The 127,196-nt window shown below is 26.3% G+C and overlaps 16 protein-coding genes across 16 annotated transcripts; 5 read left to right on the top strand and 11 right to left on the bottom strand.

The window, feature by feature from the left end:
• Window positions 1-18,906: 18,906 nt before the first annotated feature.
• Window positions 18,907-19,632, top strand: INS49_005741 (uncharacterized protein; the record flags this gene model as incomplete). The annotated part of the gene is made up of 1 exon (XM_043166519.1): window positions 18,907-19,632. The coding sequence occupies one exon, from the start codon at window positions 18,907-18,909 to the stop codon at window positions 19,630-19,632; it is 726 nt and encodes a 241-aa protein (XP_043027663.1).
• Window positions 19,633-20,067: 435 nt separating this feature from the next.
• On the bottom strand, window positions 20,068-20,631 carry INS49_005740 (uncharacterized protein; the record flags this gene model as incomplete). Its single annotated transcript, XM_043166518.1, has 2 exons — window positions 20,068-20,070; window positions 20,449-20,631. The coding sequence occupies 2 exons, from the start codon at window positions 20,629-20,631 to the stop codon at window positions 20,068-20,070; spliced, it is 186 nt and encodes a 61-aa protein (XP_043027662.1).
• Window positions 20,632-22,928: 2,297 nt separating this feature from the next.
• Window positions 22,929-23,246, top strand: INS49_005739 (uncharacterized protein; the record flags this gene model as incomplete). Its single annotated transcript, XM_043166517.1, has 1 exon — window positions 22,929-23,246. The coding sequence occupies one exon, from the start codon at window positions 22,929-22,931 to the stop codon at window positions 23,244-23,246; it is 318 nt and encodes a 105-aa protein (XP_043027661.1).
• A 19,568-nt stretch (window positions 23,247-42,814) lies between these two features.
• On the bottom strand, window positions 42,815-44,075 carry INS49_005738 (uncharacterized protein; the record flags this gene model as incomplete). Its single annotated transcript, XM_043166516.1, has 2 exons — window positions 42,815-43,353; window positions 43,409-44,075. 2 exons carry the CDS (start codon window positions 44,073-44,075, stop codon window positions 42,815-42,817), a joined length of 1,206 nt encoding a protein of 401 aa, XP_043027660.1.
• Window positions 44,076-48,396: 4,321 nt separating this feature from the next.
• Window positions 48,397-49,173, bottom strand: INS49_005737 (uncharacterized protein; the record flags this gene model as incomplete). The annotated part of the gene is made up of 1 exon (XM_043166515.1): window positions 48,397-49,173. The coding sequence occupies one exon, from the start codon at window positions 49,171-49,173 to the stop codon at window positions 48,397-48,399; it is 777 nt and encodes a 258-aa protein (XP_043027659.1).
• Window positions 49,174-50,675: 1,502 nt separating this feature from the next.
• INS49_005736 (uncharacterized protein) lies at window positions 50,676-51,689 on the bottom strand (the record flags this gene model as incomplete). Its single annotated transcript, XM_043166514.1, has 3 exons — window positions 50,676-51,183; window positions 51,298-51,528; window positions 51,598-51,689. 3 exons carry the CDS (start codon window positions 51,687-51,689, stop codon window positions 50,676-50,678), a joined length of 831 nt encoding a protein of 276 aa, XP_043027658.1.
• Window positions 51,690-52,108: 419 nt separating this feature from the next.
• Window positions 52,109-52,579, bottom strand: INS49_005735 (uncharacterized protein; the record flags this gene model as incomplete). The annotated part of the gene is made up of 1 exon (XM_043166513.1): window positions 52,109-52,579. One exon carries the CDS (start codon window positions 52,577-52,579, stop codon window positions 52,109-52,111), a length of 471 nt encoding a protein of 156 aa, XP_043027657.1.
• A 703-nt stretch (window positions 52,580-53,282) lies between these two features.
• Window positions 53,283-54,115, bottom strand: INS49_005734 (uncharacterized protein; the record flags this gene model as incomplete). The annotated part of the gene is made up of 4 exons (XM_043166512.1): window positions 53,283-53,808; window positions 53,879-53,932; window positions 54,001-54,016; window positions 54,082-54,115. The coding sequence occupies 4 exons, from the start codon at window positions 54,113-54,115 to the stop codon at window positions 53,283-53,285; spliced, it is 630 nt and encodes a 209-aa protein (XP_043027656.1).
• A 648-nt stretch (window positions 54,116-54,763) lies between these two features.
• INS49_005733 (uncharacterized protein) lies at window positions 54,764-56,614 on the bottom strand (the record flags this gene model as incomplete). Its single annotated transcript, XM_043166511.1, has 5 exons — window positions 54,764-55,340; window positions 55,416-55,627; window positions 55,684-56,064; window positions 56,190-56,269; window positions 56,341-56,614. The coding sequence occupies 5 exons, from the start codon at window positions 56,612-56,614 to the stop codon at window positions 54,764-54,766; spliced, it is 1,524 nt and encodes a 507-aa protein (XP_043027655.1).
• Window positions 56,615-59,487: 2,873 nt separating this feature from the next.
• Window positions 59,488-60,071, bottom strand: INS49_005732 (uncharacterized protein; the record flags this gene model as incomplete). The annotated part of the gene is made up of 3 exons (XM_043166510.1): window positions 59,488-59,649; window positions 59,693-59,969; window positions 60,046-60,071. The coding sequence occupies 3 exons, from the start codon at window positions 60,069-60,071 to the stop codon at window positions 59,488-59,490; spliced, it is 465 nt and encodes a 154-aa protein (XP_043027654.1).
• Window positions 60,072-60,663: 592 nt separating this feature from the next.
• On the bottom strand, window positions 60,664-64,825 carry INS49_005731 (uncharacterized protein; the record flags this gene model as incomplete). Its single annotated transcript, XM_043166509.1, has 4 exons — window positions 60,664-62,250; window positions 62,417-62,557; window positions 63,549-64,757; window positions 64,817-64,825. The coding sequence occupies 4 exons, from the start codon at window positions 64,823-64,825 to the stop codon at window positions 60,664-60,666; spliced, it is 2,946 nt and encodes a 981-aa protein (XP_043027653.1).
• A 2,386-nt stretch (window positions 64,826-67,211) lies between these two features.
• Window positions 67,212-72,951, top strand: INS49_005730 (uncharacterized protein; the record flags this gene model as incomplete). The annotated part of the gene is made up of 2 exons (XM_043166508.1): window positions 67,212-72,833; window positions 72,895-72,951. The coding sequence occupies 2 exons, from the start codon at window positions 67,212-67,214 to the stop codon at window positions 72,949-72,951; spliced, it is 5,679 nt and encodes a 1,892-aa protein (XP_043027652.1).
• Window positions 72,952-75,035: 2,084 nt separating this feature from the next.
• On the bottom strand, window positions 75,036-75,600 carry INS49_005729 (uncharacterized protein; the record flags this gene model as incomplete). The annotated part of the gene is made up of 2 exons (XM_043166507.1): window positions 75,036-75,327; window positions 75,380-75,600. 2 exons carry the CDS (start codon window positions 75,598-75,600, stop codon window positions 75,036-75,038), a joined length of 513 nt encoding a protein of 170 aa, XP_043027651.1.
• Window positions 75,601-75,830: 230 nt separating this feature from the next.
• Window positions 75,831-76,388, top strand: INS49_005728 (uncharacterized protein; the record flags this gene model as incomplete). Its single annotated transcript, XM_043166506.1, has 2 exons — window positions 75,831-75,838; window positions 75,932-76,388. The coding sequence occupies 2 exons, from the start codon at window positions 75,831-75,833 to the stop codon at window positions 76,386-76,388; spliced, it is 465 nt and encodes a 154-aa protein (XP_043027650.1).
• Window positions 76,389-110,270: 33,882 nt separating this feature from the next.
• Window positions 110,271-111,233, top strand: INS49_005727 (uncharacterized protein; the record flags this gene model as incomplete). The annotated part of the gene is made up of 5 exons (XM_043166505.1): window positions 110,271-110,289; window positions 110,398-110,590; window positions 110,689-110,922; window positions 110,999-111,086; window positions 111,153-111,233. The coding sequence occupies 5 exons, from the start codon at window positions 110,271-110,273 to the stop codon at window positions 111,231-111,233; spliced, it is 615 nt and encodes a 204-aa protein (XP_043027649.1).
• Window positions 111,234-112,372: 1,139 nt separating this feature from the next.
• INS49_005726 (uncharacterized protein) lies at window positions 112,373-113,814 on the bottom strand (the record flags this gene model as incomplete). Its single annotated transcript, XM_043166504.1, has 2 exons — window positions 112,373-112,379; window positions 112,469-113,814. 2 exons carry the CDS (start codon window positions 113,812-113,814, stop codon window positions 112,373-112,375), a joined length of 1,353 nt encoding a protein of 450 aa, XP_043027648.1.
• Between the last annotated feature and the right edge of the window lie 13,382 nt (window positions 113,815-127,196).

Genomic DNA, 127,196 nt, shown 5'->3' with positions numbered 1-127,196 from the left:
ATTAAATAAAGGCGTTTTAAGCTTTTTTATATGCTTAAGTAAATATAAAATGCCTTTTATTTATAATATATTACTTTAAAATAAATAGCAATATAAAATAAATAAATTAAGAAATATAAAAGTATTTATATAATATTATTACCTTTTTATAAGATAATTAAATTAATTACTTCTTAGCTTATTAAATAATGCTAAATAATAAGAATTTAATAATAATTAGCTAAAGCTTGAATTAATTAATAAATAGGTTTAATATATAAGTAATTTCAAGCCTTTTAAATATAATAATATTTATAGCTAATCTTAAGGGCTAAGTAGCTATATTTCAAAATTATCTTTAAATTAAAATAAATATTGCTTAAGCCATTATTATTTTTACTTAATAATAATAAAAGCAAGTAATTAATAAATATTATTAAATAATAAAAAGGTTTTGCATTAATAATTAAGTATAGCTATTTCTAAGGTACTTTTAAATTACTTAATTAATAAAAAAGCTTAATTAATTATATTAAAAATATATTATAATAAATATTTTTATACTTTAAATAATTATCTTAAATATATTAAGCTAAGTTTACCTTACTTTTAATATAAATTAAATTAAGCATATTATAAAAAATTTATTATTTATTTAAATATTTATAAATATTTAATTAAATATTATATTAATTTTAAATAAAATAAATAAAAATTAAGATAAGAAGTACCTTATAAAGAAAATCTTAGCAATTAAAAATGCACTAAGGTATTTATAAAATAATTTCCTTAAAAGGCAAGTTTATATTAAATAAAAAGGCTAAAATATATTAATATAAAAACCCTTTAAAAACTTATAAAAATTAACAGCCCTTAATTTATTTAAGGCATAATAAAGGAATGCTATTATTTATAAAGGATTGCTTATTTAAAGTAATTATAAAGTAAGCTTATATTAAGCTTAATAAGCTTATTTAAAGATATATTATAAAGTAATAAAAATTATAAATAAGGATAAAATAAAGATAAGTAAAATTCTATTATATTATTATAAGTTATTTAAATAAAGCCATAAGATAAGCCTTAAATATTTATTATATTTAAGCAAGGTGCAATAATAATAGAATTTAAATTTATAACCTTATTTATATATAAATGCTTTTAATTAATTAAAACTTATTATATACCTATCTAATAAATAAACTAAATCCCCCTTTTATAAAAATTAAATAATATATTAAGCTAAAAGAAAACCAAGCTATATAGCTAGTTTTCCATAAGGCAGGATTATACTAAGTATATTACCCTTTTAAAATTTCTTTATTATTATCTATTTAAGCAAATATATTAAAAATATTTAATTATAAAATTAAAAACTACAAGGGTTAGCAATAAGGCTATAATAACTTAATAATAATAAGAATTAAATCTATAAACTCTTCATTTAAAGATAAAGCTTTTAACCACTTAAATTTATTATAGCTATAATAATAAGCTAAGCTAGTTAATGCTTATAATAAGGAGTATTATAGCTAAAAAAAGGCAAGTCCTTAAAGTTCTCTTTTTTATCTTTTTACTTTTCCTTTTTAAATTTATTATAAGTATAATAATAACTTAAACTATAATTACGCTACTTAGTACTAAAGATTTAGCTAATAAGAGCATTTAAGGTATTAATTATTATATTAAACTTCTTATAATAGCAATTCTTAAATATATTAAAATGCGCTTAAGGTTAAGTTAATATAAATATAAAAAAAAAATAAGGGGGGCATTTATATTAAGGGTATATATATTATTAATGCAATAATTAACCTTAGCTTTTTAATTATTATTAAAAGTTATAAAGGCGTTTATTATTTCTTAAATAAAGTGAGTTAGCTAATAATTACTAATATTAGCACCATTAATACAATACATAATCATATTAATATTAATAAGGAATAAAAATATATTAATAAGTTATAATAAGATTAAGGGTATATTCTTAATAAGGTTAGCAAGGGCATTAATTAAAGCTATATTATAAAAATAAGCATAGCTACTTAAGTAAATAGCAAGGGCAATAAGGGGTAGCTTTATTAATATAATGCTTATAACTTTATAAAAATTAATAATAATATAATTAAAAGCTAGGGTAAATATAACTATATTGCTATAAATAAGAGTAGCAAACTTAACTTACTTAAAAATAAGAATATAATTATTATTAACAGCAATTACTCTCTTTAGGCAACGCTATACATTTTATAATAACAGCAAATTAATAAATATATATATATGCTAAATATACTTATACTTATAATAGCAGCAGCTAATATAAAATACATTATAATTATTAAGGATATAAATAAGCAGCTTATTAATTTTATAAAAAGTTATAATGCATAATTTATAAGGAAAGAATAGCTGCTTAATGGGTTGTTAATTCTTATTATTAAAATTGCTAAGCACTTAATATAATTTTATAATGCAATATCCCTATACTTAATTAATAACTATAATAAACCCATATTAAGAAAGAAATAAAATAACTTTAAAAGTTATATTATTAAGGCAATAAGGCAGCTCGCTACTATTATTATTATTAGCAATGGCTATATTAAAGCCGCTATATTAATTATTAAAACTTATAATAAAAGCTATTTTTTATTCTTCTTTTTATGCAATAAAAGGGGAATGGGTATTAAAAAGGATATTAAGGAATTAAAAGGGTATTAATAAGCTAGGGAAAGAGCGCTTAATAAGTATAATATAAATAAAGGAGGGTATATTAAGAAGCCATTAAGAAATTAAAAGGGTATTAATGCATTAAGGCAATGGCTTTTTAATGAAAAAGAGTGGCTATAAGGAGAGTATAATAGGCATAAGGGAAAATGATTAAAGGATTAAATTGCAAGGAGGCTAAGGGATTATATGGGTATTAATTACATTAGGGAAGGCTTCCTAGCTAGGGATAAAACGAAGCTAAAGGGGCAATTAATGCAAATAAAGAAATAATTATAGGGATAATAAAAAAGTTATATAAAGGCAATAAAATAATATATATAATAAATGCATTATAGTAATAATATAATATTAAGAAGAAAGGAATTATAAAGGGAAGTGTAATTATAAGGAAGTTATTTTAAGTAGCGATAATAAATATAATGTAGGGGTAATGATTATAATAAGTAATGCTAATGCATTAATAAGAATGCATTATAACTTAAGGCTGATAATATATATAACTTATGCATAATTATAATATATTAATAAAGGATTATATATATAATAGCAATATTATTATATTATAATAGCATATAATATGTATAATATATACTTTATATTGCATTATATTAAGCATGGCATATAAATACGGCTAATATAGGAATGGAATGGATAATTATTGCTTTTAAGGCAGATAAATATATATAATTAATATAATATCGTAAGAGCTTTAGGTTTAATTCTTATTGCATGTAATGTAAAAGTAAGAAGGGGGCTATATAATAAGCTTAGGCTATTGCTTAAGCTATAATGCATATTTATACTAAGCCTATATTGCATCTAACCCTTTTATATAATGGGGTATATACTTAAAAGATAGATTTAAAGTTGGGCCCTTTTAAAGCTTAACTTACTTCTTAAATATTACAATTTATAATTCTTTTTAGGTACCTTCCAGCAAATACTTAAGGCCAACCTATAATAAATTATACTTTTTAAAATTATAATGCATATTAATATAATAAGCTTAAATACCTTTTTTTAAATAATTTTGTGGGAATAATACGTATGGGCGTGGCGTGCTTATGCAGTGGGTGCGCTGCAGGCAATGCATAGATTTGGAGGTGCAAGGTTTAAATTAGTTTTATTAATAATAGCTGCTAGCTGGTGCCAGCTGGCTGCTAGTTAGCAATTACGTGCTTCGCGCATAAACTACCATAGCTAGCTTATAGCTAAATAAAAGAAGGCTATAGCTTTGCTATAACCTACCCTTCATACCATAATTAAATTAATTATATACTTTATTTATTTATTACTAACCATATAAAAGCTATATTAATATTAATTAATAATTATTAAAGTAATTATAAATAGTTAAGTTTAAAAAAATAGCCTTGCTTTAATAGTAATTTAATTCCATTGCTAATAATAAATTATAAATATCTTTTTTTAATTAGCAATGGCCTTAAACGGTTAATTAAAAGCAACTATATTAATTAATAACTATTATATGCTGCGAATTTATATAATGTAGTTTATAATATTAATAAATACTTAATATATAAAGAGGTAGTTATTATGGTAAAAAACCATAATAAACTCCCTTACCCTTAATATATATATATTCATTATGCCTTAAGCAAAGCTAATAATAATAGCTTTTAAGGTTAATAACTAGCCTTAAGTAAAACTATATATTAATATTTACTTTTACTAATCTTTTTTAATCTCTTTGTTAAGCATGCTTAAAAACATTATATTAAATACTTTCTTATAATGTTTTTAAGCTATTATAACCTTCTTAGCTTATTAAAAGCCTTTTTATAATATCCTTATATTAAAAAGCCTTCCTTGCAATATTCTTAAAAGCCCTTTATAAGGCACTTTTAATTGCTAATGCTTTCGCTTATAATTGCTATAAAAAGCCCTTGCTTAGCACCCTTAAGAAGCCCTTGCTTAGCACCCTTAAGAAGCCCTTATTTATAATTAACGCCCCTTAGGGTACCCGCATAATACCCTTAAGGCTTATAACTCTTTAAAAACCCCCCTAAGCACTTAACAAAGCATAAGGCGCTTAAATACTTTAAAGTATTAATAAATAACGTTTCTTTTAGGCAATTTGCATACTTAATTGGCACGCCCAATTTAACACTCTAGATTATTAGCAAAAGAAGCAACTCGCTTAATCAACCTAAAACCATTAAGGGGAATAGTTAATATTTATTGCTAGTTTAGCTATATAAATAACTTGATTAAACCTTTAAGATATTTACCTTCCAATGATAATTAATATTTAATTAATAAGTATAACCTCCCTTTTTTTAATGCCCTCCTTATTAACGTCTTTTAATAAGATCTTAAGCATAAATTACTTTAAAATTAATATAAGTTAGTTTGCTAAGTAATAATAGCATTTAGGTATTACTACTTATAAGTAAATAGTTTAAAAGCTGGTTATTAGCTTATAAGCATAGCAAAAAAACGTTTTCTTTTCCCTTTTCCCTTTGCCTTATAATTAATTATTATAAAATCTACCTTAACAGCAATAATAATAACCTTAATAATAATAATACCTATTATTAAGCAAGAGTAGCCTTGTTATTAAAGTAAAGGTAGCAATTGCTATTAAGTAAAAATAGCGTTTAGCATTAGCTATTAAAAAAAAGCTATTAAAATAATAATTAGGTTAATTAAAGCATAGCATTTTAAATATTTTAAAGCTTTAAAATATTGCTAAATAAATAATTTAATTAAGCAATTTAGGCACTTAAATGCTTAGGCATTTATAATATTCGCAAGTATTACAGCGTTACTTAATTAACTTAACAATCTACTTTTATTAGCTTAATAATTAATTTAATTAGCTTAAAGTAAATAATTTATAAAGGAAAGCATGATTTTAAAGCATATATAAAAGATTGCTAATATAGGAATAATATATATAGGCGTAGCATGCTTATATAATAAGTGCGCTGCAAGTAATGCATAGATTTAAAGATGCAAGGTTTAAATTAGTCTTATTAATAATAGCTGCTAGCTAATATTAGCTAATTGCTAGCTAGCGATTATATGCCCTATGCATAAACTACCATAGCTAGCTTAAAGCTAAATAGGGGAAGGCTATAGCTTCGCTGCAACCTACCCTTCACACTATAGCCGAATTAATTACATACTTTATTTATTTATTACCAACCATACGGAAGCTAAATTAATAAATTTATTAATAATTTTAAAGTTAAAAAGATTATTAATATTTTTTAACTTACTTAAAAATATTTAAGCTAACTTTTTAAAATATTTAAACTTTATTTATATTTAATTATATTATAATTAAAATAATTATAATTTAAAAAAAATATATTTATAATTAATTAAAGTTTTTATTTAAAAAAGAAAAATTTATTTTATTTTATATAATTAAATATTATAAGCTTATTAAAGTAAATTCTTTATTTAAAGAAAAGGTTTTATTAAAAGCTTTAAAAATAATTTAAAAGTTTAATAATTAAAAGAAAGTTAACTTAATTTTAATATTTATAAATTTTATAAATTATATAATTTATATTAAAAAAAAGCTTATAATTTTAAATAATAATAAACCTTTTTAAATAAATATTATTATAATTAAAAAAAAGTATATAATTAAAAATATTAAAAATTAAAATAAAATTATAAAAATTATAAAAATTAATAAAGCTTAATTTAAAAACTTTAAAAAGGTAAAAAATAATTAATTTTAAATTATTAATAATAAATTATAGCTAAGAAATAAAATAAAAATAAAAAAAGAATATTTATTAATTAAAATTAAACTTAAAAAGAAAATATTAAATCTTTTATAATAAAAATAAACTTAAATAATATAATAAACTTAAAATTAAAAAAGCATACTTAATAATCCTTATTATTTAAAGAAAAAGTAGCTTAAATAATTTTAATTATAATTATTAAAATAAGTATTATAAATATTTTAATATTTAATAATATTAATTTAGTTTTTATTAAATACTTATTAATAATATAATTTAAAATATATATTTTATTAAAAATACTTTTTAAATTAATATATTTTAAGAATTATATTAAAAACTTATTTTTTAAAATTAATACAATTATATTTTTAAAAAATAATCTTAAAGCTAATATTTTAATTAATTTATTATAAATTAATTAATATTAAATTAATTTTATTATTATATTTATTATAAATATAATTAATTAAGGATATTTTAATTTAATTTATTTATTAATTTATATAAATATAAATAATTATTTTTTATAACTTATTTTTTTAAATATTAAAATTAAAATAAATTTATTATCTTTATTATATTATAAATATAATAAACTTTTATATATTTTACTTAATAATATAAACTTAATAATATATAATAAAGATTTTTTATTTTTAATTAAAGTTATAAAAGAATAAATTTATATTAATTTAAATAAAGTTAAAGTAATATTTTTTATTATTAATAATAAAGCTTTTAATACTTTATATTATATCTTTTTAAAAATACTTTTTTTCTTAAATATAAACTTAATATTTAAATAATTTAAGAAATATCTTTATTCTTATTTTATTTTTAATAATATTAAAATAATATATAATTTAAAATAAAAGAATTAAAAGCTTTTTAAAATAGCTTTACTTAAAAAAGCTTAAGTTTTTTAAAAACATTTATTAATTTTTAAAAGCATTTCTTTATTTTTTTTAATTTAATTATAATTTAATATTAATTAATATATTAATTATATTAATATTTTTTAATATAATTATAAAAAAAAAAGTTTTAAATATTTTTTTAAATAATAATATAAAAAGTTTAATTTTTATATTTATAAAAGATTTTTAAGTTAAAGTTTAAAAAATTATTAAATTAAAAAAAAAGATTAATAAATATTAATTTATATTTATAATACTTATTTAAAAAAAAAGCTATATATATTAAAAAATAAGTTAATAAGATTTTTTTTTACTTTAATTATTATTAAATTAATTAATAAAATTATTTAACCTTTAATTAAAATTCTTTATAAATAAATAAATATTAAAGTTTATTTTATAAATAATTATTATTTTAATAATATTATCTTTAAGGATATAATTAATTAAATATTTATTTATAAAAGGGAATAAAATTAATTATAAATAAAAATTATAAAAGTAAATATAATATTTAAATTTAACTTAAGTTTTTTTTATTTAATAAGGAATTAAAATTAATACTTAATTAATTAAATATTCTTTTATAAAAAAATTATAATTCTTTTTTAAAATAAAAAAAAGAAATATTTATTTATTTATTTTTTAATTAAAAAAAATTATTAATATAAAATTAATTTTATATTATTTAAATTAATATTAATATAATATTATTATAATTTATTTAAATAATTCTTTATAAAGTATATTAAGTAAAAATAATTTAATTTTTAAAAACCTTAAAAGTAATAATTATTAAAATGCTTAAAAATTAATAAATTAATAAAGTTATTAAGAAATTTTATATTATATATAAAAATTAATAATTTTTTATAAAAAAGAAAAACTTTAATTATTAATTTATTAATAATATTTTAAAAGTTAATAAAATTATAATTAAAAATATTTTTATTTTATTATTAATAAATAAGTTTATTAAAAAGTTTATAATATATAAAATATTATTTTTTTTAACTTTTTTTTAAAATATAATTAAATTAAATTAAATAAAAAAAGTTAAAATATTATAATTTTTTTTATTTTAATTAAATTATTTTAATAATATAATTTATTTATAAAAGTTATAAATTTTATTATTTAATTTATATAATATATAATATAAACTTTTTATAATTTAATTCTTATAATATATAAATTCTTTTTTAATAATATTATAATTAAAAGCTTAAAAATAAGTTATAAAAATAAAGAAATATTTACTTTATTAAAAGTTTAAAAATATATAATTAAGTATATTAAGAATTTTAATAATATTTTTAAATAATTTTAAGTTAATTAAAAAGATAATTAATATTATTAAATTAAAATAATATAAATAATAAATTAATATTATTAATTATATTTATAAAATATTTAATTAATATTTATTAAATAAAAAGATTATTAAAATTAATAAATAAAATATTTATAAAAATAAAATTAAGCTTAAATATTCTTTAAATTTATTAAACTTTTATAAAAAATAAATACCTTTTTATAAAATTATTATTAAGCTATTATTTAACTTTTTAAAAAAGATATTTTATTAATAAAAATTTAAAATATTAAAATATTATAAATATTTTTAAAGCTATAATTACTTTAAAGCTATATTTAATTAATATTAATTATTTTAATAATAAAATTATTTTTATAATAAATATAAATTTTTAAAATAATATTTTAAATAAAAATTAAAAAGCTATATAATATAATAAAGTAAAAATATAAAGCTATTTTATATATAATTAAGTATTTATACTTTTATATTTATAATATTTACTTTATTTTAAAAATAATTTTAAATATTTTAATTTAATAATTTAAGAAATTTACCTTAAATATATTAAATATTTATATTATAAAATAATAATAATAATTAAAATATATATTTTTATTATTTATTATATTAAAGGCTTTAAAAATATTATTATAAATAGATTTTTTAAAAAATTATTAAAAGTATTAAATAAAATAAATTATAAATTTAAAAGAAATATTAAAAATTAATATAATGCTTTTCTTAATTAATTATATTAACCGTAATTATTTAATTAAGAATTATTATTATTTAATAATTATTTTTAATTAAAGAAATTATTTAAAATTACTTAATACCTTTATTATAAAACTTATTTTAAAATAATAATATTATAATAATAATTATTTTTTTATAAAACAACTTATTATTTCTTTATTTATAAAGGAATTTTTTAAAAATAATTTAAAAAGGATTTATTATAATAATAAGTTATAAATAACCTTAATTAAAAATAAAAAATTATTAAAAATTATTATATCTTTTTTAAATATTATAAAAAAAACGTTATTTATTTTTAAATTTAAGTTATATATTAATATTAAAAACGTTGTTATTAATTATTATTATTATAATAAAAAAAATACTTAAATTTATAATAATAAAGTTATTTTAATTATATTAAATTAATTATTTATTAAAACTTATATTAATATTTAATATTTATTTTTTAATTAAATATATAATAAGTTAATTAAAGAATAATATAATTTAATAAAATAAATTAAGGCTATGCTTTTTAAAATAGCTAACTTAAAAAGCATTAAAAAGTTCTTTATTTAAAAATTTCTTCTTAAATAAATGCTTTTAATAAAGATAATAATAAATAAAAAATAAAAAAATATAAGTTAATTTACTTAATATTTCTTAATAATTAAAGTTAAAAAGATTATAATTTTAATATATAATCCTTATATTAATAATATTATTAAATATAAATACTTTATTATTATAATTATTATGAAAAAAATATTTAATAATTAAATTAAAGGCTAAATATAAATTTTATTTTATATTTCTTTATTAATTAAACTTTACTTAAGAAATTTTATAAAAAAAAGATTATTTTATTTTTTTTATAGCCTTAAATTAATTATTTTAATTAAAATTATTATTTTTATATAATATATTTAAGCTTAAATTTTAAATATATTTATTTAAAATATTTTTAATTTTTAAGTTTAATTATTTTTTAATTTTTTATAAAATATAAAGATAGTAATTAAATTAATTTTTAATTATAAAAAAAAGCTATATAATAAAATATATATTATAATTTCCCTTAATTTATTATTTTAAAAAAAAATAACTTAATTTTATTTATTAATAAATAAAGAAAGATTAATTATTTTTTATTTAAGAAATTAACTTATTATTAATTTAAGTTTTTTATTATTTATAAGATTTATTATAATAATATTTATAAACTTTAAATATTTAATAATACTTACCTTTTAAGTATATTTTTATTAAAATAATTAAAAAGATTTATTAATTATTTTAAAATATAAAAACTTAAACTTTATTTATTTTAAGAAATTAATCTTATAGCTATTATAAATAATAACCTCTTTTTAAATATTTTAATAAAATTTAATTTATTTAATTTTAACTTAAATAATTATAACTTTAATTATTATTAAGATTAATTAAATATATTTTTATTTATTATTTAAGTATATTAATTATTTATAAGCTTAAATTTATTAAGTTTTTAAACTTTAATATTTAAAATATTAAATTTATAATATATTTATATATAAAGTAATAAAACTTAAGAAATAAGCTTTTATAATTTATTAATATTTCTTTGCTTTAATTAAATAACCTTTAATATTCTTAATATAATTAACTTAGCAATATTTTTAAATTTTAGCTTAAGTATTTATTTAAAAAAGGGGGTTATCCTTTCTTTTATATATATATATATATATATATTATTTATTATAATATAATATTTTTTTTATATATATTTATTTATTTAATTAAGTTTAATGTTAAATTTAAATAAAAAAATATTATATTTTTAAAAAATGCATTATAAAATTTATTATATATTTATTTATTATTTTCTTATTAAAATTAAAAACTTTTTTTTTAATAACTTAATTTACTCTTTTCCTTTTTTCTTTTTATTTTAATTATTATTTATATCTTATTAAAAGCTTATTTTTATAATTAATATAATAAGAATTTTATATTATAAAGTTATAATTATTAACCTTAAATAATATAAATCTTTTTATTTTAAATAATATTAAAGTTAATTATTTTTTTAAATTATATTATTTTATTAATAATAATTATTAAGTTAAATATATGTTTAAATTTTATTTACTTAATTATTATTACTTTTTATACTTTTTTTATATTATTATATTTATTAAAGATATAATTAAATCCCTTAATATAATAAATATAATTAATATAAATATTATTATAAAGATTATATAAGGAATAATAATTAAAAAAGGGAATTATAATAAAAATATTTTTATTTATAATTAAGGAAAAGTTATAATTTATGCATTTTAAGTAATACTTATAAAAAAAATATTTTAATAGCTATAAAAAGTTATAAGTAAAGCTATTTAATAATAATAATTAAAATAATTATATATTATTATTATATATTTTTTATAAAAAGCTTTATTACTTTTTTAATAATAATAATATTTATATAACTTTTAATTAAATTCTTAATATTATTTAAAAACTATTTCTTTTTATAACTTATTAAGAAATTTATTAAATAGTTTCTTAATTATTTTTTAAAAAATAAAATTAATAAATTATTAAGCAAAATATTAATTTTATTTAATATTAATAATTTTATATATATAAATGCTTTTTATAAAAGCATTATAAAGGATAATTTTAATAAATTAATTTTTATTAAAAATGCTTTTTAATTTAAAGCAAGTATAAATACTTTTAATTAAAACTTGCTTAGCTTATAAGTTATAATAAATAGCTTAAAAAAAAGGGAAATCTTTTTATATTTAACTTTTTAAGCTTAATTAAAAAGGGTTTTAATAAAAATATTATTATAAAAGAATATTTAAAAATAAAAGAATTATAATATTTTGCTTTAATTTTAACTTAATTTAAAGATTCATTAAAGTTAAAAAGATATTAAAAAGAAAAAAAAGGAAAAAGAAATTTAAGAAAAAAAAGGAAATTTATATATATAAAATTGCTTGAATAAAAAAAAGTAAGCAATATTAATAATAAGCTACCTTATTATTAAAAAAAGTAATTTATTACTTTGCTTTTAATTAAAGTTAATTTATTACTTAAAAGAAATTACTTACTTTTAATTCCTTCCTTATAAAAAAGTTATTTATTTTTTTATTATAAAGAAATTTTAGCTAAATAATGTATTTTAACTTATATTTAATAAACTTATAAATTAAAAAGGCCGCATAGCGCATTAATCATGTATCTAGCTTCTCTTCATAAAGGGCGTAGGTTTAAACCATGCCGCGGCTACCAAGACCTTTTTTAGGAATTGTCCCCTTAACTATGCTATAGCGAATCGCGGCCTGCCTACTTGCAACCCCTTTAGCTAAAAAGGAGCCTATGCTTAGGGCTTTAAAAACCCTATTAAAGCTAATAAAAATAAGCATTTAAAGAAAGCCTTAAGCCCTTAAAACCTTAAGCTAGCGGCGCTTTAAAATGCACTTTATAATATAACCCCTTTATAAAAAGCCTTTAAATTAATTAATAAATAGGCCTTATTATAAGCCTTAATTAGCTTTATTAAAAGCCCTATATTAATAAAGATAACTTTGCAACTTTGCATTAAAGCAGCTATAGCCCTTAGTAAAAAAGTAATAACCCCTTATTAAATAACTATAAGGGATTTATTTATAAAAAACGGCCCTTATTAAAATTAGGATTAAAAGAAAGAATTATTAAAAGAAAGAAATAAGAAAAAGCTTTATAAATCTTAAGAAAAGTTAAGGAAAGAGCTTTTAATTAAAGGAATTAAAAAGCGTATTAATTTTTATTTAGCTTTAAGGCATGGTTTTTTTAATATAAGTAAATTTACAAAGGAATTGCATGCTAATTAATAAGCTTTATATATATATATATATATAAATTATAGCTTTATATAAATGAAATATTATTATTATTATTATTATTATTATTATTATATTATAAATTAAAAAGAAAGTACTTTATAATTAGTTATTATTTAAGAAAAATAGGAAATTATATATTCTTTTTATTTTAATTATTAATAAAATAATAAATTAATAACTTTTAATAATAACTTATAAGCCTTTTTATTATTCCTTTTTTTTAATTAATATAATTATTTAACTTAAAGGTAATAAGTTATTAGCTTTTATTATTTTAAGCTTATATATATTATTATATTTATTTATTTATAATTAAGCCCTTTTTTTATCTTTTTCTTTTTTTTTCTTTTTACCTTTATATAATTATTACTTAATTATTTTAATAAAAAATTATTTTTAATATATTAATCTTTTTCTTTATTTAATTTTTATTTAAGAATAAATAATAATTATTTATAAAAGCTATTTTAAGCTATAATTAAATATTAATTATATTTTTTTCTTATTTTTAACCCTCTTTATCTTAATTATTTATATAGCAATTCTTAAAAATATAAAGCTTTTCTTATTATTATACCTTTCCTTTTTATTATTTAACTTTTATTACTTACCCTTTACTTTATTATTTATTTTTTTTATCTTCTTTTTTTATAATTAAAAGTTAAAATATTTTTTAGCTAAAAAAATAAAGTAAAGAAATAATTTTAATTACTTTTATATTATAAGGTACTTTAAAACCTTAATGCCTTAATTTTAATAATTAAACTTATTATTTTAAAAAAAAAATTTTATATTAATAATTATAAAACTTCCTTATTTTAATAACTTTAAAAACTTATTTAGCAAAATATTATAATTTTTAAATATTAAAAATATATAAAATTAATAAAACTTTACTTAAAAAGTAAATATTAATTTCTTTAAAAACCCTTTTAAAATAAATATTATTATAAATAAGATTTACTTAAATAATATTTAATAAATTTAAATCTTTAATTATTTATTATTTTTTAATATAAAATAAATAGCATTTAATAATAAGTTTATAAAGATAATATAAAAATACTTTTTAAATATTAATTTTTATTTTAAGTTAAAAAAATTAATTAAATTAATAAATTTAATAAAATAATATTAAGCCTTTTTTACCTTTAAATTCTTTAATATAAAAAAAATGCTTTATAAATATAAAGAATTAAAGACTTAGCATATTATAGCCCTTATAACTTAATAACTTTTTAACTTTTAAAATATTATATTTTTATTTAAAAACCCTTTATATTATAATTATATTTTATTTATAAAATATTAATAATATAAATTAATAAAGAATTATAAATTTATTATTATATTTATTTATATATTTAATTATTAAATAATAATAATTTTTAATAATATTAATAATTATTGCTTATTATAAAATAAGTTTATATTAAAAGATAAAAATAATAAAATAAATAAAAATATTAAAATACTTATTTATAAATATTTAATAATTACTTTAAAAAATAAAATATAAAAATTTAATAAAGAATGTATATTAAAATTGAAAGAAATTAATAAACTATCTTATAAATAATATATTATTAAGTTTATTAAAAGTTACTTTAAAAAGAATTAAGAAAAGAATAATTAAAAGGTATAAAATTAAATTAAAACTATTTTAATTAAAATTATATATCTTAAAATGCTTAAAGTTATTATTAGCATTATTATTTAAATATTTATTATTTAATTAAAGCTTAATAAAATTAATAAAGCTATTTAAATATTTATATTAATTTTTTTATTAAAATTAATAATATAAAAGTAATTAAAATAAGAAATAAGCTTTTATTATAAAGAAAGATTATTTAATAATAGTTATTTAAATTATAATATATTAAAATTACTATTAATTATAAGAAAGATATAAAGAAAATAATACCTTTAATATAAATTAATTTAATAACTTAATTTTAAATATTTAATATATAATAAAATATAAACTTTTATATAATTTAAAATTAATTAAGTTAAACATTAATTAAATAAGCTTTTAATTTAAATATTATATTATAAAATATTTTAAAATTAATAAAAAATGCTTACCTTAATATATATAAGGACTTTTTTTACTTATCTTTTTTAATAATAAATATAAATAAAACTTAAAGTATATTAATTAATTTAAAATAATTAAAATAATAATTAAGTTTACTTAAAAATAATTTAAAAAACTTATAAATAAATTAATTAAGTAATTAAATATAAAGCATAAAACTTAAAAGTAAAAGCTTTATAAAAAATAAAAGTAAAAGTAAATAAAGTTAATATATTATACTTAATATAATAATTAAAGAAAAATTAAATTTACTTTTTATTTTATAAAAATATTTAAATTTTTAATAATTATATTAATATTAATTATTAAATTAAACTTTAATAATTAAAAAAATATAATTAATAAATATATTATTAAGTAAATTTTTAAAATATTTAAAGCTTTTATAAAGAAATAAAAGTTATAATAAAATAAATAAATAAGAAATTAAAGGTAATAATAATAATTAAAATTATAATAAGATAAATTTTAAAACTTAAAGGCTTAATTAAAAATAGCAAGATTTTATTTTAATAATCTTTATAATACTTATTATAAAGTATTTAAAAAGAAGTATATTAATAAGGGTAAGAAAATATATAAGAAATAATATTGCATTATATTTTAGTTAATTATAAAAAGTTAGCTTTTATGCTTATTTTAAATATCTTTTTAAGAAATTAACTCTTTTCTTTTTTTATATATTTAATGCTTTAATTAAGCTTTTCTTATTTTTAAAATTTTTTAAAATACTTACCTTTTTTCTTTTTTAATTCCTTTTTATTCTTATTTTCCCTTTTTATTATATTAAAGCTCCTCCTTAAGTTATCCTTAAGAGGGTTTAATAAAACTTATCCCTTATTTATTTAAGTGGCTTGTTTTCATTATATATATACTTTAAAGGTAAGTATAACATAATATTTAATAGTTAAAGTAAATAATAAGAATATTACGGCATATTAATAAAAATAATATTATTATCCTTATAATCTTAATTATACTTAGCTAATATATAGCTTTTATAATTATTTAATATTAATATTTAATATATCCCTTTTATTTACTACTTAATATATTTATTAAAATGCTAAATTTATTTTAAATTAATTTTATTATTTATTTATTTACTTTAAATAAGTTTAATAATTTAATTATTTAAAAAACTTAACTTTATAATTTAGCTTATAAAATAATAAACGCCTTAAATAATTATAAATAATAAAATATATTAGCTTTTTGCATTAATGCATTTAATAATTATAACTTATTTTTAATTATTAAGTTAAACTAATTTAACCCTTTTATGCTTATTAATATATATAATTATTATTAATATAATAATTATACTTATTATAAAGTTAATTTCATTAAAATTATAAAAATCATTATTTATAATCTTATACTTAATTATTATATTATAAAGTAGTTTAAATTAATTTTTAATAATTTTTAAATCTTTATAAAGAGCCTTTTAATAATTATAGAAATAATTAAACTTAGTTTTAAGGATAAGTTATAAATTTATAAAGCATTAAGCTTAATACTTATTAATAAGTTTAGCATTATATAATGTTAATAAAAGGTTAATTATATTTTTTATATTAAAAAATTATAAGGGGAATTTTTAAGCATTTTATTTAATAATATATTAAATAAGCATTTATTTTTTAATTTAATTAAGTTTATATATATTAATGTATAATTCTTTATAAAAGCATTATTAATTTATTTTATAATAAAGTATAGTTTTAAGGATATAAGAAATCTTAATAGCTTAAGTTATAAGCAAAAGTTTTACATTATTTTTTTTAAAATTTTTAAATTACTTAAATAATTAGAAAAAAAAAATTTTAACTAAAGAATATATTAATAATTATTAATTTTTAATATATTAAATGTTTAAATAGGTAAATTAAAGCAAAATTAATATAAAAAATTAAGATATAATTAATATTAAAATAAAATCCCTTTATTAAAAGTTAATTACTTTAAATTTTAATATAACTACCTTTAATTACTTTAAATTAATTAAATTAATTAAAAATAAAAAATTAAAAATAATTAGCATTAATTAATGCTAACTTTTTATTTATTTATTAGCCTTAAGATAGTGCTAATATTAGCTAAAGTTAAGTAAAGTTGCGAAAATCCGCCACTTATTAATATCCGTCACTTATTAATAAACTACATTACCCTTATATTTAAGAAAAAAAATTAATTATTTATAATTATATTAATAACGTTATGAATTTAAACTTTAATATATAAATTCATAATTAATTAAAGAAAATATATTTATATTTAAAGACTAGAGGACAAGAATTGAGTTGTCAAGGTTGAGTTGAAGATAGGTGGTTAGAAAGAAGGGAAAGAGAAATTCGGGTGGCGTTGACAGGGGGGTGGCGGAAAGTGGACCCCCCAACTTAGCACCAACAGGCTTTCGACAAGCTTTTTTAGTGGGTTGCATCTCGGCGAGTCAATCCTACCGAACGGTTACATCCGAGCGATCCAGACTGCCAGGGGAAATTCTGCGGAAGAAGATCTTCAGGAATATTGAGTACGACTTGATTTGTGCCTGTGCAGCGTCTTTTCACAGATAGGAACTGACGATTGAGACATCTTGAGGCATGATATTGGTAAGTGAGCTTCCTCAAATCCCACGTTAACAAAGATCACGCTGCTGCAGTGCCTTCAACCTTTAACTCTAACAGCACACAGATGCCCCACACATGTCAGCGGCAGAACGGATTAGAGCTGCGGCATTATAGGCGCTGGGCTAGCTCAGTCTAGAAACGATGGCACAGAGGAAATAAGGGCGATCCCTGCAAGCGGGCTGGAGAAATTGGACTTGATCTAGAAAACATTGCTGCCAAGCCTTTTCAGGAAGCTCCCTCAACGGTTGTGGGACTGAGTCCTCTTCATTATCATTCGAGGGGTCTCCATCTATGCCGGGAATATGGGGAATTCGGTGTGCTGTCACGATGGGTATCGGCCTGTGCTCCTGAAATGGCAACCAGGTGTGCCCCGTCCAGTCTCTTTTTGGAAGTTAGGTAAACACAACTTTCTTTCCGACTCCACACTGCTGTCCAACCATACGGCATTTTCAAGCAGCATGTTAGTATTTCGCCGAGGCAAAAGCTTCCCTTGTTGTCCCTGGTCGTAAGATGTCTACTCCATCTGTATTGATTGTCAAATTGTAACCTGCCTATGTCGGTCAACTGTGACCTGCCTTTGTCAGTCTTTCGTCCACCATTATCTTCGTCATCAAATCACACCTACGATTAAGAGGATAGTCTGAGACGCGAGTCCCGAGTCGCGATTGATACTATCATGTAAATGTATAGAATGCTGAGATCTGGTGCCAAGTCGATTTCTATAAGAACTGGAAGCGGCTCCCATCTTGCCAAGAAGTTGACAGCTTCAGATCATCAGCCCTGAGATCCAAGTCGCCCTCTTGTCAAAGCCCCTGACCTTCTGCCTTGTGCTCTTCGTTGCCGCTTGTAGCAAAACTCCAGTCACCATGAAGTACTCAGCCGCCATCGCTGCCCTCGCCGGCATTGCCGCCGCTGCCAGGCGTCCCACCCGGGATGTCGTCCACCCTCAGCACGTCTCTGCCCCCAACATGAGGAACAACAGCTACCCTGAGTACTCCACCAACTGGTCCGGCTCCGTCCAGATCGGCAAGGGCTTCAACAAGGTCCAGGGCACCATCGTCGCCCCGAGGGCCACCGGTGGCAGCTCTGCCGCCGCTTCCGCCTGGGTCGGCATCGACGGCGACACCTGCAGCTCCGCCATCCTGCAGACCGGCATCTCCTTCTACGGAGACGGCTCCTATGATGCCTGGTACGAGTGGATCCCCGACTACTCGCACTCCTTCTCCAACTTCGCCATCAGCGAGGGCGACGAGATCTACATGGAGGTCGACGCCTCCTCCAAGACCGCCGGCGTCGCCACCCTCGAGAACCTGACCACCGGCCAGAAGGTCACCCACTCCTTCAGCCGCCCTCCCTCCACCCTCTGCGAGACCAACGCTGAGTGGATCGTCGAGGACTTTGAGTCTGGCGGCAGCCTCATCCCCTTCGCCAACTTCGGCAAGGTCACCTTCACCGATGCCTCCGCCTCCGGCTCGGCTGGCACCGTCACCCCTCGTGGCGGCACTATCATCGATATCCAGGACTCTAACGGCAACGTCCTGACCAACTGCGCCACCTCTGGCAACGACCTCAGCTGCACCTACACTGGTTAATTTGATCGTTAGCTCGTACTAGTGGAACACTCATGGGGGTTTTGGTCTGTCCTGGTTGGGAAGGGACTTGGCGGTAGGACAGAGGCTATACAAGAGGAGCTTCAACATTCATGTACATATGACTATGTGAAGGGCAAAAATCGGCTCAGCGTATGGCCCGTATTCTGACCCTTATACTTGGATAATGCTACTCATATATTTGGATCACGCGCATCGCACGCTTGTCAATATTCGCAACGAAACGAGGAATTCTGTTCCTTGTCATGGGGTAGGTCAGGCTTTTCACTGCCTAGTTGCAGATAATGGATCTCACTGTTTATCTCTACCGGAATACATCCGGGCCCAACTCAAGAACGACCCATGAATATCCACAAGTTGTGGCATTGTGATTAATTCCACGAAAAAGGGCTGATTTTCCACAATACTCAGTAACTCTTACTGGTGAAAACACTCAAGTCAGTAGTCAAAACCTCGTCATGGAAATTCACTGAAATTTGCATAACGGGACAACTAATCATGTTGCTATCCGAAATAGTCATAAAATTGTAAGCTAAGTAATTTTCACTGAGTTTTGTCGATGAATCCGGATGCAGCGGAAATAGAGGTCCAAAGAATGAGTCCATAAATCCACAACGCAGGCCCGTCTCCCCTGGTCCAGAATCTGCGCTTCCAGACACCGTGATTCGCAAGAAATTTCCCTTCCCCGCCAAGATATATGTACATATATCTATGATTCGCTCCGCCACCCTTAACTTAGCATTTGCTGTTCTCGCTGCAGCCGCAGTTGGGGGCGCAGCCCAGGACGCAAACACCGACTCCGATCGGGTTGAGGGCAAAGCCGTTCTGGCAGTTCCTCTGGCACGCGACGTTGCATTTGCAGTCACAGCGCTTCTCGAGGAGGAGAGCGTCCTCGGAGACGGGGGTGGTTGCTGGGGCACCTAGAGCCTCGCCGGTGAGGACAGCAAGGAGGAGGGCGGTGATGCTGATGGAGAATTGCATGTTGGGCAGTGATCGAGAACCTGGGAGGCACTTGGTATTGACTGGTGCTTTTTGAAGATGAGAGTGGAGAGGAAAGAACAGCGCAATTTTCTTCTCTTGATAAATGGATCGGCTTTTCCTGAGTGCTTGAGCTTGAGATTGGGTGGTTGAGGAGGTACACAGATATTTAACTTCGTACGACCGTGATGGCAAGCTTTTATACCCAAAAACCTGGTGCCAGTCTCAGGCAGCCTGAGATTTGCGACACGATGTATGTTGCACTGCGGAACGTCAGCGTCGTCTGTTTGTGACCGCCATCGAGATGCCCAACATCGCGACAACCTGTTGGTGAGAAGATAGAGGGCAAAATATTACTTGACGGGCATCCTTCATTACTACCCTGAACTATTTCCAATAGACCTCGTCCAGATTCTCTGGTGTTCTACTGTTCGTTCAAAGGCCAGAGGATCGCCTCGTCCATCTGTTGGTTTAGTTAGCTTAGGAGGCTCATACCGCCTTTTCTGAACATTCCTTGATGTAGCAGTGTTTTCCAACCTTTGAACCAACGCATCACTAAGCCACGCCTGGATCGCACGCAATTCCTTCGCATCTTTTACCCAAAGCGGTTCTGCATGTCTTTCGTCCTCGAAAGGGAAAAACCAGGGCGTTCCATAGGGCGGACACTCCGGAGCCAGTGCCGTAAACCAGCATAATGCCACATGTGAATATCGTAGGCGGTACGCTTGGAGCTCCGGACTTTACCGTCGATCTACCTGATGCAGAATCCCTTTGGAAATCCGCCAAAATCACTTCTTCTGTAGATCTAATAGGACACTGCATGTTGTTGCAATCACCTTGTTGATGTTGGGGGCTGGCTGAGCAGTACAAACAGCCTTAGCTGTATCAAGTTTACCCAGGGGATCTCTACCATTGTGATTTCGAATCAATTATTCTGTAGGAACAACAACCCACATAATGCATGCAAAGTCTGTCAGTCTCGCCCGGAATCTGGCCAGGCGAGTTGGTACAATATCAAGTCAACTGACTAGCATTATTAGCGCGGCCATGTCATAGGCAATCGAGGGCATTGCAACATGGCATGGCCAACAGTCCAGCTCTTGAGGGGTTGCTTGTTCGGCACCCCGGCAAGCATGCTAAGCTTTTTTGCCAAGTCGATCACATCTGCCAGACGTTCAGCTAAGCTTTTTGACGAAAGATTAGGGTTCTGCTAATTCCTTCGTTGGTTTCAGTGTCTTGAACACAAGAAACCAGGGACGGACCCCTGGTCGCCGGGCGAGGTGTGGGGGTCGGTCAAACGTTGCATTTACGCGGGCTGATGAAGGTTGGGCTCGTCCAAGACGGCGGGGGAGAAAGTACGGATTGAGGGTCGTAGTGAATATGTTATTCCTTGATGTTTATTCGTCGCCCGAGTTGCTGTTGGTTTTACTCCTGCCATTCATGGGCTGAATCCTTTGCTTCTCAGGGCTGAGTCTGATCCGAGCCTCAGATCAAGCGATGCTTTACTCCAGGGATCCATGAAAGGCTGGTGCGCCTAAATTTGTTTCTGTACTCTTATATGCAATCAAAAGTATCAAAAAGACGCTAAAGTTGCGCACTTCACCCCCCCCCCCCTTTTTCCTCAATTTCCTCTTTTTTAAATTACTTTTAACATTTATATACCTAATATATATCTAAAAACCAAAATAAGAGTAGTTTTATAATAAGAAAAGAAAGCGCTATTATATGAGATAAATTTTAATTAGATTTAAGCGAGTTTAAAAAACTTGAAAATTAACTTATATGAAAAATAAGGGGATGTGAACTGAACGGACCCACTTTTCTTGATACTTTTGATTGCATATGAGAGTACTACGCCCCTTACGTACACTGATCAACCAGGTCGGCCCGACAAACTCCAAAACGTCAGTGACTGACCCGCTCACATGGTCAGATGATGCGCCGCTGAGCCTCTCGAATCCCTCGGACCGTCAACGAATCAGCTTTTGGAAGCGGATTTTAGGCAACGTCGTACAGAATCCTACATCATCTTGGGTGTTTGCATTGGCTACATCATACCTTTCTGCACACGCTGCTGATTACCAGCATTTCACCTGAACCGAACAAATCTCTCTTAACCCGGTCAGTCACTGCACAGCTTTGCCTGTCACTTCTTACCTCGCAAACTCGACTCACAGACTGGACTAGAGACCTAACTGTCAAGCTCCACTTCTAGACTCCACTCGTAAGCTCCACTTCTAGACTTGCCTCGCAAACTTGACCCACACACTTAACCCGCAGACTCGACTCTACTAGCCAAGATGACCGCTCGAGACTCCACCGACAATGGCCAGGAAAGCAAGAAGTCCCTCTACCAGCGCTACAAGGACGCGAAAGCCAGCAAGCCCATCCCCGAGCAAGACCTGAAGAAGTACACGGGCATGACCAGCGACGAGTTGAAGGACTGGGCCAAGGACAGGGACGGCGTCGCGGGCAACCAGGCCGCGGGAAAGATCAACGCCGGACCCGCGAGTGGTTTTGCTGGCTACGAAGCTGCTCACGGCGTTGGTGGTTGGGGACCGGATGCCAAGGGCGAGGCAAAGTTCCCCCCACAGCAGTCCAAGGAATCTAAAGAGTAAGATGGAGAGGACTGGGACATTCTTGCTGTGGTTTTCTTGGAATGGACCTGACAGTTGGTCCGCCGGCCCTGTGGAGGTTTGAGGTGTCACCACATGGGCAGTCTAAAGATACAAGATGGGTACGGACGTCTTGGGGAAGGTCTACCTTGCAGATGTGCTTTCACTACGCATCGAGGATCAAATATCAAAAGAGCCTTTGCCTGATTACCTGTGCACGTGATTATTACAGTACAATCCGAGGGACACCTTCTTACCTCGTGAGCTACCTGAACGAGTTCCCCATCTGGTTGATGAGCCACGCATTGTATTAGAGGCTAAACATGAGTCACAGGGAATGAAAACAGGCGAACCATTTCTGCCGTCGACAAAGACTGAGATCCTGTAGCCTGACGGCCCAACCGAAGCAGTCTTCAATTCGAGTTGTGCGACCTTTCTGGAAGCAATCCCACAATAATGGACAGCTCGACGCTAACAACTCTTATCAACCAGTAAACGATTCCTGCGCCCGCGGCTTTGTACCTTGCCCCGGCAGGGCAAGCTGTGACCTGTTGCAATGGTCGCCTGCTGCGTCTCCTCCACCAGACTCCTACCAGGGGGAGGGGGGGGTTTTGTTAATATCGCAGCACTATATCAATGGAATAGCGATATAATAGTGATATGCAATCAAGGGTTTAACATGCTTTTTTTATGTATACATTGCATTATTTACACGTTATTAATATGTAAACATTCCTGATATTTTATGATATAATATTAACCCTAATATGATATTAACTGATGCAGTATGCCCCTGAAGCCTAGCGTGGTAGGCTTATTATGCCCTTAATAAGCCTGTAAAAGAGCCCCCTGGGCAACCAGTGGGTCCCTCTCCCTTTTGGCGCAGCGGAAGATTTCGCGACTGCATTATTAACTTTTAATATAGGGGTAAAAAAAACCTCTTTTTTTATCCCTAACTTAATTATTTATTTATTCTTTATTAGCTTAATTATTTATTATAGGAGGATTTATATAATTATAAAAATATTTAAAAATAGAAATAGGCTTGGAGTTAATAAGGTTTAAACCAAAGCTCTTAACATAGAAAATGGCTAATATATATTAATATAATGTCCTTATTAATATGGAGTTAAGATTAAAATAATTTAGAGCTTTAATATATATTATTTTTAACAGCATTTTAATAGCATATTGCTAGTATTTCATTACAATTTTAAAACTCTGATTAAATATCAAAACATGATTGTATTGCGTGACCTAAACAAAGACTTTAATGGGAACAAAGGTTTGAAATTTAATGTCCCCCGTGAATTTAAGGTAAATTCGCAGGGAATTTCTTTATCTAAGTATATATATAGTAAATTTACCGTAAAACCATATATTTATAGTAAATTTACCGTAAATATATTATAAATTTATAAATACTTATAAATTTATAATAAATTTATTATAAATTTATCATAACCTATTTATATTATATTAAATTCCCCCTTATAAATAATTTACTTTTAAGCATAATCTTCTCACGATATTAATAAGTAATATAAATTTAAGTAAATTTAAAAAATAATAATAAATAGGGAGTTTAAACTTTAAAAGCTACCTTAATAATAATGAAAGATAGCAAAGAAAATATAAAAGTCCTTAATAAGGTATTTTAACTATTATTATAAACTTTAAATATTAAAGAAAAATAATTATATAAGTATATTTATAATTTAGCTAAGATATTTAATATAATAAAAGTAATTAATAATAATGCTAAAAGGTTTTTCTTATAAATAATATAATAAGCTAACTCTTATTTCTAAGTAAATAGCAAAATATACTTTAATTTAATATATTAATAAAACCTAATTTATTTTTATTATACTTAATAATAGCAAAGCGAATTACGCAAGATAGGTTTATTAAAATAATTAATAATAAAATAATTAAGCTAAAAATATATATAAGTAGCGCTATAATATAAAGGATATAATAGCTAAATATAGCAAGGTTTTAAGTTTAATTTATCTTTATAACATTATAATAAGAGTTTTAATTATTATTATAAATTTATTAAGCATTATCCTTAAGATAAAATAAATAAAATAATAAGTATAGTTATATACCTATAAAGCAAGTTAAGCTATATATATAAATATTATAATTATTAATATATTTTACTTTTATAATATTCCTTTATATTAATATAAAATCATTAATTTATAAATTAATTAGCATATTAATCATTAAAAAAAAAAATTAAATTATTTTTATTTATAATAAACCCTTTTAAGATAAAATAAAATAAAAATAATATTATTTCTTCTTAATTCTTATTATAATAAAATATAAGTATAATTATATAATTGCAAGATCTTTAGCATTTAGTTTTGCTTAATTAATATTGGCAACATTGTTATTACTATAATTATTATTAATGGTTTCTTAAATTGCATTAATTACGTTATTAGCGATATTAGCGGCAATTAAATTAACCTTATTATTAATTAATGCATAGCACTTTATTATGCTATGGATTTTAATATAATTAATTAAGCTAATTATATAATTATATATAATATCTTAGTTAATAATAATTAAAGAGTTATTAAACTTAGCCTTTTAAGCATAAATAGTAATTAAGTAGTTAATTTAATTATTTTTATTATAATAAATCTTAATAACGTTAAAGTTTTAATTTATATATAATAATTTATATAAAATAAAGCTAATAAGGATATAATTAGTTTTATTATTTAAGTTAGCAAAGTATAAAATATTAACGGCCTTATATAAATTAATAAAGAAAATATATAAAATTAAAGTTATAATAATATACTTATTATAAATAAAGATAATAATAATGCATTAATTATTAATATTAATTATATTATTATATTAAATAAAATAGCTATTAAGGAAGTTAATAATAATAAAATAATATAAATTAAACTTAAAGTTAATAATCTTTTTAAACTTACTTATAAATATAATAATATTTATATAAAAGTTCTTAATTTTAAAAAATATAATAATAATAGCTAGGTTTGTCTTTTTAAATTAAGTAGCATTAGCCTTTTTTTTAATTAAAAATATAAATAAGTTATTAAGATTAAACTTTAAAGTAATTAAATAAATAAGCTTAATATTATTTTTATTATTATTAAAAAGATTAATAATTACCTTATATTTATAATTAAGGGTAAATAAGCTAAGGCTAAGGTTAAGATAATAAAGGATATTAATAAAGAATTAAGGCTTTTAAGCCTTATTAAATAATTAATTAATCTTAATAGCTAACGTTAAAATAGTAGCCTTATTAATTTTAGCGTTAATAATTTACTTAGCTAAGTATATGCTTAAGTTCTTAGTTATATAAGTAAGGATAGCTATAATAAAAATAATGGCGATAGCTTTTTTATTAATAATTAAAATTTCCTTATCTTAATAAATAAATTAATTATATAGGTTATAAGCTTAGTTTTTAAAAGGTATATTATATTAATAATTTTATAATATACCTTAATAATAAATATTAAGGGATGGGTTATATAAGTATAGGCTTAATAAGTTATTATAATAATTATAAGCAAGGGAGTTAGTTATATGCTTTTACTTATCTTTCTTTATTAATCTTAAGTCCTTTAATATTTATTTACCTTTTTATATAATATTATAAAGGTTTTAACTATAATATAATAAGCTGTTATAATTAATTTAATAAGGGATAAGGTATTAATTAATAAATAATTTAGCTTATACCTTAATAATAAAGTATTTAATGAAATAATTAAGTAAAAGGTTATAAGGAATAAAGATATTATATTTAATATTATAATTAAGAAGGTTATTATATTCCTTCTTATAAAGAGTTTATTAAAAAGCCTTATAATTGCCTTAATAATAAGCAAGTAAATTATTATAGCTGTTATGAGCTAGCCCTAAAGGGGCTATAGGCTGGCTAGCGCCTTCTCCCATAAGCTGCAAAGCAGCAACCTTTTAATTAAGCTAAAAGGTATATAATAATCTAAGCTTCCTTAAATTATTTAGCTATATTATATAAGGCTTGGGTAATAGCTTAAGCCCATTATATAGCTCCTTCCTTTAAGGCTTCCTCCTTATATATAGTGGTATAATTACCCCTAAGGCTTACTTGCAATATTACCTTTTAAGCCAGGGTTCTTCTTTATAAAAGGGGTGCCTGCATTTACTTGCGGTAAATATAACTTAAACCCTTAATCTTAAAGCTTGGGTTATTTATTATAAGCTAGCCCTAAAGGAGCTATAAGCTAGCTAGCGCCTTCTCCTATAAGCTGCAAAGTAGTAACCTTTTAATTAAGCCAAAAGGTATATAATAATTCAAGCTCCCTTGAATTATCTAGCCACACTATATAAGGCTTGGGCAATAGCTTAAGCTCATTACAATAGCAAGTTATAATAATATATATATAAAGGGATATATATATTTCTTTGCTATATAAATAAGCTATTTAATAATAGTTAATTATTAATAACTTGCTAATCTTGCATAACTTAGCTATAAGGTAATAATATTTAAATATATAACTTTATTATAAGTATATTATGTTAAGGTTTTAGCTAGTTAAGTATAGGATTATATAAAAATTTAATATAATGGGATTATTAATTTTAATAAGTTTATAATTATAGCAGCATTAATTTACTATAAATAAATAACATTATAAAATAATAAGATTAATAATAACTTTTAAGATAATATAATAATAATTAATTAATAAAATAATTAGCTAAATTTAATAATAAATAATATTAATAAAATCTAAGAGGATATATTATGAAATTATAAATAATTAAAGTAATATAATTAGGAGGGTTAATTAAATACATTAATTTATTATAAATTTATAATAAATTATTTATATTTAGGTAGTTGCCCTTTAAGTAGCTTATATATTGCTTTAATATAATAAAGCTATGGCAATAGGGTTATTATTAATCTTCCTTTTTAATAGCTTTTCTTACTTAATAAGCAAGCTTAATTAAAAAATGTTTTTTAACTTAAAAAGCAAAGGCTTTATTATAATATAATAATTAGCTTATTAATAAAGAGCCTTTATTTTAGCTTTTTATGCTTTAAAGTTTTTAATTAGCTTATTAACTTATAAATAATAAGTTAATATTTATATATTATAATAATATAAGTAGTTTATTTATTTAATAAGGTATTTAATAATTATTAAGCCTTAGCTTATTTTATAGTTTTACTTTTAAATAATTCTTTTTATTTTATAATACTTAAAGGCTTTAAGGCCTTTAATTTTATTTTTAATAGCATTTATAACTTTTATTAATAAAAATTATAATTATATAAATTAAAGCTTAATAGCTAAGCTAGAAATAATTAAGTAATTAAGATTATTATATATATATTTATATATAATAAAAGTATTAATTAATATATAAGCTTACTTACTTTTTCTTAAATTTTAAATGGTTTTATTTATTATTAAGAAAACTTGCATGCTAGTTTCTTTAATAAGTTATATTCTTTTCTTAAGAATATATATACTTAGTTTCTTAATTAAAATTATATTTAATAATGCTTTTTATTATATTATTATTTAATAGTTATTTAAGCCTTAATAATTGCAATTTAAGCTTCTTTTTAATATAGCTTATAAAGTTAAGTAGGCCCTTAATTTATTAATAATAATAATATAAATAGGTTAAAGCTATAAAGCATTTAATTAACGGAATACTTTATTATTATATTATATATATTATTAAGATTAAATTATAATAATAATATTAAATTTATTTATTTATAATTTAAGTAAGTAGTTATTATTATTTATATTATTATTTTAATTATTTAATTTTTAATTTTAAATTAGCTATTAATTTATAAGTATTATATAATAAAGAAGAAAAGTTTTAAGTTTAAACTTTTTTAAAGTTCTTATTAAAACTTAAAAAGAAATTTATAATTTTAATTAAAGATAATATATTTTAAAATTCCTTAATTACCTAAGTAAAGGGTTTTTAATATAATTTTTACTTAGTTTTTTATTATATATATAATATTTCTTAAAATAATAAAAAAAGTTTTAATATATTTATTTATAATAAATAGAAATAAGTTAAAGAAAGGAGCTTATAATATTTTTTATAAGGTATATGCTATTAATACTTTTAAGAAATTTATAATAAAGTTTGTAATAATAATATAAAATAATATTAATAATAAAAGGATAAATTGCATTTCTTTTAATAATTTTTAATTATTATTTTAATTTATAATATATATTAAGTAAGTATTTAAATATTTATATATTTTGCATTAATAGTTTTTAATAATAAATAGGTTTTTTAACTCTTAATAAACTTTTTCTTTTTTAAAATAATATTTAAAATTATAAGCATTAATTATAATAAGTTTTGCTATTTTTAAAGAAATATATAATTAATGCTTTTTATTATAATTTTTAAAATAAAAGAAATTATTATTATTTAATTTAAATAATATATTAGCATTAATACTTAGCTATTAAAGTTAATTTTTAATTTTAAATTATTTTTTATTTTTAAAGTATGCTTTTAATATTTTATTTTTAAAGTTTAGGTTAAGTTAAGTTTTAAATAAGGTATAAATAGCTAAATTAAGAAGTTTATTTAAGACTTCTTTATTATTAATAATTAATTAATATATTAATAATTATAATAATATATTAATAATAATATTAATTATTCTTAATATATAATGCATTAAAAGTTAATATTAATTAAGGTATTTTAAGGCTAAAGTAAGCTTAAGATTTATTTTTATTTTATTTATTATTTTTATAAAGGTATAATTAATAATTTTAATAATTATAATATAATTAATTAAAATATAAATTAATTATAAGTAATTAAATTTAATTATAATTTAAAGCTTTTAAATTAGTTATATAAGGTATATTATTTTTAATTTAATTAATTAATATTTCCTTTTAATTATATTAATAATTTTGCTTAAGTATATTATTAGCTATATTTAAGATTTTAATATTAATAAATATTTATTTTATTTTTATTTTTTTATTAATTAAAAATAAATACTTAAGAAATTAACTTTCTTTAATATATTAAATTAAATAAATAATAATTTATTTAAGTTATAATAAAAAAGAATATTTAAATTTATTAAAGCTATTTAAAAATTAATAAAAGCATAAAGTTTCTTTATAATAAGATTAAAGTTAGCTTTTCTTATATATTATTTCTTAAAATTACCTTTAAGTAGCTTACTTTTAGCTTTTATTATAATAAGTATTTAAAATTATTTATATTATAATAAATTAATTTTTTAATTAAAGCATAAAATAAGATATTAAAGATATTTTATAAATTTAATAAACTTTTTTAATTATTATAAGGTAAAAGGAAATTATAACTTTATAATAATTTAAATTTAATTAATAATATTATATATTTTTAAGCTATTAATATAAAAATTAAGTAATTTTATTAATAAATATTTTAAAAAGAATTTCTTAAGGAAGAAAAATAAATTTTTAGCCTTAAATAAGCTAAAGATTATTTATAAATATTATAAATATTTTATAATGTTGGCTGGGTTACGTATTGCAATATGATATTTGGTTGGTATAATAGTTAATTATTATTAACTATGGAAGGAAGGAAGGCAAAAGGCTTAACTATGCTAGCTATTTTATATACAGCGCTAAGGCTGCTGCCTACTAAGCATCCTAACGGGCTAAAGCTGCCTAATCCTAAACAGTCCTCTATATAAATAATACCCATTATTCCCATATTAATAATCTTTATTATAAATACATATTACTTTTAAAAAGTATAAAAAAAAGAAAGGTATTAAGTTAAATTAAACTTAAGGTTAAAAGATAATTAATTAATTACATATATAAGTTAAATTATAAGTATGCTATTATTTCACTACGCTATATTATTATAAAAGGCAGGTATATAAAAAGGCCTAAGTTATTATTAAAGGGTTAAAGGTTAATTAGTTTATTAAAATATGCAATTAATAAAAAGAGGTTAATTAAGTATATATATACATTAAAACATCCTAATTATATAAAGTTAAAAAGCTTAAAAAATTATAATTATTATATAAACGTTTTATTTATAATATATTTTATAAACTTATACTTTTATTGCTTATAACGCCTAAATTAAATAAGGATTAAACTAAATCTTTAAATTATTAATATAATTATTTAATCTTTAAATAACTAAAATTTTTCATTTTAGCTTAGCTTAAGCTTTACTATACTTAATGCTACTTATTAAATAAAGAAATTAAGAAATATAATTAAAAGATAGGTTAAAATAAAGGTTAATAAGTTATAAGGATTAGCAAATAAGGTATTTAAATAAAGGGAAAGTAGGGTATAAAATAAAGAATATTAATTAAGTTAATAAATAGCAATACTCTTAATTTTAATATATAAATATTAAATTGCAAAATTTAATTAAGGACGTTTATTAAATATAAGCTGATAACTTAAGTATTTATAAAATAATAATAACTTTTATTATCTAAACCCTTAATATATAAGCATTATTATAAAAATCTTAAATATAAGGTTTACCCTTAAAAGGGATGTAATTTAAAGTTAGCTAACTGCATTATATTATAAGGTAATTTATAAGTAATTAATAAATATAAATTAAACTTTTATACTTTTTGCTATATATTACCTTTAATTAAAAAAGTTATCTTATTATCCCTTATTAAAAACTTTTAGCAATCTTTTATCTTTATAATTGCATAATATGCATACTTAAGTTAATCACGTTAATATTAATATAATAATCTTATAATATATAGTATAATGATAATATTTAGGGTTATGTTAGTATGGTTTATTAATAAGTTATTAAATTATATTTTAATAATTTAAGTTTAAGTTTTAATGCATTATAATTTTCTTAACTTTTTATTATATTTAAATAATCGCTTTATCTTCTTAGCTATAATTTATATAGTTTTATATTTTAATTATAATATTATTTATATTTATAAAGTACTAAAGAGTGCTATTAAGGGTACTCTTTATAAAGGCATTAGTTAAATTACAATTTTTAGCGATTTAATAAATTTTAAAAATCTTATACTTCTTATATAACTATTAAAAAGCTATAATATTAATTATAAAGTACTTTTCTTTTATTATACTAAGCTTAATTAAATACTTATATAAGGAATATAAATTAATATATACTATAAAAGGAATTATTGCAATATTTAAATATATAGTAATTTGGCGTAAAATAACCATTAATATTATAATTATATTAAAGCTATTAATTATGCTATAAATCTTTAAAGTTAAAATGCTTTAAGTTACTTTTTAATACTTTATTAAAAATTAATAAATAATATTACTTTTAATATTTTACTTAAAAGCTTATTAAGTTTATATTTTATTTATAAGTATAATAATAAAGCTAATTTATAAGCTAAGGTTCTTATTATTAATAAATAAGCTATTAATAAAAATTATTAATTTAGCTTAAAATAGATTTAAGGGTATATATTAAAGTTTATGCTTTAAGTTATTAGCTTATTATTATAATTAGCGATTTAGCCTATTGCAATCTTTATAAAAAGGCTTTTAAATTTAAGCTGCTATTAATAAATTAAATATTACCTTAAGTTAATAAATAAAAGCAAAATATACTCTTTATATACATTGCTTTATATATTATTAAATATAATTATTAGCCTTATTATTAATAAATATAATTTTCTTATCTTAACCTTTTTAATAAAGATATAAAGTACCTTTATTAAAAATACTTATAATTATATTATTAAAGATAAGTAACTTATTAAGAATAAGTATCTTTTTTAGCTTATATTAAATATTTACCTTTTTAATTTTTTATTCTTTTAGCTTTAAGAATATTAAAATATTAAGAGATAAAGTATTATTAATTTATATAATAATAATAGTAAAAATATTCTTTCCTTAATTTATAATTAAGAAATATAAGTTATATGCTAAAATAACTATACTTAAATTATTATAATAAAACTTATAATAAGTTGCCTATTAATATATATTAAATTTAATAATGCTATAAAGTAATTTAATAACTTATATAATAATTTTAAAAAGGTATTTATTTTAAATCTTAAGAAGTAAGTAATATAAAATAAATTGCTTAAACTTAAACTTTAATTAAAGATATGCCTAAGTAATATCTTAAAGCTTTAATTAAAAGCCTTATATTAAAAGGAATGGGGCTAAAGTAATTAAAAGCTTTTAACTAGCTTTTTAAATAATTAAAAATTATATAAGGATATTATGCTTATCCTTATTATTATATTTAGTAATAATAAGCCATAATTTCTTATATAGCTTCTTAATCTTACTCTTAATTTTATAAATAATATATAACTTAAAAAGCTAAATACTTTTATGCATTTTAAGATTAAAGCGTTTAAAATAAAAGATATCGTTATTAATTAATTTTATAATTTTCTTATAATTAAACTTCTTAAATAAATTACTTAAAGTATTAATTATATTATTATATTAAAGTTTTAAAGAAAAATTATAGTTTTTAACTTTTTATTAAGTAAAATATATTTTTTTTAGCTTATTTTTTAATCCCTTAGGTTATTTATATTATTAAAATTATAATAATTTTAATATTATTAAAATTAAATTTAATTTAAATTAAATAAGCTTATTAAAAGCATTATTTAAATTAAAAACTAGCTAAATATTATTTTTATTATTCTTATCTTAATAATATAATTAAATTAATATTAATTAAAAGATTATTAAATTATTTAAAAGGTTTAATATAAAATTATATTTATTAATATTAAGCAACTTATATAATTCTTACTAATTATGCTTTTCTTGCTATACTTATATATTACTTTATAATAAAAGACTTAATATTTTTATAATATTTAGGCTATTATAAGTATTTAAAGCTATATTAATTTATTATTTAATATAAGCCTTATATAACTTTTTTATAGCTTTTTAAATAGCCACTACTTTTTTAAGAGTTAAGGGAGTTAATATAAAGTTTTTTATAAGTTTTAAATATACATTAAAAATAAAAAGTATTAAAATAATACTATTAAGGTTAATTATATTATTTATTATTTTAATAGCTATTTATAAAATAGCTTCCTTAATATAAGTCTTTAAAAATTTAATATAAAGAATATTAAAAGCTTTTTAAAACAAAGTATAATACCTTTTAATCTTATTAATAAATTAATATATTTTTATTAATATTTACTTATAAGTAATGCTTATAATTTATATAGTGCTTTGGAATTTTACTAAGGTAAAGTTAATTTTAGCATTATAAATAATATAGTTAAAAAATCCTAAATAGGTATTTATTTAATATTACTAAATAACCTTTTATATATTTTTTATAAAAAAAAAGATAAGAAATCGCTTAGCTTAAAAAGAAGTTGCTAAATTAATAATTTATAAAATAAATAAATTAAGTAAATATATAATATTTATAATAATCTTATAATTAAAGTTAATATTATCTTAAAGATTAAACTTAAAATATTATAATATCACAAAATAAAGTTAATAATAATAATAAAACTTAAAAATTACTTTTAAAATAAAAGGATTAATATTGCTATAATTAATATTAATAAAAAGGCATAAAAGATAATTAATTAAAGAGTATTTAAATTTATAATAAAGTTGCTAAAGCTTTATTTTTATTAAAAATATTATTAGCATATTATTGCTTTTTATATTAAGGAAAATTTATAAGTATCCTTACTTTTAAATAATTAAAAAAGTCTTTTTTAAGTAATTATTTTTTTATTAAATTACCTTATTAATAATATTTTAAAGGAAGAAAAAGTTTTTATTTATATTTTAAATATAAAAAAGGAAGGAAATAGGCTTATTTATAATATAAAATATTAATAATCTTACTAAAATATTAACTTATATTATACTAAGTAACTTAATAAATAAGCCTAAGCTAAATTATACTTATACTTTACTAGCTTATATAACATTTAAGTATATAAAAGATATTTAATATTGCAAAGCTTAAAATTGCTTATATTTAATTATTAAAAATATTACTATATTTATATTTAGCATAATGCCTTAATATTACTAATAAAAGTATTAATTTTAAATAATAAATATTTTTATTATTAAGTAATCTTTAAAGTTAATATAAATATTAAAGCTACTTATATTATTAAAGAAGTTATAAAGGAAGGCTTAATTTATTAAAAAGGTATAATAAGTATGCCCCTTTTTACTATTATTAATAGCTAAAGTTATTATAATGCTAATAATTTTAAAGTTAAAACCTTTAAAGCTAATAAGGAATATATTAAATTTATTATTATTAACTTATTATTTAATATCCTTATATATATAAATATATATAACTTTAATATGCTATTAATCTTTAAATAAATAATTTATTAATTAATATTCTTTTTTATAATATATAAAATACTTCTTTTTCTTATATTATATATTACCATTATTACTTTTATTAAGCTAATATTCACTATTATAGCTATCTTTATAAGGTTCTTTATTATAATTACTACCTTTAAATTAATAAAGCTAGCTTAAATAAAAGTTAAATTAAAAGCTATTACCCTTAAAAAAAGATTAAAAGTACTTTAAGTATTAATTATTATTATTATACCGCTTATTAAGATAATATTACTTTTTAATATTTATAATAACTAAATTATTATTATTTTAATTATTATAATTATTAACATAACCTTATTTATAAGCTTATTAATTATTTCTTATAATTATATATTATAATATAAGGTTTTAAGCCTTTAATGCTTTAATATATTATTATAAAATAAAGTAAAGTTGCTTAATATTTATTAATATTATTAAAATAGCATAATAAAATTTAGGAATACTTTATATTGCTTATAAAATTATATTTTATAAAAAGCCATTTTTATAAATAATATATTTAAATACTTTATAGCAAAGCTATATTTTATTAATAAGCATTTAAAGAATATTTATATAATTTTTATTTAAGTTTCTTTATTAAAGAATAAAGAAAGTTAAAGTATTTTAATTTATAAAATAGTTATAATAATTATTATTTATATTAAAGTAATTTTTAAGTTTCTTATATACTTAAGTAAATAAATTCTTTTAATTAATAACTTAAGTATAATATATCTTTGCTAATTCCTTAAGCATATATAAAAGAGCTGCCTTAAATTATTAAGGCTAAATTTATAAATTACTATAAGCTTTATAAAAAAGAAGAATCTTATTATTAAGAATATTATATAGTTTTTTAATAAACATTTTATTTTTATAATAGTATTTGCTTAAGTTAACTATTATATTTAAATTAAATAAAAAGTTCTTTATTTTTATTAAAGGTAAGAGGATATAATAATTATATATTATATAAAAGTTATTAGCTAAAAGAAAGTTACTACCTTTCCTTAATAAATTAAAAAGTTTTAAAAGGCTATTATTACCTTTGCTATTATTATTAAATAGGCTAAATAGTTTAAATAATTTAAAATTAAGAGAATTATTATTAATAAATAATTCCTTATCTTTTATTAAGGTATAATTAAAGTTAGGGATAATATAAATACTTAAATTATAATTTTAAATTTAATTAATTTTAAATATAATATAGTATTTTTACTTTTAATTTATTAATTATTTAAGATAGTTTAATGCTTTAAGAATATATATAAGTTTCCTTAAAGTATTTGCTTTTTAAGTATAAATACCCTTAACTTAAAGAGTTTTCTTAATAATGCATAGCAAGTCTTTATTAATTTATATAAATATTAACTTAATTTAGCCATAAAAGTTCTTAATAAATGCTTTATATACCTTATTACTTAATATATATATTATAATTTAAATTTAGCTTTAAATATAGGTATTTAAGTATTATTTATTATTAAGAAATCTTAAGGAATTTATTTATATTAAAGGATTAAGTATTTTAATTATGCTTTTAAGTATAGGAATATAGTTTATTATAATTAATATTAATAAATTATTTTAATTAATAATATTACTTATTATATTTATTATTTTATTATTTTAATAAAGTAATAATAAAGATATATTTAATTTAAGAAAGAAAGTAGTAAAAAGGGGAAATAGGTAATATTAAAGGAAAATAAAAAAGTTAAGAGTTACTTTTATAACTTAGCTATTAAAAGGTAAATTAATTCCTTTTTTTATATTTATTTATATAATAAGATATAAGTAAATATATTATTAATAAAAATAAATATTAATTTAATTCTTTTAATTATAGCTATTAAATTTAAAAGTTGTTATTAATATTGCTTAAGATATAATAAATATATATATATTAAGAATAAGGGAGTTTATTATAATTTCTTGCCATAATAACTATTTCTTTATATATTGGGTATTATTATTATTATAAATTACGTTATATAGATTTATAATATTAATAATATTAATTAGCATAATTAAAAAGTTATTTCTTTAAGCCTTGCTAATTTATAATTACCCTTATAATTATTAATTAATATTAGCTGGGTTATGTATTATAATATAATGTTTAATTAATATAATGGTTAATTATTATTAATTATGAAAGAAAGAAAGGTAAAAAGCCTAATTATGCTAGCTATTTTATATATAGCATTAAGGCTGCTGCCTACTGGGCATCTTAATGGGCCAAAGCTGCCTAATCCCAAACAGTCCTTTATATAAACAACACCTATTATTTCTACATATAATTAAGTTAAAGAATATAATAATATTATTAATAAAGATAATAATAAAAAAGTTATATAGCTATAAAATATAATTTATATATTTTTAAATATAAATAAGAAAGTTATAAAACTTTATTATTATTATCTTAAATTATTTTTATTTTTAATAATTTATAATAATAAATTTATTTTAATATAATTTATAAATTATAAATTAATAAAAGAAAGTATTAATATTTATTATAAATAAATAGCTTTTATTATATATTTATTTTATAATATTAAATTAAAAAGAAAAAAAATAAGCATTTAAAATAATAATTTTATTTAATGCTTTTAAATTTATTATTATTTAATCTTTATATTAATTATAAATAATTTATTAAATAATAAAGATAAATAATTTAAAAAAAAATAATTAATATTATTTATTTTACTTTTTTTTTAATAAAGATTATTTATAAATTTATTTATTATTTTTTAATTTTTTTTATTTAAATAATATAAATATTTATTAATTTTATAATTTTATTAATTATTTATTAATAATATCTTTATTTATTAATTTTTTAATATATTAATTAATTTATTTTTTTTAAATATTTAATAATATTTTTAAATAAAATTTTTAGCTTTTTTTATAAATAAGTTAAAAAATTAATAAATATAAATATTATTTAATAATTTAACTTTTAATAAGTTTTTAAATTTAAATATTCTTAATTTATTATTAAATTAAAGTTATTTTTAAAACTTTAAAAAATTATTTTATAATAATATTTTAAAAATATTATTTAATTAAGGCATTAAGTAAATATTTTAATATTATATTAATATATAATTTAAGCTTTAATTTAAATTATTAAGAAAATTTATAAAGTTAAATAAAGTTAAATATTAAAAAAAAGATTTATTTTTAATAATTAATATTATATATATAAGGGTTTTTATTTTAATTTTTTAATTAAAAAATTTTATATTATTATATATAAAAAAATAATTATTTTTAAATAAAAGTTTTAATAAATATATATAAAATATAGTAATTAATTTATTATAATAATATTTATAAAGTTATAATTTATTAAGTTATTAATTTAATCTTTTTATTTAAATTAAAATAAAAAAGCTATATTTTTTTTAATTTTATAATAAATATTAATATAATTTAATATAAATATAATAAAATTATAATATTTATATTAATCTTAGCTATATATATTTATTTAAAAGCTTTAATAAAAATTATAATATTTATAAATATATTATTAAAGTATTTAAAAATAACTTTTCCTTTTAAATTTAATATATTAACTTAATAAGGAATTATAAACTTTTAATTTATTAATAAGTTAATATTTAAATAATTAAATATTTATATTTTAATATATATAATAATAATTATTAAATAACTTTTTATAATAACTTAATATAATATATTAAACTTAATTTAATTAATAATTTTAATATATTTTATTTTTTAAATATTAATTTTTATAACTTAATTTATTATAATTTTAAAAAATAATATATTTTAAGACTTTAATTTTATAATAAATTATAAATAATAATTTATTTATAATTTTTTAAATTTATATATAAATATAAATATATAATTTATTATATAATAATAAAACTTTTAATAATTAATTTATATATAATATTAGCTTATTTTAAGTTACTTTATAAATAAATATTTAAAAGTTTATTATTAAATAAGTTTTTAAATACTTTTTAAGTAATAATTTTAATATAAAAATAATATTATATTTATAATATATTTAATTAAAATTAAAATAAAAGTATTTATTTAAATATAAATTAATATTAATAAAATAAATATTAAAGCTTATTTATATTAAGTTATATAAATTTAATTTATTAATAAAATAATAATTATTTTTTAATATTAAAGTAATTAACTTATTAATTTTTTTATTTAAATTAAATACTTTATAAGTTAAGTTATTTTTTATAATAAAGTTTTTTTTTTTATAGCTTTTAATTTATTATTTATAAAGAAATAATTTTTAATAATTAACTTATTTTTATAATAAAAGTTATATTAAAATTTATTATTATTTATATTAAATATTTAAATAATAATATTTAAAAAGTTTTTAATATTATTTTATTAATTAAAGTATTAATAAAATTATAAATTTAATTATATATTTTAATAAAGCTATTATAATTAATTTTAATTTTATTATAAATTATTAATTAATAATTTTTAAGCTTAAAATAAATTTATTTATTTATTTTAATTATTTTAAATTTATTAATAAATATTAAATAACTTTTAATATTATTTTAAAATTATATTTTAAAATATAAAATTTAAAATATAATTTTTAAAATAAAATAATTAAATTTATTAATATAATTAACTTATTTTTAATATTTAAAAATAAAAATTTAATATATTAATATATATTAATAAAAGCATTAAGTAAATAAGCTTAATTAAAACTAAAAAGTAAAATAATAATTATATTTTTTAAAAAAATCTTTTTATTATTATTTAATTTTTTTATTATAAATATTAAGTTTTTTACTTTTTTTATAATTTAATTTTAAATTTATAAAAATTTTTATTAATAAAAAAATAATTAAAATAAAAAATAATTAATATTTTATTAATTTAATTTTATATATTTTAAGCTATAAAAAAAATTAATTATTTAATTAATATTATAAATTAATAAATTTATTAAATATATTTTTTTAAATATTTTAATTATAAATATATTTATTTAAAAATAATATTATTAATTTAATAAAATTTTAATAATATTTTATAAAATATAAAAATTATTTAATAAATAACTTTTTTATAAAATTTAAATTTTTAAATTTCCTTAAATTAATTTATAATATTTATTTTTATTAAATATTATTTAAAATTATAAATAAATAATATTTAATAAATAAAAAAATAAATTATAATTTAATTAAGCTTTTTAATAAATATTATTTTATAAATATATTTTATATTAATTAATAAAGCTTTAAAAATTTTTTTAAATAATAACTTTTTTATTAATTTAAAATATTTAAATTAAATTTTAAAAATATTTTTAATTTTTATATAATTTAAATTACTTAATAATAATATTTTTAAAATTTTAATTATTATAAAAATTATTAAACTTAAATAAATAATTATTATTTAATAATTTTTAATATTTTTAATTATAATTATATAATTAATTTTCTTTATTATTTTTTAATTAATATTTTAAATAAATATAATAATTATTTAATTAAAAAGTTTTTATTATTAAATTTTTATTTTATAATTTTTTAATTAAAAAAGCTTTATTAATAAAAAAAGTATTTTTTTAATTAAATATTTTAAATAAAATTAAATTTATTATTTAATTTAATTTTATATTAAATAATTATAAAAAATATAATAATTTAATTTTAATAAATTTATAAATATTTTAATTAACTTTAAAATTAATTTAATTAATTTAAAAAGCTTAAAATAATATTATTTATATAATTACTTATTAATTTAATTTTATTTTTTTTTAAAAGATTTTATATTTTATATAAATAAAGATATTTTTTAATTAAATTAAGAATTATAAATTTTAAAATTTTATAAAAAATTAAAAAAAGCTTTATATAAATATATATAATATTAATACTTTAAGTTTTTTTATAATTTTTTAAATTTAAATATAAAAATTAAAATTTTAAATATAATTTAAATATTAAACTTAATTTTAAAAGATTTTAAAAAATTTTTTAATAAATTTTATAATTTTAATTTTTTTTAAAATTTTTTTTCCTTATATAATAAAATATTAATTTATAAAATATAAATTTTTATATATTATAAATTAATAAAATATAATATATATAATTTAATAATTAAAAATAATATTTAATTAATATTTTATAATTTAAATAAATAATAATTTATTAAAATTTATATAAAAACTTAATATATTTTAATTAAAATTAATTTAAATAAATTTTATTTAATAATTTTTAATAAATAATTAAGCTTTTATATTTTATTAATTAATATTATTAATAATAATAATTATAATTATTAAATAAATTTATATTTATTAAATATTAAACTTAAAAATTATTTTAAAATATTTTTAAAAAAATTAAATTTAATATTTAATTCTTTAAAATTAAAATATTTTTTTTATTATTATTTAATTTTTAATTATTTTAAATTAAAAATTTTATAACTTTAATAAATTATATATAATAATATAATAATTATAAAAAATTTATTAAATAATAAATATTATTATAATATTTAATAAATTTTATATTTCTTTAAATATAATAAATAAAAAAATATTTATTTATTTAAAAATTATTACTTATAATTAAAATAATTATTAATATTTTTTTATTAATTAAAAATTAAATAATAATAATAAAAATATAAAAAAAATTATATATTAAATTTATATTTTATTTATAATATATTTATTATAAATTTATAATAAACTTTATTTTTTCTTAATAATTTAAAAAAGCTTAAATTAATACTTATTTAACTTATTAATTATTAAGAATTTTATAATTTAATTTATAAATATTATAATATTATAATAATAATAACTATAATTTACTTAATTCTTTTATAAGGTAATTATATAACTAAGGCATGTAATTATAGCTATTATAATAATAAGAATAAAGGTTTAAAATTTAATATCCTTTGTAAATTTAAGGTGAATTTACGGGGAATTTCTCTATTTAAGTATATATATAGTGAATTCATCGTAAAACCATATATTTACGGTGAATTCACTGTGAATATATCATGAATTCACGGGTGCTCGTGAATTCACGGTGAATTCACCGCAGATTTACCGTGACCCATCCGTACTGCATCAGACCCCCCCTCCCCCTGGTAGGAACTATCGGTCGACGTGTATTCGACTCCGGTATTGCAGTAAATACTCATCAACTCTTTGATATCCATATTCGAAGTTCCCGGCTTTTGAAGAATCTGAGAATCGAAAGCGGTCGCAATCTCAATCGGGCTGAACGAAAAGGGGCGGCCAAGGTTATGGAATCCGGCACCCGTCCGTACTACTGCCACCACAGCCAAGACCGTGATGGCCAACGCCCCCCATAGATACACATATCGAGACTCGTAGATGATAAACACGGTCTGCTGCTGAGCGTCAAACTCGGTCCAGGGGCTGGAAGCATTCGGCGCCTCCACGGCCACGCGGAACATGATCTCGTTGAGCTTGGAAATGGTGCCATCGGTAGGATACCTGAACGCAAACAGCACAAGTCCCTGCGGCGGCGCCGCGGACAAGATAGCTCGCCCAGGGCGCCGTAAGCGGCCCGCTGGTGCAGAATTCCCATCCGTCTCTGCCCATTGTTTGTACTGTCCCCGACGAGTTGAACATGCTGTCCGCTGCAATACCCAAGCCGCCAAATACGGGACCTCTGTTGTCGGATGGCATATTGTTCATGAGAGCGGGCTCCGTGGAGAGGAGGCGAACCTTGGCTCGTTTAGTTTCGGGCGTGATGACTCCCTCTCTCTGCGAAAACGGATAGGCGACAACTGCGTGTTGAAGAACACGGGTGACAGTTGTTGACACTCCGTGGTATGATTTCATTGTATCGTATTCCGAACCATCGCCATCACTTATGTCTGTCTCGGCATAGAATACGGTCAAATTGAAGTTCGCACCGGTGTGGTAGTTCATGACATTTGTTCCGGTTTTGAAAACTTGTGTGGTGCCACCTGCCCCGTTTCTGAAGTTGGCAGCGAAACTGGTGTTGCGAACTATGCTGCATCGGAAATCGATTCCAGCAGCTGCAAGTGTCCCGGAACAATTCCCAGTGCAGCCAGAAATGGCTCCCGTTAGCGGTTCCCGGTCGGAAAATTGTTGCATAATCTGGGTCATTGAGGGGGATAGTTGGACGGGATCGTAGAAAGAATCCGTATAGGCGCCTGTGAAGTTCATGTCCTGCAACGACCGAACGTCTGTGGCTGTGGCAGTCGACAATCTAACGTCTTCGCGCTCTGTTCTGAGGCTGGTAGTGAGTGCTCGCTGGAGCAATGGGTTGACAGCAAAGACGGACATGACCATGAAATTTGCCAAGGCAATCCTGCCCGTATTCTTCCCAGATGTGATTGCAGCCCACGTGCTGGTTCCATGATCCCATTGGTTGTGGAGGGTTCCGAGTGTCGTTCCGCTCAGAGCCGAGTTCCACCATGTTATCACCAGCCCGCAGGAAAGGGCACATTGAAGCATCATACTTCCAAGCGGTCCAAGTATGGCTAGAATGACGGTTGGAGCTATCACCCAGGAGTCGGTCTTGGTTTTGTCAGCGGCGGAAATGAGCCCGATGCAACCGCCAAACCATGCCACAGTGCCAAAAAGAACCAATATAAAACCCCAAGGAAAATTTGCGAGAATTCCAGGTGTCCAAGGCCTCGAAGCGGTTTTTTCTGATGATTGACCTCCGGCCTCTTGATTCAAGGCAAGACTCTCATCACTGGCCACCTCGTTGTTTTCTTCTCCTACGGAAAGATCCCTGGTTTCTCTCACAGGCGCTGTTAGCTCTATCGACGAACAGGTAGATCGGATCGGGGTGTCCACGACGGACAAAGACTGTTTTGAGAGGAGGTGGTCAAGTTCTGTCTCGGACGGGCATTTGAAAGGTTGGCAGATGATGCATCAGCCGTTGTCCCAGAAACGGATATTTCGTCGTGTTCCATTTCCATGTCTGGACTGAAGAGGGAATTAGGACCAGGAAAAGACGACGCATTCTTCGAAAAAGAGGAGAGCTGAGTCCAGGCCTGGATAAGGAATCGAAAAATGATGCAAGCGCTGGAGCTTGTCAAATTTGGGCAGGGCCAAGCAGGCTGCCACAATAAGGCCTTCAAAGGCGAAAGCCATCCACACTCGAAAAAGATTCTGCCTCACGCCGGGGCCAAAAATATATTGTGGCTACCTGCAGGCACTCTAGGAGCTCTTCCAATAGGGTGGGGACGAATCGAGAGGCAGTGGTTTGGGACTGTGTTACCACACCGGTCTGAAGCCATTTGGACGGAAGCTGCCGAGTTCTATCTGTAATACCTGTGACGCGGTCGGCGCTGCCGCTTTCGTGATTGGCTATATCAGCTGCGCCGCGCTGGCAGCCTCGTAGGTCCTGAGCGGTACCTTTCCCAACTGCCGGATAGTGATCAGGCAGTTGTGCGTACTATAGCCTCTGGCTAAGGGGCAAGCGCCGTAATAGCGACCTAAGCGCCTTCATGTATGATGGGACTATCTTGCCTTATAGCGTCCCTTCCGCTAACCACAGTTGGCGATTACCAGCTGCCTGAATCTCTTGTGCATAATTCGGTTTATGCTGTTACGGAGGTTGCACTCAAGGTTAGTGTGATTTCCTAGGGGTGTTTAGAAAGGAGAATACCATGTGTGATTATATTCATCCTGAGGCAACCATGATATTTGGAAGCGATATGACACTGGTACACGGTGTCTGCATGGGTGGCTGCGCCTGCGTGGTGACTGGTCTTGGGGAAAGTTGTTTAAGACCAGTTATGAATCTAGTACTGGCCAATGATGCAGGGCATGTTGATGAGTATCTATATGTGACCAGTCCCAACGGGGAGGGTAGAGTGGCCAACGGGGGCTTGCCCAACGCAGACCAGTCAAATCCGAGGATGCTGTGACTAGTCAGGAGGCGGTCTAGCGTAGCCTTGTGGCTGTGTGACTGGTCACAGTGAAAACCCCCCCAAATAGGCTGATTGATTAACTAGTCACTCTTTTCCTTATTACAACATTTGACTCTGTGGCTTTCATAATCAAAGGTGAGATAATTGACTATAAATCAATACACATCATTTAATTCACTTACAAACTGCCTAAATTAATCGTTAAACTTCAGAAATACCACCAAATATCAGCTCCTTAAATCACTCGCTCAATGTCTCGCGATTTGTAACGGGCTGGGCCCATGTAAGGCCTCACCCACCATTGGGCCAATTCTGCAACCAACTAGCTTGGGGACAAGCTAGCCAGCCCACTCGCTTACCTTAGCCCTGGGAGCTGGTAGATAGCTCGGGCCACGCTGTATGGCCCACTTGCAGATTTCTTTTCTCTTCCCTTAATTTACTTATAGAAGCAAGCTGCTCAGAAAGTGGCACGAAGAAAGGTTAATTTTTCTAAACGAAAGAAAGAGAGGGGGGCTATGGACCTACATACAGTACTTGAGATGGTCCTCGCGTCTATGGCAACGAAGGCACAAGCTGACTGTAAGGAATTGTTGATTTACATCTATGGTTGCCTAACCAAAAGAAGGGAAGAAGGTAGCAGAGCTATGATTTAGCCTTGTGATGGTTTTTGAGGCCAGTTGGGCTGATAAGATAAGCCAAGTAACTGCACCCGAAGGGTCCCTGCAGCCCACGGCCCTGACAGTACTTACTCAGTCTTATGCTGTGCGAGTCATACTCTACAGGCTGCATTACATGTAGCGAGTCATCCTCAGCTGAGGCCAAGAAGTTATGAGATTAAGAACTGTTCAGAATAAAGGAGGTCTCCATTATTAGGTCAAGTAAGGTTTTGCCAAGGGAGAGGTTATGGATAGATATCCACTGTAGGTGGCTGTCAACAGCCTTCAAAGGATACGAGGCTTGGCGATCTTGCTGATGGCAAGGGAATAGATTAGCTAATGACTCGTGCCCTTACAACGGCGTTGAGGAGCACACAATACCACACAAACTTATATAAAGTCAAATGCATCCGTCTGCTTGTGTCAAAATAGTCAGGACCATTCTACTCTACACAATCTGAAGACTTGTCACTCAACAAAAGCTGTCACTTTAACAACCCAATTAATTTACACACAACTGAGACAATGAAGCTCCTCGCTGCTTTCACGTTTCTCGCTTATGTCGCTACGGTCTCCGCTAGTTGCACCGGTGGCTTCCAAGAATGCACCAGGGACGTAAGTAGAGCTTAAAGCATCGAACAAGACGGCAAAATCTGTCACTAACAATCTATGGTATAGTCTGATTGTGACGTGGGCAGTTGCTCTATGTAAGTTTCAAACATTCTTTAATCTTTACTCAATGCTGCTTAACTTAACAATGAGGCCTTCTCGGCCTTGATCTTTCAACCACGTCTAAGCGCTAATCCGTATGATTCTGTAGTGTCAGGGATGGAAAGACGTGCTGCAATTAATGAGATGTGAAGCAAGGAGAGACCGGTGATTATTAGTTTATTCACAATAGACCTACGGCGGCAGTCGCCGTTAGATTGAAAGTGAGAAGAATAAAGCCGCCATGGCCCTCAGATAGGGTTATCAGAGACCATTATGAAACGTTGTGTGACCAGTCTATCTCATATCTTGTCCAAAGCCGTGGGCGTGAGCGGAATGCTGCCCCTTCTGAAGACAGCACCCTACGCCACTGCACTATAGCACAGGGAATCACTAAAAGATTAGAGACCTCGTTATCTACAGAGTCTTATAGAAGTCTGCCAGCGTGAACGGGATTATTTATCCCGCTAAGGTAAGGTGACTTCGTACGATCAGACTCCGTGCTATTCCAACACCTGGGTACACAAAATCCTATAGCTGGTACATAGAATATGTGGTGTGATATTTTGAATTGTCCAGAAATCATATTATGCACTAAAACATTATTCCCTCTATTCCTCTCAAAATTTTAATAGCCAAAGAACAGTTCACCGCGCTTTCATACGTTGACCGTTCCCAGCACAACAGACGTTCTGCATCTGTGTGCAAGTGCTTCAAGTGAAAGATTATGAGGGACATGGCTTCGCGCGCGCGCCCAACAAACTGGTCGATGTCGAAGCTAGCAGCCGTCGTATACCTGGGTACCGACCGCAGCCCAGTTTTGTGATATCAACCGTATCTTCCAGTGGCCTGAGCCTCAGGAGACGCAAGGAAATATGAGATATGGCTCGTACGTTTCTCCAAATTCGACTTGATTATGCGTCTGTGGCGTTATTACACTGTTGGGATTGCTTGATGTTTGATTTGTGAGGTGGATGGTGTCATAGCCTCGTCTTGCCCTGGACTACCTGGAACCCGGGACGCGCTGGACCACGGCTATCTAGCGAACCTCAGACGGTCACCACATCTTCATAGCTTGCGCTCAGCTCGACCGTGGAAAACAGTTGACTTGTATTAAGGGCTGCCCGAAGGAAGAAAAGCAAGAGGGCAGCACGCCCTCGAAGGTATTCTGCTGTTCATAAGCAGGCTAGTGGTTGATAAGATATGTTTATCGATAAGAGCCGATGTCTGCGGAAAACGAAGTGTTACCCAAAAATGCGGGGAGGACTCTGCAGCTCGAGAAAACAAAAAACGAGGAAGGGATGGATTATTCGAGCAATCAAGGCGGCGACGTAATTCCTCGAGCTTGTCTCGCCTTCAATTCCTGCAAGGGGGGAATATCCTGCAGCATATTCGGCTCGAGCCGATCCCACAAGATGCCACAAGTCGGTTTGGCGGCCGCGCTACCACGGCCGTCGTCGACCGGGAAAACACCGTCGTAGGCGTGACGACCAGGTCGCACACCGTGTCGTACACCTCGGGCACGAGCTGTTCCCCGCGGAGGACCTGGCAGTCGTGGACGACGGCGGCGGTGATCGTGGTGGTGTCGACGACGCGCAGGCTGTGCAGCATGGCCCACTCGAGGTCAAAGAAGCCGTGGCCTTTTCCGAAGCGGATGCCCTGCTCATTGATGGCGCCCGTGCCCGTGACCATCAGGCCGACCTGGAGGCGCCTGTCGACAATTTCGGCGAGCGAGACTGGGCTGGCGACTTTCTCCATGCCGTCCAGAGTGGAGGCATACTTGTGCAGGGACTGGTCAATGAGGCTGGGGTCCAGTAGCTTGAAACCCCTGCGGATTCCGTAGGTGGTGGTCAGGACCTTGATGCCGGCCACGAGAGCCTGTTCTCGTAGGTATTCGAGGCAGTTGTCCGGGGTGATGAAGATGCAGGTGGAGTCCCGGAAGCAAGGCTGGGCTAGCAGGGTCCTGTTGGCGTCCTCGGAGCCTTGGAAGTCGGTGATAAAGCTGGAGAAGTCGTAGTGGAAGCGCGAGTCTGGATAGGCGACTTTGCGCAGCTGCTCCCAGACTCTCGCGCGGACGTCAGCCTTGTGCTGGGGACCACCGCCTTCAGATGATGAGGACGATAACAGAGACATGACTGCTCAACAAGGGTTCTAGACCAGACAACCGATATTTGCAATAGGAAATGCTAGAACTATGGGAGGGGTGATTGCTTCGCTAGCATGGTACAGGGTCTGTTGAAGCGGGATGGTTGACCCAGACGGTCGGATGTGTCTGTGCTACTTGGAGGTTACAGGTGACGGGGGTAAGAAAAGTCTTGGCGGGGGGTAGGATAGAAGAATGGTTTCTACTCCCCGGCAACTTGGATTGGGGTCCACATTTCCCGGTAGAATTTTCTTGGCGGAGGGCAGGAAAAGGGAGCCCTTATCAAACCTGACAGGGAGATAGAGATGCTGTAATATACATGGATTATCATAGACTTCACAAATAAATTTTTATCTCAAGGGTTATTATAAAGAATTTAAGTTTAAATACAGCTGATACATATAAACATGCATAAAATATACTTGATTATATCAACCTGAGCTTGAATGGTAGATTCAATAACCAGATCCATTGCAAATGGCCCTGCTGATGGAATGTGTCGTTGCAGGCATTCCAGGTTGATGCTGCCCTAGACAAAAACACTTCGACTTGACAACTTAAATATTTCCTGATGCACAACTACGACGGAATTTCTTCTTTTCCCGTGCATTACGTCTCATTTCGCATTCATAATCCCTACTCTAATGAATCACACACCTTGCAGGACTCCACTCATTGTAGAAATCCACCAGGGCAGCACCAGTCAGAGTCTCAATATTCTGAAGTGTAGTGGCATAACTGATAGCATGCAAATGTGATGATGTCGATATTATTGTTACATGTGCCAGATGGGCATGATGTCGCCTGAAAATAGAGAGCCATCACCGAATACCGGTTGAATGTCTGCGGGCATCCCGGGCACTGGATGTGACCGTCTCCCGCGGGATCCCTCTTGGTGCAGAGACTGTGACCCGTTTCGGTCTACGCAAATTTGTCAGTCATGCTTAGTATGATGGATGTTCTTGAGCTTCTCAGCGCCGTGATCCCTCTTTGGTGTTCTCTTCACTATTGGCGTTTCAGGGGGCGGCAGGTGATGCACCAGATCGCATCTGTTGTCAAAGTCACAGCGTTATGGCACTCCTGGGCAGCCAAAGTCTACGCTCTGAACTGACGAGTCTCTGTGCCATTCGATATTGCGGCTATATGTGCGTGGGAATTCGTAGTGCTCTGGTCGTATGTGTGATGCCTTGTGGACCTGCTATCTTCAGCTGTGATTCCGTTCATAAACCTTCGCTCCGAATCAGCCAGTCACTGTGAAGCTTGTCAGAGCGAAGAAAGTACAGCTGTGACTGTGATCTAGTTAGAGGAAGATATAGTTGCTTACCTACTAGTGGCAGTGTACGTTTCCCGTTTTGGCATAAAATGGTAATCCAACGGTGTGCTAATTGCAAGAAATCCTTGATGGCAATATGTTCAGCAATGCGTCATGGTAAATAACGGAATCAGCTCAGTTGAGTCATAGCTAGCGCCACTCACAGGCGCTGCGACAGCCTCAGTCACTATCATAAAACACCGCAACCCTAACCTCAATACTCCTCCTCGCCTCGGCCGCCCCCTCATCCACCCTGGGATCCCGAAACGCAGTATGCGGCACCCGCCTCGGCACATCCGCCCGCCCAGTAGAGTCAAACTGCGTGAACAGCACCACACCCCCCGGCCCCATGCGGTCCTTGAAGTACCACCGGTGCGTCCCTTCCCCCTCCGGGTCCAGCGGCGCCTTCACCTCGAGGATGTCGACCTCGTGGTCCGGGTACACGAGCCGCACCTTGAGGATGTCGTCGTCGGGCACGGAGCGCGCGTCCGCCACGGCGAGGGGGTCGCGCTGGACCTCGCGGATGGGCCGCCAGGCGTTGATGATCTGCCACCGGGGGTGGGTGCGCAGCAGCTCGTCGGCCTCCTCGTCGCCCAGCCAGCGCCGCGCGAAGCCTTCCGCCGCGGCCGGGTGCTGGTCTACGTGGACGCCGTGGACTGGGCCGGTGGGGAACTTGTCTGGGCTGTTCCTGCGGAGGTGCTGGAGGATGTGTATTGATGGGTTCTTGGGACTTGTACAAGAAGGATAATGTCAGCTAAATAGTTCGGCGTGTGGTGGCTTATATTTCACAAGGGAGACTCACAATTTGGGGTTCTGCTCCAATACTTGTTTTGTCAGGTCTAAGATCTCTTGGTAGTAAGTCTTCCTGACGAGGTCCTCGTTATCGAACTCCTCATCCTTCAGGCTACTCTCATGACGGACGAACTCAATGCCTTGAGTCTGAAGATTGAAGTCATCCTCGTGGCCGGTCACATCTGTGATCAGCACCGGGTAGTCTTGCTTGGGAGTCTGTACGGGAGGGTTGGCTGGTCCGCTGTAAGATGTATGTCAATGCCATGGTGCTCTTGCCCCTTGGCGTCATTCGTGAGCAGTCACGACTTACCGTCCGAATACCACTGGCGGGAGCGGTGGTACCAGGTCCTTTTGGCAGTAGGTGACGTTGGCCTGAACCTGTTTGCTACAGGAAGGCTGCATGATGAAATTGCTAGTCATAGATCCCGCCTCGGCATGCATGTTTGGAGAGGGCGATCTGGGGAACACGATTTGTTCTTCTTATCTGGCATGCCTCATATTTGTGCTTGCAATAGGGGCAGCCGTGAGCTTATCGCCATCGAGGGCCATTGACTCGTTGCCATTCCCGGCGAGTCATTACTCCCTAAGAGTCTCTCGACAAGCTGTGAGCGGGCTAATTTCCCATCTGCCGGACTAGATATGTAGCCAGACATGCAATCCGAACTGATAAGGGGCCTGCCGTCGTCATCGGTTGTGTCATCGTCGCATAATGCCCATACCTTAAGGCTGAACCACCTCGGCATCCACCCATCAAATACATCCGTCCCGAGCCTCATATGACCAAAACTTAGCAAAAACCCATCCCGCCCCTTCCCGCCGGCCTAGACAGTAAACTCCAGCCGATTCCCCGCAAAGTCCCTAGCAAAGAACCGCTTGGGGTACTCCGGCCCCTTCGCCCCAGAGCTGGCCCCAGGCGCGTCCGCGGCGGCGGGTGCATCGTCGCCGCCGCGCAGGAAGTGGGCGTGGACGCGCTCCTGCAGGGCGAGCAGGGCCTCGGGCGAGCCGACGCGGAAGCAGGGGTGGCGCGAGGCGTCGCCGGGGATCGAGTCGCGGTCGTGCTTCGGCAGCGAGATGTGCACCTGCTGGCCCGAGGCGCCGATGTCGAACCAGGCCAGCTCGTGGGCCTGCGCGGCGGGCACGGGGCGGGAGGTCAGGCCCAGGGTGGCGGCGTAGAAGGACTTGGCCTGGCCGAGGGTCCCGTGGGGGATTGTCAGGTTGATGTGGTGCAGGCCTGTGATGAGTGGCTCTGCCAGGGGTTGGGAGGTGCCGTTTGGGGTCTCGTTGGTGGCCATGGTTGCTGCTGTCAATGGCTGGCTTGCAATTGGCTGCTGCGATCTTGTTGCCGGTTGATGTCAAAAAGAGCAGCTGAAATGTGGACTGGCGTTGTAAGGTGATGCAGTGGTTCGAGGTGTCTTGGCCTGGTCGGTCTTTGCCGTAAATGATTATGCTATTTGTACGACTATGGCCGGTCACTTCGGGTCCAAACAGCGCAATTGGCGTTAACTCTAACGTGAGGGGAAGAGTGACTCTTCCGAGAGGGCCGGAGTTGGCTCGGACTCGGCCGGGGCGGCGATTGTGGGCAGTCTGCAGGCGTCGCGCTACGGCGAAAATTACCCTTTTTGTTACCAAGGAGCTTAACCCGGGCTGGTGGTGCTCTGCGAAGTTGCTATCAACAAACCAGAATGCTGGTGAAAACGGGTTCGAGGAAGGACAGAAAGCTATTCGGACAAACACTGAAAGGTGGTATGGTGTTCCGAAACTAATATCCACATTTCTTTCCCTGCAAGACAGGCGTTTGGAAAGAACGGCTTGCAGCGGATGAGAGCTAAAACTTATGGATCCTTCTCGTACCTTTTTTTCATTTAAAACGAACACGGTAATGTGCCGAGCCCAAATCTCCTGTACACAAGCAAACTGATCTAAGACTTGAACCTCCCGCCCTCTATGTTGCCGTATCGCCTCTAGAACGAGCAGGAGAAAGAACACCACCCCTACCTAAATCTTGGACGCCCCCTGCACAGGCGCCAGCGACTGCAAGACCTTCTTCGTATCAGCCGACGTGTCCTTGACAATCCCAATAACAGACTTGAACTCGGGCAGCCCCGCGTCGCCCACAAACTCGTACAGCCAGCTCTCGCTGGTGGTGACGACGACGCCCTCGGCCCGCAGGCGCGCCAGCGCGAGCGGCACCTCCTCCCTGTTGCAGCTGCTGACCCCGTCGGCGAGCACGTAGACGGCGTGGCCCGCGCGCCGGGCGTCGAGCGCCGTCTGCGTGATGCAGATGTGCGACTCGATGCCGACCAGCACGATCTGCGCGGGGGCGGCGCCCAGCTGCTCCGTCACGGCCGGGACGAACATGCTGAAGAGGGTCTTGTCCGCGTGCGTCCTGCACTGCGGGCCGTCCAGGAAGGGCTGCAGCTCGGGGACGGTGTCGCCGAGGCGCGCGCGGTTCTGTGTGGTGGTGTAGATTGGGATGTCGAAGGCTTGGGCTGCTCGGAGGACCTTTTGGGTGGTGAGGACGCTGGGAGGGCGGCGCTGTTAGGATACTGCCTGGCAGGCGTGCAGATTGGCTTTTTGGCAGAGGTGCTTACACTTTGTCGAATTCGTAGATCGCGTTGCGGAACTTCTCTTGGAGGTCGCAGACACTGTGAAGGGCATTCGTCAGGGCGGTTCGATGGCACGATCGCATCGGGTTCGGCTGGGGTCCACTGACAAGATGGCGGGATTGTCTGCGGAGTGAGTATTGAGCACATTAGCCATGTTTCTTGGACCGAGGGTAGGTCAATTGACGTACTCATCCGTCGCCGAGGGGCGGGCTTCTCTGCCATTTTGGAAAAGGGTCGGATCGCAGGCCGGGTGGACGGTGTTGGGGCGCGGAACCCTTTCGGGAGCTGTGACGTCGCGATTCTTCGGGTAGTTGCAGAGACAATGATCATATCCCAGGCACAGTATTTGCAGTCAAGAAGCACTGGATGTCGTGCGCAAGCCCTACGATATGGTCGCCAGAGGAGTTGACGAGTGTCGCCCAAAATCGGAGCAAATGAAGGAAGAAGGCTTCCCCGCGGGGTAGCACTCAAGACGTCAGGCCGCTGATCGGACGCAACTACCGGGGGATCCCTAGCTGCGGCCAGGGGCCTGACCCGGGGGACCGGAAGCTTGAGGTCAAGCTCAAAGGTCAGCAGCATGTGATATGATCCACTTCGTGACCCTAAAAGTATATAACTGCAAGATTACAGTGTGGTGAGGCTGGAGATGGTCCTCAAGGACTTCCACTATTGGATCTAACAAAAATCTGGGTCATGGACGAGGTGTCCACCTGCCACTGCCGAGGTATCCACGAGGACAGCCGTTGACCGAGGGCGTTGTCCTTCGTCCTCAGAATGACAATTCGATACGCAAGCACAGCGAGACAAGTGATGATCTCGAGAACCGACCCCGATCTTGCCAATGTCACAGTGGGTGGGGCATGGAGCAGCTCACTCCACCTTGGAAACCTTCTCAGCAGACAACCACCCAAGATCCCCCGCAGCAGTGCCAGTCCGGAGACGATAAAGCGAGTCCAAGAACGCCGGCACAAACGTCCCGGGGCCCTCAACACTTCCCTTGGTGGCCGCCTGCTCAGCCGCGATCTCAAACAGCAGGATGCCCGCGATCACGGCAGCCAGCCTATCCCCACCAGAAGGACAGGCAGCCACCATGGCCGAGACGGTCGTCCCCAGCGTGCACCCCGTGCCCGTGATCATGCCGAGGTATTCGTGCCCGTTGCGCACGGCGAACACGCGGGCCCCGTCGGACACGATGTCCGTCTTGCCCGTCATCACCACGACGGCCTGCTCGCGCGCGGCCAGGTCCCGGACGAGGCGGGACTTCGCGGCGTCCGAGAGCGTGCTGCTGCTGTCGACGCCGCGTTGGCTCTCCGTGTCTCCGCTGCTGGTGCCGCTGCCGGTGTTGAACACGGTCTTGATCTCGCTCTCGTTGCCCTTGATCACGTCGATGTAGCCTGCCGAGAGGATGGACTTGACTGCTGCCCTGCGGACGGCGGTTGCCCCGGCGCTGTGGTGCGTAGATGTCAGTGATGGTTAAGGCTAGATTGAGCAGCGGTTGGGCGACTGGCATGTTCCCACGTACCCCACTGGGTCGAAGATGACCGGTCGCCCTGCGGCGTTGTATGCCCTGAGCGCCTTCTTGTAGTTATGCAGCCCTTCCGGGGTCACCGTTCCCATGTTGATGACCAGCGCGGCGCCCAGCTTGGCGAGGTCTGCTGCTTCCTCGCCATAGTTGGCCATGATGGGCGAGGCCCCGACCGATAAAGCCACGTTCGCTGCGAAGTTCTGGACCACCTGTAATAGCACGTCAGCCCCCCATCTCGTACTGCCCACCATCCAGAAGACCATACCAAGTTCGTCATGTTGTGCGACAGCGGCTTCTGCTCGTGCACGGCCTTGATCGCCCCCGGCACAAGCTTCAGCAGCTCCCCCTTGGTCCCCGCCCCTAATGTTCCCGCCCCCGGTTGGGTGTTGCGCTCACCAGCGTCCCGGACCAGCCCCAGCAGCCGCCGCGACTCGGCCTCCGGGTCCGCGGCGGCCATGATGGCGCTCACTACAGCGACGCCGCCCAGGGGGTTCTCGGGCGGGCTGCCGCGGAACAGCACCTGCGGGATGTTGGAGGCGTTGATGCCGCCGATGCACACGGCCGGCACACCGCCGTAGCCCTTGTCGGCGAGGACGGCCAGGGTGTGCCGCAGACCTTCTGGGCCGATGACGTTCTTGGTGTTTGTCTTGCTGCATAGTAACAAGTCAGTATGTTACTGTGCTCCTGAGTGGAAAAGTGGGCGGGGATGTGACGCGCGTTTGGGTGGAGAAGACGGTCCCTATGCCCAGGTAGTCGGCGCCCTGCTCGCACGCCGTGAGGGCCTCGGCGACCGTGTGCCGTGATGCCGATGATCTTGCCGCTCCCCAGCAGCTGCCTGGCCGTGCTTATGTCTGAACGCATGCATGTCTTAGCTGGTGGCCCCAAAAGTTGTCTTCTTTCTCGGGGGTGGTGATGGACCGACCCATGTCATCCTGGCCCAGGTGCACGCCCTCGCAGCCCACAGCGAGCGCAACGTCGACCCGGTCGTTGATGAGCAGCGGCACGCCATGGGCTTTCGTGACGGCGTGCAGCCTCCTCGCCGTCGCGATCAGGGCGCCCGTGTCGCTGGTCTTGTCCCGGTACTGCACCACCGTGACGCCCCCGCGGATGGCGCGGTCGACGACGTCACTGATGTCCTTGTCGCCAAGGATCGCGGGTGTGGAGTCGGTCACCAGGTAGAGGCTGTAGTCCGCCATGGTGCAGGGCAAGGGGTGGTGAAGGGTCTTGGGGGTTTTTGTGATGTGTGTCAAGGTTTGACTGGCCCGAACCCAGCTCGGTATCGAAATCGGGTTCTGAGCAATGCCAAGTCAAAATCGCTCATCGCGAAAATCAGTCCATTAAGTACCAAACCCAAATCCCGATCACGCACTGGATTCGAGGAATCGTGAATTTTAGGTCAATTTCGTCACCATACCATGTCTGCACGCGAAACGCCTTGTAGTGCATGCATTTCCACTCTCCACGCCTGGATAAATGAATTAATTCAAAACAATTTATAGGAAATCGCCGGCCACCAATACGGCCAAGAAAATAATACCGGCACACATCAACGTGTATTTTACACGAAAGGCAGAACCCGACTGCTTGGGCTTTTCCGCTGTACACTAGATAATGCCTGTGACGCGGTCCGCGCTGCCGCCTTCGTGATTGGCCATGTCTGCCGCGCGCCGCACTGGCAGCCTCGTAGGTCCTGGGCTGTATTTCCTTGTGCAGCATCATATTCCCGGGACATCTACAGAGAAAGGCAAAGGTACGTGAGAGATAACGGGATCAGCACGCGGGTCTGACGGAGCTGTTAAGTGGTCACCGTGGGACTTGCCTATACGCATCACAGTGCAAGCCTTGTTTGATGAGATGAGCATTGGTATCGTGACCAGGAAAACGGAGACATCAGCAACTGGATTCAAACGTAGAATAAGCAAGCTAAAACGCAGAGTCTGTACCTGATCAGCAATTTGATCAAGACACTACTAGATACCTATGGAGCCCGAATCAAGCGGACCCGTGATTCAGGATTTGCTGAGCGCACAAGGAGATTCAGCAGTCCGGATTGTTTCCTCCGGACTGATACCTGGGTACTTTTTCCTCGGACACATGCTCATTTACCTCTGGGCAGGTGACATTGTGGCTCCTTCTTATTGGGGCAGGACCACGACAGAAAGAATCCAAACGCTCCTTCCTATCTACCCTTCACTTGACTTTCATGTTGCCATGGTCCCTCTATGTGGGAAGTTGTATCTCAGGTGCTCCCAGCTGGAAGTTTCATCGAGAAGTTCAGTGACGTTGTCTGTCCGGCGGCATGTGCCTACCTAGGCACCAAGTATTGTGTTCGTATGCAAGGTATCATGACCACTACTGGGTCACTCTAGCTGTGCCATGACAGAATGATATTCGCGTGGATAGTCTTGAATGTAGACTTGGTGCCAAACAACCTATATAGTACGTAAAATAGAAAGACGCCACAAGATGCAACGAGGCCATGGAGTCATGAAATCGCCCGAAGAATAGTGGCAGTATTCGGACCACTTAGTCTTCCGAGGATGCTGACCGTGCCTACTCTGCTCAACGTAGCAAATATATCTGAGGAAAGCGCCAGTTTAGTAAATGGATATCATCCTGGTCTCACTTGGAGCGGGCTTCCACAACCGCGAAGTTCCGAGTGAAGAACTGCGCCTTCTCTTAAGTGCAAAGAATTCAGGTAAACAAAGGGAAGAGGAAACTGCAATCATAACAAAGTCTTCTAAGGAATGGATGATCAGAACGACGCCGTGCCATCTCCCCAGGTTCTACTCTTCTCTCTTCCAGACCAACACACCATCAACTTCACAATCCCCATCTTCAAAACATTCAACTCCAAGCCGAACTTCCCATCATCGCAACCCCCAAGACACCCGCATCCACACACCGCGACCTCCTCCCGGCACACCGTCACCGTCAGCACTTGCCGTCGAGACAGACACCTGCGCGAGCCGGACACTTGCCCAACGGACCCACCGCGCAACCTATCCGCATCCGCATCCCCATTTTCCCCTTCCCTTGTTCATCTCCCACTTGGTGATGCTGAAGTCAGTGCTGGCCCCCCCCCCGGTCTCGCCCTATTCAAGCTTCCCTTTGCCGCAACGACATTGCCTCAGCTTTGTTGCCCTCCGTCCCACGGGTCATCATCATCGGCGCGTTCGGTGTGTACAAAGATGAGCGTTTTTGAGGGTCAACATCCCTTTCCTCTGCAACAAGGTGGGTGCCCCTGGTGAAAGGTGTTTGTGTGTACAGATATGAGCGTTTCAGCGAAGATTAGAACTATTCAACATCTTTAGCGGGTGCCCACAAGTCGTCAGCTTTTGCTGACGCCCACTAGGCAAGACAGGACCGACCTCCCTGGACAGCCTCGGTTCGAGTTGGCAGTCAAAGCGAGTTCAAGTTACAATTTCTCATCATCGGCTCTGGAGGGATCATCCACATTCGGGGAAAGGGTCGGAGAAGCTTACCATTGAAGAACGCATATGACCACTGGCAATGTCCACAAGACGTCAGCGAAGAGTTGGTGTGTACTGGTGTGTTTCGGTGCGTGGTCTGTCCTTCGTACCTAGGTAGCAATTTAAACATTCTTGGATAATTGTGCATGTGCTCGACTCCGCGCTGGACCCTCACTAGAGCTTGTCATCCTGCCTAGCGGCCACTCGGCCCGCCAAGCTTGGTCGTCCAAGGCAGACCCCGGGCCTTGGTAAGGGACCGACCGGGCACGTTCGACCGGGCCCGGAACCGCAAGCAGTTACTTTTAGTCAAGGGGCCGCGGTCTTAGTGCTGCGTCCTTCATGACACTGGTCGACATCGCTCTTCCCGCCAAAACTGGTGGTGACTGTCCTGTACAACCGCACCATCGACCCATGGCTTCTCCGGCCTAGCGACTGGCATAGCAACTAGCCTACCAAATGCCGCACTGGTGTATCGTCCATCTTGCCATCATCACCCCACCATGTAACGCGGTTTTGATTGAAGCCGTCCATGTCAATCGAGGTCAAGAATTATTTCGTTGTACCATCCAGGCTTTCCATTCCCATACAGTCTCGTTTCAGTTGCCAACTGCCGCCTCTTTGAGTCCCTCAGCATTTCTGACAGGCGATGGTTGGCCTCCCCCGCCTCGATTCTCCCCCGCTGCTACATCTTCCACACAATCCTCCTGGTCCGCGAGTTTCTGGGCGAGGTCGGCGGCCTTGGGAGAGCCGTCTTGGTTCTAGTTCCAGGGGGGGGGGTCCATCGCAGGCGGGACTGTCGACAGGGTCAAGGGGAGAATCTGCAAATATCTCCCAGGGCCCCGCGAAGGCAGTCTCCCGGTCGGTGACGCCGATGATATGGTCGGTGTCGTCGACGATGATATTGTTGTGGCCAAAGTCGCCGCGGCAAAGGGGAAATGGGCCGCGGTCGAGGACAGAGGGCCTGCTGGCTAGCTGGCTGATAGAGCCGCGAGACGACGAGACCGAGGGAACGACTTCGTCGGTGAATGGGCCTGTCGCCTCTCGTAGCTTCTCCTTTTGTCGTTTCGAATTTGGCGTGCTTCGCCCATGTTTGGAAGAACTCGGTCGCCGTGTTGAATAGACCGCCTAGCCCGGGAATCGGGCCCTGCTCGCACGTGCCGCCGGCGTTCAAGGAGACCATTGTGCCGATCTGGGGCAGCTGGACGGCGGGAAGCTGAACCTGGCACGAGGGAATCGGCTTAGGGCGTGATCCCCAAGAGAATTTAGTATAGTCTGGACCCCTAACCAGTAACTCTCTCGCCAAGCCGCTCGTATATATAATCATCTATTTCAGCTACAACAGTTTTTAGACAAGCCTATATCAGCAGCTATAGATGTAGATTGAGGGACGGGTAGGGTAGTGCTAACAAGGGTCGCCAAGCAGCAGGCTATAGCAAGATTGGCCCTACTACATCTACCCTAGAGTAGACACTCAGGCTACTTCAACGTTGAAGAATAGGTTTCAATATTCTGTAATATCGTGATCATTATGAGACTATTTTCAGAAATTATCGACTTCTATTTGACTGCAATAGCAAAGAGCATAGGTGGGTCTGCACTGGGCTTTGGAGGCTTTGGGATAGCCGGCTCGTAATCATCCAGCCTTGTGACGATGGCAAGGCTTCAGCAACTCGTGATACGCAAGGAAAGCTGGGATTCAAGACAAGGTGCATCAGGACGAATATGGTATAAACGTTGATTGATGATTTTCATATTGTACAGTTGTTCCTCTCCTACTTGTCTGAAATCTTCTCATCGTACAAGCTCCCACTCTTTTTGTCTTCGTACAAGCTTGCGTTCCTACAAGTGAACAAGTTCTCATCGTCTACACTGCACCCAAGGCAATATCTCCCGTAACACTGCCACTCCTCCTTGCCCGTAGGACCATGGCCGTCAGAAAAGGGCCGGGCCTTCTTTTCCTCAGCCTTGGGCTGCCCCATCATCTTGAGCGCCAGCGCTCTCGCCTCTGTGGCGAACTTTGCTTTCTCTCGTATCTGCCTTCCGTACCTGATGAAGAGGAAGGGAAATGGGACACAAATTGCTGCCAGAGCCGCCGGTACGGCCGCGCCAGCGTGGACGCCGAGCTTTTCGAACATGACCCTCGTGAATAGAGGGAACACAGCCCCGAATATAGACCGGATCGCGGTGGCTGCTGCGATGGCTGAGCCTGCGTAGACGGTGTATGTGTCGACCAGGTAGTTGAGGAGGCTGAGGAATATGATGACCATGCCGAAGCCGAAGGGGACGGTGCCTGCGACGGGCAAGATGAATGAGAACTCGGGAGAGTTGGTCACTGCGAAGATGGCCAGCCCAATGGGTGCCATGACTGCACCAAGGCGTGCTGGTCCAAGTCGAGTCTCAGGGGGCGCTCTGCCACCGGGCGAGGCCTTGGCCACCTTGATGTATGCCTTGTTCTGGAAGAGCATGTAGATGAGGGCGAAGACCATCCCGATTGCGATTCCGAGGAAGGCAAGACCACTGAAGCCAGGTGATAAACCGAAGCCCTGCTGGAAGACGATTGGGAACTCTGCGAACATCATGTACATGGCACCAAATATGATGGCCATGTAAAGGGACAGGATGCCGACTATGGTTTCCGAGAAAAGCAGCAAGAAGGGACGGACCATAGAAGTACGCAGGAGCTCTCCCGTCGACTTGACCCCCTTGGCCTTGTCCATGCGCGACTGGAAGACCTTTCCCCGCGGGTCAGTCCTCGTGAGGAGGGCAGCCCGCAGCCGCAAGAGAACAGGGGCATATGTCTCCGGGACGAGGAAGTAGTACAACATCCACAGAGCACCCGTCGCACCTGCAATGAGAACGCCAACGCCCTTCCACCCGGAACTCTGGCTCAGAAACCCCCCAATAATAGGACCAAGCACGGGGCCCAGGAACGGCGCCCCGGAGAACACAGCACTGACACGGCCCCTGTCCGCAAGCGAGAACATGTCCGCCACGACAGTGCCCGAGTTGACCAGCGCCGAGGACCCGAGCGCGCCAGCGAGGGCGCGGAACACGACAATCACAAGGATGTTGTCCGGCAGCGCCGCGACGACGTTGCACGCGACAAAGGCGCCGTACGTGGCCAGGAAGACGGGCCGGCGGCCGAAGGCCTCGCTCAGGGGGGCCCACACCAGCGGGCCGAGGGCGAAGCCCAGCACGAAGAGGGACGTCCCCAGGAAGGCGGTCTCGCTGCTGACGGCGAGCTCGCGCTCGAGGTTCGACACGCTGCTCGTGTAGGCGGAGGAGGCGAAGGTCATTGCGAGGGTTGCGAAGGCGTTTAGGGCCGCGACGAGCCAGCGCATGGCCGTGGGCATGTTGACCTGGGGTTTCGTTAGCAGATTGTGTTTGGTACTGTAGGGAGTCGGATGGTTATGCTGGAGGTGATCGGCGATGTGTTGTGACATTTGATGATCTCGTGCGTAGACGCAGTCTTCAGGGGCAACAGCCGCAAAAGAGAAAAGATCAAATCTGCATTGGATTACTTACTGGATTTCTCGGATCATTGGGGATAAAGTCTATAAGGTAAGGGTCATCGACAGTCCCTTCACCCTTCCAGTCGTGAGTGACCATCTCGCGAGTGACCAGCGCTGGCTCACGGACGAGCCGCCAGTGCGATACGCGAGTGGGCTGGTCATCGGCCATTGAGAATGCATAGCAAACCTGAACGCAGCAGGAAAAATTGAAAGAGTGCCTTGATTCAGGGACAGTCAACGTTCAAAGGGCCAAGATGTGAACCACTCTGTACCAGATCGCGGAACTCGAGGAATTGCGGTTCCTGTCGCCGAGGAACCAGACAGACTTGGCAAAAAGGGCCGTCCGCCCTCGATGAGGTCCAAGGCGGATGCTATGAGCACTTGACTCGCAGGAGGCTGGGGGCCGGTAAGGCTGTCTCCATGGGCTGTTAGGGGAGCGCCGACGCCGCCAGGGGTGGTTGGTTATAAGTCAACGGCCGGGCGAGGCATGGTGACCCTTGGTCAGTCATGCGGCTCTTGACAGGACATGGGGCGTATTGAAACATGGCGATCACGAACAATCTGTGCCGCACTTGAGACCAGGGTTTCAAGCTAAGATCTACGGACAACTAACAATTGTGGTTTGCAAACCACGGGCTTTGGCTATATTGTGGGATTTGGGATTATATCGTTGAACCTGGACCGCGGTATGCCTAGATGATCACGCCCCACGGCCGACGGCGCCTAGGTAGGGTGTGATTGTCTCACTGCCGACCACAAGGCTACAATTTTGGTCTGTCATCCATGGATCCCTAGCTTGGCGGGTTGCTTCGATGATTTTGGAATTCAGGTTCAAGTTTCTTGGGCTGAGCTCGGGCAGCTAGGTAACAAGTCTGACGAAATTGAATACTGGAGGTTCAGACAATTGTAGGATAGTGGTATGAGACACTTTTATTTGATTGCTACGCTGGTTCAAGTTCAAGTTATGGTAGCCGCAGAATTATCTACAGACGGTGTTACAAGGCCGTGGCTTTGAGAATCAGCCTGATCGCCAGAAAAGTAGTACTGAGTGAAATCGTGCTTCAACTTTGCTGGGGCCTAACATGAACCATTACATTAGCTCGTCACTAACATTGAATGTCAAGAGAGAGGAAGCATTCACTCACCCTCATAACGTTCGCCAGCGTGGCTGCCTTTTCAGGGCTCTGTGCCGCTTCACGACAGGCTTGGAGGAATGGGTCAGTCTCAAGCGCCTGACTTGAATCTTGCATGATCCGCTTGAGATTCGCGGTAGTGATGCCGTCGACAACATCCTGGAATATGCCCCTGCGAACAGAGTCATACTTGTCAAGTATGTCCTCACTCGCAACTCCACGGTGTATGCCGATCAAGCAGTCTGCCAGGCCACCGACATCTACCATCCCGTTGGTGAGCCCCATTCCGCCCATGGGGTTGCACAAATGAGCGGCGTCCGCCGCAAGCAAAATACGCCCGACGCGGAAACTCGGTGCGCAGCGCTGATGAACGCGGTAGGGGCTTGACGACACGACCTCAAACTGGGACGGGTCTGACAAGTGAGCGGGGAGGATGGCCTGCAGCCGTTCGACAGCCCTCCCTGGGGCGGCGCAGGCTTCTTTCGGCATATCTCCTGGTTCGCCGTAGGTGACTCTAAACAGATTCCCAGGCCCACCAATACGGGCTACCATACACCAGTTGGTGGGATGGATGAGAAAGTTAACATCAGAGAAAGTCGCCTCATACTTCTCGACGTCGTGAAAGCGGACATTCACGGCGACGAGCCAAGTGTCCCACGTGTAGCCTGGGAAAGACCTGCCGAACAATGACCCGCGTACTGAGCTGCTGGCACCGTCACATCCAACAATATAGGATGCCTGAATACTAGATGGCTTTTCTCCTTCGCCGTCTCTCGCGACATCGACCCATGCAAGGTTACCTTCAGGATCCTGGCCGACGTCGACAACTCGACAGCCAAATTCCACCTGAGCGGTCGGCTGCGCGCCAACAGCCTCCAGGAGGATCTCGACCACGAGGTTGAGTGGAAGGCTCACAACTCCGTCCGGCGGTGCCGTGGTGCCATTGGAGGCAGGTGGGGGAGGGGGCTTAGGCAGTGCAGCAAGCAATGATCCATCAGATGCACGCCATGATACGCTCTTCGGGGAGAAGCTGCCCTTCTCTTTCATTGCATCTAGAATACCAGACCTGCGTAGCTCATGTACGCCAGCCGGGCCGTAGTGAGTTGCTCGTGGCTGTTTGTCTGGTTCGGTGGCAGCCTCGAGCACTCGGACATTGATGCCCGCCCGTGACAGATACAAGGCCAGCAGTAGGCCAGACGGGCCTGCGCCCACAATGATAACCTGCAAGTATGCACCATTAGTAAAATTAATTACCCAACTACAGAACAGTGGGGACTCACGGTCTGCATCTTTGGTGCACAATACTAGGATGTTGATCAGAGGGGAAGATCCTGATCGACGGGGTTGGGCTGAGAGAACGTGGAAGGGAGAGGATCGCAATGCGTTGGGAAAACCTGCCTGTGGACTTGAGAAGGCAGTCCTAGACGAAAAAACACAGCATCAAGCTTCATGTCTCTATAATCAGAGCCGGCTGTGGAGGTTCTTGTTGCATCATGACCGATTGTGATCCGCGATGCTGGTGATCACGAGCGCCGAATTTCCTAACTCAGAGGAGTCCCGTCCGGAGGAACCCGCCCAGTCGTTTCGTCTTTTGTTTTGAGACGACTTAAGCTTAACGGTCCATGTCTTCGATAATCCTACCCTGCACGCCATGCTAAATAATTCTCCCCGAGACATCTGGAGCTAGTCAAGGTGGATCTTCCCGCGCAGCCCCTTTTCGGCCGTTCCGTAGCATCAGCGGATGCCACCGATGCTTGGCCGGCGCCCATGTGCCTGCTTGGGGTTGGACCTCGACGGGTTTCGGCCGAGCTACTGTAAGTCCAGTAGTGTCGTTTTCGTACCTGAGCACTGAATCATTGTTCCCGCCACAGAAAACGGCGACAACCCTGCTGATACTTGAAAGTCCGAAGAAGGCTTGGCAAGCATAAATAAGATGACACCGACCGAACGAGCATCTAACATCTGTCAAGCAGAGTTTGAGACGACATTAGTCGGGCGAAGATTGGATGACTTGATTGCTTCACACTTGGTCGGCCGTGGGGGCGGTCGACACACATCTGCCTGCTACCGGGGGCCAACCTTGGGATTTCAGACTCAAGCTTTCAAGATCTGAATCAAATCGGCATCAAGAGGCAAGTAACTCATGAGTACAAACTTCCGAAATTGAAGGGTCAGATCGGCTCTTAACAAGGGAATTCCAGTCTTCACCTGCCATGTTATTCTGAATAGAAATGCCCGAATAAGATCGCAGCATAAACGCAAGGTTCATCAGATCGCTATATGAAATCTAGCCATTTTGATATAGGTCGTGGGTAAGAATTGGGGCTCCACTATTGGACCGTTTTCTGACACGGTGCTCCCAAGACCATTTCATCCCAACATTGAAACCAGTATCATGTCTGCCAGACTGCAAGAAATAGGATGCCAACGGCCTTTGACCAGGGGTCCCTAAACCACACGGCGATTGACCGCAAGGCTCCAAGTCTCACAGCCTCATCTCGAACCAGCCCATGTCCTGTGCCCGTACCCGCTTTCGAGCGCGCACACTAGCTAACCCATGTCCTGTGCTTGTGGTTGCCCAGGGAAAACATCACGTCGTTCACAACATATCTATCAAGTGCAGTCCCTTTGTAGATGGAAGGAGAACAGCATCATCAGAAGACACCATCGGCCAAGTGTTCCTGACATGACCATGGAACTTCCAATCCAGCCCCAACGTATTATCCTCTTCGGGGACCAAACCGAGAGCGTGCTCCCAGCCATACAATCATTATACAAGCGCGCTCCATCTTCTATATACATTCAGCATTTTCTCAGATTTTCCATTGACGCAGCGCGCCGAAGTCTGGAGCAGCTCTGCAGCGGCCTTGAGAAGAACAAATTTTATTTCGACTCGTTCTTGACATTGGCAGAGGAGTCTACACAGAGGCAATGTCCGGACGTCGTCGTGCAAACACTCCTTTTGTGCGTTGCACAGCTGGGCCATCTCGTATTGTATGTACATGGAGCTTCAGAGGACATGACTCATCAACTAATCATATGGAAACAGGAAACTCGAAGACGACCCAGAATGCCTCCAAAACTCCATTTCGGTGGGATGGTGTACCGGTCTCCTACCCGCTGCCGTGGCAGCTTGTTCACATTCCTTGGTTCAAGTCCTTCAGCTTTCTCCTGAAACGATCAACCTCGCAGTCAGACTGGGGATCGAAGCCTACAAGCGGGCAGAAACCATAGAGACAAGCGATGCAAGCTGGGCAAGAGTTGTTAGCGGTCTCACAGAAAAAGAAGTGGGCGATGTCTTGAGCCAGTTCAGCTCGAGCAGTGTAAGTCTCTCCACTTGCATCGCCTACATTTCGTATTCAGAAGAAAGCAACTGAACATCATCCTGTATAGAATATTCCACCATTAAAAGCTGCGTACATCAGCGCTGTGACTTCGACGTCATGCACAGTCAGCGGTCCTCCATCAACATTAAACCTTCTCTTCTCATCGCAAGCATTTCAAAATCGAGGGCGTCAGCATCCCGTCATTCCTCTTCAAATCGCCGCTCCTTTCCACGGAGAGCATCTCCCCAACATAGTCTCGCAAGGCGAGCCATTGCACACCAATGCCAACAGCACAGATTCAAGCCTGAAAATAAGGGCCCCTTTACTCTCTTCAAGCTCTGGCCAGCCTATGCAGGGACGGGTATTTCACGACCTTCTCCCACAGATAATCGATGATGTTTTCCAGAACAGGATACAAGAGAGCCAGCTGCTTGAGGCATGCCGGAAAGCATTGAACGATGCGCAGTCCATTCAACTTGTGCCAATAATAGCAGCTGGCCTGCACCGGCGCCTCGAGTCCCATCTTGGAGCAACCCACAACAACCTGCTCAAGTCTCCTTCTACTTCTCAATCTCCAGAGAAATTTTCGAACGAGGCTCAGTCCTCATTTGAAGGCGTTGCAATCGTTGGCATGTCCGGCAGGTTCCCTGGTGCCGAGTCTCTTGACGAGTTCTGGGCAGTTCTTGAGGAAGGTGTGGACCTCTGTCGCCAGATACCCAGCGATCGCTTCGACATCAAAGCGCACAACGGAGATGCTTCAGATATGTCATCAATCTCCCCATATGGGTGCTTCATCGACAGGCCAGGGATGTTCGATGCCCGCTTATTCAACATGTCACCTCGTGAGGCAGCCTCCACCGACCCTGGTCAGAGGCTGTTGCTCATGTCGACCTACGAGGCTCTCGAGATGGCCGGCTACACGCAGGCCCCGCGTGAGGAAGAAAGGGACACGAAAGTCGGCACTTTCTTCGGCCAGACCATCGATGACTGGAAGGAGTATAACGCCGCCGAGAACGTCGACATGTACTATGTCACAGGCGGCATCCGGGCCTTCAGTGCCGGCCGGGTCAACTATCACTTCAAGTGGGACGGCCCGTCCTACAGCGTGGACAGCGCCTGCTCCTCCAGCCTGCTCGCCATCCAGCTCGCGTGCAACTCGCTGCGCTCGGGCGAGTCCAACATGGCTGTTGCGGGCGGGTCGAACATCCTGACCGGGTGCAACATGTACGAGGGCCTGAGCAGGGGTAGCTTCCTCTCAAAGACGGGGTCTTGCAAGACCTTCGACAGCAGTGCCGATGGGTATTGCCGAGGAGAGGGTGTCGGGGTCGTCGTGCTAAAGCGCCTCCCAGACGCCGTGGCGAACCGTGACCCCATTCTTGCTGTCATCAGATCTTCCGCAACAAACCACTCGGCCCAGGCCGTGTCCATCACGCATCCACACGTTGAGACCCAGGAGAGGTTGTACCGGGATGTGCTTTCTCAGGGAGGGCTTGAGCCTGCCGAGGTCGATTACGTGGAATGCCATGGCACAGGCACCCAAGCTGGAGATGGTGCCGAGTCTACGTCTGTCTACAATGCGCTTTGCAAGACACCACGCGCGCGACCACTAGTGATTGGCTCGATAAAGCCCAACATTGGCCACGGAGAGGCCGCAGCGGGGGTATCGTCTCTGATCAAGAGCGTCATGATGCTTCAGCGCGACACGTTCCTGCCACACGTCGGCATCAAGGGCGAGATCAACCCAAAGTTGCCTCCATTTGCGGACAAATACCGCATTGCGACACACGCTCCATTCCGGCGGCAAGATGGGAAGACCAGGAAGGTCATGATCAACAACTTCAGCGCCGCTGGTGGGAACACCAGCATCGTTCTCGAGGACGCAGCCTTGATTGCAGGTGGAAGCCCATTCGAGCATGTCGCAGATCCACGTACCACACATGTGGTCACGGTGTCTGCAAAGACGCTCGCTTCGCTCCGGGGAAATATGGAACGGCTCCGGGACTTTATGTTAGCATCCACTTCCTCTGTTTCTTTGGCAGATGTTGCATATACGACCACCGCCAGAAGACTGCATCATCCTATGAGAAAGGCATATGCGGTCAAGTCCGCGGCGGAATTGGCCACCGAGCTTGAAAAAGACTGCGCAGAGTGGGACGAATCTCATTCGGTGGCCCAAAAGCCACCATCCCTTGTTTTCGCCTTCCCAGGCCAAGGCAGCAGCATCGTCGGTACCGCAAAGGTTCTATACGACAGCTCCGCGTCATTCCGGCGCATAACTGGCGAGCTAGACTCATTGTGCGAGGCTCAGGGCCTCCCCTCAATCCTCCCACCGCTCCTGGGAGAGCCATCCGCCTCGGACCCCTCGCCGCTGGAAAGCCAGCTCTGCATGGCCCTCCTAGAGGTCGCAATGGTGCGACTCTGGAAGTCATGGGGGGTTGAGCCGAGCCTCGTTACCGGCCACAGCCTTGGCGAGTACGCGGCGCTGTACGCGGCCGGTGTCGTTTCTGCTGCAGACGTCGTCTTCCTCGTTGCCAAGAGGGCGTCGCTCATGCAGGAGTTGTGCTCTCGCGGCACCCACAAGATGCTCTCGTTGCGGATGTCGGCGGAGGACGTTAGAGCGGCCCAGGAGACGACCGGGCTGGCATCGCTCGAGATCACTTGCGTCAATGGGCCGACGGCCACTGTTGTTGCTGGGTTGGAAGAGGACCTGCAGGTGTTCATGAAACAGCAGCAGGCTGCAGGTGTCACAGCTGTCTTTTTGGATGTCCCCTACGCCTTTCACTCTGCACAACTGGACCCTATCCTGGATGCGTACGAGAAAAGTTCGGCTGGTGTCAACTTTGTGAAGCCAAGAATACCCGTTGCGTCGAGTCGCCTCGGGTGTATCGTCGAGGAGGACGGCACTTTCAACTCGTCCTATCTTTCGCGGCAAGCTAGGGAGCCGGTCCTGTTTTCACAAGCGGTGGCTGCATGCCAGACCGCACAAAAGGTGGACCAAAACACCGTTTGGCTGGAGATGGGCCCTGGGTCCACATGCGTGTCTCTGGTGAGGCAGTCCCTTGGTACCGCCTCAGCCAATTCACTATCCACGCTGGACAGCAAGAAGGGAATCTGGGAGGGGATTTCGTCCACTCTGGCTACTCTTTACTCCCGAGGTATCGACATCAATTGGGCCGATTTCCACCGTGACTACAAGAACGGCTTGTCTGTCGTCGGGCTTCCGCATTATGCTTTCGACTTGAAGAACTACTGGCTCGACTACACCAGCCGCAAAGACCGCGCAGCTTCTGCCGTGGAGACTGTTGCTTCCAAGCCAGCACCCCAGTTTTCGTCACCGTGCTGGCAAGAGATCGAGGAAGAAAATTTCGGTGCTTCGGAAGCATCAGTCAAGTTCATCAGCGACTTGAATCGGCCCGAGCTTGCTGGTATGGTGCATGGTCACGCCGTGGGAGGCATAAGCCTCTGCCCCAGTTCAGTCTACGCTTCGATGGCGTTCTCGTGTGCTCTGTACATCTTCCAGAGGCGTGATTCTGCACTCGGTGCCGATGAGGTTCCTCCGATGGACCTATCAGATATGGAAATATTCAGCCCCTGCGCTGTGTCAACCGATGCCGACCAGCGACAAGTCTTGATGGTCACAGCCACGCAGCACTCCCCATCCAGTCCCGTTGAGCTTGTTTTCAGCACCTCACACGACGACGAGGAGACATATCGTCAGAACGCATGTTGTGTTGTTCACCTCACCACCAAGGCTGTCGCTTTCTCCGAGGCCAACAAGAATCTCTACCTGATCCAGGACCGAGCCGAGATGCTCCGCCGCAAGGAGCCAGAGGGCGATGTGCACAAGCTGAAGAAGAAGATGGTGTACAAGCTTTTCAAGACAGTGGTTGACTATTCACCACGTTATTTTGGCATGGAGGACCTCCTACTGAGCTCCGACCGCCCAGAGTCGTGCGCCCGACTTTGCTTCGACACACCGGCTGAACCGGAGAACTTTGTTCACAACCCATTCTGGATCGACTCGCTGGCCCAGCTTGGAGGCTTCTCGCTTAATGTCAACCCACCCTCCGGACAAGACGATGTATACATCTCCCATGGCTGGCAGAGCATGCGCATCTTGCGCCGACTGTCTGACCAGGAGAACTACGCCTGCTACGTCTGCATGCAACCCTCGGAGGCACAGCCGGGTGTTTGGTCCGGCGATGTGTATGTCTACAGTGGCAACACTGTGGTTGCGTTATGCATGGGCCTCAAGTTCAAGCAAATGAGAAGGCCGCTGCTTTACAACCTGCTTGGCCATGCCTTACCCAGCAAGCTGTCGCCCTCGGCGCCACCAACTCCGCCAACTCTATCCAGGTCGCCATCAGCCGCACCATTGAGCCGGGTCAACACAGCTCGCTCCTTGGGCACAACTCCATTCCCCGCCCTCGAGACTCACAAGTCTCATGTTGGCTTCGTGGATGTTCTTGGAGTAATCACAGAGGCTGCAGGACTAGAGGCGAGTGATGTTGCTGATGCATCGACAGAGTGGTCGAACCTCGGAATCGACTCGCTGCTTACCATCACGATCCTCGAGGAACTCAGAAAGCTTACCGGCATGGACTTTGCTAGCTCCTTGTTCACTCGGTTCCCAACAGTCGGGGACCTGAAGGTCTACTTCCAGAGCCAGCAGGTCGAGGCTAAGAGCCCCGTCGAGCCCGAAGCGCGACCTTGCAGACCGAGGGACACTTCGTGCTCGAGCAGGGCACGATCCAGGTCGTTCCTCCCCGCGGCTGTCAGCAGGCTCAGGACGTCGACTTCTGTCTCCTCAAGCTCCATGTTATCCGAGGCCGACAGTGCAATTGACGTCGGCAGTAGGAGCAGTGGCGCCTCGGACTCTGCTGAGCTCCTCATTTCGATCATAGCAAGAGAGGTGGGCGTCAGCCGTGCTGAGATCTCACCCTGGACAAAGTTCTCCGAGCTGGGCCTGGACTCGTTGCTCACAATCACTGTCTTGGCGATGTTCAGGCAAGAAGGAGGAATCAACCTCCCGTCGTCATTCTTCAACGATCATCCAACTCCCAACGACGTCGACGGGACCCTGAACTCTGCGAAACAGTCTCCTCTGGCGCCGGTTGCATCAGAAGGCTTCGAGCACAGCCCTGGGCCCCAGAAGGAGCCACTGTCACTGTACAAGGGCCAAGCGCCCGGGACGGCGGAATCACGGTATGAAAGCAAGCCAATCCTGATCCAAGGCACACCACGTCCTGACGGTCAGGCTCTGTTCCTCCTCCCAGACGGCTCCGGTTCCGCCCTGTCCTACATTAACCTGCCCCCGGTGACGACGACATCGTCCCTCCCCGTGTACGCGCTCTTCTCGCCGTTCATCTCGGACCCGGACGCCTACGACCTGAGCCTGCCGGAGGTCGCGGCCATCATGCTCCGCACCGTCCACAGCCTGCAGCCCACTGGGCCGTACATGATCGCCGGGTGGTCCATGGGCGGGATCCTCGCCTACGAGGCGGCGCGGCAGCTCCTGGCGGCCGGCGAGGTAGTCGACATGCTGGGGCTGGTCGACAGCCCCTGTCCCCGGACTTTGCCGCCCCTGCCGGCGCCGACGCTTGACGTCCTCGACAAGGCGGGTCTCTTCTCTGGCATCGACGGCAAGAGCAACGTCTCGGCGTCGACGAGAAGACACTTCCTGGCCAGCGTCCGCGCCCTGGAGCACTACACCCCGCAGGAGATACCGGCCTCGGCGGCGCTGGGGAAGGTGGTTGCCGTCTGGGCCAAGGACAGCGTGCTCGAGGGCGTTGTCGACCAGGCCAAGCGGGATGCGGTGATGAGCGGTGATGAGATCGCCGGGGAGGCTAGGGACTGGCTTCTGGGGAAGAGGAAGGACTTTGGTGCTGCTGGGTGGGACAAGCTGACGCGGAGGGGGGTGACGGCCAGGTGCATACCTGGGAATCACTTCTCTATTATGTCGCCGCCATTGGTAAGTGCACTCTTTGAGCCCTTTCAATGATGTATGGCATGGCTAACAGATTTCATTGTAGATCAATAATGTCCAGTCCGCTCTGACGGATGGGCTGTTGCAACTTGGGCACTGCTGATCGTGTAGGATATTTTACTTTGGAAGAGGCTTGTTGTCTGTCTGCATAAACGCGTCTCTCTCTTATCACCGTCGCTACTTACAACACAGAGGGGGTTTGTGCACGGCGACGTAAATTTCCAAGACTTCGCTGGGCGATGCTGTGGTTCAACATGGCAATGGTGCTCAGGCGCTTCGGGAGACACAAAAATATACCCAGACCGCGGGGCTGGCTTCCCCAATGTGTGACTTGAGTCTCAGTTAGAGGTGGATAAAACGGTTTTGATAAATAGAGTCCCCTCTGCGTCACAAGCGAAAAGTCACGATCGGGAGGTTTCGTTCCCGCTTCCGCTCCTCTTCCGGCCCGGCTCGATTATTGCTCCGGTTGCAATTTACTAGCGGAATTCAATGACTGGAATTCCAAAAGACTGTGTCTGATATAATTGCCTACAAACCCTCTATCTTACAAAGTGAATCTTGGCTTGTGTTCAAATGCAAAAATGGCCTCATCAATGTTAGCAATCACAGCACCCAGTCATGTCGATCCTTCAGGGTACCAGCTCTCCACACTCCCTCGGCCCGCTGTCTCCGAGCCTACGGACGTCCTGTTTCGGGTCTGTGCCGCAAGCATCAATCCTGTTGACGTGAAGAAAGCGGCAGGGGTATTCAGATTTGCAGTAAAGGAGAGGTTCGTGCAGAATTCTTACCCTGAGGCTATTTCGCAAGCTTCATGAGCTCAGCTATTTCAATTGCAGCTTCCCTTACCAGATTGGCTACGATTGCGCGGGGGTCGTAACACAGGTTGGCCAGGATGTGAGTAGCATCAAAGTAGGCGACGAAGTATATGCTCGGCTACCAGAAGCCAACCGAGGTAAACATCCACTTTGAGTGTGTTGGCTTAGAATCTCGGTATTGATACATTGTCTGTTCAGGAGCATGGAGCGAATATGCTAAATGCCCCCAACGTTTCGTCGCACTGAAACCTAAAAACCTCTCATTCGAGGATGCTGCATCACTGCCGTTGGCCGGCATGACCGCCTTGCAAGCATTGAGTCGATATCAAGGATCATTATCAGGCAAAACGGTGTTCATTCCAGCTGGCCGCAAGTATCATCGACTGGGGCCTTTCATGAGGATTCACTAACAACCTCTAAAAGTGAGTGGCACGGGAGCATACGCTTGCCAGCTAATTAGCAAAAAAAGTCTTCCGTGCGGGCAAGGTCATCACCACGGTGTCAACGTCAAAAATAGATCAAGTACCAAAGCTACTGGGACAAGGGACAGTCGATCTCGGTATGTTCCTTGTAACCAAGTGTTTTCTTTTGATGTTCTTGCTAGTGTGTAACCGAAATCTCCAGTAATTGATTACACCGAACAAGATCCGTTAGAGGTCATCGCAAACAGGTCCATTCACTTTGTGTTGGACACAACTGGGGAAGCCATGTCTTACCTCCCTCTCATGGTCTCATCAGACAGCCTCATAGTCTCTATCGCGACGCAGCCATCTGGCACTCAACTTCAGCAATCCAGCGTGATGAAGAGACCCGATAATCCACGGCTACCGTGGTTTGGACACTTGGCCTTGAATGCGTTCGACAAATATCGCAGGTCACGCGCTGGAAGTTGGGGCGTAGCATCCGAACGCGAAGGATCTGTACATACTGGCTACACATGCGGAGCACGGAGATGTCATGCCAGTAGTCGGGTGCACAGTCGACCTGAAGGATATTGGGGGTCTGAAGGAGGCATGTGGAACAGTGTACAATGGGGAAGGAGGGTTGGGAAAGACAGTGATCAAGGTCGCTTCGGCGTAAAGAACGCACTGGTGAGGGCTTCTGCGGGACCCACTCTCCCCACGTCCGGGGACTATTGTACTTGGTACACAACTCAGATCACAGATCGCGGCGAGATCGTTCCGACCTATTGATAACAGTACAATTCTTGGACCAAATGTTACACCTGCCCGCGAAGAGAACCCCTAGTTGTACATCAAGAACTTAGTGCTTCCAATTATATGCTGTTTCGCCGTTGAACACCGGACCAGCACGCAAAGCCTGGCTACCAACATACGGCGGACTAAGTATGCCCGAAACTTACGACGTCGTCTCATCCCGGCGCGGTCTTTGTGAGGTTCATTATGACGCTGGCACAATGCCCGGCGTGCTGCCACACATGCACAGCCCTCTCCGCCTTGGTTCCGAGGTTCAACGCTGCCGCTGCCTGAAGGAGCAAGTACATGCAATGTGTCGCATGATGTGACATAGTTGTCCATGCTGGCGTCAGAAGGTCGAGCTCACCTAGCTCCTCCTCAGATATCTCTTCCCCGGGCTTGCCGTTCTCATCTCTGTAAAAGACGAACTCTGTTTCATCACCGCCTAGTGCCTCCAAGACGGCTTCCCTCGCGGGTTCAAAATTAGCCGCGCAGTATGGCGATATCCAAGCACTGCCACCTTCTTATTGTGGTGTCCTTGATCCTGAGTTCCATTTCCAGCGTTGTTCCATTGTCTGTGTTCCCATCGGCGTCCTGTACTGGCGCGTATCTTGAGTTCCTGAAGGGTGGGAATGGGAACCAAGACCGTAAGCCCCCTTGCCCGTGGTTGTTCAGGCGCCCGTCCAGCGTGTTGTACATCCCAGAAGCTTTCGAGACGCCGCCTTCCTCGAAACTGCCCATGGGGTCTGCGGTCGATTGCAAGTCGGCTTGAAAGTTGAATATAAGACTTAAGTCAATAACATGACAGGCCGAATCTAGAAAATATAAATCAGGATCGGATCTTTGGGGTCTACAGATATATCAAATCGCAGGCAATAACTAACACCTACAGAAGTTCGTAGTGGCAATGCTTGCTAAGTTGCGAGGGAGGGGGGGAAAGGTGCAGGCAAAAGATAAGTAATGGTCAACTAATGATACGGTGAGCCTTCGAGTTATAAAAAGTCCATCTGAACCAGCTGCAGTGCTCTCAGATGTCTGTGGGGTGAGCCGCGCTGAGCCATTTCGGACCGAGGCTCTGGGAAAAGGAGAAATCGCACATCGAGCTTGACCCGAACCAAGAGGGCCGGCCCATGATCTCGAACTACAAGCTTCTCGTCTCTGCAATCCCACGGCCTGTGAGCTTCGTCAGCACGCTCGCGCAGGACGGCACGCCGAACCTCGCACCGTTCAGTTACTTCCAAGTCGTCGACCATGACCCAGTCATTCTTGTGATCGGCTTTTCCGCACGACCTGACAGGCCTAAGGATACACGGAAGAACCTGGAAGAGACAGGCGAGTGTGTTATCAATATCTTGTCCGAGCATTTCGTCGAGGCCGCCAACGCCACATCGCTCGACGTCCCATACAAGACCTCGGAATGGGGGCTGTCCGGCCTGACGCCCAAGGACTCGGCGACTGTCCCGCCCGAAACGAGTCCAGGAGGCCGTTTTCTCCATCGAAGGAACGCTTCTCGAGATGAAAAGCCTTGATTACCAGGGTCATGCCGCGCAAGGAAAGCCTACCGGGGCTCTGTCTATAATTGAAGCCAAGAGGTTTTGGGTGCAAGAGGACGCATTGAATGAGGCTCGGGATAATGTGGACGTCGGTGCTTTGCGACCTGTGGTGCAGCTTGGGGGCATTTCCTACGGCCGGGTACGAGACACATTTGAGCTCCCACGGCCGTCTCTGAAGACAGAGCTAGAGAATGAAGAGAAAGGATTAACACGATTCATAGACAGAAGCAAATGAAATTGTTAGATGCTTCTTTTTGAGCAGCAGAAGGCTCGGTAAATACGGCCCAACGCAAGACATACATTTACTCCTCAGCCACAAAATCGTGTCATTGACAACGCGCAGAGTCCATCACTACCAAGATGCTGTCGAGATGGCCAAAGCATGTGGATGATGCATGTATGGACCTGCTGCATGCATGGCATGGGAGAAACGGGCCAGGGGAGCTCGTTTGTGAGGGACAAAGAACCAGGAACCCAGATACCTAGGTAGGTATTGATGAAGCAATGAAGTAAACGATAGTTGATTGTTGTGTGTTGAGGAGAGAAATCTCCCCGCTATTAAACGCTTAAAAGGAGCCTATTTATAGGCTAGCGCTAATATATAGGCATATAACCCTTGCACCTTTTAACACATTCCTTATTATAAATATTGTTATCTTAATAATAATAAGAAATATTTTATTTTAATAGCTAAAAAATATAATTTAAATATTTTACTATAATTTATATTAAGATTATTATATAAATATTATTTAATATTTATATATTCTGCTTATATTATTTTTAATTAATTATTTAAATATTTATTTAATAATATAAACCTTATAACATAGTTTATTAAGAAGTAATAAATATTAAGAAGTAGCGGATTTTCCTAACTTTAGCCAACTTTAATAAGCCTTAATACTTATTTAATATAAATAATTTAATTAAATTTAGCATTAATTAATATTAATTATATTTAAATCCTTATTTATAATTAATTTTATTAATTTAAAAACATTAATATAATTATAATATTAATTTAAATTAATTAACTTTTAATAAGAAATATATATTTAACATTATTTAATGCTAGTTATATCCTTAAAAACAATTTATTATAAATTATTAATATATATATATTTATATTAATTAATATTAATTAAGCTAAATTTATTATAATATAATTAAAATTTAATTAAATAAATCCTTTTTTATCTTTTTTATAAATTCTTATATTATATTTAATTTTATTATAATTATTATATTATCTTTTAATGAATTTATTATAAATTAATTCCTTAATATTATTACTTATTTTATTAATTAATTATTTTTTTTATTTATTTTTAAATAAAAGCTTAAAATATTTTAATTATAAATACTTTTTTAAATTATATTTAAGTTTTTTTAATTCTTTAATATTTAATAAATATTATATTAGCTTTTTTAAAAATATAAATTTAATTCTTTAAAATAATAAATTTATATATTATTATTTATATATTTTTTATTATTTAATTAATAATCTTTATAATTAATATAAAAAAGCTTTTTAATAAATAAAGATTTTATTTTTAATAAAATTTAATTACTTAATAATCTATTAAGTATTTAATAATATTAATAATTTTTATTTTTAAAGAAAAATAAAAAGAAATTATATAAAAGTTTATAAATAATTATTAAGCTTAAAAATTATAAAATTAAAGTTTTAAAAATTTTTTTTTTCACTTTTTTAAATATAAATTTAATATTTTTTATTATAAAAATTTTATTATAAGCTACCTTAAATATAAAAAAAAAACTTAAATTTAATAATATAATTAATAAAAGCTTAAATAAAAAGATTAATTTAATTATTATATATATATTTTAAAAAAATAAATATAATAATATAATAAATATAATAAATATAATAAATATAATAAAATATAATAAATATAATAAATATAATAAATATAATAAATATAATAAATATAATAAATATAATAAAAATATAATAAATATAATAAATATAATAAATATAATAAATATAATAAATATAATAAATATAATAAATATAATAATATATAATAATATATTAATAATAATAATTTTATTATTTTTATATATTAATTAAATTTAATTAATATATATCTTTTATAATTATTTATAATTAATATTAAATAATTAATATCTTTTTTTAATTTAATTATTTAAAAAACTTAATCTTATTATTTAATTAATAAAATAATAAGTTTTTTTTAAATAATTATAAATAATAAAATTTATAAATTATTTATATTAATATATTTAATAATAATTACTTATTTTTAATTATTAAATTAAATTACTTTAATTTTTTTATATTTATTAATATATATAATAATTATTAATATAATAATTATATTTATTATAAAGTTAATTTTATTAAAATTATAAAAATTATTATTAATAATTTAATATTTAATTATTATATTATAAAGTAATTTAAATTAATTTTTAATAATTTTAAATTTTTATAAAAAGCTTTTTAATAATTATAAAAATAATTAAATTTAATTTTTCAATTAAATTATAAATTTATAAAATATTAAGCTTAATATTTATTTATAAGTTTAATATTATATAATATTAATAAAAAATTAATTATATTTTTTATATTAAAAAGTTATAAGAAAGGTTTTTAAATATTTTATTTAATAATATATTAAATAAATATTTATTTTTTAATTTAATTAAATTTATATATATTAATATATAATTATTAATATAAATATTATTAATTTATTTTATAATATAATATAATTTTAAAAATATAAAAAATATTAATAGCTTAAATTATAAATATAAATTTTATATTATTTTATTTTAAGTTTTTAATTATTTATATAATTAATAAAATTTAATTTTTTTTAAATAAAAAATATATTAATAATTATTAATTTTTAATATATTAAATATTTAATTAAATAAATTAAAATAAAATTAATATAAAAAATTAAAATAAATTTCTTTTATTAAAAATTAATTATTTTAAATTTAAATATAATTATATTAATTATTTTAAATTAATAAAATTAATTATAAATAAAGATTTAAATATAATTAATATTAATTAATATTATATTTAATTAAATTCTTTATAATAAATAAATATTAAAGCTTATTAAAATTAATTAAAGTTAAAAAAATTTATTATTTTTTAATATTTATTAATTTTTAATAAATTATAATATTTATTTTAATCTTAATTTTATATAAGTTTTTTTAAAAGTAAAATAAAATAATATTTTTATATAAATATTAATAATATTATCTTTAAATATAATATAATAAATATTATATATTTTTTAATTTCTTTATAAATAAAGTAATAATAAATAATAATATGTTTTAATTAAATATTAACTTTATAATTTTAAATAAAGTTTAATATTAATTATTAATATATAAAATAAGTAAATATTTATATATTTAATATTTAAATCTTTTAATATTTAAATTATTTAATAAAAATATAATAATATTAATAAATATATTATATATTTTACTTTATAAGTAAATTTTATAATAATAAATTAATACTTTAATAATTAAATACTTAAGTTATTATTAAAAAGTTATATATATTTATTAAATATCCTTAAATTATTTAAATTAATATTATAAAAAGCATTAATATTAAAAACGAGCTACTTAAATAATGGGGGATAGGTTTTGCTAAACCCTTTTAAGGATAACTTAAAGAGGAGCTTTAATGCAATAAAAAGGGAAGATAAGAATAAAAAAAAACTAAAGATAAGGAAAAGATAAATATTTTAAAAATTCTTAAAAATAAAAAAAGCTTAATTAAAGCATTAAATATATAAAAAAAGAAAAGAGTTAATTTCTTAAAAGAATATTTAAAATAAATATAAAAGCTAGCTTTTTATAGCTAGTTAAAATTTAACATTATATTATTTCTTATATAATTCTTTATATTTATTAATATATTTTTTTTTAAGTATTTTATAATAAATATTATAAAAACTATTAAAATAAAACTTTATTATTTTTAATTAAGTTTTTAAGTTTTAAAATTTATTTTATTATAATCTTAATTATTATTGCTATTTTTAATTCTTTATTTATTTATTTTATTATAGCTTTTACTTTTTTATAAAAGCTTTAAATATTTTTGAAATTTACTTAATAATATATTTATTAATTATATTCTTTTAATTATTAAAGTTTATTTTAATAATTAATATTAATATAGCTATTAAAGATTTAAATATCTTTATAAAATAAAAAGTAAATTTATTTTTTCTTTTAATTATTGCATTAAGCATAATATATTAGCTTTATTAATTTTTACTTTTACTTTTTATAAAGCTTTTATTTTTATTTTTACTTTTTATAATATTTTTATTTTTAATATTTATACTTTATATTTAATTATTTAATTAACTTATTTATAAACCTTTTAAATTATCCTTAAATAAACTTTATTATTATTTTAATTATTTTAAGTTAATTAATATACTTTAAGTTTTATTTATATTTATTATTAAAATAAATAAGTAAAAGAAATCTTTATATATATTAAAATAAGCATTTCTTATTAGCTTTAAAATATTTTATAATATAATGCTTAAGCTAAAAGTTTATTTAATTAAAATTTTACTTAATTAATTTTAAGTTATTTAAAAATTTATATTTTATTATATATTAAATATTTAAAATTAAGTTATTAAATTAATTTATATTAAAGGTATTATTTTTCTTATATCTTTTTTATAATTAATAATAATCTTAATATATTATAATTTAAATAGCTATTATTAAATAATATCTTTTTATAATAAAAGTTTATTTTTTATTTTAATTATTTTTATATTATTAATTTTAATAAAGGAAATTAATATAAATATTTAAATAGCTTTATTAATTTTATTAAGTTTTAATTAAATAATAAATATTTAAATAATAATATTAATAATAGCTTTAAGCATTTTAAAGTATATAGTTTTAATTAAAAAAGCCTTAACTTAATTTTATATCTTTTAATTATTTTTTCTTTAATTTTCTTTAAAATAGTTTTTAATAAACTTAGCAATATATTATTTATAAAATATTTTATTAATTTAATTTAATCTTAATATAAATGTTTTATTAAAATTTTATATTTTATCTTTTAAAATAATTATTAAATATTTATAAATAAATACTTTAATATTCTTATTTATTATACTTTTTTTATTTCTTAATATAAAATTATTTTATAATAAGTAATAATTCTTTATTTTATTAAAAATTATTATTATTTAATAATTAAATATATAAATAAGTATAATAATAAATTTATAATTCTTTATTAATTTAAATTATTAATATTTCTTAAATAAAATATAATTATAATATAAAAATTCTTTAAATAAAAATATAATATTTTAAAAGTTAAAAAGTTGCTAAATTATAAAGGCTATAATATATTAAATTTTTAATTCTTTATATTTATAAAGTATTTTTTTTATATTAAAGAAATTAAAAATAAAAAAGGCTTAATATTATTTTATTAAATTTATTAACTTAGCTAATTTTCTTAATTTAAAATAAAGATTAATATTTAAAAAAGTATTTTTATATTATTTTTATAAGCTTATTATTAAATATTATTTATTTTATATTAAAGAATAATAATTAATTAAGAGTTTAAAATTATTAAATATTATTTAAGTAAACCTTATTTATAATAATTTTTATTTTAAAGGAATTTTTAAAAAAATTAATATTTACTTTTTAAGTAAAGTTTTATTAATTTTAAATATTTATAATATTTAAAAATTATAATGCTTTATTAAATAAATCTTTAAAGTTATTAAAGTAAGGAAATTTTATAATTATTAATATTAAATTATTTTTTCTTAAATTAATAAGCTTAATTATTAAAATTAAAGTATTAAGGTTTTAAGGTATTTTATAATATAAAGATAATTAAAAGCGCTTTTTTACTTTATTTTTTTAGTTAAAAAATATTTTAGCTTTTAATTATAAAAAAAAAAGGTAAAGAAAATAAATAATAAAATAAAGAATAAGTAATAAAAGTTAGGTAATAAAAAGGAAAGATATAATAATAAGAAAAGCTTTATATTTTTAAAAATTATTATATAAATAATTAAAATAAAAAGAATTAAAAATAAAAAAAAATATAATTAATATTTAATTATAACTTAAAATAGCTTTTATAAATAATTATTATTTATTTTTAAATAAGAATTAAATAAAGAAAAAGATTAATATATTAAAAGTATATTATTATTAAGATAATTAAGTAATAATTAATTTTTAATTTTTAATTAATAATAATATAAAGATAAAAAGAAAAAGAAGAAAAAAGATAAAAAGAAGGTTTAGCTATAAATAAATAAATATAGTAATATATATAAGTTAAAGTAGTAAAAGTTAATAATTTACTATTCTTAAGTTAAATAATTATATTAATTAAAAAAGAAATAATAAAAAGGCTTATAAGTTATTATTAAAAGCTATTAATTTATTATTTTATTAATAATTAAAGTAAAAGGATATATAATTTTTTATTTTTTTAAATAGTAGCTAATTATAAAATACTTTTCTTTTAATTTATAAATTTATTAAGCATAAATTAAAATAGGTTACTTAATTAAAATTTCTTTATAATAAAAAGATAAATAACTTTTTTATAAGCAAGGAATTAAAGGTAAGTAATTCTTTTTAAGTAATAAATTAATCTTAATTAAAAATAAAGTAATAAATTATTTCTTTTAATAATAAGGTAGCTTATTATTAATATTACTTACCTTCTTTTATTATAGCAACTTTATATATATAAATTTCCTTTCCTCCCTTAAATTTCTTTTTCCTCTTTTCTTTTTTTAATATTCTTTTAACTTTAATTAATTTTTAAATTAAGTTAAAATTAAAGTAAAATATTATAATTTTCTTATCTTTTAATATTTTTTTATAATAATATTTATATTATTAAACTTTTTTTAATTAAGATTAGGGAGTTTAATATAAAAGGATTCTTTTTTGTTTAAATTATTTATTATAATTTATAAGCTAAGTAAGTTTTAATTAAGGGTATTTATACCTTTTTTAAGCTAAAAAATATTTTTAATAAAAATTAATTTATTAAAACTATTCTTTATAATGCTTTTATAAAAGATATTTATATATATAAGATTATTAATATTAAATAAAATTAATATTTTATTTAATAATTTATTAATTTTATTTTTAAAAAGATAATTAAAAAATTATTTAATAAGTTTTTTAATAAATTATAAAAAGAATAATTTTTAAATAATATTAAGAATTTAATTAAAAGCTATATAAATATTATTATTATTAAGAAAAGCAATAAAACTTTTTATAAAAAGTATATAATAATAATATATAATTACTTTAATTATTATTATTAAGTAGCTTTATTTATAACCTTTTATAATTATTAAAATACTTTTTTTATAAATATTACTTAAAGTATATAAGTTATAACTTTTCTTTAATTATAAATAGGAATATTTTTATTATAATTTCCTTTTTTAATTACTATTTTTTATATAATTTTTATAATAATATTTATATTAATTATATTTATTATATTAAAAACTTTAATTATATTTTTAATAAATATAATAATATAAAAAAGGTATAAAAAGCTATAATAATTAAATAAGTAAAGTTTAAGAATATGCTTAGCTTTGTAATTATTATTAATAAGATAATATAACTTAAAAAAATAATTAGCTTTAATATTATTTAAAATAAAGAAGTTAATATTATTTAAGGCTAATAATTATAATTTTATAATGCAAAATTTTTATTATATTAATTATAAAAATAAACTTTTAATAAAATATAAATAATAATTAAGATAAAAGAAAAAAAAGAAAAAGTAAATTAAGTTATTAAAAAGAAAAAAAAAGTTTTTAATCTTAATAAGAATATAATAAATAAGTATATAATAAATTTTGCAATGCATTTTTTAAAAATATAATATTTCTTATTTAAACCTAAAGTTAAATTTAATTAAGTAAATAAATATATATAAAAAGAAATTTTATATTATAATAAATATATATATATATATATATATAAAAAGATAAACTCTTTCTTTAAATAAATATTTAAGCTAAGATTTAAAAGTATTGCTAAGCTAATTATATTAAAAATATTAAAGGTTATTTAATTAAAGTAAAGAAATATTAATAAATTATAAAGGCTTATTTTTTAAGTTTCTTTATTTTATATATAAATATATTATAAATTTAATATTTTAAATATTAAAGTTTAAAGAATTTAATAAGTTTAAGCTTATAAATAATTAATATATTTAAGCAATAAATAAAGATATATTTAATTAATTTTAATAATAATTAAAGTTAAGGTTATTTAAGATAAGGTTAAATAGGTTAAATTTTATTAAAATATTTAAAAAGGAGTTATTATTAATAATAACCGTAAAATTAATTTCTTAAAGTAAATAAAGTTTAGGTTTTTATATTTTAAAATAATTAATAAATTTTTTTAATTATTTTAATAAAAATATATTTAAAAAGTAAATATTATTAAATATTTAAAATTTATAAATATTATTATAATAAATTTTATAAATAATAAAAGAATTAAATTAATAATAAGTTAGTTTTTAAAATAAAGAATAATTAGCTTTTCTTTATTTATTAATAAGTAAAATTAAGTTATCCTTTTTTAAGGGAATAAATTAAGGGAAATTATAATATATATCTTATTATATAGCTTTCTTCTTATAGTTAAAGATTAATTTAATTGCTACCTTTATATCTTATAAAAGATTAAAAAGTAATTAAAGTTAAGAATTAAAAGTATTTTAAAAAGATATATTTAAAATTTAAGTTTAAATATATTATATAAAAATAATAATTTTAATTAAAATAATTAATTTAAAGTTATAAAGAAAATAAAAGAAACTCTTTTTATAAAATCTTTTAAATAAAGTTTAATTAATAAAGAAAGCATAAGGTAAGATTTATACTTAGCTTTTAATTTCTTTATTAAGTATTTTTTTAATAATAACTATAATAATAAAATGCTTATATTTAATAATATTATTAATATAAGGATTATATATTAAAATTATAATTTTTTTAACTTTAATTATTAAGAAATATTAAGTAAATTAACTTATTTTTTTTATCTTTTATTTATTATTATCTTTATTAAAAGCCTTTATTTAAAAAGGAATTTTTAAATAAAGAACTTTTTAATACTTTTTAAGTTAGCTACCTTAAGAAATATAGCTTTAATTTATTTTATTAAGTTATATTATTTTTTAATTAATTTATTATATTCTTAATTAAAAAATAAATATTAAATATTAATATAAATTTTAATAAATAATTAATTTAATATAATTAAAATAATTTTATTATTATAAATTTAAATATCTTACTTATTATAATAAAAATAACTAATAATAACCTTTTTAATATTAATATATATTTCTTTTTAATAATATATAACTTAAATTTAAAAATAAATAATATTTTTTTTATAATGCCTAAGAAAAGTATAATAATTTTTAATAATTTCCTATTTTTAATTAAGGTTATTAATAACTTATTATTATAATAAATTCTTTTTAAATTATTTTTAAAAAGTTCCTTTATAAATAAAGAAATAATAAGTCTTTTTATAAAAGAATAATTATTATTATAATATTAAGTTTTTAAAATAAATTTTATAGCAAAGATATTAAGCAATTTTAAATAATTCTTTTAATTAAAAATAACTATTAAGTAATAATAATTTTTAATTAAATAATTAAGATTAAGATAATTAAGTAAAGGAAGTATTATATTAATTCTTAATATTTTTTTTAAATTTATAATTTACCTTATTTAATAGCCTTAATAACTTTTTAAAAAGTATATTTATAATAATATTTTTAAAACTTTTAATATAATAAATAATAAAATTATATATCTTAATTATAATTAATTATCTTATAATATAAGTACTTAATATATTTAAGGTAAATCTCTTTAATTATTAAATTAAGATATTTAAATTTATTTTTAAAATAAAGTAAATATTATAAATATAAAAGTATAAGCATTTAATTATATATAAAATAATTATATATTTTTATTTTATTATATTATATAGCTTTTTAACCTTTATTTAAGTATTATTCTTATATTAAATTAAGTATTATAATTTATTTTTAATTTATATAAAATATATACTTTATTTCTTAAAATTTATATTTATTATAAAAATAATATTATTATTAAAATAATTAATATTAATTAAATATAGCTTTAAAGTAATTATAACTTTAAGAATATTTATAGCTTTTTAATAATTTAAGGTTTATTAATAAAGTATATTCTTTTTTAAAAGATTAAATAATAGCTTAATAATAATTTTATAAAAAGGCATTTATATTTTATAAAAGTTTAATAAGCTTAAAAAGAATTTAAGCTTAATTATATTCTTATAAATATTTTATTTATTAATTTTAATAATCTTTTTATTTAATAAAAATTAATTAAATATTTTATAAATATAATTAATAATATTAGCTTATTATTTATATTATTTTAATTTAATAATATTAATTACTTTTTTAATTAATTTAAAATTATAAAAAATATTATTAAGATTTTTAATATATTTAATTATATATTTTTAAACTTTTAATAAAATAAATATTTTTTTATTCTTATAATTTATTTTTAAATCCTTAATTATAATATTATTAAAAAAAGTTTATATATTATAAAAATTAAATTATAAAAAATTTAAATTATATATTATATAAATTAAGTAATAAAATTTATAACTTTTATAAATAAGCTATATTATTAAAATAATTTAATTAAAATAAAAAAGGTTATAATATTTTAGCTTTTTTTATTTAGCTTAATTTAATTATATTTTAAAAAAAAGTTAAAAAGAAATAATATTTTATATATTATAAACTTTTTAATAAACTTATTTATTAATAATAAAATAAAAGCATTTTTAATTATAACTTTATTAACTTTTAAAATATTATTAATAAGTTAATAATTAAAGTCTTTTTTTTTATAAGAAATTATTAATTTTTATAAATAATATAAGATTTCTTATTAACTTTATTAGCTTATTAATTTTTAAGTATTTTAATAATTATTTTTTTTAAAGCTTTTAAAAATTAAATTATTTTTACTTAATATACTTTATAAGGAATTATTTAAATAAATTATAATAACGTTATATTAATATTAATTTAAGTAATATAAAACTAATTTTATGCTAAAGATCTTTTTTAATTAAAAAATAAATAAATAAATATTTCTTTTTTTTATTTTAAAAAAAAGTTATAATTTTTTTATAAAAAAGCATTTAATTAATTAAGCATTAATTTTAATCTCTTATTAATTAAAAAAAACTTAAGCTAAATTTAAGCATTATATTTACTTTTATAATTTTTATTTATAATTAATTTTATTTCTTTTTTATAAATAGGTTTTTAATTAATTATGCTTTTAAAAATAATATTATTAAAAGAATAGTTATTTATAAAATGGATTTTAATATTTACCCGCTTATAAAGAATTTTAATTAAAGGTTAAATAATTTTATTAATTAATTTAATAATAATTAAAGCAAAAGGAATTTTATTAACTTATTTTTTAAGATATATAGCTCTTTTTTATAAATAAGCATTATAAATATAAGTTAATATTTATTAATTTTCCTTTTTAACTTAATAAATCTTTTAAACTTTAACTTAAAAATCTTTTATAAATATAAGAATTAAACTTCTTATATCCTTATTTAAAAAAATACTTAAAATCTTTTTATTTTTTTTTATTTTAATATTAAAATAAATTAATATAATTAATATATTAATTAATATTAAGCTTTAATTAAAGCTTAAAAAAAATAAAAAAATGCTTTTAAAAGCTAATAAATACTTTTAAGAAACTTAAGCTTTTTTAAGTAAAGCTACTTTAAAGGGCTTTTAATTCTTTTATTTTAAATTATATATTATTTTAATATTATTAAGAATAAAATAAGCATAAAAATATCCCTTTAATTATTTAAATATTAGATTTATATTTAAAAAAAAAAGGTATTTTTAAAAAAATATAATATAAGGTATTAAGGGCCTTATTATTAATAATAAAAAATATAGCTTTAATTTTATTTAAATTAATATAAATCTATTTTTTTATAATTTTAATTAAAAATAAGAAATCCTTATTATATATTATTAAGTTTATATTATTAAGCAAAGCATATAAAAGTTTATTATATTTATAATATAATAAAAATAAAAGATTTATTTTAGCTTTAATATTTAAAAAAGCAAGCTATAAAAAGTAATTATTTACTTTTATATAAATTATTAAATAAGTTAAATTAAAATATTTTTAATTAATTATATTTATAATAAATATAATAATAAAGTTAATTTAATATTAAATAATTTATAATAAATTAATTAAAGTATTAGCCTTAATATTATTTTTTAAAAAAATAATTATATTAATATTAAAAAATAAACTTTTAATATAATCTTTAAAATATATTAACTTAAAAGGTATTTTTAATAAAGTATATATTTTAAATTATATTATTAATAAATACTTAATTAAGATTAAATTAATATTGCTAAGTATTAAGATATTTATAATATTTATTTTAATAATTATAATTAAAATTACTTAAGCTACTTTTTTTTTAAATAATAAAGGTTATTAAATATGCTTTTTTAATTTTAAGTTTATTATATTTATTAAGCTTGCTTTTATTATAAAAAACTTAATATTTTCTTTTTAAATTTAATTTTAATTAATAAATAGGTTTTTTCTTTTCTTTATTTTCTTTTTATTTTTTAGCTATAACTTATTATTAATAATTTAAGATTAATTATTTTTTGCTTTTTTAAAATCTTTAAGTTAAATATAATTAGCTTTTATAATTCTTATAACTTTATTTTAATTTTTAATATTTTTAATTATATGCTTTTTTTTAATTATAATAATATTTATTTAAAAAAGCTTATTATTATTTATAATTATAAGCTTTTTTTTAATATAAATTATATAATTTATAAAATTTATAAATATTAAGATTAAGTTAATTTTTTTTAATTATTAAGCTTTTAAATTATTTTTAAGGCTTTTAATAAAGCCTTTTCTTTAAATAAAGAATTTACCTTAATAAGTTTATAATATTTAATTATATAAAGTAAATTAAACCTTTTTTTCTTAAATAAAAACTTTAATTAATTATAAATATATTTTTTTTAAATTATAGCTATTTTAATTATAATATAATTAAATATAAATAAGATTTAAATACTTTAAAAGGTTAGCTTAAGTATTTTTAAATAAATTAAGAAATATTAATAATTTCTTTAACTTAAAAGCTATTAATAAGTTATTTAAGGAAAGTTATTTAAGTTTATTATATTAATATATATTATAATTTTAAAAAGTATAATTATAATAAACTTTAAATAATTTATTCTTTTTAAAGAAAAATATTAAAATTATAACTTATACTTTATTATTATTAAGGTTATTTTAATTAAGTTTTATTAAAAGTTATTAAATAAAATTTATAGCCCTTAATTTAATTATTTTAAAATTACTTTATTATTTATTATAAGAAAAAGCTTTAATATTTTATTAAAATAATTTAAATTTATTTTTAAACTTAATTAAATTAAGTTTTAACTTTATAAACCTTTTAATAAATTTATTTATATTTTATAAATTTTAATTATATTTTTAATAATATTAATATAATTAAATTTAAATAAAAATTATTAAGCTTATAAGTTTTTATTTTAAAAGATAATTTAAAAAATTAAAATTATTTTAATTTTTTTAAAGGAAATTTAGCCTTTTTAAATTAAGTAAATTTTAATTAAACTTATTTTATATAAATAAATATTTATCTTATTTAAAATATTTAAATTCTTAATTAATAACTTTTAATAAGATATATTTAAAATTTAGCTAAAGAATATTTTTTATTAACTTATAAATAATTTCTTTTTTTATTAATTATTTTTTTAAATATAATAAAAGTACTTTATAAAAAGGTTAAATTATAATAAAAAAAATATTATTTATATTATTAAGTTTTTAATTATATTTTATAATCTTTTTTTTTATATTTTTAAGTTATTATAAGAATTATTATAAATAATATTTTTAATAATTATAATTAAATTTATATAATAAGTTTAATTATTAAACTTATAAAAGGTAAAAAGCTTTTTTTTTTTAATTTTTTTAAATAAATTATTTAGCAATAATGCTTTTAATTACTTTTATTAAATTTAAAGTAATATAATATTATTTAAGTAATTTTAAGATTTAATTATTTAAATAAAAGAATTAATAAATAATAATCTTAAGGCTATTTAAAACTTTAATAATATTAATTTTATTAAACTTTAAAATATTTAAATTATAAATTATAAATAATAATTATTTATAATAAAATTATTATATTAATAAAAAATAAAACTTTTAAAATATTAATTTAAATCTTTAACTTATTATTAATAATAAATTATAAAATTTAATTAAAATAAAGCTAATGCTTTAATTAATAATAAGTAAAATTAAATCTTTCTTTTCTTTTAATAAGTTTTTTAAAATTCCTTTTTTAGCTTTAAATAAAAAAAAATAAATAATTTTTAAGGTTTAAAGATACTTTTAAAGTAAAAGTAAATTTAAAAAGGCTTTAAGCTTAAAAGTATAATATATATATTATAATAATTTTTATTAAAATAATAATAAAATAAAGAAATTTAAAAATAATAAGATATTTAATTAAAGTAATTACTTTTAAGGAATTTATTTTTAATATTATTATAAGATATTTAAATTAAAATTTAATAAATAAAGGTATTAATAAATATAATAAATAAAATAAATTTAATAAAAAAATATTTTATTAAAAAATAAGAATTATAAAATTATAATAAAGAAAGCCCTTTAAATTTATATTTAATGCCTTATTTATTAATATTATATTAAACCCTTAGTAAATTAAATTTAAATTTAATTAAAGCTTAAATAAGATTATACTTTAAGTTTAAACTTTTTATATAATTTAATTAATATAAAAATATATAATATAATATTATTTATTAAATTTATAAATAAATAAGATAAGTATTTTAATTTTATATTATAACTCTTTTTATTTTAAATTTAAGGTTATAATAATAATAATAAATATTAATTAAAAATTTAAAGCATTTTTAATTAATATTAAGTAATATTTATAAAATTTAAATTTATTATTTTAATTTTAAGTTTATATTATTATTATATTTTAAATATAATCTTTAATAAGAAACTTAAAATAAATTTAAAGCTTAATAGTATATTAATATAAGATTAAAGTAATATTTTATTTAAATATTAAAAGCATAAAAGGTATTTTAAAATTAAAAAATAATCTTAAGATACTTATAATATTATTATAAATTTAATTATATTTAATTCCTTTTTATAATAAGTTAAAAATAAATATAAGCTTTAATTAAAGCTTTAAATTAATATATAAAATAATTTAATAATATTTAATATAAAAATAAAAAGGAATAAAATTAATAAATAATTAGCTTATAATTAACTTTTTATTTTTCTTATTATTAATTAAAGATATATAAAATTAAAATTAAGCTTAAGCTAAATTATTAATAAAAATAAGCTACTTAAATAATAAGGGATAGGTTTTATTAAATCCTTTTAAGAATAACTTAAGAAGGAGCTTTAATATAATAAAAAGGAAAGATAAAAATAAAAGGGAACTAAAGATAAGGAAAAAATAAATATTTTAAAAGTTCTTAAAAATAAAAAAAGCTTAATTAAAGCACTAAATATATAAGAAAAGAAAAGAATTGATTTCTTAAAAGAATATTTAGAATAAGCGTAAAAGCTAGCTTTTTATAGCCAGCTGGAATTCAGCGCTATATCATTTCTTATATAATTCCCTGCACCCGCCAACAATATATAATAAAATTTCTTAATTTTAATTAATTTTAATAAGTTTTAATATTTATTTAATATAAATACTTTAATTAAATTTAATATTAATTAATATTAATTATATTTAAATCTTTATTTATAAATAATTTTATTAATTTAAAATAATTAATATAATTATATTTAAGTTTAAAATAATTAATTTTTAATAAAAAGAATTTATTTTAATATAAATTATATTTTAATTTTTTATATTAATTTTATTTTAATTTATTTAATTAAATATTTAATATATTAAAAATTATTAATTATTAATATATTTTTTATTTAAAAAGAATTAAATTCTTTTAATTATATAAATAATTAAAAATTTAAAGAAAAATAATATAAAATTTATATTTATAATAAAAATTATTAATATTCTTTATATTTTAAAAATTATATTATATTATAAAATAAATTAATAATATTTATATAAAAAAAATTATATATTAATAAATATAAATTTAATTAAATTAAAAAATAAATAATTATTTAATATATATTATAAATAAAATACTTAAAAAGTTTTTTATATTATTTTAATATAAAAAATATAATTAAATTTTTTTATTAATATTATATAATATTAATTTTATAAATAAATATTAACTTTAATATTTTATAAATTTATAATTTAATTTTAAAATTAAATTTAATTATTTTTATAATTATTAAAAAGCTTTTTATAAAAATTTAAAAATTATTAAAAATTAATTTAAATTATTTTATAATATAATAATTAAATATTAAATTATTAATAATAATATTTATAATTTTAATAAAATTAACTTTATAATAAATATAATTATTATATTAATAATTATTATATATATTAATAAATATAAAAAGATTAAATTAATTTAATTTAATAATTAAAAATAAGTAATTGTTAGTATTTGCTATAGGTTGAGAGTAAAAGTTAATTATTTTCTAAAGAGGTATTGGAAAAAGTACCATTATAATATAGTGGTTTATATTATTAAAGTATAGTAGGGAAATCTCCATGCTTTCTTTAAACCAGCTATTCATTATACTATAATAAACCATTATATTATAGTAATATGCTATAAGTTTAATAATTCCCCCTTTAAGTAAAAGTATTTTTCTTTAAGAAATTAAAGGGAAGTGCATTTACTTTATTAAGGTAATTAAATACCTTATATAATTAATATTAAAGTGTAATATTATATATTAAATATATTTATAATATATAAATAATTATACATTATATTTATTATAATAAGAAAAGCTTAATAAGGTATTATTATTTATATTTAATAAAGGCACGTTAATATAATGCGCTTATAATAATAAAGCCATTATATCCATGCATTTTAAATATATATTAAATTAATTATAATATAAATATAATTTAAGTAAGTTAATAATAAGATTCATTCTTATATATATGCATTAATGGAAATTAAGGAATTTATAAAAAGTTCTTTATATTATAATAGTAATTTATAATGCAATAATATAAGGGATGATAATATAAATTATATTAAATATATTAATAATAAATTATATTAAGCTATTTAAATATAAATATTATTTTATTTATATAATGGAAAAGTTATATAATATTAATATACTTAAAGTTTATAATCTTGCTAGCATAATATAATAATAGCATTTATACTTAGCCTATTATCTTATAAATATTGCATTAATGCTCTTTATATTGCTTAGCCTTTTCTTTCTTAATGCGCTTTTTAATGCTTATTTATCTTATTAAATTAAGTAGCGATGTAATATTATCCTTTTTATTATTATTATTAAATTATTCCTCCTTTTTATTATTAATAATAATATTGCTATTATTAATTAATAAATATTATTGCTTTAATAAAGTATAAATAAGATTATAATTATTATTAAGGGAGCCTTTATAATAAGGGAAGCACTTAATTATATTAAACTTATTATTAACTATTTAAACTTATATATTATTAATAATGAATTATGCTTTTATAATAATTAAGGTATATTTAATAAGGTAGCTATTAATTCCTACTGCTTGTTATGGGCTGGCCCCAGAGGGGCTGCAGGCTGGCTAGCGCCTTCTCCCATAAGCTGCAAAGCAGCAACCTTTTAACTAGGCCAAAAGGTACGTAATAATCCAAGCTCCCTTGGATTATCTAGCCACACTATATAAGGCTTGGGCTTCCAGCCCAAGCCCATTACACTGCTATAAGATAGCGAATTAACTACTTCTTAATAATGCAATATATAATAATAAGTTAAAGGGCAGCTATATTAATTAATTAATAATAAATATCTTTTGCCTTAGTTATTTATTTCTTAGCAATAACTTTATTTATTATAATAAGGTTATAAATAAAGAAGCAGAATTAATTATAAATGCTTAGTGTAATTGCAATGAAATTAAAATTAATAATGCAAAACTCCTTTTAATTAATATTTAAAAAAGCTTATTAAAGATAATTTAAATAATAAGGATAAACTTAAATAAAATAAATTAAATAATTAAGAAGTTAGCAAAATAGCTAAATATATATTATATATTTATTGCTTTATTTACAATATTATAAATAACTTTTACCTTAATAAAGGTATTTTTATTTTTTAAGTTATAAAGAATATAAATAAGCTACTTATGCTTATTTTAAGCTCCCTTTAATTTAAAAATTTAAATAGCTTAATAATTAATAAGCTTCTTATACTTAGTAAGATCTTTAATTAATTAATTATAGCTAACCTTTAACAGCTTATAATAATAAATGCCCTTAGCTTAATATAACTTATCTTTATTTAAAATAATTAAGTTAATATTAATAATAAAGTTTAATAACTTTATAAGGAACTTAAGCTTAACTTAAAATGCCTTAATATAAGGAAAGCAATTATATATTATAAATAGGAAATTAATAACATAATTAAAAAGAAAGTTTTTCCATATAAATAAAAATTAGCTAATATGCTTTTTTAAATAAAATAAATAATCCTTAGTAAAAAGCAATGCATTATAATTAATAATCATTATTTTAATTTAGCTAAACTTAATATTATTAATTATAACCTTAAGGTTATTACTTAAGGTTTTCTCTTTTTAAGCAAATTAATTAGCAATATTATAGATTTAATTTAAGGTAAACTTATAGCTTAGTAATATAATATTGCTATTAAGGCTATATAAGCTATTTTTAATATAATTAAAAACCTTTAAATTAAGCTACTTATTAAAATTAATGCTAAGTAAACTTTTTACTGCAAAATAATAAATACCTTTATAATAAAAGCATAATAGGATTTTAATAAGGTAATTATTATTATTGCTATTAAAATATATAAAAGTAATTAAAGGCAAGGCTTTGCCCTTATAATAAGCATATATAGCTTAAACATTATTATTTAAAAAGTAATTACTTATAATATTAAAGAGTATAAAGGATAATAAAAATTTATTATTTTAATTATATATTAAGTATATTAATAATATATGCTAAAAGTTAATAAAGGAACTAAATAAACTTATAATATTTATGCTTTTTATGGCTTCTTTATTAATTTTTAAGTTATTTATTTAAACTATTAAATATAAGTAAAAGCTTATAATATTCTTATGTTATTTATAATAAATTTATAGTAATTATAAATATTTAATTAAAAAGTGCTAAGCTTTTTTTTTATTAATAGCTATAAAGTTATTAATTTTAAAAAGCTTTATCTTAGGGATTTAAATAATAAACTTTTAAATATATTCTTTAATATTAAGAATATTTTCCTTCTTTAAAAGAAATAATTAATGCTTAATTATATTATAATAGGTTTTTTAAAATCTTTTAATTTTAAGCTTAATTAAGTTAATCTTATAAATAAAGTTAATAAGGCCCTTATATAAAATAATAATATTATAGAAATTATAATATTAAGAAAAGGAGCTAATATAAAGGGCTTAATAAAAACCATTATAATAGCAATGTATTTATAATTATTAATAATAATTAAAGTAAAGTGCTTTAAGCTAATTTATTATAATATAAAAATAAAATAAGGAAATTAATAATGGTTTTTATTAAGGAAAGAAATATATATAATATTATTATATTTATTTAAGGAAGTAATCTTAAGCTATTAATATATAATAATATTTAATATATATTAAATAATAAAATAATAATAATTAAGTTAAGATAGCTTATTAATATAAAATGCAATAAGGGTATTTATAATAATGCCCTTAAAGGTATAATTTATATAAGTATAATTAATAAATAATATTTATAATAAAGTAATAATTATAAAGGTAATTTATATAAAAAATGCATAAATATAGTAATTTATTTACTTAATTATTATAAATTAATAGCTAAGTAAGCTATAGCTAAGCTTCCTTATATTAAGCTGCTAATCTTTTTAACTTATATTTTATAGCAGTTAGTTTACTTTTATAAAGCTGCTTAGCTATTATTTAATAATTTTACCTTAATTTATTTAATTATTATTATAATTACTCTTATATCTTATTAAGTTTTAATAAAATTAACCTTAATTAATATTACTTATATATCTTTTTATATAAGCTATTTATAAGGTCCTTTTAATAATTAAACTCTTATATAAGTTTTAAAGCATTTAATAAACTTTTTAATATTTAAATATTATAATAATATAAATAATCCTTTTATTTTATAAAATATTAAGTTTTCTTTATCTTCCTTTTTTATATTATCCTTTTATTTAAGATTCTTTTTAATTTATAATAATGATAATCCTTTAAATAGTTTTATTTTCTATCTTTTTCCTTTTTTATCTTTATTAATTTAGCTAATAAAGGGTTATATTTATATAAATTACTTCTTAATTTATATATTAATATAAGCTAAATAATTAATATTATTAAATATATATTTATATTTAATAATAATTTAAGTTTATATATTAAGTTACTTACTTTTTCCTAAATCTTAAAAAGTTTTATTTATCTTTAAAAGTATTTCCTTAATAAGTTGCTTAGTAAATAATAGCCATAATTAATTTAAATTTATACTTAATCTCTTATCTTAAAGATAATAAATTTATATTATTAATTATATCTTTATTTTATTTATATTTAAGCTATTATAATATTAAGATTTATTTTCTTTTAAAATATATTTTTATAAATAGCTTTATATTATAAGCTAACTTATAATATAATAATAATATTTATGCTATATATTATTTTATTAATTAAGCATTTAATAATAACATTATATGCATTATTAAAGTTAAATTAAAGTAATAATACTACTTTTATTTATAATTTAATAACATTTTCTCATATAAATATTTAAATAGCTAATTCCATTATTATATTTTTACGCTTTAATAATCTATTTATTTATAAATAATATATTATTAAAAATAAAAGTTTAATACTTAATTATTTCCATAAAGATTTCTATATATTTAATATAAATTTTAAATCTTTATTTAAGATTATTTAAATAAATATGCTTTAATTAATTAAATATAGCTATATAAACATGGCTTTTACTTAATCTTAAGCTATATAAAGTATTATTCTTAATATAAGTAATAATAATTTAATATATTTATTTATAATAATTAAAAGAGCATTAAAGAATAATATAGCATTTAATTGTTATAATATTCCGGCTAATAATATATTTAATAATGCTATAATAAAATCTATAATATATATATAAAAAGGTATATTAAGTATAATAATTAGCTTAAGTTTATTTAATAATGCTTAATTATTATATTAATTTATAATATATATTAAATAATATTTAATATATTCCTTAATCTTCTTTTAAAGTTTATAAATAATAAACTTGCTAAATAAATTATATTAAACTCTTTAAATATTAAAATAATAATAATTATTATATACTTAAGCTATAATATCTTTATTTATTAATAATAGCACTATTAATTTATTATAACTACTTAAGTTCTTTAAATATAGTAAGTTATTTATAAAAATAAAAGGAATATATACTTATAACAGCAAGTTTATTATAATTTAATTAATAATATTCCTTTACTTTAAAGTTTATATATATACTTTTCTTATTTCTTTAGCATATGCTTAATTAATGTATACTTTTAAAATAATATAAAATATGCCTTCTTTTCATAATTCTTTTAGCATTCCTTATTCCCTTAAGTTGCATTAATAAAATAGAATTCTTAAAAGTGTATTTATAATTATATTAATATATTTTAAAATATATTAAATATTTAATTAATATTAATTAAGGAACTTAAATATTAATATAAGCTTTATATTTATCTTAATTTTATTTATTATATTAAAGCTTATTTAGTTAATAATGCTTATTATTATTAAATAATTTATAAAGATATAAATTAATTTTATTATATTAAACTAAATAATAATTCTTACTTTCTTAATAAATTAAATTAAGTATATTACTTTTAACTTTATAAGCTAATATTTTATTTTTGCTATTATAAACATCTTATTAAAGTATATAAAAGATTATATAATTATTTATAGAATTAATTATTTAAAATCTTATTTTATAAAGTTCTTAGGTTAAAATATAAGTTTAAAGAATTTATTTATCTTTAAGGCATTAATTTATAAAAATAGTATTTTATATAAATTATAATAAAAGAAAGCGTTTAATTAAATAAAGATATATTATATATCTTTAAAAGCTATAACTTCTTAAAAAGTTAAATTAAAGCTTAAGCGCTTAATGAATTATTTTTAATCATTTTTTAATAATAATTTACCTTATATTTATATATATATTAATATTTTAATTTTATAATATTATAATAAATTAATGTATTTATTAAATTATAATATAAAGTATTATAAAAAGCTAATTATATTAATAAACTTTTTTAAGGCTATTAGCGTTTTTAAGAATCTTATATTTTATAAAGCTTATATCTTTATATTAGCTATATAAATAGCTAAATGATTTATTTTAAAGCTAAGTAATTTAATAAATAAGTATCTTATAAAGGATTTTAAGCTTAAGATTATAATATTATATTTCTAAAGTAATATTATAATAATATTAAGATCTTTAATATATTAATTACTTATATTTAAGTAAATAATAATATTATTTATAAAGGTAAAAGCTATATTTTAATAATTTCTTAAAAGTTTATTTATAAAACATTAAGTATATTATAATAAATTTTAATATCTTATAATAATAATATTTAAATATTCTTATTCTTTTATATTAATTATTATAAATTAATTATAATATAATAAGTAAATTAAAAACTAATAAAAAAAGGATTAAGTATTTATAATTATAAGAAAGCCTTTTTTATAAATTTTATAAATAACTTTAAACTAAAGTAATAAAAAGTAAGCATTAAGCATTATAACTTTATTAAGTACCCTTAAGTTTATAATTATTTATTCTTTTTACTTATTATTTATTACTTGTTATATTATAAACATTAATAAATTAAAAGGAAATTAAGTAATAACCTATTTAGCTTAATCTTTATAATATAATTTATTTAAAACTTTATTAATAACTACTTACTTTTCCATGCTTATTAAATTTAATTATTATATTATTTTTTAATTTTATTAACTATTTACTAATAAAATATGCATTTATTCCTCCTTTAAAATATTAATTAAATTAATATTTATTTATAAGGCTAAATATATTTTTATTAACCTTTAAATTTATTAAATAAAAAATAGAAATTTATTATAAGTTATAACTTTATAAGAAAACTTTACTTTAAGTATATTTAATAATTTATTAATGCTAAGTTTTATTTTTAATATAATATGCTTATAAAATAAAAATAGCTTAATTTCTAAGGAATTTATATTATCTTTATTATAATATACCACCTTTTTTTAAATATTATTAATTTAAATAATCCTTATAAAGTTAATAGCTAAAAAAAGAAAGGCATTAAGATTTTTAGTAAAAGTATTTATTAAAAACTTTATTAAAATATTAAATAATTTACTAAAAAATTAAAAATAAATATCTTATATTACTTATATTATAAAATTTTAATCCACCTTAGCCTATTTATTATATTTTAAATATATAAGGATTTCAGCTTATAATCCTTTTTAATAACATTTAAATATAAAGGTTTTATTAATAGCTAAGATATAATAAGTAATTAGCTTTATTAAATTATAAATATATTCCTTTAACTTAAGCTTAAATAAAAAAGTAATTTATTTAAGTATGCTTTTATATATATAAGAATGAAATAATGTAATTTAAGTAGAATAATAATAATGGCTGCTATTTTAATATAATAGTTAACTATAAGTCCTTTAAAGTAAATTTTAATAAGGATTATTACATTTTAAAGAAATGTAATTTTAATAGCTTCTTTTAAATTTAAGATATTTATTTTATATAAAACCATAATTTCTTATTTAATAAAGATTTTAGCATTTAAATTTTTAAAAATTTAGGCTTTAACTTAAATTTTAAAAAAATATAAGTTTCTATTTATTATATTATAAAAGTATAAAGAAAATATAATTTATCCTTTAGTTATTATTATTTTTATACCCTTAAGATGGTTTTAAATATATTAATTAACTTTCACTCTTAAAAAATAATTTAATAATGCTAAAGAAATTATAAAATAATTAGCTTTTATATTAAAGCAAATTAATATAATTAATTCTTTAAAAGCAAGTATTACTTATACTTATATATATATATATGCTAAGTATATTTAAGTTAAAGTTTACTATTAATAGCACTTTATTTAATAATAAATCCTTATAATTTAAGAATTTCCTATTAAGCGTTAAATACTTATGCTTTCGTAATTAATTAATAGTTTATATTATTATATTATAATTTAAGTATTTATTTATTATAAAGTAAATATTTTAATATTAAATATTTATAAATAAGGGACTTTTCTTATATAATAATGCAGTATTAAAGAAATAAAGGTAACTCTTATTATTTAAGCCATTAGTAAATAGTAAAGAAAGAAAGAGTTCCTTTATTTATTCTAAAAATATAGTAATTTCCAAAGTTTCTTAGCTATTCTTTATCTTTAAAGCAAGTATTACTTAATTACTTATTATAATTATTTCTTTATTTATATGGGTATATTTCTTATTAGCAAAGAATTAAAAGTATTTCTTATTTCTTTCTTAAGCATTATTTTCTATATAAAAGTAATAAGCTTTATCTTTTATAATATAATAATTAGCATTTTTAAGCATATAATGCTACTATTTTTTAATTCCTTGTTTATATAAAAAGCAGAAAGTAAGGTAAGTATTTATACCTTTTATTTTTAATTATAAAGCATTTTATATTATATTAATATCTTGCTATAGCCTTAATAGCAAAGGAAAACCTTATTAATTAATTATAAACTTAGCATATTAATATTAATATTACTTTTTTAATTATTATTAAAACTTAGCTTTAGGAATTTATAATTTATTATATTTAATTACTTTATAATAAGATTAAGTTAAGTTACCTTTAAAAGTTAATAAAAGAATTTATTATAAAGATATAAATTATTATTTAAAGTATTATTAAATATCTTTCTTAATTTACTATTTATAAGCTTATAATAATTATAATATATTAAAAAGAAATCTTTTTATAAAAGTAACATTTTAACTTAAATAATTAGCCTTAATTTACTAAATATATAATAAAAAACCATTAGCTATAAACTTATATATTATAAATAATAAATTAATTTAATTATATATTAAAGCAGCTACTTAATTTTTATAAAAGTTTATATTTTAAGTATATTTTTATATATTTTTATAAAAATAGCTTATATTACGCTATTTTAAAAATTACTTAATATCATAATGCTACTTATTAAGCTAATTTAAGGCTACCTTATATAATATATAAAAGATTTTCTTTAGGGCTATTTATTATGCTAGCTATTTAATATTAAATACTTATAAGCTATCTTATTATTCCTTATTAAAACTTAAACTTTAATAATTTTAAGCTAATCCTTATAAGAAGAAATGTATTTATTTAGCTAATAAATTTACTTATTCCTTATTATTTTCTATTTATATAATATAAATACATATAAATAAAAATATATCTTTTTAAATTTAAATGCTATTTTTATTAATCTTTCCCTTTATTAAATAAAGTTGCTATTTTAATAATAAATTAAAATACTTAATTTCTTTAACATTAAACTTATTATAGTTAATTAAGCTTAGCAATATAAAAAGATTATAAAAAGATAATACAATATTTAATGCTCTTTTTTTATAACTTTTATTATATTAAGAAAGATTATTATGCCTATAATATAAATTTAAACTTGTATAATTATTATTATTATTATTTAAATTATTATTATTTAATAAACTATTACTTTAAGCTTATTTTAATAACTTTAGTAAATACTTAATATAATATTAAGCTTATGCTTATTACGCTTAAAAAGTATCTTTAACTTAATAACTTATAAACTTTAATCTTTATATTAATAATTCCTTTTTATTATTTAAAAAATCCTTATATTATAATTAAGAAATAATTTTAATACTTTTAGCATTTTTTTTAAAGCTATTAAATTTTAATAGCTTTTTTATTTTAAGTTTCTTTAATATTTTATTAAGCAAAGTATTATAAGTTGCTTTAGCTTTTACTTATATTTATTATAATATTATTAATAATGCTTAATTTTAAAATTAAATTTAAAAAGCATTAAAGTTTAATTAAAAGTTAATAATAATTTTAATATATTTAAAATATTATAGTTAAAATAAGAAAATATAATATATATTTTAATATTTTTTAATAGCTTTCTTAGCTTTATAATTAATAAAATTAAATTTAAATATATAATCTTTAATTAAGCATAAAACTTATTTATTTTAAATATATATAATGTTTTTAAGTTAAAGTTATTATTATATTTTAAAAAGTTCTTTTATATAAACTTAACGCTTAATAAATAAATAAGCAGCTTATAATAATAAGATTTTTTATATATTTAAATATAGCTAAAAGATATTAAAATAATCTTAAAGTGCTTATTTAATTTAAAATAATAACATTATTTTATATAGCAATAATGGTTTTATAAAAGATTTTAAGATAGCTATTAATAAGTAAAAATTATTAATATATAATATAATAATGATTTATAAGTATAAAAGCTATTTTAATTACTTATTGCTTTAATTATAAAGCCTATTTCTTAATTATAAGAAGTATTCTTTAATTATAAAAAGAATTTTTTATTAAAAGTTATTTATATAAAGTATAAATAAGTTATAGCTATTAATTATTAATACTTACTATAAGTTAAAAGTAAAAATTAATCCTTTTTTAAAAAGGTATTAAAGAAAGTATTACTATAATATAATAATTTATACTACTAAAGTATAATAAGGAAATCTCCATGCTTTCTCCAAACCAGCTATCCACCATGCTATAGTAAACCACTATACTATGGTGGTGTGCTATAGGTTTAAAAATAATTATTATTAAATATATTAATATAAATAATTTATAAATTTTATTATTTATAATTATTTAAAATATTTATTATTTTATTAATTAAATAATAAAATTAATTTAAAATAAATTTAATATTTTAATAAATATATTAAATTAAAAAAAGATATTAATTATTAAATATTAATTATAAATATTTATAAAAGTTATATATTAATTAAATTTAATTAATATTATAAAAGTAATAAAATTATTATTATTAATATATTATTATATTTATTTTTAAAATATATATATATTAATTAAATTAATTTCTTTATTTAAGCTTTTATTAATTATATTATTAAATTTAAGTTTTTTTTTATATTTAACATAGCTTATAATAAAACTTTTATAAAAAAAATATTAAGTTTATATTTAAAAAAGTTAAAATCTTTTCTTAAAATTTTAATTTTATAATTTTTAAGCTTAATATTTATTTATAAACTTTTATATAATTTTTTCTTATTTTTTTTTTAAAAATAAAACTTTTAAATATTATTAAATACTTAATAAATTATTAAATAATTAAATTTTATTAAAAATAAAAGTTTTATTTATTAAAAAAGCTTTTTTATATTAATTATAAAGGCTATTAATTAAATAATAAAAAGTATATAAATAATAATATATAAACTTATTATTTTAAAAAATTAAATTTATATTTTTAAAAAAGTTAATATAATTTTTATTAAATATTAAAAGATTAAAAGAATTTAAATATAACTTAAAGAAATACTTATAATTAAGAAATTTTAAGCTTTTATTTAAAAAGAATAAAAAGAAAAGTAATTAATTAATAAAATAAATAATAATATTAAGAAATTAATCTATAATAAATTAATTATAAAATAATATAATAATTATAATAAAATTAAGTATAATATAAGAATTTATAAAAAAGATAAAAAAGGGTTTATTTAATTAAATTTTAATTATATTATAATAAATTTAGCTTAATTAATATTAATTAATATAAATATATATATATTTATAATTTATAATAAATTATTTTTTAAAACATATAATTAATATTAAATAATATTAAATATATATTTTTTATTAAAAGTTAATTAATTTAAATTAATATTATAACTATATTAATATTTTTAAATTAATAAAATTAATTATAAATAAAGATTTAAATATAGTTAATATTAATTAATGTTAAATTTAATTAAATTATTTATATTAAATAAGTATTAAGGCTTATTAAAGTTAATTAAAGTTAAGAAAATGCATTACTTCTTAATATTTATTACTTCTTAATAAACTATATTATATTAAGTATAATAAATTAAAATAATAATATTTATTTTAAAACTTATAAGGTATAATTTAATATATATTAAATATATTAAAGTACTTTCTTTATAATATTTAAATAATAAATTATAAGCTTTATATTAAATATTAATAATATTATATATAAAAATATAAGATTAAGTTTTATTTTAATAATAAGAAAATTAAAAAGTTTAATAAATAATTAATATATTATTATATTTATTATAATATTATTAAGTTTTTTTTATTATAAAAATAAATTTAAATTTATAAAAGTTTATTTTTAATTATAATTAAATATATTAAAGCATTTTAAAATTTATTAAGTATATTTCTTTTAAAAAATATAAATTTTATTATTAATTTATATAATTTTTAATTTAAGTAAGTATTTATAAAAATTAAGATCTTTATACTTAAAATATTATATAAGCTTAATATAAAATTTATTAACTTAAAAAGGACTTTTAATAATAAGAATATTATTAATATAAATAATAATAATAATTTAATTTTTAATAAAAATATAAAAATTAAATATTATCTTTATTAAATATTTAATTAATTCCTCTTTAAAAATACTAAATTATTTATAGCTTAATTATTTAAGTTTATATAAAGCGTTAAAAAGTTTTAAAATAATTTATTAATTATTAAATAATATTTAATACTTTTATAATAATTATATATAAATATTATATTTTAAATAGCTATATAAATATATTATTTTAATATTAAATTATTAAAGGTATTAGCTTATTATAATAATAATAATAATAATTAATTTTAAATTATTATAATGCATTATAAAGCTATAAATATTATTATAATTTATATTATAAATTTATATATATTTATAAAGTAATAAGTTAAGCTTTATAATAAATAAGCTTATTAAAAGCATTAAACTTCTTTATATATATTTAATAAGGATTAATAATATATTAATTTATAATAATAAGTATTTTAACTTATATATTTATATTTAAAAGTAATTTAAATTTTTTTAATAATATATTATTAAGCATTTCTTTTATTATTTTTAATAGCTTATATATATATTTTAAGAATATTATTAATATTTATAATATTAATAAATAATGCTTAAATAAAGATTTAATTAAAGTAATTAGCATTAATTAATATTAATTAAGTAAAATTTAATATAAAGTTTATATTAATTAATATTAAGTTATTAAAAATTTTAAAATATTTTATAATAATATTTATATTTTCTTTTACTTTTTATAAAGGCTAAATTAATAATCCTTAAAAATTATATGATTATATAAGTTTTATAAATTTAAGTAATTTATTAATAGGTTTTATAAGTTTAAGGAATTTATTTATGGGTTTATTTATAAGTCTTGCATTATTAGTAAGTTTTATTAATTAAAATATTAATAATACCTTTATTTTAAGTAATATATCTTTATTTAATTACTTAATTATATATATAATCTTTATTATTAAATTAAACTAAGTAATATAACTTAATATTATAATTATAATAACTTTTTAAAGCGGTATAAATAAATAAATAAAAAATTTATTTTTAATCTTAAATTTTATAAAATATGCTTTTTTAACTTTATTTAATAATTTTATTCTTAATTTATAAGCCTTAATAAAAATATAAAGATATATAAGGTAAAAATATAATTAAAAATATTTAATATTAAGCTTTTATTTATAAAGCGCCTTAAATAACGTTATTTAATATAATAAGATTAAGTATAATTTTTAATTTTATAAATATATTATATAAGAAATTATTTTAAATTATAAAAATAAGCAATCTTTATTATAAATTATTATATAAGCATTAATAATAATAATATATATAAACTTTTTAAATATATTATTTAATTTATAATAATAAAAAAGTAATTTCTTATAAATAATTTTATATCTTTAAAATATTATAATAATTATCTTATTTATATATTTACTTTTATTATTTAAATTAAATATTTTAACTTTTATATTAAATCAAGTTTTAATTATATTTAAAAATCCCTTAATAATATTTAAAATATTATTTTTTTAAGTAATAAAGTAAATTTAATAAAATTAAATATAATTATTAATAAATAAAATAAAGTATTAAAAACCTTTTAATAACCTTATTAAGGATTTACTTAATAAATTAAATTAAATATATTTAAATAATTATATAAATTATTATTTTAATAATAAATATAAGCATTTCTTAATAAATTTTATAAATTAATATAATTTATAATAAAAATTGATTAATTTATTTAATATAATATTTTTATCTTTATATAAGTATTAAATAATTAATTTTAATATATTATTATAATTAAAAGCTTTATAAAATTTATTATATATTATAAATATTATAAAATTATTTTTTATTATTTAAATTTTAAAATTTTTATATTAAAACTTAGCTTATAATATCTTATAAAATTTATTATTTTTTAATAATAAAAAGATATTATTTCTTTATATATTTAATTAAAACCTTTTTTAAATTATAATTTAGCTAAATAAATAAATATTTTTTAATGCATAATTATATAAAATATTAATAAAGATATTCTTAATAATTAATTTATTTAATAATTATAAAAGATTTTTATAAAGCTAATGCTTTTTATAATAAGTTAATTATTACTTATAATAATAATTATATTTAAATATAATTATAAAAACTTAAAGTCTTTTATATATTTTATTATATGCTTTAAAGTATTAAAATTAAGAATTTATAATATTAAAATATTTATAATTATTAATAACTTTATTATATATATTAAAATATTAATATATAATACTATTATACTTTCCTTATTATTATTAAAGATTTTAATAATTTCATTATTTATAGCTTAATTTATAATAATAGCTTATTTTTTATTCTTTTTTTATTCTTAATTAACCTTATATTTAATAAGCTTTATATAATTAATATATAAATAGCTAATAAATATAAAATTTTATATATAATATTAAATATATTTTTTATTATTTAATATAAAGTTAATACTTATTAATGCAAACTTTATAGCCTTTTTTATACCCTTTAATATTAACTTTTTTTAAATAAAAATAAAATAAGCTTTAAATTATTTAATCTTATATATAAAAAATAATATTTATTATTTTAAATTTAATTTTAAAAAATATTATAAGGTTTTAATTATTTAAGTTATTAATAATATTATTTATAATATTTAATAATATTATTAAAAAAAAGAAATCTTTAACTTTATTACTTTTAAAAAGTAACTTTATTAACCTTTTAATTAATTATTTCAATATTAAGATTTTAATATAAAGTTTTATTTAAAAGTTTTAAAAGGTATTTAAATAGCTTTATAAGTTAAAGCTATCCTTATATTATAAGTTTATTAATTAATAAAAAGATAAATAATTAAATTATTAATATTATAATTAAATTAATTAGCTAATATTTTTTAAATATTAAAAGGCTTTTTATATAATATAATAAATATTATAAGGCTTAAATATATTAAGCTTAAAAATATAATAAAAACTTAATTATTAAGCTTTTTTTATTTTATAAGGGTTATATCCTTATTTAATTATTTTTTAAGGCTTATAATATATTTATTAAGGTTAATAAATTAAAAATTATAATTCCATACCGCCCTTTAATTTAAAAAGTTTTCCTTTTTTAAATTTAACTTTAAGAGAAATAATAAGTTAAGCTTAAAGTTAAGTATATTTAATATTTTTTAAATAATATTTATATATCTTTAAGTATATTTTAAATAATATTTATATATTTATTTATTTATAATAATTAGCATTAATTAGTATAAATAAATAAATAAAAAGAAATAAATAGTTAAACTATTAAATAAGATAAGTAATATAGTATGCCCTTAAAGCCTAGCGTGGTAGGCTTATTATATCCCTAATAAGCCTGTAAAAAAGCCCCTTAGGCAACCAATAAGTTCCTTTTCCTTTTAACGCAGCGGAAGATTTCGTAACTATATTAAATAATAGCTATAACTATTTATTTATATTAAATAAGTGTGACCGCGCTTAGGAAGCTTTTGCATAAAGGAAAGCGCTATGCATTAATAATATAAAGGCTATGGGTTTAATTCCCATGCATTTTAAGCTTAATTTAATATAAAAAAGACTTGGCCATAAAGAGGCTTATAATAAGATATAAGCTATAAGGGCAACCCCTTAAAAGGCGCGCTATATAACTTAGCTATAAATAGCTTTTTAGTTGCTTTATAAAGGGCATTTAATGCAATATGCCCTTAAAGCTTAGCGTAGTAGGCTTATTATGCCCTTAATAAGCCTATAAAAGAGCCCCCTAAGCAACCAGTAGGTCCCTCTCCCTTTTAACACAGCGGAAGATTTCGCAACTGCATTAATAAGAGTGTTAAATTATTATAAGTTATTATTAATTATAATAACTATTATAAGGTATAATAATAATATATAAGCAAAAGCTAATAATATTAAAATCTTAATAATTTAAGTATAAAAATAATTATAAAAATAAGGGTATTAATATTTCTTAATATTTTAAAATATCTTAAGCAATACTAAGCTTATAACTTAATAAAGTAATAAAGTAAATAATAATTAATTATTATGTATTAAGGAGAGAAATCTCCCCGCTATTAAACACTTAGAAGGAGCCTATTTATAGGCTAGCGCTAGCGTATAGGCATACGACCCTCGCACCTTCCAACAGGTATTCTGATAGCTGGGATTGCTCCGAACTTCTTCGGTTGCTACAATTCCCATTCTAGTGCATTCAGTCTGATTTTCGACACGAGCACAGCAGGAGTGACTGCCAAGGGTGTTAATTGCAGAACGTTGACACTGAGGCAGCAGCGTCACTTCCTTCCGTGGCTCCTTCCTTTGCTGCCGCTCAGCACACGCTTGCCATGGCTTCCACAGTCCCTCAGCACTGGCCTCTGAGACCTGCAACTTGACGGCCACAGGAACACCGAAAGCACACCAGAACCGCATCTACGCCAAGATCGAGTTATCGTTCTCGCCGTCCCAGACTCCAAAACCTTCGATTCATCAATCACCTCACCATGGGTCGCTGGGGAATGTGTAAGCATTTTCCGCTGGTCAAACACTCCTTCCTAATGACGTATCGACAGCTTGAGGTATCCCAGGCTGTGTGGTGGCGCCGAAACGAAGCTGACCATTCCATCACAGGCCTTTTCCAAGGCGACCAGGACCTCGACATCCGTGGCGAAACCGAATGCGCCATGGGCCTCACCAGCGATGGTGATGTCGAGTACGACGCTGACGAGGAGCTGCAATCCACAGAATTCCGCGACAAGCTGAACGCTGGCCTCTGTGACAAGCTCTTCAAGGACTTCCGCAGCAAGGAGAACACTGTCTGGTTGTAAGCACGAGTCTTCTCCTGTTCATGATCACCGTCCGTTGCATTTTGTAATGTTCCGGAATGTGTCACTTTCTTAGCAGGTGATTGACACAGAGCAGCCCAGATCGCAAGATGTACACCGTCATCCTCGCCGCCATGGTCATGCAGAGCGGAGCCAAGATCAGCGACGACAACATGCAGCACCTGCGCGAGATCGTTCCACAGATCCATTCCAGCCCAGGCTATGCCTGGCCCCTCAACGACGAGGGTTTCCGCGACCCTGGAAGAGCCCAGTTCCTCGCTTCGCTGGAGCACTACACGCCAGGAACTCCGCGCACCTTTTGCGAGTTGAGGTCAGTACCCGGCAGTCCTGTTTGCATGTTTGCGAAGATGGGCCAAACGCACGGTATGCTGACAGCGGGTTACCAGCTGCTACCACTGTGGCAAGATCGAGGCCGACCTGGGCAAGAACCTCTCTCGGTGCGCGAGATGCAAGTTCGCTTCTTACTGCGGCCAGGTAAGCGGTCTCAAGCTGCACCCAAACCCGCCCAGAAGAAGAATGAATCTAATGTAAGGCACACAGGACTGTCAGAAGGCTCATTGGAAGGCTCACAAGCCTTCCTATTTCGACCACAAGAACCCTCCCATGATGCTCAACGTCTAGACAGGCGGGACCACTGTGCAACAGGGAGAGCCATGGGTCGGAACACGACCATTGCGAAGAAATGTGTGAGGGGTGGAATCATTCACATGATATCATTGCTGTCAAAAGGAAGAGAAACATGGGCGGCTGGCTTCTGTATTGACAAAACTAGGTCGAGACCAAAGGGAACGTGGATTTGCTACTGAATGGACATGTCGCGTGTCGTATGAGAAAGCTATATTTTTGGTCTCTAGTCGTCAAATGAGTCCGGAGAACGTCTCCGTTCAGGTCGTCAGTTTCCTCCGTCGTGCCGCTTTCTGAGTGCTGGGTCGCTGATGGGACCGGGAACAAGTTCACTGGGTTTTTATGACGGAGCATGCTATGGGAGGGACTCATAACCCTCTCTAGCAGCCCGCTTCTCGTCACCTGAGATGTCAACACACTCCAGAAAGCATTCACTTTGAAATCTCGGCCACAAAAGGAACCTCTGCCATCACGGCTCTAGGCGGTGAGGTCTGGGGCCTTCAAGCGACTCTGTCCATCGGTATCGCTCTCGTGACAAAAGGATAATCAGGAAGTCCAGAGAGATTTGAACGACGTCTTTGCAGTTAAATCACATGATGGCGTACACATAGCGCGGCGGGGGAGTAGGCGCGAGACGCCGGAGCTTGGAAGGAAGAGGGTATTGGACCAGATTGAGAAGGACTCGGCGCCTGTTCTGCTCCTGCAAGTATTGCATCCCGAGAGGTCACCGTGATATGCAAAGCAAAATGATGTCCTGTACGCAAGTGGTTCTGGTTGTAGCCATTCGCCTCCGCAAAGGCTTCCAAGGTTGCTCGGGAAGAGAGCAGTCCTGCCTACAGACGGAACGTGGTCTGAAGTTTCAAATAATGGTAATGGTCTGCTGAACGACCTGCCCCCTTTGCAACATCCCTTCAATCTCGCCGTTCATGACTCCGTGGACGAACGCCTCGCCCAACAACCTGTATCCCGACGAATCTGCGCTCGGGCGTAGTACGAATGAGACATCAGCCCCGAAAATTACACAACAAACATCTCCCGGCCGTGTGATGAGTGGGCCTATTGCAAACCCTCCTTTGGCTGTTGCCAAAAGGCACCGGTTGATTCCGACGTCTTTCACCACGTGCTCAAACCTTTGTTTAGCCTCTGGAAGACGCAGCCTGCTTGTGTCAAGGTCGTCCCGGGCGCACAGCGTCTTCAAAATTGCACTCGATGCATCGGGTCTATGAGGGAACTCGCCCAGGATATTTGACCAGCTCAGGTTTCGCGAGACGTCGGAAAAGTCAATGAACCGCAGAGAGACGTCGGGGGTTGATCTCACGTCGATGCAGTAAGCCTTGGAAACTCTGTCCAGTATGACCCCAGGAAGCTCAAGCTTCTTCCCACTGATCGCCTTCGCAAGATCAGGCGCCCAGTGCGGAGGCGTGGCTCGGTATAACAGTGGGTAGCGGGCGATATCGTTCATCACAACCGAAACGTTCCAACGTACGACCCATGAGGGAAATTCATCCTTTATCGTCGACTCTCGATGCTCGACTGACGAAAGTAAGCGCAGCCCAAATCGCCGCAATAGAATGCGAGAGACGTCCAGGTAGAGCTGCTCCACCGACTTGACGTAATCAGGGAAGATCAAGGGGCTTCCATCTTCGTTTCTCGCCAGAGGGTGGCCGAGGAACGCATAGACGTGGTCTCTGGGATCGCTGCAGTCCAGCAAGGCGCCGTGGTTCAAGAGGTCAATAAAGCTGAGCGGGTGGTTTGGCTGTGTCCAGTCGTGCCACTCTCTGTGGACCAATAGCGAAGGGATCGCAAATTGAAGAATCCATGTCTGGCAGCCTGCCCATTTCATGACCCGAAGCATGTCTCTGTAGCCGAACTCGCAGCGGCCGTAGAGGACGCGCGGGTCGCGAGCGAGGCCAACCTCTTGAATGACCCAAGCTCGGCGAAACCACGGTAGTTGCATAAATTTCGCCACGCTTCGCCAACGTGCATCAGTCCGCAGAGGGTCGTGTTGCCTCAAGGCTGGGATATCGGGATGTCTGCCCCATAGGAATGTGAAGCCATTCATGAGCGATGAGACGTCTTCGTCCCCGCGGTTATCCGGCGGTTCACCCATGCAGACAAGGACTCGGCTTGCGTTGCTGAATATAGATCCCATAATGGCGACTTGCTGACTTCGCTCCTGAAGATCGAGCTGGTTGATGCATATCGCGTCGGCCCAGACCAGTCGAGCCTCATGCGGATTTCGCGTCCTCCGCAACGCCCAAGCCAGGTTGGTGGTGACGTCGAACGGCTTCCCATCCAACGATATCGTGGTTCTCCTACTCTGGTCGCCCCAGACATAGGACAAAGCGTCATAAGTAGGTGCAAATTGCGGCCGGCATTGAACAAGACGGACTGAGATGTTTGGATCCTTGTGAGGGCCTGGCTCCAAGACCAGGAGGCGAAAGTCCCCTTCTATGAGAGGTGTGTAGATGAGTTTCTCGGTCATGACCTTAATTTGGTCCCTGTCATAAATCGAGAGGCTTCCGAACTCGCTCTTAGGTCTTGCCTGCGGGCTTGAAGGCAAGGCTCGATTACGCATTTGACGCCGAGACCTGGTTTTCAGCTGAATCCTTGTCTCTCGCTTCCGGCGTAAGCACTAGACTACGTAGATACAGTAGGCATCGACACAGGGATAGTCTGCTTACTTAAGCTAACATGGACCACCCCTCATCCTCGCTCGTACACCTTTTAGAAACAAACTCTCTTACTAAGAGCAGGTATATACACTCAATTAGCAGTAATAAAATTAAAGGGAGATATTTCCTATATATAAGTTTGCATTTGCGTCTTAGATATAATTATTACCTAAATTCTAGAGGAATGGCTGAAGCGGCCACTTTTCCGCCGTTGCAACAACTGGCTCTCAGAACATACCTACCAGGGGGAGGGGGTTTCTGACTGGGTCACGCAATACAATCATGTTTTAACATTCAATCAGAATTTTGTAATTATAGTGAGATGCTAATAAAAGCCTATTGAAATGCTATTAAAAATAAATCATATCAAGGCTTTAAATCATATTAAGGTTAATTAAATGTCGGGGGTTAACTTAATATTAAGGATTAACTTAATATTATTATAATTTTATATTAAAAGCTTTAGTTTAAACCTTATTAACTTTAACTATAGGAATAATGGGTGTCGTTTATATAGAGGACTATTTAAAACTAGGCAGCTTTAACCCGTTAAAATGCTTAGCAAGCAGCAACCTTAGCGCTGCATATAAAATAGCTAATATAATTAAGCCTTTTACCTTCCTTTCTTTTATAATTAATAATAATTAATTATTATATTATTTAAATATTATATTATAATATATAACTTAATTAATATTAATTAATAATTATAAGGATAATTATAAATTAATAAAGCTTAAAGAAATAATCTTTTAATTATATTAATTAATATTATTAATATTATAAATTTATATAATATAATTTATAATAATAATAATACTTAATATATAAAGAAGTAATTATTATAATTTTTTTATATATAAACTTCCTTATTTTTAATATATATATATTTATTATACCTTAAATAATATTAATAATAACTTTTAAATTTAATAGCTATAATTAAAAAAACTAAATTAATATTTATTTTTATTAATAATATATTTATTTATATTTTATTATATAAATAAATATAAAGAAAGAAATTAATTTACTTTTTAATAGCTAAATTATAAAAATAATCCTTAACTTCTTTATTTTTCCTTAATATTACTTATTTCCCCTTTTTATTATTTTCTTTCTTAAATTAAATATATCCTTATTATTACTTTATTAAAATAATAAAAAATAATAATAATATAATAAATATAATAAGTAATATTATTAATTAAAATAATTTATTAATATTAATTATAATAAATTATACTTTTATATTTAAAAACATTATTAAAATATTTAATCCCTTAATATAAATAAATTCCTTAAAATCCCTTAATAATAAATAATACTTAAATACTTATATTTAAAATTAAATTTAAGCTATAATATATATATTAAATAATAAGATATATAAAGTATTTATTAAAAACTTTTATAATTAAATTAAGTTAATATTTAAATAAATTAATAACAACTTATTATATATTATTAAGAAAACTCTTTAAGTTAAAAGTATTTATATTTAAAAAGTAAATACTTTAAAAAAACTTATATATATTCTTAAAATATTGAATTATTTTAAATAATTAATAAATTAAAAATAAAAATATTGCATTATATTTAAAATTAATTAAATTTAAAACTATAATTTAAGTATTTATATTATTCATAACTTTAATTATATCTTAATAAAAAATAAGGAATTATTTAATAATAATAATTCTTTTAATTTTAAATTACTTAAATTACTTAGCTTATTTAATAATAATAATAAAAATAATAATAACCTTTTAAGATTCTTTAATTTATTAAAAAAAGGTAATAATTTTACTTTAATTAATAAATTTTATATAATATATAATTATTATATCCTTTTACTTTTAATAAAAATAAAAAACTTTTTACTTAACTTAAATATAATAGCTAATTTAAATAAATATTTATTAAAAAATTATATAATATTTTTAATAATAAAATCCTTTTTTTTATAAGGCTTATAATAATTTATAAATATAGCCTTAATAATTTAAGGTAGCTCTTTTATATATACTTAAAAAATTAATAAAGATATATTATATTTAAGTTATTAATTATAAAAACTTATTTATTTAAGCACATAAGAAACTTAAGAATTATTTTAATATAAATAATAATTATTATAATTATTTTATAAATTAAAATACTTTAACTTTCTTTACTTTTTAATAAAGAAATTTAAATAAAAGTTATATAAATATTCTTTGAATACTTATTAATAAAATATAACTTTATTATAAAGCATTTAAGTATATTACTTATAAGGATAGCCTTTTATAAAATATAATTTTATAAGTAATATTATTGGCTGGGTTACGTATTGCAATATAACGTTTAGTTAGTATAATGGTTAATTATTATTAATTATAAAAGAAAGAAAGGTAAAAAGCTTAACTATGCTAGCTATTTTATATATAACGTTAAAGCTATTACTTATTAAATATTTTAATAAGCTAAAGCTACTTAATCTTAAATAATTTTTTATATAAATAATATTTATTATTCTTATATTAATAATCTTTATTTTATAAATATATATTACTTTTAAAAAGTATAAAAAAAAGAAAGATATTAAGTTAAATTAAACTTAAGATTAAAAGGTAATTAATTAATTATATATATAAGTTAAATTATAAATATATTATTATTTTATTATATTATATTATTATTAAAGATAAGTATATAAAAAGGCTTAAGTTATTATTAAGGGGTTAAAGATTAATTAATTTATTAAAGTATATAATTAATAAATAAAAGTTAATTAAATATATATATATATTAAAATATTATAATTATATAAAGTTAAAAAGCTTAAAAAATTATAATTATTATATAAATATTTTATTTATAATATATTTTATAAACTTATATTTTTATTATTTATAATACTTAAGTTAAATAAAAATTAAATTAAATTCTTAAATTATTAATATAATTATTTAATCTTTAAATAATTAAAATTTCTTAATTTAACTTAGCCTTAACTTTATTATGCTTAATATTATATATTAAATAAAGAAATTAAAAAGTATAATTAAAAAATAAATTATTAAAATAAAGATTAAGTAAATAAAGTTAATAAATTATAAAATTTAATAAATAAAGTATTTAAATAAAGGAAAAGTAAGGTATAAAATAAAGATTATTAATTAAATTAATAAATAATAATATTCTTAATTTTAATATATAATATATAAATTATAAAATTTAATTAAAAATGCTTATTAAATATAAGTTAATAACTTAAATACTTATAAAATAATAATAATTCTTATTACTTAAACCTTTAATATATAAATATTATTATAAAAATCTTAAATATAAAATTTACTCTTAAAAAAAATATAATTTAAAGTTAATTAATTATATTATATTATAAGGTAATTTATAAATAATTAATAAATATAAATTAAACTTTTATACTTTTATTATATATTACTTTTAATTAAAAAAGTTATTTTATTATTCTTTATTAAAAAACTTTAATAATTTTTATCTTTATAATTATATAATATATATACTTAAATTAATTATATTAATATTAATATAATAACTTCATAATATATAATATAATAATAATATTTAAGATTATATTAATATAATTTATTAATAAGTTATTAAATTATACTTTAATAATTTAAATTTAAGTCTTAATATATTATAATTTTCTTAACTTTTTACTATATTTAAATAATTACTTTATCTTTTTAATTATAATTTATATAACTTTATACTTTAATTATAATATTATTTATATTTATAAAGCATTAAAAAGTATTATAAAAAATATTTTTTATAAAGGCATTAATTAAGTTATAATTTTTAATAATTTAATAAATTTTAAAAATTTTATGCTTTTTATATAATTATTAAAAAACTATAATATTAATTATAAAGCGCTTTTTTTATTATATTAAACTTAATTAAATACTTATATAAAAAGTATAAGTTAATATATATTATAAAAAGAATTATTATAATATTTAAATATATAATAATTTAATATAAAGTAATTATTAATATTATAATTATATTAAAGCTATTAATTATATTATAAATTTTTAAAGCTAAAAGGTTTTAAATTATTTTTTAATACTTTATTAAAAATTAATAAATAATATTATTTTTAATATTTTATTTAAAAGCTTATTAAATTTATATTTTATTTATAAATATAATAATAAAGCTAATTTATAAGCTAAAATCCTTATTATTAATAAATAAGCTATTAATAAAAATTATTAATTTAGCTTAAAATAAATTTAAAAATATATATTAAAGTTTATATTTTAAGTTATTAACTTATTATTATAATTAATAATTTAATTTATTATAATCTTTATAAAAAAGCTTTTAAATTTAAGTTATTATTAATAAATTAAATATTACTTTAAATTAATAAATAAAAGTAAAATATACTTTTTATATATATTGCTTTATATATTATTAAATATAATTATTAACCTTATTATTAATAAATATAATCTTTTTATTTTAACTTTTTTAATAAAAATATAAAGTATCTTTATTAAAAATGCTTATTATTATATTATTAAAAATAAGTAACTTATTTATAATAAGTATATTTTTTAGCTTATATTAAATATTTACTTTATTAATCTTTTACTTTTTTAATTTTAAAAATATTAAAGTATTAAGAAATAATATATTATTAATTTATATAGCAATAATAATAAATATATTTTTTTCTTAATTTATAATTAAAAAATATAAATTATATATTAAAATAATTATATTTAAATTATTATAATAAAATTTATAATAAATTACTTATTAATATATATTAAATTATATAATATTATATAGTAATTTAATAATTTATATAGTAATTTTAGCAAGGTATTTATTTTAAATCTTAAGAAATAAGTAATATAAAATAAATTACTTAAGCTTAAACTTTAATTAAAAATATATTTAAATAATATTTTAAAGTTTTAATTAAAAGCCTTTTATAAAAAGAAATAAAATTAAAGTAATTAAAAGCCTTTAATTAATTCTTTAAATAATTAAAGATTATATAAAATATTATACTTATTCTTATTATTATATTTAATAATAATAAATTATAATTCTTTATATAGCTTTTTAATTTTACTTTTAATTTTATAAATAATATATAATTTAAAAAGTAAAATATCTTTATATATTTTAAGATTAAAATATTTAAAATAAAAGATATTATTATTAATTAACTTTATAATTTCTTTATAATTAAACTTTTTAAATAAATTACTTAAGATATTAATTATATTATTATATTAAAGCTTTAAAAAAAGATTATAATTCTTAACTTTTTATTAAATAAAATATATTTTTTTTTTTTATTTTTTAATTTCTTAAGCTATTTATATTATTAAGATTATAATAATTTTAATATTATTAAAATTAAATTTATTTTAAATTAAATAAGCTTATTAAAAGCATTATTTAAGTTAAAAATTAGCTAAATATTATCTTTATTATTTTTATTTTAATAATATAATTAAATTAATATTAATTAAAAAATTATTAAGGTATTTAAAAAGTTTAATATAAAATTATATTTATTAATACTAAGTAATTTATATAATCCTTATTAATTATACTTTTTTTATTATATTTATATATTATTTTATAATAAAAGATTTAATATTTTTATAATATTTAAGTTATTATAAATATTTAAAGTTATATTAATTTATTATTTAATATAAACTTTATATAACTTTTTTATAAGTTTTTAAATAATTATTACTTTTTTAAGAATTAAAGAAATTAATATAAAGCTTTTTATAAGTTTTAAATATATATTAAAAATAAAAAATATTAAAATAATATTATTAAAATTAATTATATTATTTATTATTTTAATAATTATTTATAAAATAACTTTTTTAATATAAGTTTTTAAGAATTTAATATAAAAAATATTAAAAGCTTATTAAAATAAAGTATAATATTTTTTAATTTTATTAATAAATTAATATACTTTTATTAATACTTATTTATAAATAATGCTTATAATTTATATAATGCTTTAAAACTTTATTAAAATAAAATTAATTTTAATATTATAAATAATATAATTTAAAAATTTTAAATATATATTTATTTAATATTATTAAATAGCTTTTTATATATTTTTTATAAAAAAAACATTAAAAAATATTTAACTTAAAAAAGATTATTAAATTAATAACTTATAAAATAAATAAAAAATAAATAAATATATAATATTTATAATAATTTTATAATTAAAATTAATATTACTTTAAAAGTTAAACTTAAAATATTATAATATTATAAAATAAAGTTAATAATAATAATAAAATTTAAAAATTACTTTTAAAATAAAAAGATTAATATTATTATAATTAATATTAATAAAAAAGTATAAAAAATAATTAATTAAAAGGTATTTAAACTTATAATAAAGTTATTAAAGCTTTATTTTTATTAAAAATATTATTAATATATTATTATTTTTTATATTAAAGAAAATTTATAAATATTTTTATTTTTAAGTAATTAAAAAGATTTTTTTTAAGTATTTATTTTTTAATTAAATTACTTTATTAATAATATTTTAAAAAAAAAAGAATTTTTATTTATATTTTAAATATAAAGAAAAAAAGAAATAAATTTATTTATAATATAAAATATTAATAACCTTATTAAAATATTAATTTATATTATATTAAATAACTTAATAAATAAGCTTAAATTAAATTATATTTATACTTTATTAATTTATATAATATTTAAATATATAAAGAATATTTAATATTATAAAGCTTAAAATTATTTATATTTAATTATTAAAAATATTATTATATTTATATTTAATATAATATTTTAATATTATTAATAAAAATATTAATTTTAAATAATAAATATTTTTATTATTAAATAATTTTTAAAATTAATATAAATATTAAAGCTATTTATATTATTAAAAAAGTTATAAAGAAAAACTTAATTTATTAAAAAATATAATAAATATATCTTTTTTTTTATTATTAATAATAAAATAAAATTATTATAATATTAATAATTTTAAAGTTAAAATCTTTAAAATTAATAAAAATATATTAAATTTATTATTATTAACTTATTATTTAATATCTTTATATATATAAATATATATAACTTTAATATATTATTAATTTTTAAATAAATAATTTATTAATTAATATTTTTCTTTATAATATATAAAATATTTTTTTTTTTTATATAATATATATATTATTATTATCTTTATTAAGTTAATATTTATTATTATAATTATTATCTTTAAATTAATAAAATTAACTTAAATAAAAATTAAGTTAAAAGCTATTACTTTTAAAAAGAAATTAAAATATACTTTAAATATTAATTATTATTATTATATTATTTATTAAAATAATATTACTTTTTAATATTTATAATAATTAAATTATTATTATTTTAATTATTATAATTATTAATATAACTTTATTTATAAGCTTATTAATTATTTTTTATAATTATATATTATAATATAAGGTTTTAAGCTTTTAATATTTTAATATATTATTATAAAATAAAGTAAAGCTATTTAATATTTATTAATATTATTAAAATAATATAATAAAACTTAAAAATGCTTTATATTTATAAGAATAATGAGTATTGTTTATATAAAGGATTGTTTAAGATTAAGTAACTTTGGCTTATTAAAATGCTTAATAAGTAATAGCCTTAACACTATATATATAATAATTAATATAATTAAGCCTTTTACCTTTTTTTCTTTTATAATTAATAATAATTAATTATTATATTAATTAAATATTATATTATAATATATAACTTAGCTAATATTAATTAATAATTATAAAGATAATTATAAATTAATAAGGCTTAAAAAAATAATCTTTTAATTATATTAATTAATATTATTAATATTATAAATTTATATAGCATAATTCATAATAATAATAATACTTAATATATAAAGAAATAATTATTATAATATTTTATTATAATAAACTCCCTTATTTTTAATATATATATATTTATTATACTTTAAATAATATTAATAATAACTTTTAAATTTAATAATTATAATTAAAAAAATTAAATTAATATTTATTTTTATTAATAATATATTTATTTATATTTTATTATATAAATAAATATAAAAAAAGGAATTAATTTACTTTTTAATAATTAAGTTATAAAAGTAATTCTTAACTTTTTTATTTTTTTTTAATATTATTAATTTCCTTTTTTTATTATTTTCTTTTTTAAATTAAATATACCCTTATTATTACTTTATTAAAATAATAAGAAATAATAATAATATAATAAATATAATAAGTAATATTATTAATTAAAATAATTTATTAATATTAATTATAATAAATTATACTTTTATATTTAAAAACATTATTAAAATACTTAATTTTTTAATATAAATATATTCCTTAAAATTTTTTAATAATAAATAATACTTAAATATTTATATTTAAAGTTAAATTTAAGCTATAATATATATATTAAGTAATAAGATATATAAAGTATTTATTAAGGATTTTTATATTTAAATTAAGTTAATATTTATATAAATTAATAAAAACTTATTATGCATTATTAAGAAAACTTTTTAAATTAAGAGTATTTATACTTAAAGAATAAATACTTTAAGAAAACTTATATATATTCTTAAAGTATTAAATTATTTTAAATAGCTAATAAATTAAAAATAAAAATATTATATTATATTTAAGATTAATTAAATTTAAAATTATAATTTAAATATTTATATTATCTTTAATTTTAATTATACCTTAATAAAAAATAAGAAATTATTTAATAATAATAATTTTCTTAATTTTAAATTACTTAAATTACTTAACTTATTTAATAATAATAATAAAGATAATAATAACTTTTTAAAACCTTTTAATTTATTAAAAGAAGATAATAATCTTTTTTTAATTAATAATTTTTATATAATATATAATTATTATACTTTTTTATTTAACTTAAATATAACAATTAACTTAAGTAAATATTATTATAAGAATAAAATATTTATTAAAAGATTATATAATATTTTTAATAATAAAATCTTTCTTTTTTATAAGGCTTATAATAACTTATAAATATAGCCTTAATAATTTAAAGTAGCTCTTTTATATATATTTAAGGAATTAATAAAAATATATTATATTTTAATTATTAATTATAAAAACTTATTTATTTAAGTATATAAAAAATTTAAAAATTGCTTTAATATAAATAATAATTATTATAATTATTTTATAAATTAAAATATTTTAACTTTTTTTATTTTTTAATAAAAATATTTAATAAAAGTTATATAAATATTCTTTAAATATTTATTAATAAAATATAACTTTATTATAAAGTATTTAAATATATTATTTATAAAAATAGCTTTTTATAAAATATAATTTTATAAGTAATATAAAGTATTCTTAAATTTTTATTATATTATTTTAATAATATTAATAAATATTAAGCAATTTTATTTTATTTTATAATAATATATTAAGATATTAAAGGCTTAAAACCTTATATTATAATATATAATTATAAAAAATAATTAATAAGCTTATAAATAAAGTTATATTAATAATTATAATAATTAAAATAATAATAATTTAATTATTATAAATATTAAAAAGTAATATTATTTTAATAAATAATATAATAATAATAATTAATATTTAAAGTACTTTTAATTTCTTTTTAAAAGTAATAGCTTTTAACTTAATTTTTATTTAAGTTAATTTTATTAATTTAAAGATAATAATTATAATAATAAATATTAACTTAATAAAGATAATAATAATAATATATTATATAAAAAGAAAAAATATTTTATATATTATAAAGAAAAATATTAATTAATAAATTATTTACTTAAAAATTAATAATATATTAAAGTTATATATATTTATATATATAAAGATATTAAATAATAAGTTAATAATAATAAATTTAATATATTTTTATTAATTTTAAAGATTTTAACTTTAAAATTATTAATATTATAATAATTTTAATTATTAATAATAATAAAAAAAGATATATTTATTATATTTTTTTAATAAATTAAGTTTTTCTTTATAACTTTTTTAATAATATAAATAGCTTTAATATTTATATTAATTTTAAAAATTATTTAATAATAAAAATATTTATTATTTAAAATTAATATTTTTATTAATAATATTAAAATATTATATTAAATATAAATATAATAATATTTTTAATAATTAAATATAAATAATTTTAAGCTTTATAATATTAAATATTCTTTATATATTTAAATATTATATAAATTAATATAAAGTATAAATATAATTTAATTTAAGCTTATTTATTAAGTTATTTAATATAATATAAATTAATATTTTAATAAGGTTATTAATATTTTATATTATAAATAAATTTATTTCTTTTTTTCTTTATATTTAAATATAAATAAAAATTCTTTTTTTTTTAAAATATTATTAATAAAGTAATTTAATTAAAAAAAATAAATACTTAAAAAAAATCTTTTTAATACTTAAAAATAAAAATATTTATAAATTTTCTTTAATATAAAAAATAATAATATATAATAATATTTTTTAATAAAAAAAATAAAGCTTTAATAACTTTATTATAAGTTTAAATACCTTTTAATTAATTATTTTTTATACTTTTTTATTAATATTAATTATAATAATATTAATCTTTTTATTTTAAAAATAATTTTTAAATTTTATTATTATTATTAACTTTATTTTATAATATATATATATATTTTAAGTTTAACTTTTAAAGTAATATTAATTTTAATTTATAAAAAAATTATAAATATTATATATTTATTTATTTTATTTATTTTATAAGTTATTAATTTAATAACCTTTTTTTAAGTTAAATATTTTTTAATATTTTTTTTATAAAAAATATATAAAAAGTTATTTAATAATATTAAATAAATATATATTTAAAATCTTTAAATTATATTATTTATAATATTAAAATTAATTTTATTTTAATAAAGTTTTAAAGTATTATATAAATTATAAGCATTATTTATAAATAAGTATTAATAAAAGTATATTAATTTATTAATAAAATTAAAAAATATTATACTTTATTTTAATAAGTTTTTAATATTTTTTATATTAAATTCTTAAAAACTTATATTAAAAAAGTTATTTTATAAATAATTATTAAAATAATAAATAATATAATTAACCTTAATAATATTATTTTAATATTCTTTATTTTTAATATATATTTAAAACTTATAAAAAGCTTTATATTAATTTCTTTAATTCTTAAAAAAATAATAATTATTTAAAAACTTATAAAAAACTTATATAAAGTTTATATTAAATAATAAATTAATATAACTTTAAATATTTATAATAACTTAAATATTATAAAAATATTAAGTTTTTTATTATAAAATAATATATAAATATAATAAAAAAAGCATAATTAATAAAAATTATATAAATTGCTTAATAATAATAAATATATTTTTATATTAAACTTTTTAAATACCTTAATAATTTTTTAATTAATATTAATTTAATTATATTATTAAAATAAAAATAATAAAAATAATATTTAATTAATCTTTAATTTAAATAATATTATTAATAAGTTTATTTAATTTAAATTAAATTTAATTTTAGCAATATTAATATTGCTATAACTTTAATAATATAAATAATTTAAGGAATTAAAAAATAAGCTAAAAAAATATATTTTATTTAATAAAAAGTTAAAAATTATAATCTTTTTTTAAAGCTTTAATATAATAAAGTAATTAATACCTTAAATAACTTATTTAAAATATTTAATTATAAGAAAATTATAAAATTAATTAATAATAATATTTTTTATTTTAAATATTTTAATTTTAAAATATATAAAGATATTTAGCTTTTTAAATTATATATTATTTATAAAATTAAAAGTAAGATTAAAAAATTATATAAGAAATTATAATTTATTATTATTAAATAAAATAAAAAAAATAAATATAATATTTTTATATAATCTTTAATTATTTAAAAAGCTAATTAAAGGCTTTTAATTAATTTAACTTTATTTCTTTTAATATAAAGCTTTTAATTAAAGCTTTAAAATATTATTTAAATATATTTTTAATTAAACTTTAAGCTTAAGCAACCTATTTTATATTACTTACCCCTTAAGATTTAAAATAAATAATTTTTTAAAATTATTATATAAGTTATTAAATTATTATATAATATTATTAAATTTAATATATATTAATAAGTAATTTATTATAAATTTCTTTATAATAATTTAAATATAATTATTTTAATATATAACTTATACCTTTTAATTATAAATTAAAGAAAGAATATTTTTATTATTATTATTATATAAATTAATAATATTTTATTCTTTAATATTTTAATATTTTTAAAGCTAAAAAAATAAAAGATTAAGAAAGTAAATATTTAATATAAATTAAAAGAAATATTTATTTTTAATAAGTTATTTATCTTTAATAATATAATTATAAGCATTTTTAATAAAAATACTTTATATCTTTATTAAAAAAGCTAAAATAAAGAAATTATATTTATTAATAATAAAGTTAATAATTATATTTAATAATATATAAAATAATATATATAAAAAATATATTTTGCTTTTATTTATTAACTTAAGATAATATTTAACTTATTAAGAATAACTTAAATTTAAAAGCTTTTTTATAAGAATTATAATAAGCTAAATTATTAGCAATAATAATAAACTAATAACTTAAAATATAAACTTTAATATATACTTTTAAATTTATTTTAAGTTAAATTAATAATCTTTATTAATAATTTATTTATTAATAATAAAAGCCTTAACTTATAAATTAACTTTATTATTATATTTATAAATAAAATATAAACCTTATAAGCTTTTAAATAAAATATTAAAGGTAATATTATTTATTAATCCTTAATAAAGTATTAAAAAGTAACTTAAAGCATTTTAACTTTAAAAATTTATAATATAATTAATAGCTTTAATATAATTATAATGCTAATAATTACTTTATATTAAATTATTATATATTTAAATATTATATTAATTCATTTTATAATATATATTAACTTATATTTCTTATATAAATACTTAATTAAACTTAATATAATAAAAAAAAGCGCCTTATAATTAATATTATAGCTTTTTAATAATTATATAAAAAGCATAAAATTTTTAAAATTTATTAAATTAT

This window comes from Diaporthe citri, assembly GCF_014595645.1.
Source record: "Diaporthe citri strain NFHF-8-4 chromosome Unknown scaffold_2, whole genome shotgun sequence".
Classification (NCBI taxonomy): Eukaryota; Fungi; Ascomycota; class Sordariomycetes; order Diaporthales; family Diaporthaceae; genus Diaporthe; species Diaporthe citri.
The sequence above is the reverse complement of the archived record's forward strand: the minus strand, read 5'-3'. Positions and strand labels throughout refer to the sequence as shown.